The sequence below is a fragment of the Leptodactylus fuscus genome, chromosome 4 (genome assembly GCF_031893055.1).
Source record: "Leptodactylus fuscus isolate aLepFus1 chromosome 4, aLepFus1.hap2, whole genome shotgun sequence".
NCBI lineage: Eukaryota > Metazoa > Chordata > Amphibia > Anura > Leptodactylidae > Leptodactylus > Leptodactylus fuscus.
This window is the reverse complement of record NC_134268.1, coordinates 63,376,762-63,520,940: the sequence shown is the minus strand read 5'-3', so window position 1 is coordinate 63,520,940 and position 144,179 is coordinate 63,376,762. Positions and strand designations below refer to the sequence as shown.

Here is a 144,179-nt window from a genome sequence, read left to right as displayed (position 1 = left end):
GTCCTGAAAGCTTCAGACTCTCTAGTTATTAACTACAAACTACCATGCCCGGACAGCCATTCTGTGGCCCCCAGCCCCTAACTGTATCCATTCCATTGTAACATCTACTACCCCCATAGCATGTACTGCCATTCTGTGGCCCCTAACTGTATCCACTCCATTCTAGCATCCACCCCTCAGCATGTACTGCTAGTCTGTGTCTATTCAGTTGTGAAACTACTACTTCCTGGCAGACTTTTGCAGACTAGGAGTTGTAGTTTCACAACAGCAGATTACTGTTCCCTATGCATCTATTCACCCTTGCAGCAGTCACATAAGTTTAGAGCTGTGCTGAGGCAGTACCAGCAGCAGCAGGTCAGTATGGGTGCTATATACCAGGGTGTAGGGGAGGGAAAGCCAGAACAAACGGTGTAATGCCGGCTCTGGACAGGAGGGGTCACTCACCTACTGTAGAGATATAGGAGGGCATGGTGTTCTCTGTATACCTGCTCACTATACACGTCTTGCCCACATTGGAGTCGCCAGTCATCACCAGCTTGGCCACCAGGTTGTTATATAGAGAGCCTGCCATGACTGCCGCCTATAGCCCCTATAGAGTGGACACAGCTCCTCCGCATACAGCAGCCTGCTCTTCCTGGACACTGTCACCTTACATTACAGACTGTGTGGTGGGAATAGACTGAGGCTTCCCTGCAGCCCTGCCTCTAGTCTCCCTCGTGTCAGCAGGGTAGTCACTCCTAGCCCCGCCCTCTGTCGTGCCTCCTGTCAATTACTTGCAGATGGTTCCTTGTTTTCATCTTTCCCCTGAGAAGTGAATAGTAAGTAAAGAGATGTGATAATGTGGGCTATAGAAATGACAGGATTAATGGTGGAGATATTTCACATACATAGGTCAGTGCCATTAACAGTGTCAATCCTGCTGTATACATGAATTACACTCACCGGCCACTTTATTAGGTACACCATGCTAGTAACGGGTTGGACCCCCTTTTGCCTTCAGAACTGCCTCAATTCTTCGTGGCATAGATACAACAAGGTGCTGGAAGCATTCCTCAGAGATTTTGGTCCATATTGACATGATGGCATCACACAGTTGCCGCAGATTTGTCGGCTGCATATCCATGATGCGAATCTCCTGTTCCACCACATCCCAAAGATGCTCTATTGGATTGAGATCTGGTGACTGTGGAGGCCATTGGAGTACAGTGAACTCATTGTCATGTTCAAGAAACCAGTCTGAGATGATTCCAGCTTTATGACATGGCTCATTATCCTGCTGAAAGTAGCCATCAGATGTTGGGTACATTGTGGTCATAAAGGAATGGACATGGTCAGCAACAATACTCAGGTAGGCTTTGGCGTTGCAACGATGCTCAATTGGTACCAAGGGGCCCAAAGAGTGCCAAGAAAATATTCCCCACACCATGACACCACCACCACCAGCCTGAACCGTTGATACAAGGCAGGATGGATCCATGCTTTCATGTTGTTGACGCCAAATTCTGACCCTACCATCCGAATGTCGCAGCAGAAATCGAGACTCATCAGACCAGGCAACGTTTTTCCAATCTTCAATTGTCCAATTTCGATGAGCTTGTGCAAATTGTAGCCTCAGTTTCCTGTTCTTAGCTGAAAGGAGTGGCACCCGGTGTGGTCTTCTGCTGCTGTAGCCCATCTGCCTCAAAGTTCGACGTACTGTGCGTTCAGAGATGCTCTTCTGGCTACCTTGGTTGTAACGGGTGGCTATTTGAGTCACTGTTGCCTTTCTATCAGCTCAAACCAGTCTGGCCATTCTCCTCTGACCTCTGGCATCAACAACACATTTTCGCCCACAGAACTGCCGCTCACTGGATGTTTTTTCTTTTTCGGACCAATCTCTGTAAACCCTAGAGATGGTTGTGCGTGAAAATCCCAGTAGATCAGCAGTTTCTGAAATACTCAGACCAGCCCTTCTGGCACCAACAACCATGCCACGTTCAAAGGCACTCAAATCACCTTTCTTCCCCATACTGATGCTCGGTTTGAACTGCAGGAGATTGTCTTGACCATGTCTACATGCCTAAAAGCACTGAGTTGCCGCCATGTGATTGGCTGATTAGAAATTAAGTGTTAACGAGCAGTTGGACAGGTGTACCTAATAAAGTGGCCGGTGAGTGTATATGTCATGTGTAATATTGTGCCTTATATTTGCCATATGTATAGTATACAATTATATGAAAAAATCGTTTTAGGCTCTACCACAGATCTGGTCATGGTTTATTTACTTCAATGGAAAGGTAAAAATATCTGCAGTACAATCTGCCCAAGACTACATGGACACGTAGGGCTAGTTCACACGGGGGCAAGGAGGCGGATTTCGCCTCAAAATCCGTTTCCATACAATGGTGGTCTATGGAGACCACTAGCGGAAAAAAGAAGCAAGATGCCCTTTCTTCAGGCAGATTCCATGGCTCGCTGAGCTGTAGCTTCTGCCTGGCGGCAGCAACCTCCGGAGTCAGCCCATTCATTTGAGCCGACTCCGTGAGCCCTAAGAGTATGTTCACACAGGACAGGTCATCTGCTGATTCAGGGACGGACATACAGCATGTAGAGCTGCACAGGGGCCCAGATCAGAGAGGGGCCCAACTACACTATAGCAGTGCTTCAGGTCACAGCAGGACCCAAACCAGTGCACCAGGCTCCAGTAGGGCCATAAACAATCCTTGCACAGGACCTGCTTGTTTAGTGTCTGCCCTGAAGTTCATATATAAGAACAATGACAAACATAGAGTGGGTTCACACTACTGTTATTTAATGTCCGTTGTTCTCATTTATAACAGGATAAGAGCAATGGACATTAATCAACAGATGCAGACAGAGCCCCCTGTTGAGAGGCTGTTTGCATTCATTCCAATGTAAAACACACAATGGAAGCTTTATACTTTATCATATGTTTTCCTTTTCTGACAGAAGAAAATGTTCTGCTTACAGGATTTATCTCTTTCCGTACAAACAAACATTATGGAAGAAAGTGTCCATCTTGTTTTTTACATTATAGTCAATGTGAACTGACAGTCAGAGGGGGCCCCGTACCTGTCCATTGCTTTCATCCTATGCTGGAATATACAGACTATAATAACAGTAGTGTGAACATACCTTTATAATAAACTAATCCTATGTCTTTTTTTCTCAGTTTGAGGATAGCCTGAAGTTGTGATAAAGCCAGCGGGTGTATATACTGTATTATATCATCAGCAAAATACAATGCTAATAAGAGAGGAAATAAGGTAAGATCTTTAATGGAGTATTCCCACCTATTCCCACTGATCCCGTGTGCTCCAGCAGGACTAGCACAGCTGCATGGTGACTGCTAAAGTACTGCAAGCTCCGTCACATGCACTTGCACAAAAAGACATACTGTACATGTGATCCTATACACATGCACACTAATATACATATATTTTTTACATTTATGGGTAGGCACGAACACATTCCCCGGGTGTGACATTCGTACAGGATCAGGTTGAAGAACATTTCATAGAAATGTCTTTCCTACAAAGAATTGTCCTGAGGCTTGAACCTGTAAGAAGGGGTTTTTATTGGCATATTATTTTATGTATTTTTTTAATCTTTTTTTTTTTTTTTTTTTTTTTTAAACATTGTGTCCTCATAAGGTCATTATAGACCTTTGGGGGCATCTGAAGACTATTTTGTTTGGTAGTAGAGGCTGATTTCCCCTGTAACTGGGGCTGGTACATTTAGCCCATTACAGGATGAATACAGCCTCCTGCTGAGAAGTGTACATAGTGGGAGGAACAGAGGGGGTGACTGCCCCAGGCTCACTGACTCTGACTCTGTTGGGGACCACCCCAGGGCTGCCATTAATTTGGCCTCCTGTTTCCTGTCCAGATTTGCAGGGCAGAAGATGGAAACCGGACGGATTGCACAAATTGGATTACTGGTGCAGGAGTGAACCCCCGCCCCCCCCCCCCCCCCCCCCCATAAGACACTGAGACCTGACAGCATGTTTTTTTTGTTTGTTTGGTTTTCTTTAAGCGTAGTTGTGGGTATTTTAGTAGTATAAGGGGATGGTTAGGAGAGGGAATTATAAGGGAAGATTCATTAGGGCCTTAGGACAATAAGGGGATTATTTATATAAGGGGACATTGTGAACATAAGGGGGGGGTTATTTATATAAGGGCTATTAGGGGGCATTATGAATACAAGGGGGGGGTTATTTATATAAGGGCTATTAGGGGGCATTATGAATACAAGGGGGAGGTTATTTATATAAGGCATCATTAGGGATGCAGTATTTATGTCATTATACACTGCTCAAAAAAAATAAAGGGAACACTCAAATAACACATCCTAGATCTGAATGAATGAAATATTCTCATTGATTACTTTGTTTTATACAAAGTTGAATGTGATGACTACAAAATCACACAAAAATCATCAATGGAAATCAAATGGAGGCCTGGATTTGGAGTCAGCCCCAAAATAAAAGTGGAATAACACATTACAAGCTGATCCAACTTTGATGTAATGTCCTTAAAACATGTCAAAATGAGGCCCAGTTGTGTGTGTGGCCTCCATGTGCCTGATGACCTCCCTACAATGCATGGGCATGCTCCTGATGAGGTTGCAGATGGTCTCCTGAGGGATCTCCACCCAGACCTGGACTAAAGCATCTGCCATCTCCTGGACAGTCTGTTGTGCAAGATGACGTTGGTGGATGGAGCGAGACATGATGTCCCAGATGTGCTCAATCAGATTCAGGTCTGGGGGACGGGCAGGCCAGTCCATAGCTTCAATGCCTTAATCTTGCAGGAACTGCTGACACACTCAAGCCACATGAGGTCTGACATTGTCCTGCATTACGAGGAACCCAGACCAACCGCACCAGCATATGGTATCACAAGGAGTCTGAGGATCTCATCTCGGTACCTAATGGCAGTCAGGCTACCTCTGGCAAGCACATGGAGGGCTGTGCGGTCCTCCAAAGAAATGCCACCCCACACCATTACTGACCCGCAGCCAAACCAGTCATGCTGAAGGATGTTGCAGGTAGCAGATCGCTCTCCACGGTGTCTCTAGGCTCTGTCACATCTGTCACATGTGCTCAGTGTGAACCTGCTTTCGTCTGTGAAGAGCACAGGGCGCCAGTGGCGAAGTTGCCAATCCTGGTGCTCTGTGGCAAATGCCAAGCGTCCTGCACAGTGTTGGGCTGTGAGCACAACCCCCATCTGTGGATGTCGGGCCCTCATACCATAGTCATAGAGTCAATTTCTAACTGTTTGTGCAGACACATGCACATTTGTGGCCTGCTGGAGGTCATTTTGCAGGGCTCTGGCAGTGTTCCTTCTGTTCCTCCTTGCACAAAGGTGGATGTAGCGGTCCTGCTTCTGCGTTGTTGCCCTCATACAGCCCCCTCCACATCTCCTGGTATACTGGCCTGTCTCCTGGTAGCGCCTCTGGACACTATGCTGACACACACAGCAAACCTTCTTTCCACAGCTCGCATTGATGTGCCATCCTGGATGAGCTGCACTACCTGAGCCACGTGTTGGTTGTAGAGTCTGTCTCCTGCTACCACGAGTGTGAAAGCACAACCAACATTCAAAAGTGACCAAAACATCAGCCAGAAAGCAGTGGTACTAAGATGTGGTCTGTGGTCCCCACCTGCAGAACCCTCCTTTATTGAGTTTCTCTCGATAATTGCCAATCATTTCCATCTGTGGTCTATACCATTTGCACAACAGCATGTGAAATTGATTGTCAATCAGTGTTGCTTGGCGTTACATTGTGTTGCCCTTTATTTTTTTGAGCAGTGTATAAGGGAGCAAATCATTTAATTAAGGTGGTACGTGGGCTTTATTAAGGCTAAGACCCCACGTAGTGGCTGCAGCAAAGAAAAGCGCTTCAGGAAAAACCGTGGCGGTAACGCATCACTTCTCTGAACGCATCATAATGAATGACAGAAAGCAGAGATCTAGAAAACTGTGAAGAATCAATACAGAAAGTATATTAGGAAACTACAACTTTTCTCTATACAAACATTATACTTTGAGTGACAAATACTCCTCAAATGCAATATTTTTTAAAAGGGGTTGGCCAGGATTTCTTTTGAATTTTATCGAGATAAGCTATCAGGTTGGTAGGGAGGCCATGCAGCAGGCCTTGTACCGATCAGCTGTTCATAGAGGACACAGCCAACTGCTTTCATCTCCATTCTGTGTATAATACAGGCATCAGAAATAGCCCCATCTGTGTGGGGACCGCCTTTCAGCCCCCCACAAATCAGCCACCCAAATTATAGATAGAATATGGTAAGTGGTGGCCCTGTTATAGGTTTTGCATTGGGGACCAAGAACTTCAAGTTGCAGTCCTGGCTATCTGTACTGATTTTAATAAGGAAGGGGCCGCAGTTTTGATGTTGTGATACAACTGTAACATCTCTGCCTGTTCGGGTCTCTGCGCCACCCTCTGCTCGCATGCGGCGGTGCAGGAGGCGTGTGCAGTTTGATAATTTGCTTAGAGTTTTTGGTTGCACTGTATGAATACGGCTCTAGTTCTTTAATCGAATTTGCACCACACCCGTCTTCTGCCCTTGTCTGCCTCAGTCCATGAAGTAGTTAATTTGGTCTTGCCCTGTGATTGACAGCCTGCCTTCCTGTCAGGTTCAGGGCTGGTTCTTCCTCCCCTATTTAGTCTTGGCTCACATTCACACTGGTGTCTGTTATTGCCTTGTGCTTGCTGGCTTCTCTTGCTGTTAATTTACTGTATTCTTAATCCTGACCTTGGCTTTTCCTATTGACTATTCTTTTGGACTTCGATTTGACACTGCATTGCTTGACTGTTACCGAACCCTGGCTAGCTGACCTCCCTTTGTTGTTGTTCATCTTGTCTGCGTCTTTGTGTATCACTTATACAGGAAGGGATCGTCTTCAAGTTGCTGCCTATTACGTAGGATAGGGTCTGGCAACAGGAAGGGACAGTGGGGGCTTCAGCTTAGGGCTCACTGTCCCTTGTATCCCTTCCTCCAGGGTTCTCCAGCAGCTTCTGGGGAATTGTCATCTAGCAATTCCCTAACAACATCCCTATTAAAGCGCCTGAACAACAGCATCCTATGCAGAGATGGGATCGCCCCTGTGCAGAGAAAAATCCAATCACAGGATCAGCGTGTTTCCCTGAGGTCCGACCCTCACCGAACATAAAGATGGCATATTAGCAATTATTAAAACAAGCCTTTAATGCCTGAGGACCCCGACTACTCCCAGTCTACTCTTATATTACAGGAAAGGAGAGAATATATTGCTTCCTCAATTCTGTGATGCCCAGGCCGCACAAGTCGTGTTGATGTTGCTTTGTGTTTAGTATATAGTGTATAAGGACTTGAAAAACACATTACAAAGTAACAAAGCTTCCGCACTAGAATATCTGCGTTGTATGTAAATGATATAGTACACTTGAATAGTACCATCTATTTTGTTGGGATTTTTCCATAGGAGATGTACTGAGACTGAAAACTACATTTAATAGTTTGTATTACAACTGTTTTGCTTTGCTTAAGTGTAGGGCTTAAAAATGGTTCATATCATTTTGCTTGTTGTTCTTCCATGCATGAACAATCGCCTTGATGATGCATTCAATCTATGAGAAACTTCCAATTGAAAAAGGCATTCTTGTATATTTTAAACACCATGAATCATGAAAAACTCATCATAGTATGGTAAAAGCATTAGCATCCGACTGCTTGTAGCGGCTTCGGGAAGGCATTTTGTTACAGTATTGCATGTTACAGATGAATGGAAATCTTTTCTAAATGGGAAATTTAGCTCCGTGATGCTGATATTTTCATGATTGCTTGAAGCTCACAATAGCCATTAACACGTCATTCTGATTTTGCTGATGTGTGTATATATAGCCCGGCTTCATTATTTGTGGACTTTCAATTTGTTAGACATGCTGTCAGACATTACGCTTCAGTTTTTATTGCTATGCGTCTAGTACATACCTGAAGACACTGTACACGTTTGTCCGCGCTTACTTTAGCTTGCATTTGGTTTCTCATGAAACTAGTTCAATACAACATCGCCACAGGCTAGCAAAACTTTTCACAACATAACCACTAGGCAGTCATACCCAGACACAGATAGGATTGTTATCATGTGACAGAATATCCTGGAATCATGTTATTTTGAAAAGCTGGTCATCTTGAGACGCGAATATCTGGATATGTCCAGCCAAAAGGCAAGTTAATGAAAGTTACATCTGCATATGCCTAGGTCAGGCAGATTATTGGCATGTCTTATTTTGATTTTAATCATAATCCATTGCCTGGGATCTCTCTCTTTACTAACAACGCTATTCTCAGGGGTGTAGCGATTACACACTTTTTAATAGACCTTATAACTGCAATGTGGATGTCATAGAGGAGAGCGTTTACCCCTGTATTTGTGAAGATCTACTGGAAATTGTAACCCTTTTTAGCTACCAGACCCATAGTGATCAGATGATGCAGAAAGGATGATGTCTAGGTGTGATAACTGCTTTAAAGGGGTATTCCCACGTCGCATACTCACCATTCTTCGTTGCTGTAAAATCTTCTGTCTTCCGGCTTTGTTGTGTCATTGGTGGGCGGGGTCACATATGCAAAGCCAGCGATGTTGCAGGTATCTGTGCTGGCGTTTGGGCATCTGTGCCGGCGTCTACACTCCCCGACATCCGCCTCTCTATTACAGCGGATGCCGGGTCTGTATTCACATATGCAAAGCCAAGCGGCAAGATGCCGCTGGCCCTGCGTGCACGCTCATAGACCAGTCTAGCCTTCACAATGCGAATACAGACCCGACATCCGCCTCTCTCTATTACAGCGGATGCTTGGTCTGTATTCGCATTGTGAAGGCTAGACTGGTCTATGAGCGTGCACGCAGGGCCAGCGGCATCTTGCCGCTTGGCTTTGCATATGTGAATACAGACCCGGCATCCGCTGTAATAGAGAGGCGGATGTCGGGGAGTGTAGACGCCGGCACAGATGCCCAAACGCCAGCACAGATACCTGCAACATCGCTATGCTCCTGCCCTGCATGAGGCCAGCAGCGGCAGAAGCAATGCTGTTATTCTGCTCCTCCGCCGCCCCCCCCCCATACCCCCCCCCCCCCCCCCCGGAATAGCAGCATCGCTCCTGCCGCTGCTGGCTTCATGCAGGGCAGGAGCATAGCGATGTTGCAGGCATCTGTGCCGGCGTCTAACCGTCCCCGGCATCTGCCTCTCCATTACAGCGGATGCCGGGTCTGTATTGGCGGCCCCTTCCCCCCAAAGGGTAAACTACCCCCCCCCCCCCTCCAGGCTCGTTCCTGTGCACTTAGCCCCTCCTCCCTTCCCCCTCAGAGCAGCAGATATATCACTAGACTTATGACCATATAAGTCAAGGGATGTGTCCCAAAAAAATGAATAAAGTAAGATAGTGGACAAACAAAGCAGTTTAGCTGAAGCAGTGTATTTAGGAAAAGTCTTACATTCACATTAACAAACAGTATAGATAGGATCCTTGTGATGGGACAACCCCTTTAAAAGGCTTGTCCAGGATAACCCATTTTTGGTAAGGAGGCCAGGGAAGACAATAAAAAACATATTTACAGCTAGAACACCATTAGCAAACTCCTTCTTAGGGATTGGGGGAATCTTCTTCTTCTACCTGAGCTAGTCCTTGTTAGGTGTCACAGTTTCCTAGGGATGCCATCATGTCAAAATATGCAGAACTGCTGGCAAAGTCCCATGCAAATAAAAGAACCAAACTTGCCTGTGGGTTACCTCCAATCCCACTAGTTTCTGCAAGGGAGCAACAAGTTTTATGTCAAGTTTCTATACCCTGTTTATTAGACAAGGAAGTGCTTCAAATCTGATTCCCAGCATGGCAGCCAGAGACGTCATCCTGGAAGAGTCCTGCAAAGGGTTTAGAAGATTGCAGCAAAAGTCATTGTGTTTTTTTTCAAGGGCCATGACCTTTGTAAAGGGGCACAACTAAATATAAGACCCCTAATAATAATAATAATAATAGACCCCAGATTGTATCTGGTTAAATAAAATAAAACAATTGTGCCATTTTTATTTCTGCCATTTAGTGATCACATAAAATTTTGTGTTAATTGTAATGTTGGTTCTTAATGCTTACGGTGATGCCAGATACAGTCCTATGAAAAAGTTTGGGCACCCCTATTAATCTTAATCATTTTTTGTTCTAAATATTTTGGTGTTTGCAACAGCCATTTCAGTTTGATATATCTAATAACTGATGGACACAGTAATATTTCAGGATTGAAATGAGGTTTATTGTACTAACAGAAAATGTGCAATATGCATTAAACCAAAATTTGACCGGTGCAAAAGTATGGGCACCCTTATCATTTGATTGATTTGAATTCCCCTAACTACTTTTTACTGACTTACTGAAGCACAAAATTGGTTTTGTAACCTCAGTGAGCTTTGAACTTCATAGCCAGATGTATCCAATCATAAGAAAAGGTATTTAAGGTGGCCAATTGCAAGTTGATCTCCTATTTGAATCTCCTCTGAAGAGTGGCATCATGGGCTACTCAAAACAACTCTCAAATGATCTGAAAACAAAGATTGTTCAACATAGTTGTTCAGGGGAAGGATACAAAAAGTTGTCTCAGAGATTTAACCTGTCAGTTTCCACTGTGAGGAACATAGTAAGGAAATGGAAGACCACAGGGACAGTTCTTGTTAAGCCCAGAAGTGGCAGGCCAAGAAAAATATCAGAAAGGCAGAGAAGAAGAATGGTGAGAACAGTCAAGGACAATCCACAGACCACCTCCAAAGAGCTGCAGCATCATCTTGCTGCAGATGGTGTCACTGTGCATCGGTCAACTATACAGCGCACTTTGCACAAATAGAAGCTGTATGGGAGAGTGATGAGAAAGAAGCCGTTTCTGCACGTACGCCACAAATAGAGTTGCCTGAGGTATGAAAAAGCACATTTGGACAAGGCAGCTTCATTTTGGAAACAAAAATTGAGTTGTTTGGTTATAAAAAAAGGCGTTATGCATGGCGTCCAAAAAGAAACAGCATTCCAAGAAAAACACATGCTACCCACTGTAAAATTTGGTGGAGGTTCCATCATGCTTTGGGGCTGTGTGGCCAATGCCGGCATCGGGAATCTTGTTAAAGTTGAGAGTCGCATGGATTCCACTCAGTATCAGCAGATTCTTGAGAATAATGTTCAAGAATCAGTGACGAAGTTGAAGTTACGCCGGGGATGGATATTTCAGCAAGACAATGATCCAAAACACCGCTCCAAATCCTCAGGCATTCATGCAGAGGAACAATTACAATGTTCTGGAATGGCCATCCCAGTCCCCAGACCTGAATATCATTGAACATCTGTGGGATGATTTGAAGCGGGCTGTCCATGCTCGGCGACCATCTAACTTAACTGAACTTGAATTGTTTGTCCAAAATACCTTTATCCAGGATCCAGGAACTGATTAAAAGCTACAGGAAGCGACTAGAGGCTGTTATCTTTGCAAAAGGAGGATCTACTAAATATTAATGTCACTTTTCTGTTGAGGTGCCCATACTTTTGCACCGGTCAAATTTTGGTTTAATGCATATTGCACATTTTCTGTTAGTACAATAAACCTCATTTCAATCCTGAAATATTACTGTGTCCATCAGTTATTAGATATATCAAACTGAAATGGCTGCTGCAAATACCAAAATATTTAGAACTAAAAATGATTAAGATTAATAGGGGTGCCCAAACTTTTTCATAGGACTGTATGTCTGTGTTACTTATTATGTTCTGTGACACTCCTTTCATAAAGTTTAGTACTAAGGGTGCATTCACACGGAGTAAACGCGGCGCAAAGTGCCGCGTTTACAAGACGCTTGCGCTGCCTTTTTTGACGGTGCATGTTTGCGGTTGCGTTAATGCGACTGCAAACATGCACTGTCTAAAACGCAGCGCAAACGCCGTGTGAATGCACCCTAAGGGCTCATTCACATCTGCGCCCGATCTCCGTTCATACAGGTTTCCGTTTCCTGCACAAAACAGAGCAGGAGACGGAAACCTGCAGGACTCTTTCATAGCCATTCATTTGAATGGGTTTGAAAGATGTCCGGCCGTGAGCGCCAATGAGTGTTTTATGCTCTCCGCCGCGAAACCGGTTTTTTAAAACTGGACACAGAGTTGGACATGCAGTACTCTGTGTCCGGTTTAAAAAAAAACGGTTTTGCGGCGGAGAGCATAAAACGCTCACCGGCACTCACGGCCGGACCCGGTCTGACAGCTTTCCGTCTTCTGCATGCAGTAGACAGAAACCTGAAAACGGAGTCCGGGCGCTAGTGTGAGCTCAGCGTAAAATGGGTTTATTTTCCTACCGCAAAGTTGTCATAAAAAAGCCTCAGTTTAGGTGAAATCCTTATTTTATTAATTATAATGTTAACATAAAATGAATAATAATTTTAACTTGACTGACCTTTATGTGTATGGGGAGCTTAAGGTTCCCAAGGGGTCTCAGCTCTGAAAACCTCACCAATCCCTCTTTATACAATACATCTGTTCTAACTGTCCTAAAAGGTTTTGGTAACAAATTCCATTGGATAATCTGTGGAGGCTTCCTTATAAGTCTTATCATTAGTATTGTAAGTAACGTTTCCTTGCTACCCACACATAACACATTTCCAATATTAGTATTCAATGACTATAGGAACAATAACTGGACACTTATAAAGTCTGGAATAAGAGGTTGGAAAGACTTACTCACTTCATAGCCTGTATTGTGGGCGCCACCTTGTGGCAATTGTATGGAATTCATATCCATATTAGATTTTCTTTTTCCACGTTCTACAGGAAAAAAGTTTATTTTTATTACTGCTCCTTTACACATTATTACATTATTAGAGCTTCAAAACAGGATCAAATTATATTAATGCAAATCAAGACTTTGGAAAAAGTTATCCTTCTTCCCTTGATGGGATGAATCCTGTATTACAGCCTTATCAATATATGTGTTAATGTAATAGTAATACAATATTTATTGCATAGATAACTACAGTATTCTGTCCATTCATTATAGAATCCAACATTTTGAAGCAAAAGTGCCTTACTGTCCGGTTTACATTAGGACTTATTCAGACGAAAAATGGCATTGTGACAACTGTTGTAACACCTATGAGAGTATATGAATGTTTTCGCTAGTCCAATTTTTGAACGGACAGAAAAGTGGTCAGTTAAAAAATTAACATATTCTATATTTATCCATTATAACAGGCACATGGAGCCAATAAATGTGAACGGATGCAAAATGGATTGATGTCTGAGTTATGTCTGCTAAAACGGATCAAAAAGAAAGACCAATGAAATAAATGTAATTTTTATTCTTTAAATGTAGATAGCAAGCCCCATATAGGGATCACAATGTACTTTTTTTTTCCTTTCAGTATGTCTTTGTAGAATGGGAGGAAATCCACACAAACACGAGGAGAACATACAGATCCTTGCAGATGTCGTTCCTGGTGGGATTCAAACTCAGGACTCCCACACTGCAAAGCTGCAGTGCTAACCACTGAGCCACCATGTTGCCCCAAATAAATGTAATTTTTACATATTTATGTCCATGTGCATTGGTGTCTCACACCCATGTATGTGTAAAGGCTTAAGACCCATTCCAATTTAGAATGTAGAGGGTTCCCTACTTTCACAGCACATTCACTGAGGACATGGCTTTTATATAATGGTTCCCACTAATGGTTTAGACTTTGTAAAAAAAAAAAAAAAGGTCCTAGACGGTTTAAAAAAAGTTTTTCACCCAGAATGTAAAATTGAACCCTCAACTAAGCCCACCATTAGAACAGGATAGGGGCATGCTACCTTAAAGGGGCTCTATCAGCAAAATTATGCTAATAGAGCCCCACATATGCATGAATAGCCTTTAAAAAGGCTATTCAGGCACTGTAAATGTTATATTAACCCCCTGGTCCCGTTTTTAAATAAAAGCATTAAAACATATATGCTAATCGTACTTGAACGTGCACCATGAGCGGGGATAAACGGTGCGACGTCAGCTTCGGGCGCGCCTGCCTCTTCTGTCTTCTTATAGTGACGCCCTCTGGTTCCGTGTCTTCTTCCGTCTTCTTGTCTTCAAATCCTGCGCCTGCGTAGTAGAGTTTCCCTCCATAGCGCTACTGCGTAGTACACTCGCAAACTGCCATTAAGTAAAATGGTGAGTGAGTCTGCGCAGTAGCGCTCCAGAGGGAAGCGCTACTACGCAGGCACGGGATTTGCACTTCGGAATCCGCTGAAGGATGCCAGTCAATTGAGCTGGCGCAACTATGTGCATGGAGCTATCGTCCGGCCTGCAGCCAGAAGAAGATGGCGCCTCTCAAATCTCTGGAGCGTCCCAAAGAAACGGCCATGGTGAAGGCCCGTGAGAAGTTCATCGGCTGTGCCGGCGGTGTGCGCACGCCGGGGCACTGACCTATTCCGTCTCTGCCGGGGAGGGAGGGCCGGGGGTCTGCGGGATAGGGGGGGGAGGCTGCAGGAGGGGGGGGAGCTGGAGGGGGGCGCGGAAGAGGAGGGGGCGCGAGAAAAATCAGAAAATCTGAAAAATCGCTGTTAGAATTGTAAGCTTTATAATGTCAAAAATAACCTATAAGATGATTAGAAGATTATGCCAATATATGGTGGGGATATACAGATAATATTTATTAATGCAGGTGGTATGACTGTCTCTCTCAAGGATATTTAACATTCTAAAAATTGCTAATTTTCCAAATTTCTCTCAAATGCCTTATTTTTCTTATAAATAAATGCAAAAATAATTGATCAGTGTTACCACTATCATGAAGCACAATGTGTCATGGTTAAACTTATTGTCTTATGAAGTGTGTCAATTTTGAAAAATAAGGTTGTGCCCTTAAGGTTAAGTCCCACATAGCGAGACACTGCTAAAAAAAAAAAAAACGCTGAAAAAACTGGAAACGCATTGCATTTTTTTTTACATAGTATTTTTTTCTACAAACTTTCTGCCCAATTATATATGTAGGGAATATGCCGTCATTTTTGAATATGCAGCTTTTCTGCTATAGATTTTTATTCTGCAGTGTGTGGATGGGATTAGCTAGAATCTCATCCACTTTGCAGGTACTGTAAATCTCAACGTTTTTTGCTGTGGCCAAAATGCTGTGTTTTCGCAACATTGGGCCCCAGCCTAAAGGGACTGTCCAGGAATTACAGTATTTGGACAGGAGGCTGGGGGCTTGTGCCAGTGGAAGTCCTTGCCACATGTGATCTAAGTAAGAGTATGTTCATGATCATTTTCAACGTGGTCTAGCCGCAGCAGGATGCTGATATACGGTATCAACATTCCATCGCAGCATCTCGCTGCTGATTAGGCGGCATAAGTCCTAGTGCGCACTGGAACAGACAGCGACGATGGACACTGTATTATTACGGAGTACTGGAGTCAACCCTTGGAAATCCCTTTAGGCTAGGTTCACATCTGCATTGCAGACTCCTTAGCAGACAGGCTGTACATCTTTCAGGTCCCCATGCAGACCTGAACAACTGAGAGTCGAATATTAGTGAAAGGGAGTTTTGGGCTGTATCCTTAAGCTGTTAATTTACACTACCTCTGACCCCCCTCAAGCGAGTTTTTCATTTATCCTAAAAACCCCTTGTAAATATGATGCACCCCATGTATGCCAGTTGTGCATATTAAGCCTTAAAGGGATTCTACCATTAAAAAGGCTTTTCGTCTCTTACCTTTAGATGGGATCTCCACCGCGCCGTTCCTTAGTAATACCGGTTTTTACCAGTATGTAAATTAGTTCTCTGGCAGCGATGGGGGCGGGCCCCAGCGCTGAAAATGCGATGAGGGCGTCCCCACCGCTGCCCGAGAACAGGATCCTGCGCCGCCTCTATCTTCTGCTGGATCCTCCCCTTCTTTCTTCATCTTTCTTCTGACGCCTGCGCAGTTGGCTCTGCCACTGAGACACTAGTAGAGCCGACTGCGCATGCACGCAATTGCGGCCTCGGAACTATGGCCGCGCATGCGCATTCAACTCTACTAGTGTCAGAGCCGACAGAGGTGAAGCCGCCGAAGAAAGACGAACACATTTTTGAACTGGATGGAAAGTTGCATATAATATTTTATATATTTCATCACAACTGGTCCAACTGAGCCATTATTGTGCCAATAAGTAAATATTATGTGCGGGGGGGGCAACCATCACTACCCAGGAGACTACTGCAGAACGGAATTGGGGGGTGGCAGGACTAAAATTTTCAGTAGAGCTGATAGGACAGAATATTGAAATCTGAAGCAGAAGAGAAATTGGACAAGTCAAAAATTTTGTGCACATGCAACCAAAGACTTCATATCTGACATACAAATTTGATTTTTGCAGTATAGTGCTAACATACATTAATGGTTCTGATAGGACTGATCCAGATATCCTCTGACTGAGATGCATGGGTGATGTGTGCATTTGTCTTGTCTCACTGGCTGTGTTTTGGATGTGCGAAGCAGGCAGAAGCATTGTTGTTTTATAGTTGTTAATGGCAGGCAGTATGCTAATTAACCAGATTAACAAAGCGGGTGACTCATGCAGTAACCCTTCCTGAAAGCAAGTGCCCATTTTGAGATGCTAAATGAGGACATAAATGCAGTCAGGCATATAGTTCTTGAAGGATGAGAGAGGTATAAACCAGGCTGGTAATATAGCTAGTCGGATAATCTAGAATATGCAGCAGTTTGTACCGAAGCTGAGCCATTCATGCTACAAGTACGTACGTAACTGACACAACAGGGTGTGAATGAAATCTATTAGAAGGCACGAGGCCAAAGGCGAAGTATCTTTACCAACTGCTATGTGCATCAAGATTCTTTAATCTACATCCTGGAGTGCCGCATTGTTATAGAGGATCATGACGGCACAGTCTCATTAACCCCAATCACTCCGGCTTCTCTTACCAAATGGGCAAGAAATTAAGCTCTTATTTTTAGTTGACTTTTTGACTACGACTAGTGCATCGATAATATCATGTCTTTCACTAGAGGAAAAACTTCTCAGGTTAAGAAGAACAATAAAGGGGATTGGGATCTTCTGGACGAGCCCTGTTCAATGAAGGCCAAATGCTGAAATCCTCATATCGGAGGTCACTGATATTCTCAAATTCAAGAGGAAAGCTGCACGTCACAGCACATTTACAATGCTGAGAATGTAGCACATGATGCCAATTCATATACAAAGAAGATATGCAGTTATGCAGGCTACATAAGTGCAATATTAAATAAATTTATATGTATGTCCTACCCACACTGCCTTGCTACATGTCTGTTTGATGTTCATATATATCACAGGTTTCCTGCATGGATATCTGCAGATGAATAGGACGGTGGCAGAAATGCCTTCCGCAAATCTGCCGCGTTATCATATTCTTTTCAAAATTGTTTCAAGCATGTGATGCTCATTCAAACTCACCTATGGCAAGTAACAGGTGTGGGCAATATAGAAATCAAACCTGAAATCATATAAAAAGCAGAGAAGTTGACTAAGGGTGCATTCAGACTACGTAACGCCGGGCGTGTATGAGAGCCGTACACGCCGGCATTACGGCAGACTGCCGAACACTTCCCATTCACTTCAATGGGAGCGCTCGTAACAGCGGCGTTTACGAGCGCTCCCATTGAAGTGAATGGGAAGTGTTCGGCAGTCTGCCGTAATGCCGGCGTGTACGGCTCTCATACACGCCCGGCGTTACGTAGTCTGAATGCACCCTAAGTCTTTGCATTGTCTCTAAGGGTTACAAGTTCATCTTCAGAGATCTTGATCTCTGAAGAGATCTTGATGTTTGTCTACGGTGCGGAACATAATCAAAAAGTTTACAACCCATGGCATTGTAGATAATCTCTCTGGCTGTAGACGGAAGAGGAGAATTGATGAAAGGTTGCAACACAGGATAGTCTGCATGGTGGATAAGCAGGTCCAATCAGATTCCAAAGACATTTAAGTTGTCCTGCAGGCCCAGGGTGCATCAGTGTCAGCACAAACTATCTGTTGACATTTGAACAAAATGAAATGCTATGTCAGGAGGCCCAAGAGGACCCCATTGGTGACACAAATACATTAAAAAGCTAAACTGCAGTTTGCCAAAATGTACTTGAGTAAACCAAAATCCTTCTGGGAAAATATCTTGTGAACAGATGAGACCAAGATAGAGCTGTATAGCAAAGCACATCATTCTACTCTTTCCCGAAGGCTTACAAAGAAAAGAACACGTGTACCAACAATCAAATATGGTGGAGATGCAAAGATGTTTTGGTGTTGTGTTGCTGCCTCAGGCAACGGATGATTTGGCTGTGTGCAAGGCATCATGAAGTCTGGGGAGTACCAAAGTCTCAATGTAGGGCCGAGTATCAGAAAGCTTAGTTCATGGGTCTTCCAACAGGACAATGACCCTAAACATACTTCAAAAAGCATCCAGATATGGATGGAAACAAAGTGCTGGAGAGTTCTGAAGTGGTTGACAATGAGTCTGGATCTAAATCCTATTGAACAACCGTGGAGAGATCTTAAAATTGCTGTTTAGAGAAGGCATCTTTCAAATATGAGAGACCTGGAGAAGTTTGCAAAAGAAGAGTGGTCCAAATTCCAGTTGAGAGGTGTAAGAAGCTTGTTGATGGCTATAGGAAGTGATTGATTTCAGTTATTTTTTACTAAAGGGTATGCAACCAAATATTAAGTTAAGGGTGCCAGTAATTATGTCCGGCCCATTTCTGAAGTTTTGCGTGAAATATAATTTTTTGCTTTTTTTCAGTGTTTTTTTGTGTTGTTCCAATACACACAAAAGAAATAAACACGTGAATAACAAAATGTGTAATTGCAATAGTTTTCTGGGAGAAATACAAGTACATCTCAATAAATTGGAACATCGTCAAAAAGTTATATTTTTTTTTAGTAATTAAATTGAAAAAGTAAAACACATATATTATATTGAGACATTACAAACAGAGTAAACTTTTTCAAGTGTTTTATGTTAATATTGACGATTATGGCTTACAGCCAAGGAAAACCCAAAAGTCATTGTCTCAGAAAATTAGAATAATTAACCCAAAACAGCTGCAAAGGCTTACTAGGCATTTAAAAAGGTCCTTTAGTCTGGTTCAGTAGGCGACACAATCATGGGGAAGACTGTTGTCTTGACAGATGTCCACAAGGCAATCATTGACACACTCGACAAGGAGGGTAAGCCACAAAAGGTCATTGCGAGAGAATCTGTTCACAGAGTGCAAAGCATATCAAAGCATATTAATGGAAAGTTGAGTGGAAGGAAAAGGTGTGGTAGAAAAATGTGCACAAGCAACTGAGATAACCGCTGCCTTGATAGGATTGTTAAGAAAAGGCCATTCAAAAATATGGGGGAGATTCACAAGGAGTGGACTGCTGCTGGAGTCAGGGCTTCAAGAGCCACCACACAGACGTATCCAGGACATGGCTACAAGCGTCACATTCCATATGTTAAACCGCTCATGAGCAATAGACAACTCCAGAAGCGTCTTACCTGGGCCAAGGAGAGAAAGAACTGGACTGTTGCTCGGTGGTTAAAGGTGTTTTCAGATGAAAGTAAATTTTGCATTTTACTTGGAAATCAAGATCCCAGAGTCTGGAGAAAGATTGGAGAAGCTGCACAAAATCCAAGCTGCCTGAGGTCTAGTGTGAAATTTCCACAATCAGTGATGGTTTAGGGAGCCATGTCATCTGCTGGTGAAGGTCACTATGTTTTATCAAGACCAAAGTCAGCTCAGCTGTCTACCAGGAAATTCTAGAGCACTTCATGCTTCCCTCTACCGACAAGCTTTTTGGAGATGGAATTTTAATTTTCCAACAGGACTTGGCACTTGTCCACAGTGCCAAAAGTACCAAGACCTGGTTTAATAACCTCAGTATCACTGTGCTTGAAAGGCCAGCAAACTGACCTTAATCCCATAGACAATCTATCTTGATTAGAGAATCTAATCAAGAGGAAAATGAAAGACCCCAGACCCAACAATGCAGATGAGCTGAAGGCTGCTATCATACAACCTGGGCTTCCATAACACTTCTGCAGTGCCACAGGCTGATCCCTCCATGCCACATTGCCTCATTGATGCCATCATTCATGTAAAAGGAGCCCCCATCAAGTACTGAGGGCATTTACTGGACAGACTTTTCATTGGGCCAACATTTCTGTAGTAAATATTTTTTTTTACAGTTGTTCTTTTATAATATTCTAATTTTGGGTTTTCCTTGGCTATAAGCCATAATCATCAACATTAACAGAATAAACACTTGGAGAAGTTCCCTCTGTTTGTAATGACTTAATATAATATATGGGGCTCACTTTTTTCGATTGAATTACTAGAAACAAAACAAAAAAAACTTTCTGATGATATTCTAATTTATTGAGATGAACTTTTACTTCAGGGGTGCCAACACTTATGGCCATGACTGTACACATGATCAACATGTAAATGGATAGTGGAGAAGTGGCTACGTGAAGCTTCCTATCATCATGGCTATACATTTTCCTTGTCATATGGATCCCTTTAACTATGGCTGATAAGTGTATGGGAGAAATTTTCTGCGGGGGAAAATTATTGTGTCACGCCTTAATAGATTTGGCACATCTTGGATTCTCTAGGCACCAGAAAATAATATCATTCCAGCTGTGAGTTGGTGAAAATTTTATTACAAATCTTTTGGTAAATGTGAAAGTAAATATTTCGGGTCATTCGAGGTCGTGCTTCCTCCTTCTAAGTAAAGTGCAAAGAGCAGAGCAAAATGGTCAAAATGGTCAATGGTCAAGTTGGTGCCAAACCTTTAGTTTTGCGGTGTAAAGCCTTTGATACAGTGTCTTAACAAAATTCTGTGAGTGCCCCTGGGCCCTAATGTTAAGAACAGAGACGAGACATGCCAGACTTGGCAGCTCTTATAACATAAATTTTCTCTCTGCCATTCATTTCTACATAAGAACATTATTATTTCATTAGTGCCATGACAGCCAAGTGGTAACCAGCCGCACTAAGGGAACATTGTGTATCTGCCTGCTCCTTACTTGTTCCGGGATTGAGGAGAAACTTGAATCTGTTAGGCTCTGTTCACATTCATAATGAAAGTCACACTGCTATGTTGGATCTGTCACCTCACCCCCCCCCCCTCCCTGACAGTCTCCACTGACATCATGGGGTCAGATGAGGTTCTGTTGTGTTTCCGTTGTAGCAAATCTGATGGAACATTGCAACAGTAATGTGAACACAGTCTTACCGTTACCACACTCAGTACGCTCTTCTAGCTATGGGGTGGATGTTTTCCTTTAATTTTCACTTTCCCAATTTTTATCCATGGACAAAGGAATATATAAATCCTAACACTAGGAATAGCGGTGACCCCTCAGCAATGCTCCTTTTCACAAACCTATTCCTACAGCCCCAAGCACTTAACCGTAAAGTAATGAATTATTAGGTCGAATGAGTAAAGTGAGTTAACCAGTTTAAGACTTTCCTAGCCTGGAGATAAGGCAATTATTTAGTGATGTAAAAGCAGCAGGGGTGGGTGAAAAAAAAGGCCATTTCAAGACTTCCATCTTTTCCTTTATTCTCTGTTTCCTCGGTAATCTGGTGCTATATGGTATATTTAGTGTATATTGTATGAAATGCACAGAGGTATCAATGCTTTGAAATTTGGTCAGGATCCCATTCGACCTCATGCACACTTTCATTTTTTTAAGCTTTATCAAGAGTAGATCCTGAAGACAGAAAAATTATAATAGAAACATCTATACTTCAGTTTTTTGCATTAAGAAACAACTGCTGAATTTTAATTGAAAATGTAAGTGCACGAGGCCTTAAGCTTGGATCACTTGTTGCAGTTGTGTATAAAAATTTTAAATGGTTCCCTTGACAGTAATTTGCAGGAGAAGTGTTATACTATATACTTCCCAATGAAATCAATGGGTCGTCCGTGTAATAGCTAAAGGGTCACAGGCCTGGGCGCATCTTGGGGTCTCTTCACCCGCAGCCACAGCACTCTAATATTTAGTTATAAAGCAGCCAGATATACAGGCCCTCAGGGTGGCATAGCATCCATGCAAATAATACTAAACAGTATTCAGGATATATGGCTAGTGCAATGAAAGTTAATAACTATATCCCTGGTAGTCTAGGGTATTGAAAGAGTAATTGTCTGTTTACCTTGCAGTCTAGGGCAGCTAGTTGTTTCCAGTATACATTGTGGTCTCGGACAGTGAGGCAATTAATACAATATCCCTGGTGGTCTGGGCAGTGAAGGGGTTGATGTTGGTATTACGGGTAATTAAGGGAAGTGAGGGGTTAACTCTTGTATTGCTGGTGGTCTAAGACAGTCAAGTAATTTAAAATAAAAATCCCTGATGATCCAGGACAATGATTAATGTTTATTTTCCTGGTGGCGTAGTGGAAGGGTTTATGCCACCTCTAAAGCTACAGCTTTTTTGTTCTGCTGTTACTGTACTGCACAATCGACTTATTGGTGGGGCAAAGCTCTGCGCGCTCAGAATCTGTGAGATGAGGAGAGTCTGTGGCTTAGGACTTAGGGTAAGTTCACACAGAATTTTTTGGTTAGGATTTTGAAATCAATGGGAGCCGCTCAGGAATTTTTTCCAGAAGCCGGCTTGTTCTGACTCCCGGAAAAAGAAGCGAGGTGCTCATTCTTCAGGCCATTTCGCCTCGCGATTCGGCTGGAAGACACACCCTCCTCCGGATTAGGCCCATTCATTAAGCCTAATCCGGAGGGGAATGCACTGCTGGAATCCGATGCTTTCAGCTGCGGCTACCCGTCTTTTGGACCGGAACCTAAGGCGGCCTCTGCTTCAGGTTCCGGTCCAAAAAACCTTGTCTGAACTTACCCTTAGAGTCCTAGTCACAACTGCAAATGCATGCTCAGCTCCCATTTACTTCAACGGGTGTAGAGATCCAGTAATGCCACCTGGCCACAAAGCAATGTACAGAGACATTTTCTTCTGGCTCCTGTATAGTAAGGGATCTCAAAATAGTCCCAAACAGCTAATGGCTGGGTATTGCAGCCCCACTGATCAGATATTCATGACTTATCCTAACAATAGGAAATAAAAAAATCTGTGAAAATATTATTAAGTGATTTACTTTTTTGAGCAATATTTGCTGCTTTATGAGTTTACACTGAAGGTTGTACAGTATTACTACAGCGTTTAGTATAGATACAGTACATATACTGTACATGACAGAGCATTGTAGGATGCACGTCAAAATACATATGGTTTTGTTGTATGTGGCCACATGTTTTGCTATACTGAGTTGATAACTGAGTTTTTGTCTCATAGTAGTAATGTTGCACAGGCCTCTCCTGCTTGATTTAGAAGCAAGGTTTCTGTGGGTTCCATTATAGAGAGTTATTACCAACCTCAGTTAGTTCCTTGTTTTTTCATCATTTATGTCAACCCACCAATTTCTATATTTCCACTCTTAAAGTCGGCCTTAGGGTGCATTCACACTACGGAACGCCAGCGTGTATCACAGCCGTACACGCCGGCGTTACAGCAGGGCTGCCGGACACTTCCCATTCATTTCTATGGGGAGCGCTCGCATGCCGGCTCCCATAGAAATGAATGGGAAGTGTCCGGCAGCCCTGCTGTAACGCCGGCGTGTACGGCTGTGATACACGCTGGCGTTCCGTAGTGTGAATGCACCCTTAAGTAGGATTTTGAAATTATCCATAGGTTGTGTTAGACTGAGGTTCCTGGGGTCCACTAGATAAAATGATTCTGGTGCCCATTGCTAGAACATTACTGTGTTAGAGCCTGGACTCACCAGAGGTTCTAGTCCTCTAGTGGGCCAGTCAGACACCAGAGTACATTAGTGGGGCTCCAACATTTGGCACCACCACTGATCAGCAGTTTGAGGCACAGGGATGCAAACAGTGAGCATCGCTCACACATTGGTACACAGGTGAGCATCGGTTCCACTTCATGGGCCAGTGACATCATGTTCATCAGTCACATGGCCTGTTTGCAGCTCAGTCCCATTCAACTGAAAGGGCTGAACTGCAATAGCAAGCACAACAGCTATACAATGCGTGGTAAGCAGCGAAGAGGCCACTGCTTGTCTAAGCACTACAGACTCTATAACCAGACCCCCCACAGGTCTGATATTGATAATGTAGCATAAGGATAAGTCATCGGTATCATAGTCTCAGAAATCCCCTTTTATTTGACCATGTACATTAGATATGTATTGGCTGAACCAGCAGATTTCGATGGTATCAGCCGACTAACTAATGTGTATGGGGTCCTCCTGACTCATCCCCCAAGGCAGATGCTTGGATAAATCTCATATATCTGCCTTATTTCTAGTTTTCTGCCTACCTATGTTTCCTCCATCCCTCCTAACTGTTGGTTGTTTTCTTTGTTATTCTTCATAGCAGATAATATGATTATTTGCCCCTAAACTGCATCTTTACAGCAGAATTAGATGATAAGAGAATGTTTAGCCATACAATATGGAGAAATCCATCAATAGTGTAACATGAGAGGTGTAGCTCAGCTAGTTGACTGCGTTTGTGAATGCTAGAATAAGTATCATAATGAAGCTTGCTCAGTCAAGTGAAAAATAAAAAAAAAATGAGGATCTCATGTTGAGCGAGTCTGCCTGAAAATATACAACATATACTGAGAAAGGGATTAACCCATCGTCTGCCCACTTGGCATCAAAACTTCATGAATATAAAACAATTATTTATTATGTTGCAAAATTGTTGCTCCTCCGTGCAATTGTATGATGCGGCATTAATAGGATATCATTACCATTTTTGAAACAAATTATTTTCTTTTATTTACTGTGCACTGATCCTTCTCTTTGTAGTCATTTATCTTATTCTGCTGTGCTGCATATGCCTGCAATTCCAAGCCATCTCTCCATTACTACCCCCCTTCATTTCTCATCCATATCATAATTGTCATTGGATGTGAAACCATGAGGAACTATGAGAAACCAAGCCTGATGTCCTTCCAATATTGCATCCAGGGTTGTGCACCGTGGAGGATGGTCCCCATGGCAAAATAAAGACCCCCCCCCCCCCCCAGTCCATACCATTGTCAACTCAGATCAATTTCTGCTGCCCAACCGCCCATCTACACTGGCCATACACAGGAGATATTGGCTATCTCACTCGCCTCCATACACACATATGTTTAGCTCAGCCAAGCATTCACATCAGGCAAACTGGTCATTTTGTGAAGCTCTAAGCCAAATTATGTCTGGGAGCCCCTTAATCACAATTTTAAGCTATTCCCCCTCTTTAACAGACCCACCTACGATTTGCAGATCAGAAAATTCCACATTTTATATTGCCCCCCAACTCCACACAATACATCACCAGCTTTAATGGCCTTGATGCAGTATTTTTTCCCCTTTATTGGCACCCACAATATTTTACCCCCTTTATGGGCCTCCATACAGTATATTGCCCCCTTTACTTGCCCCTAGACAGTAAATCATCCTCTTTTTTAATCCGCACACAGCATATTACCCACCTTTTTTGACCCACATACAAAATATTGGCCACTTTTTTTGGCCTTTCCAAAGTATACTTTTCCCTTTCAGTATATAAGTCCATCTCTTTGCATAATTTAATAGTTTCTGATCCACTGATTGTGATACAGTTGAAATCTTTACTCTAGCCCCCACCGTTCCTGAATAATCAGTGTTGTTAGTTTTGGTGCCTGATATGCTATTTCGGTTCTGCACTATTATGTGGGAAGATTCTAAGGACTGGAGTTGGTGGAGGTTGTAAAATCCTGAAGATGGGAATACTCCTTCATGGGGCCACTCTTCTGTCGGGTCTCACTTGTATCTTTATAGTAGCTGTTACACTACTTGAACCTAAGCAGGGGGCAAGGTTTGTTGTTACACTATAATCACTTTGGCTTATTATACTGATTTTCCAGTTTAGAAAATAGATTTTCATAATAAAGTGCAGTCCCTTGTTCTGATTCCTCAACTCCTGGACAGAGAACAGATGAAAAAGCATAGTTCACAGAGGAGAAACTACCTGTCCTTTCCTGCATTACACATACAGATGTAGCAGCTGTGGAGTGAGTGTTTGTCTCTCGCATACGAAAATTGGGTGAGTCCGTTATTCACATTGAATGTATGTATAAGTATACAGCACAGAAACTAGCATTTGTTAACTAGATGAACTTCTGTTTGGCACCTGCCACACCTGTAAAACCTTCAAATTTTGAATAGGCACTGTGTAATGCTTAATTTTTCCTGTGGGGGCACTGTGGGGAAATTAAACACTTATTGTGAGGTTTATTCCTAGGTTAAAGCTGATCTCTGGGGGTCGCACAAGGTAACACTTTTTGATCCCTTCTAAATAAAAAGGGATTGTATTAAGCAGAGAAATATAATAACGTGTTTGTGTTTTTATGATTTCTAGCTATTATTGTAATATACCCTACACATCCCAGGTAACAGGGCTTTATCTAAACGTATATACTGCTATGTTACATCGTATACATATATTTCATTTACTGGCTGCTGAGCAGAAGATAAGGTATATAGCCATTACTAGATATCTACTTTGATATGTCATTTTAACCAGCAATGTGCCAGTGATTGTGCCGTACGGAGTACATGGGCAGTGACATGGTCAGCGCAGGCATATGCTGTACATCGGGCATGTGTCTGTCAAGGAGACGGCATGTATTTTCTGTACAGATAGGGCTGAGATTACTCAGCTGATAATTCTGAGTCCGGCAGCATATCATTTTCAGGTTATGCTCTCCCACCAAGCCATTTAACAATTTGATTTTAGGAGGTAGGTGAATTATTTCCATGAAAAATATATAAGCATGAGGAAGCAATTTTTCCCCCAGCGTGCAATTCCTTTGCGAGAATTTACATTCTTCTAATTTCCTGGTTTATCGCACCACTTATTGCACTCCTGCAGAGGTGCAGAATGGCATCAGTACCAGCATCACAGGGATGTATGATCTATGCACTGAGGAAGTATCTTCTCTTTAGCAACATCATGTCCATTCCTTAATTTACTTACTGTGACAAAGATCTAAATGTCCCAATCAAGTTAATTTAATCCTCTTAATCCTGGGGGGGAATTCCAGTACATTCATAGGATATCTAAAATGAATGGATGGTCTGCACAACGCCATAGAAAGCACTAACAGGACAGTGATAAGGATAGACATAGGCATAGACATCACTAGGCAGAATCCGTCCTGGGAAAACTGATGACCCATTTATAGAGGATGTGTATGTAAAACTCGACCCCATAGATTTACCTTACTTACAGCAATGTACAACAAGTTACTACTTTATGGGAAATGCTATTTTACCAGTGCTGATCTGTTACCAGAGAAGAAAACTACGGTAATTCCCTGGAGCTTCTCCAACGTCATAGAATAGAATAGAAAAATATAGCAATTCAGGAGTCCATAAGACTGTCATATTAATGTGTACGATTGTATTACTGTTATCCAGAACTGTTATCAGAAAGGGATGAAACGCATTTATTAATAGGGTTGGCATATTCATAGAGGGCCTATGCTTGACACCCCCGCCTGTCTGTTATTTGAAAGGGCCATGTTTTTTATGCAAGTACTGCAAAATCTTCACTGTTAAAATTGGGTTGCTGACCGATTCATACTTACAAAGTGCATACTTTTATAGCTGCAGTGTATGGTATTGTATTGAAGTGAATTCAAATGAATGGGACAGCACAGCAATACCTTAGTACGACATATACAATTATGAACCAGCCTACATCCTGATGTAGACATTGAAGAGGCTGCAGTGCATATACGAGGCCCAGCGTTGGGCTGATGCAAATTGCATTAAATACATACCACCATGGCCCATCATACCTATGAATGGTCTTTCATTCATTTGAATGGGTTTGAAAAGTTTCCGCCCTTGAGCACCTGTGAGCATCTTCTGATCTCCGCAGCAAAACAGTTTTTTTTTAACCGGACACAAAGTCAGACATGCAGGACTTTGTGTCCGGTTAAAAGAAAAACGGTTTCGCCGCGGAGAGCAGAAGATGCTCACGGGCGCTCACCGGTGGACAGTGAATGCTGGTTTCCATCCTTCTGCCGACAGAAAACGGAAACCTGCATAAAGGAGATCGGGCGCTGGTGTCAACCTGCCTTTACTGTGGTTTTTCTAGTATTATAACTGTATTAAATTGGTACTGATTAATATGTGGTTGGTTTAATTAGCTTTCATCTATGTTTTCATATGTAGACATCTTTACATTGGAACTATTTTGGTGAGTAATGTTGAACCTTAGGAAAGTGCCCTTTTTTGGCCAGGAATGGAGGATTATACTAATGGCAGACATACCCACATGTAGGAATGGAGGATTGTACTAGTGGCAGACATACCCACATGTAGTAATCGAAGGTTGTACTAGTAACACACATACCCACATGTAGGAATGGAGGATTGTACTAGTCACAGACACACCAACATGTAGGTATGGAGGATTGTACTAGTCACAGACATGCCCACATGTAGGAATGGAGGATTGTACTGGACACACACATACCCACATGTAGGAATGAAGGATTGTACTAGCGGCAGACATAACCACATGTAGGAATGGAGGACTGTACTAGTGGTAGACATAACCACATGTAGGAATGAAGGATTGTACTAGCAGCAGACATAACCACATGTAGGAATGGAGGATTGTACTAGTGGTAGACATAACCACATGTAGGAATGGAGGATTGTACTAGTGGCAGACATACCCACATGTAGGAATGGAGGATTGTACTAGTGGTAGACATACCCACATGTAGGAATGGAGGATTGTACTAGTGGCAGACATACCCACATGTAGGAATGGAGGATTGTACTAATGGTAGACATACCCACATGTAGGAATGGAGGATTGTACTAGCGGCAGACATACCCGCATGTAGGAATGGAGGATTGTACTAGTGGTAGACATACCCACATATAGGAATGGAGGACTGTACTAGACAGACAGAACCTCTGTAGACATCCCCTAAAGGCTCTAACTCTGAAAACAACCAAATAAGTAACATGAGAGAATGTGAAATAAAAAAAGGCCGTTTTTCAATCTCAGAGCAATTAACTACTTTAGGTTTTATCAGTTGTTTAACAAGCTTGAAAAGCAAATGTTTGCCCAGGTGGCCCTGCTTGGCAACCTTCCCATTCCCAGAGAGAATATTTGTATGGTGCGTACCCAAGCTTCTGCAGAAAAGAGCTGTATTAACGTAGATGAGTAGAATAATTGTAATATCCTGAAAATAATTGTATGTATAGTATTTTACCATGTATTTTGGAGATCATGAAACAACCTACTAACTTTATAAGTGATCATCCGGATTCCTTGTATTAAATAATGGAAACCATTCATGGGTAATCATATAAAGTCTACTATAGCAGATTATGAATACAGTATGTCTGTGTAATAGAATTAAATGTATTATGTATGATTATTCTTGGCTTTCTTATACAGTCCTTATTAAGATGTCCACCACCATGATCATAAGCCAATAGTTTCAAATATAAATGGGGTTGTAAAGGATTAGAAAAACAGGAGGAATAGCTAATGGTAGAACAAGTGTTCATTTGACAGCCATTGAAGGTGTATGGACCTTTAGAAAGAGCGGTCGTGTTTTATTAACCCTGTAAAGCCTACTCCATGTTTGACTACTATTATCTCTTAATTAAAATGATCAGAAAGTTGTCACAGACCCTCCCCTATTACTAGTATCACAGTATGGAAATTTCATCTAGTTTAACATCCTGATCTCTAATCCTATAAATGTATAATTAAAAAATATCCTGACCCTAACAAATCCTGTGTTGCTCAATTTCGAGATCCCCTTAACAAGACAACCATCGGAACAGAGGTCCCTGAAATGGAACTGAGTAATATTTTGTTATATTATTATAATCATCCAACTTCACCCCAAACCATTTTTTATTTGGTGGATATGGCCTCTAAGAACAATTAAATGCAGTCAGGCATTGAAGCTTTGTTTCGAAATCCTTACAAGTATTCTCATTAAAGAACCAAATTCATTTTGAAGAGATACCCTTATTATCTTCTGATCTCTTGCATTATCCATCACAAGCATTTAACTGATTATCTCATCTCCTCACAACCTGAAGCAAACAACGTCTTATCAAGTTGCCATTACCTCTCGGTCTTACCATCTATGAGACAGCCAAGAAAGCTGAGGAATAGGGAAGGAGTGCTAATCTATGGCTACTATTAGAAAAGGAGTGGAAAAAATATTTAAAGGGGTATGACATGCTAGGATACAGGGAATATCCAAGACTTAGATAATGATGACCTATCCTGTTGGATCAGTGGACATCAGACACCTGGCAACTCCATGGACCAACTGTTGTGGTTGCCATTGACTTCAATGGGACTGATCTTACAGTAACTACTCCAGTCTCTACACAGTGTATACTTCTTCTGGTATACTGTAGCTGCTGCAAAATGATGGTCAATAAAGATGCAAGGAGTTGGACCACTACCTCCAATGCTACATTCATGGACCCAAAGATTTCATTTCTGAGCCCCAGCTGCAAAACAGATAGGATTAGGACTCGTCCTGAGTTTTGTTCCCAGGCTTTTGAGTCAGTGTATTTGTCATGATGAATACCAAACAACTCAAGACTCGCAAAATATAATAAAATATAAATAATTTATTAATGAATCAACATAGTACAAATCAAAAACAACAAATGAAAACAGGGAAGACAAACAAGGGGAACAGAACCCCCCACCTACATGGTGACAGTATAATACCTTACCCTCCCACAGATGAGGACTGAGAAACCACCGCTAATATAGATGGAATATCAAGAAACGGGACCAGTATCTAGTGTGGTAGTATATATAAAGTAGTCAGTAAATATTCATATGTGTCAGTACTGACCAAAAAGGCATAAATAAAGCCAAAATTACACTCCTACCACATACCAAAGAATAAACTCAAAGGAAGTATCCGTACATACCCATAGATACAGACATAGTCGCAGGTCAAACAATATCACAACAGGGGGGACTCTCAGTTCAGCATCCGTGGGACAATTTCAAAATGCCAAAAACAGTATACTCCTCAAGTACACACACGTCCAGCTTATCCTAAAAAGTCAAATGGAACAATCACAAAGAATAAGACAACCCAAAGCTCAAACCATCTATAACAGCAGTGGGTATGAGCGAACGCAGCGGTCTTCTCCCGCGCACAATCCAAGCAACTCCAATAAGGCCACTCAACACTTCTATAACAGCTTGTGATTTTATCTTCAGTTCAATAGAAAAAGACATCTGTATACAAATATATTCATTCTCAGTACGCAGGCAAACTGCTTCCAGATCTTCTTCATTCCAAGATGGTCCAGTGGTTCCTGCTTGTTCCAACATGCCATACACGGTGGAAATGACATGGAATATATTTGTATACAGATGTTTTTTTCTATTGAATTGAAGAGAAAATTGACAAAGCTTTAAAGACCTGTTGAGTGGAGTTATTGATGTTTCTAAGTCAATTGAACTGTCAGGTACGCTTTAAGGAAGCTATATTGGCTATTGCCTGGCATTGCCAGAACCAACTGTAACTAAGGCCTCGTTCACATCTGCGTTGGTAATCCGTTCGGGGGGTCCATATGGGACCCCCCCTCCTGAATGGACTACCAAGCGCACTGGCAAGCATTGTGCAGTGAGAGCACATGGACCCGATAGACTGTAATGGGGTCCATGTTCTCTCCGCGCGGTTTCTGCACGGAACATGCGGATAGAAAAGTAGATCTACTTTCATGTCTGCATGATTCGTGTGGGCAGCACGTGGAAAGCACACGGACCCCATTATAGTCTATGGGGTCCATGTGCTTTTACTGCACACCGCTTGCCAGTGTGTTCGGTAGTCCTTTTGGGGGGTCCCCATGCAGACTCCCCGAATGGATTACCAAATGCAGATGTAAACTAAGGGTAAGAATTGGTTGAACAGGCTTTGAAATGACTTTGGAAGGATGAACCCAAGGACTTGTGTTTAGTGGCCATGATTGTAGGTGCAGTAATAATGGTGAAATAGCTGACTCTGCCATTTGGTCAGTAGGGTCACATAATGTTTGTGGATGGCATTAGAATTTGGTATCCAAATATGAGCAATAATCATTACTTATCAACAAATCACTTAAACTTCCATCTATAAAAATGGATATCTGTTGTAATATATACAATGAGATAGAAAGCTTTTATTTTTTGGTCTTAGTCTCTTGTAAGTGTGTTCAGTGCTTTGTGCAGCGGTGAAGGACTAAGACAGCAATTCCAGAAGTTAGCAGAGTTCACTTTGCAATTCATGTAAGCTTTATTAAGCAAAGTATGGCATATTCATTCAACCAGGGAGGAGGGGATTAATCCTGCATAAGTAATTTTAAAACAAGTTCTTTCTTTCCCATTTCTGTAAACTATTTGAGTTTCCATTTTCAGGATTACTGAGATTTCCGTCAGTCAGATTTTAATTTTAGTTTCATCTGAAATGGCTTATGCATAAGGGTCCAAAGCTGTGCATGGAAGCGCCTTGTGAAAAATGTAATTGGTGTGGAACAGTGACATACACAGAATACATCTGACAAGGTCCAAGAAATGAGGTTTGGTTCCACAGTTCAGCATCTCAGCTGGAGATTAGCAGAATCTTTATTGCAGATACAAACTATAGCTGGAGAAATATAACCTTTGCATTAATCAGGAACAATGGCACAGTTACTATCAGAACCCAGAGTAAAACTTGGTAACATTACTTTATCTAAAAATGGAATGATAATTCTGGAAGCTGAAAGCAAATAATGCATGATTGGGTTTTATGTAAAGTCTAATGGACTGTACTTTAACCGAAGAATTAAATGTGATCTCCACCAAAACTAAAAAGAGAGGTTATTTTATTGGGTATACCATATTACTCCCTTGTGCTATCATGTTCTAAAGGAAATGATATACAAGCCAAACCTGGGCGCTGAAGCACCTGGGCGTGGAGGGCCAAAGGCAATTAAGGTGAATGTGTTATACAGGTTAAGCCAAGAGTGGGGAAGAAACTGTGATGCTCTTGACTGAAAACAACATATCCCTGAATGTATACCTGATGGGTGTCAGAAAAGCATGAAAGGCTTATGAAGTTATACTTTGCTGCGCCCAAAAATGTAGTTAAATCAGAAATAACAGACAAGGAAAAACTTGGACTATAATGTTCTTCTTATTAGAGAATATGGTTATGGTAGAGGAGATCCATACTTAAGACCCTCCTCCATTATTGAGAGTGATAAACAAAATATAATAACAGTTTCTTCATCGGAGGACCATGTATGATATGTGTATTATATGGTCACTGATTTATTGCAAAGGACACCACATTAAAGGTACTGTAAAAGGTGCTATAAAAGAAATGTGTGGTCACCTGCAGATTCCTACAGGCTTGTATTATTTACAAAAGGGATTTTCTAGATAGGCAAATTCTGTAAGTCTTGCAAACCTCTTAACCCATTTCCTCCCTCATTGTGGTGACAATTCTGCCTTGAACAGACCCATTTCTTACGCATGCTCTTCAGCGATACTATGCTAAAATCAGAGGAGAAGTAATAAACTACAGTGAAACCTCTCCAGAAGACCACTGCTTTGAGAAGAACACCCTCCCCCTTAATCACCGATTTTTGTCCCATTATACTCTATGGAAGTTGCCTCTCTACAAGCAGACCACCCCTTGGCTGCAACTCTGCTAACTGCACCACTGGACTACAGCAAGCAAAAGGAAGAGACATCAAAGGAGAACAGTGGCCAACATCACACCGGAGCAGAGAGTCTATGTCATAGTCAATGTCTGATTGCTGAACAATGGAGACTACAATCTGTTGCCCGGCACACATGACAACAGTCCTGATTTTATCAGGACGGTCTCAGAAACTGGGCTAAAAAAGGGACAGTTATTTCTATAGCACATAGCAAAATGGTTGTGTGGATTGGTGGGACTTGTGTACAGTACCATGGCTGTTTTATCAGTCTGGGTCTATGCTTCAGTCTGTGTAATATACTGAGGTGATACCTGGTTCTGTGTAATACTGTATACTGATGTGGTATCTGGTTCTGTGTAATATACTGATGTGACACCTGGTTCTGTGTAATATACTGATGTGGTATCTGGTTCTGTGTAATATACTGATGTGATACCTGGTTCTGTGTAATATACTGATGTGATACCTGGTTCTGTGTAATACACTGATGTGATACCTGGTTCTGTGTAATATACTGATGTGATACCTGGTTCTGTGCAATATACTGATGTGATATCTGGTTCTGTGCAATATACTGATGTGATATATGGTTCTGTGTAATATACTGATATTATATCTGGTTCTGTGTAATATACTGATGTGATATCTTGTTCTGTGTAATATACTGATGTGATACCTGGTTATGTGTAATATACTGATGTGATACCTGGTTCTGTGCAATATACTGATGTGATATCTGGTTCTGTGCAATATACTGATGTGCTATCTGGTTCTGTGTAATATACTGATGTGATACCTGGTTCTGTGTAATATACTGATGTGATATCTGGTTCTGTGCAATACACTGATGTGATACTTGGTTCTGTGTAATACACTGATGTGATACCTGGTTCTGTGTAAGACACTGATGTGATACCTGGTTCTGTGCAATATACTGATGTGGTATCTGGTTCTGTGTAATATACTGATGTGATACCTGGTTCTGTGTAATATACTGATGTGATATCTGGTTCTGTGTAATACACTGATGTGATACTTGGTTCTGTGTAATACACTGATGTGATACCTGGTTCTGTGTAATATACTGATGTGATACCTGGTTCTGTGTAATACACTGATGTGATACCTGGTTCTGTGCAATATACTGATGTGATATCTGGTTCTGTGTAATACACTGATGTGATACCTGGTTCTGTGCAATATACTGATGTGATATCTGGTTCTGTGCAATATACTGGTGTGATATCTGGTTCTGTGTAATATACTGATGTGATATCTGGTTCTGTGTAATATACTGATGTGATACCTGGTTATGTGTAATATACTGATGTGATACCTGGTTCTGTCTAATACACTGATGTGATACCTGGTTCTGTGTAATACACTGATGTGATACCTGGTTATGTGCAATATACTGATGTGATATCTGGTTCTGTGCAATATACTGATGTGATATCTGGTTCTGTGTAATATACTGATGTGATATCTGGGTCTGTGTAATATACTGAGGTGATACCTGGTTTTGTGCAATATACTGATGTGATATCTGGTTCTGTGCAATATACTGATGTGATATCTGGTTCTGTGTAATATACTGATGTTATATCTGGTTCTGTGTAATATACTGATGTGATATCTGGTTCTGTGTAATATACTGAGGTGATACCTGGTTCTGTGCAATATACTGATGTGATATCTGGTTCTGTGTAATATACTGAGGTGATACCTGGTTTTGTCTAATATACTGATGTTATATCTGGTTCTGTGTAATATACTGATGTGATATCTGGTTCTGTGTAATATACTGAGGTGATACCTGGTTTTGTGTAATATACTGATGTGACACCTGGTTCTGTGTAATATACTGATGTGATGCCTGGTTCTGTGTAATATACTGATGTGATATCTGGTTCTGTGCAATATACTGATGTGATATCTGGTTCTGTGTAATATACTGAGGTGATACCTGGTTTTGTCTAATATACTGATGTTATGTCTGGTCCTGTGTAATATACTGATGTGATACCTGGTTCTGTGTAATATACTGAGGTGATACCTGGTTTTGTGTAATATACTGATGTGACACCTGGTTCTGTGTAATATACTGATGTGATATCTGGTTCTGTGCAATATACTGATGTGATATCTGGTTCTGTGTAATATACTGATGTGATATCTGGTTCGGTGTAATATACTGAGGTGATACCTGGTTTTGTCTAATATACTGATGTTATATCTGGTTCTGTGTAATATACTGATGTGATATCTGGTTTTGTGTAATATACTGATGTGACATCTGGTTCTGTGTAATATACTGAGGTGGTATCTGGTTCTGTGTAATATACTGATGTGACATCTGGTTCTGTGTAATATACTGAGGTGACATCTGGTTCTGTGTAATATACTGATGTGACAACTGGTTCTGTGTAATATACTGATGTGACAACTGGTTCTGTGTAATATACTGAGGTGATACCTGTTTCTGTGTAATATACTGATGTGATACCTGGTTCTGTGTAATATACTGAGGTGATACCTGGTTCTGTGTAATATACTGATGTGATACCTGGTTCTGTGTAATATACTGATGTGATACCTGGTTCTGTGTAATACACTGAGGTGATACCTGGTTCTGTGTAATACACTGATGTGATACCTGGTTCTGTGTAATATACTGAGGTGATACCTGGTTCTGTGTAATACACTGAGGTGATACCTGGTTCTGTGTAATATACTGATGTGATACCTGGTTCTGTGTAATATACTGAGGTGATACCTGGTTCTGTGTAATACACTGATGTGATACCTGGTTCTGTGTAATATACTGAGGTGATACCTGTTTCTGTGTAATATACTGAGGTGATACCTGGTTCTGTGTAATATACTGAGGTGATACCTGGTTCTGTGTAATATACTGATGTGATACCTGGTTCTGTGTAATATACTGATGTGATACCTGGTTCTGTGTAATATACTGATGTGATACCTGGTTCTGTGTAATATACTGAGGTGATACCTGGTTCTGTGTAATATACTGATGTGATACCTGGTTCTGTGTAATATACTGATGGGATACCTGGTTCTGTGTAGGCACATGCCATATCTTAAATTATCTGCTCCCTAGGTAAGCAGCGCGCATGCATCCAAGTGTCCACATGATCCATCAGACTAGGCCACCTTCCTTCGTTGCTCAATGGACCAGTTGTGATTCTCATGTGCCCATTGCTTTTGGTAATACATAGGGGTTAGCATGGGCACTTTGACCAGTCTCTGAGACTATGCAGTGCCAGCAAGCTATTGTAGACAATCTATCATAGCCAGCATAAATTTTTTAAGCAACATGTGCTATGGTAGCTCTTCTGTTGTGGCAGACCACTAATGAACATTGGGTGCTGGCGTCCTAGTCACTGGCTTACTGGTTGTCGTTGCTTGGACCACATTTGGTAGGTTCTAAACACTATATGCCAGGAATACTCCGTAAAATATGTTTTTTTTGGAAATGCTCTAGCCTTGTTGTCATTCCAATGACTATTTACCTGCTGCCTAAAATACCCCACCTCTTTGGTGTCAGGCGTCATGATGTTATCACTGCTATTACTTCTCCTGTTATTGGTTTTAATGTTATGGCTGATTGGTATATATTTTATATAAGGAATAGCATACAGTATATGCCTCACATTCAATAACATCTTTTCCCTTTCTTAGCCTAAGATGTTCTGCCACTGGACTACTGTGGATTTACTTTGCCCCTAGGAATTGTGGGTACAAGTCAATTGTAGAATAGAAGAATATTTTGACACTAAGAAGAAAAATGAAACACCAAGAGATTAATTTTTACATAAAGTTTTATTTAAAGTTTTCTTCCTACAAGCAAGCTCAATTTATACATTCTGATACTGTACAAAATTTACATCCTTTTTATGATTTGTTCAATAACACCGCTTCCCTTGGTCATGCCTTCTTGAAAGATAGAAAGCTTTAAATTACCATGGTAAAAAAGGAACCATTCAAAGGACAACAAATAGCCTTTTAAAGTTAGAATTCAGAAGATTGCACATTTCATTAGACAAGTCAGGTGACAGCTGCCGTAAATTGTTCCGAAACAAGTCTTCCAACAATTTTAATACTAAGCAGGAATGCCTCACTTTGTGACGGTGCAAATTGCTTTTGCAGTTTTCTTCCAATGGAAAAAAAAATAATCTATCTTACCCAATGTCTTATTTTACAAGGAAATTGGAGTCCTTGGGATAAAAAAGTAATTTTTCTCAATCACCACTTAATACAAAAACAACATAGATTGCACTTTACATGGACCATAAATGGGGTCTTTAAACACACCAAATATTTTGATTTTAGGCTTATTATGGGGCAATTATTTTTGTGCAACTTGAAGCAGCTTCGATAGCGCAAATAACTGGAATTATTCATATAAAACAAAAGTTAGAGGGGTCAATGACATTTCTGAGATTCTACATTTAGGTCAATGAGGCCTCATTCACATCTACGTCGGTAATCCATTCGGGGGAGTTTGCATGGGGACTTCCCCACAAACGGACTACCGAACGCATTGGCAAGCGGTGTACAGTGAAAGCACATGGACCCCATAGACTATATTGGGTCTGTGTGCTTTCCGTTTGAACACGTGGACAGAAAAGTAGTTCACGATCTACTTTCCTGTCCGCATGACTCGTGTGGAGACCGCGCAGAAAGCACATGGACCCCATTATAGTCTATGGGGTCCATGTGTTTTCAATGCACATTGCTTGCCAATGCATTCGGTAATCCGTTTGGGGGGTTCCCATGCGGACTTCCCCGAACGGATTACCAACGCAGATGTGAACGAGGCCTTAGACAATTAATAATAGAATGTATTACCCCTATATAGTTCAGCCCGCCATGTTATTTTATGCAATGAAAGCAACAGTGCTACAAGGAAATATTCTCGGCAAATGTTACATTTTACATGTGAGTACAGATGCTCTGAGCGAAAAGAATATGTTCTATATTACTCAATGTGTTAAACAGAAAAAGCCAAGAAAATAAAATAGACATGTCTATGGTAAATCTTGGTTTATGATGAGCCAGTTTATTGAGAATATATATATTATATCAGTTGATATATATGTGATATATATATGTGATATATATATATATATATATATATATATATATATATATATATATATATATATATTTCCCATATCAATGAGTTTAGAGACTTGTGTAATGCTTCAGAGTTTTACCAAACTCATTTATCACTTTCGTCCACCACCTTTTTTCTATTTAGAAAGGTGGCAGAAAACACCAGGACTGACGTGGCTTCGGTTTTAACCTGTGACAGATTCATCAATGGCATATGTGCCCTGTTAACAAATTTTGCACCCTGGCACATCTTCTTAATAAGTCTCTCCTTTACTGTATTACATCTTTATACACTAAAGGTTCAAGTAGAACATACACCAGTTTCTTATAAATCTCTTATAAAGGTGCTTTGTTTCCTTTCTTGTGGATACAATTATGTTACACTACAGCCATATTATAGTTACTGATCCAAATAAGACAGAAAACAACTCAGTCTCATGTAGAAGAGCAACACTAAAATGTAAACGTATATATAAGATATGCTTTTGGGCACATGGGACAGTGAAATGTTCATTACACTGTTGAGTATGTTCCTGAATGAATTACAGGTAATGTGGGTTCACTTGATCCACCACATGTGAGAACCCTCTTCTGCACATTTTTCTTTAAAAAAAATTGGGTTATGTGTGATTCCATAGCAAGCACTGACCAGAGTCAGGTTTTTTTGTATCAAATGATAACAACCAGTTGATAAAAAAAAAATAAAACTGAAACCTCAACAAGTCAACAGGATCCATGGTTCATGGTTGGATTCTTCATGAAAAACAATGTAAAATGCCAAATTTCAGGGTACCATTGTGTACTATTACACATTGACCACATTAATAAAACCGCATACAGTAGATGCCCTCTAGTGGACACTGCTACATGCCAGAATTTTGTTTCATAATAAATCTATTCAACATTTGGAAATCCGGTCTCCGTATCATCACTAAGACCCACAAGGGAGCACAGAACTCCATTCCAACCCGAACCTCTGGTTCTCAGCATCTATACATGCCAGAATTTTAGAATTCTACAGATATATAAAGAAATATAAAGGAATAATCTGCAGACTTGGATAGATTTATCATCTACATGGTATACAAAGAGGATAGTGCTTTCTCTTTTACTTGGATTCATTTCCACTTATGGTGTGTGCACAGATCTTACATCCATCATATAGGTCTAGCAACAACAAATACACCAGAATTGAAAAGATGGCAATTAGGCAATTATATAAGTAACGCTGATCCATAAACTGGCATTTGGCTGCCATATTCCTAGTGCCCAGCTATGTGAAATTATACAGACTGACAGTGATATTATTTACAAGAGTAACCCTTATGGTCAGCAGAGTTATTCCTTATAAATGTGCAGCCCTCTATAGTACCCTCTGTACCGACAAAAAGAATAGTGATAGACTGGGATAGCAGTGACCACAATACAGAGGCTGATGTGAGTCCATGTAACAAAGCAGCCTCTTCACATAAGTTGCCGGTTCATTATGTGTCGAACCTGTGTCCTTAAGATAATTTACAATCAGATCTTCTTGGCACACAAAGGAGTAAAATGAACATAGAGGTTGATTCAGTAGAATGCACGGCTGACATTCAGATTACATCCTGATGTTGAACCTATTAATACTTCATGGTTGTCTGCCTATTAAATTATATTTTTCCTTCAACCTGTAAAATGTGAGTGCATGTAGAGCCCTGTAGGTAAAACTGATTATACTCTGTAATTGTAAAAGGAAGGGCCCTTTGCACTTTTATGCACATAATAAAAGGCAGTACATCAAGAACAGATGCCAGTAGATCATTGTCTTAGATGAAAGTCAAAGGGAATTCAATAAGTTGGCAAAAGAGCACAAGATTGAATAAGAATTCGACAGAAACATATGGCATAGGCTAAATAGCCTAGAAATTATTAGAATCTTCCTCTAAGCATGTACCACATATATATATATATATATATATATATATATATATGTGTGTGTGTTTGTATATGTGTATATTTATAAACCATAACTCGCACACATTTCACACTATTATATATTATTATCAGAGATGCTACTGTGTCCATTATCATCGGTTGTCTTCAAGCTCTTAAGCGAGTCCGAATTTTTCTAAATTATAACTGTGATATATAAAATAACATAGAAATCATGAGCTTGTCTAGTGTCTCATGTCCATCCATTTTCTCATGAACTAAGTCAATCCTTCTAAATATCAAGGGCTTCATATCATAAAATTGAGATTTTCTTAAAACTGTACATTTGTAAGTCAGTCTTCCAAAGATACACCTCGCAGGTAGTGATATGTCAGTGGTATATATACCTTTTTCCATTTTAAACATAAGACATTCTGCCACTTGAGGCTGTAACCATGGTTCAATATTAGGGGCAAAGATTATCTATTGTAGTAAAGCATGTCCTGGTTCAAAAAAAAAGGATTAGAAGTGGAAAAATTACTAAATAATCTGGAGAAAACATATACAATAACTGATATATGTTGTGAGACCCATGTTAGCTGTATTTTACATATAGATTTGATCCTTTGCCACTTTGGTTTTGCTCTTTTTTCCAATATCTATTCTTTTCGCCCAATATCCACACCATCATTTAAAGTGTCAGTCCTGTTCTGCCATAAGCATCATCCATTTGGTAACCTATGTTCACTGTGTCATTGCTTATCTAGCACTCACAAAACCGCAGCAAACAATTATATAGTATGGATTGCTATATTAAAGAACTTGTTTAAAGATACTGTTCACATTCAATTCAGCTTGCATGTGATTTCCATAGAGAGAATGGAGCAGACTACTGGCACTAGCTTATATCCCCTGAAAAAAACAAAACTAAGAGGTGTTGTAATTCAGTACACCCAAGTCTTCTTATTCCCAACAACATCTGGGCAAGAGTTGGGACTTCCAATACGGTAGATGGTCAGCTCAGCCGCTACCACTAAATGTAGTGGGTTCAGCCAACACTTATATAATGTGTATAGAAACCATAAATAAAGAAATTGCTGTTTCCCTGACCGTACGCAATGACCCTCAGCTTCTGTTGGCTCCATTTTTTTTGCAGAGAATTTGGCCCGTCCTATTTAATGTCTGACCATGTAGAGCGAAGGAAAAGCTGAGCAAAGACATTAGGAGAAAATAATAAATTATGTTATTATCAGTACTTTTGCCACTCTATTCTGGTGATAGACGGAGGTCAAATCAGTCAGAACCCAAATATATGTACATTGATGACTTCTCATAGTGATATGTAATACAAGACAATATACGTAATATACTAATAACAAGGCTTATAGATTCAAGTATGTAATGGGGCCAAGTTATTGAAATAGTCATATAGATATCCACTGTATATATGGAATCCTAAAAATAAAATGAGCCATGTAAAATGAGTTCCAGGGCTAAATATTCGATGACTTGTTACACATAACTGTAATTATAATTGTATTATTCTTAGGCTCTGGTTACCCATGGTGCTTGATGGACTCCATTAACTTATACTTGAGTTTGGTGGGTTCCATCACATTGTTTTGCTAGAAAAAGATCGGATTGTATCAAGTGCTTTCCCAATCACGTGGCCGAATCTGCTGCAAAGTCTGACAAAGAAAACACTTATGTGAATAGCTTTATGTAGCAAGTGTGATCATCCTTATGTAATACTGTAAGTGTGCACATAAGACATTCCCGTCACCATACTGTAGTTCCACCTCACACCAGAATTTGCCCAATTTAAATTTTTTCGGTACATGTACTCTGTGTTGCCTGTTCATGCATAAAATAACAAGGACACTGCTTTAGAAGTGCTCGAGGAGGACAATTTCTATAAGATTTGTAGGACCCTGTCTTAGAAGATACAATTATTTTGTTGGAATACTGAAATCTTGTATACTAGTGGTTATGTATCTCTATCAGAACAGATATATTAAAAACATACAATTAACTCCTTCAGAATAGTAACACGTCTTGTGGTGTCAGATGCCATACACACTGGGTATACAAACCCTAAACAGGGTCACTATGTACCAAGTGTCATCTGCAGAATTATATTACATTGGTACAGACATATCCGTACTCGCTGCTCCCTGTTTTGTAAATTACTTGTTGCTTTGCCAGTTTCATAGCAAGTCCTAGTGTTGATAAATCTTTAAGACAGTGTTCATTTCTCTAATGCTTGTACAACCCTTTAAAAGGAAGAAAATGAATCTCAAAGAAAATGAGCTTCTGTAAAGTTACATTGTCCGTTCCATTGTACCCTCTATTTGTTGTATGGGACGCAGGCTGGTAGTATAACAGTGGCACATGCCGGTCCGGCGAGGGGCTCAGCAACATCTCCCTCTAATTCTGTCCAGCTTGCTTTCTCAGGACTGTAGCAAATAGTCGAAGACTTGTAGGCCCCCTAAACATAAAATAATTAAAAAAATTAATGATATTAGCACATATGACATTCGATAATAAATTCTCCTATATAAAGCGGCGTTCACACTGCCGCTGCTCTCCGCTCCGGGGTTTCTGTCGTAAACCCAGGGGAGACTGGACAGGGGACGGCTTGCTGGTAGTCAGCTTTAAAGCCCATTCATTTGAATGGGTTTTTAAAGGTGACTGCCGATGTCCGTATGTGGCCTCTCCACCTGGAAACCGTCTTTTTTTTTTTTTTTTTTGCATGGACACAAAGTTCTGCATGCACAACTTTTTGGTCCAGAAAATTAACTGATACCACAATTTATACTCGACAGGCCCCATTATAGTGAATGGAGTCCATAGGGATCGAGTGGTGTCTGTCCTATGACAAATCTGTCAAGATTTCCATTTATCTGATCCTATAACAGAACAGAATAACAGAATACGGATATAGATGTATGCACGGAATGACAGATGTGCTTTATAATTAAACTTAATGTTTGATGCATTCATAATACATGGTGTCAGAGTATCATTGAACCAGCACTATGTCAATACTGAACTTGCCATATGACAAAAATCATCATAATATCATTGTGTGTTACCTATAGTTTTACCTAATAATAGATTTATATAAATGTAACAAATTATCTATATTGAGATTTACAACAATTATTATATAAACTAAAAAGTTACTTAATAGATGAAGAGATACAAAAAACTTTACTATCATATGTAGGTTAAGTTTACATATTACGTACAAAGGGAAATGTATGAATCCTGGTGTATTCTGCAAACTGCAGTATACACTCACCGGCCACTTTATTAGGTACACCTGTCCAACTGCTCGTTAACACTTAATTTCTAATCAGCCAATCCCATGGCGGCAACTCAGTGCATTTAGGCATGTACACATGGTCAAGACAATCTCCTGCAGTTCAAACCGAGCATCAGTATGGGGAAGAAAGGTGATTTGAGTGCCTTTGAACGTGGCATGGTTGTTGGTGCCAGAAGGGCTGGTCTGAGTATTTCAGAAACTGCTGATCTACTGGGATTTTCACGCACAACCATCTCTAGGGTTTACAGAGAATGGTCCGAAAAAGAAAAAACATCTAGTGAGCGGCAGTTCTGTGGGCGGAAATGCGTTGTTGATGCCAGAGGTCAGAGGAGAATGGCCAGACTGGTTTGAGCTGATAGAAAGGCAACAGTGACTCAAATAGCCACCCGTTACAACCAAGGTAGCCAGAAGAGCATCTCTGAACGCACAGTACGTCGAACTTTGAGGCAGATGGGCTACAGCAGCAGAAGACCACACCGGGTGCCACTCCTTTCAGCTAAGAACAGGAAACTGAGGCTACAATTTGCACAAGCTCATCGAAATTGGACAATTGAAGATTGGAAAAACGTTGCCTGGTCTGATGAGTCTCAATTTCTGCTGCGACATTCGGATGGTAGGGTCAGAATTTGGCGTCAACAACATGAAAGCATGGATCCATCCTGCCTTGTATCAACGGTTCAGGCTGGTGGTGGTGGTGTCATGGTGTGGGGAATATTTTCTTGGCACTCTTTGGGCCCCTTGGTACCAATTGAGCATCGTTGCAACGCCAAAGCCTACCTGAGTATTGTTGCTGACCATGTCCATCCCTTTATGACCACAATGTACCCAACATGTGATGGCTACTTTCAGCAGGATAATGCGCCATGTCATAAAGCTGGAATCATCTCAGACTGGTTTCTTGAACATGACAATGAGTTCACTGTACTCCAATGGCCTCCACAGTCACCAGATCTCAATCCAATAGAGCATCTTTGGGATGTGGTGGAACGGGAGATTCGCATCATGGATGTGCAGCCGACAAATCTGCGGCAACTGTGTGATGCCATCATGTCAATATGGACCAAAATCTCTGAGGAATGCTTCCAGCACCTTGTTGAATCTATGCCACGAAGAATTGAGGCAGTTCTGAAGGCAAAAGGGGGTCCAACCCGTTACTAGCATGGTGTACCTAATAAAGTGGCCGGTGAGTGTATTACCTCCTTGCAGTGTACACCATAAACATCAACTAGGCCCCATTTTCCTAAATTACCACTTTTTATTGGGCTTGGATGTGTTGAATAAAGTGTCCTTGGGCCTAATAAATCAATATATTGTTTGGCTGGAAGAATCTGCCCATTGTATTCTAGATATGAGTAATACCATTTTCCAACAAGCAGTAGGTTTCTTAGCTTACCATACTCCAGCTGTAGCCCCCAACCAGATAAAACCGATCATCTAGTACTGCACATCCCGGGCCGCTGCGTCCCTCTAGAATGGGGGTCTGTAGAATATTCCACTGGTCTGCTTTAGGATCATAACACTCCACCAACATGACATCCAGGTGTGAGAAACCTAAACAATAGCATATCTAGGTTGAAAAGGTTTTATCAATAACCTTATCTCTGATCAATGATGATAAGAGTCAGTATTTGTATCTCTGGCAGCTGTAGTATTGGACAAACGTCATGTCTACCACATGGGATGATAAAGCTCTCATTGCATTCATCAAAGGTATCCAAAACCACCCATTCAACTTATGGAGACCAAAAGAGCGCCCCTTTGACCTTGATCGCGTTGGCTTGGTATACATTAGTATACATTTGGTGATATGGAATAATGCAGAACACTATGCTATTGTATGCAGAAATATCTAGTAAACAAATAAATGTTTCTGTAAAGTGCAATGGATGCCACTGGATTCCCATATCGAAACCTCAGTCTATACTTTGGGTATACATGGCCATACCACTGATAGACACTGCAAAATGTAATAGATAGGGCTGTGGAATTGGTAGGACAAACCATCAACTATGACTCCAACTCTGACTCTGACATAGACTCCTGCTCCAACTCCAACTCCTTTACAAATAGCTGGCAGCTATGGTCAGTCAGAAGCAGTAAAGATCCTCCAATTCATTATGAAAGTAATATGCAATAAACAATGCATCTTATTAATTATACAATATTAGTAATTGTATAATATAATTATAAATAATTCCTCCTTTCATTTTGAAGTTGGGATCAGAGTCAGTAACTTGTTTTTCCTACTCCACCCAATACTAGTCCCGACTCCGACTCCACTGCCAGGGGACTATAATAGCTCGTGACCTTTTATAATGAATCTTTAGGTACACAATGGTGTTAATGATAAATATAACAACAATGTATTAATAATCTACAGAGTTCTATAGAGTTGTTTGTGAAAAGATCCCAGTTAATCCCAATAACTGATAATGGGGTCCATGAGGTTTCCATGGGAATTCCAGTATTTTTATTGGAAAGAAAAGTGCTGCAGACTATTCTATTCTCACTATCAAAAATATGAAAACTACTTATAAAACATAAAGCTAGTGTGAACAGAGCCATAGCAGAACTGGGCAAAGCCTGGACTTACATGTTATAGTCTAAGTGTTGTAACAATAGATCTGATGTATGCATGTGAATAGTATTAAAACTAATATATTACAGCACATGTGAGAACAGCTTTTGCCAAGTTCAGTTCATTTTATTTCTAGTACCCCAATGTCAATGTATAGTAACTTAACAACAAAAGCTAATGCATCTTACCAACGGGAAAAAAAATCGGCCATAATGAAGGATCAGGAAGCCAAAGTCAAAACAATGTAATGCTAAGTATATCACACAGATGGTCTTATGACTACGGGCACAGTCTTTGTTAATCTATTAGAATATAATGCATATTTAATAACAGTAAAACAGGCATACTATTAAACATAAAAAATGACTGACCTTTTAAGTGGTTTCCACCAATTGCATACAGACGATCATTCATTACAGCTAAGGCATGAATTGCTCTCTTTGTGTTCATATCTTGCTTCCGAGCCCAAACATCCATGACTGGATCATAGCAATAAAGCCACTGGACATATTCACCATTGTGAACACCACCTAAGGATTGCACATGTGATTAGTAAAGGTCTTACGCCAGTCTAATGTAATGGTATATTTTATATAGTATGGTTCGGACTACCAAACGCATTTGCAAGCGCTGTGCAGTGAAAGCTACGGACCCCATAGACTATAATGGGGTCCGTGTGCTTGCCGCGCGCTGCCTGCATGAATCATGCAGACAGGAAAGTAGATTGTGAAGTACTTTCCTGTCCGCATGTTCCCTGTAGAGATCTCGTGGCAAGCACACGGACCCCATTATAGTCTATGGGTTTCCGTGTGCTTTTACTGCACACCACTTGCAAATGTGAACGAGGTCTAAGATTAAACCAATTGCCCAACTTTGCAAATAATATTCACTAAAAACATCTTACAGTTATATGTCTACAGCTCATATGCCAACCAATGTATCTCCATGGTTAAAGACTGCAAACAACTGCACGTAGTCTGATCCTACAGTCAAAGTCTCTTCCATATGTCCCCTATTTTTTGTAACCTATTTTTGCATGAAGTATGGAGTAGATGCAAGCAAGACAGGAATGGACTACAATGGGCTTATTTATGGTCTGTATTAATAGGCACACACAGATCTGAATAAGATAGTAGACTAGTTTTCTTCTTTCATATGACGTCAGAAGCAAGTTTCTACATTTTATAATGTCCAAGTTATAGCCATTTGACATGACCTCCCCACAGTTATCTATCTTTTATATATTTATATACTTTATGTATCTATTGTTACTGCCACAATTAAAGAACTTAAGTCAATCAACAATAGGAATTGTTACATTTAAAAAACCTTGAAATCACAGTCACAATTTGGTTCTTGACACTGACAAGTAATAAGATTATAGATTACACAAGTGTATATAGAGAACCAGTTTTCGGAGTTTATTATTACACTAATTTTATCATCGCATACAACTGATTGTACCGACGTCATTGTCTCCATCATACCTGATATGTATATCTTCCCATTGTGCACGGCTCCAGCGTGAGCAGCCAATGGCTGTGGTAAGGGGGACACATAGCACCACTCATTTGTCTCAAGGTTGTAGCATTCAACACTAGACAAGTAGCCTGTTTCATTTCTTCCTCCAATAACATACAGATGTTTATCTAGTCGGCAGGCATAGAAACTGGCCCTCCTGGAACAAATAAGCAGACATAGTGCTCAGGACCTGGGGCGCGCTTGTACGTTGTCACTGTATTGTATAGTAATGGTAACTCAGTAAACATGGACTATTAGAGGCGTAACATGTTTTCGCTGCCTGAGGTAGAATTCTGTACTCTGCCAAAGACTAAATGACAAAGGGAAAGTTAAAGAAGATATCTTAACAATTATAAATTATCTTGACATTCACTATCCTTATGGTCCTTCAAGGGTCATTGTTTCCAATTTACTAAAAGAAGCACATCATCAAAAATTTCTTCAATTAGCTTTCTTTTTTCCCTTTCAGTTAAGTTCTAAAATAACAGGAGGTTTATGTGTGTGGATGGACATGGGAGTTTCAGATAAGATAATGATATTTCTTTTTAATGGTTATATTTATTTTTATTATTCAGTGGATATTACATCAAGTAGCAGATGTATGTCATCCTTATCTGTCGATCTCTATATGGAATTACATATCTGCTGCTACATTTTTATGTTACAAATTTACAATGTACAATACAATCTAATCTAGTCTTTTTAATTACATTTTCATCATTATCTATCTTACATCACCATATTGTTTAAGGTGCAAAACTCTATGTGCCTAAATTTGTTAAGTATACAGAATACTCTTATTAAGTTACAGTATATTTTTTTTTTATTACGGTCATAGCTTTGTTTCCCAATACACAGCTGAAAAAGTTTCTGTATAGAGGAAAATTTACAAGACATTTGTAGTTTCCTTCATCCATCAAGAGACAGATTAGAGATAGGATTTGCTGCATATTGATGTGCATCAACATTTCAGTGACATTTGTGAAAAAAAACAGATGTACATTACACCACATTTATTGTATGTTTTACAGACTTTTTGCACCCTGTCTAACAAGTGAGAGTAGGATTGTGGCAAAGGGGCATCCTGTAAATTGTAACATTCTGCACAAAATAAAGGGTGCCAAAATTTTGTCCCATTTTTCATGTAAACAAAAATGACTTATAGGTAAAGTTATACTAGACAATCTGAAAATGCATCAGATTTGTCATCAAGCCACTGTAATAAATCTGGCACATTTACAGGTCTACAAAGTTGTACTATATATATTATATAAATTATATAAATTATATTATATAAATTATTATATAAATAGAATTTTATTATTATTATTATTATTATTACTACTACTATTATTTCACAAGGTCATGTAGCAGGCATAGAGGGAGCACAGAGTTCCTACAATGGCAGCAGGTTAAATACAATGGAATATACAATAAAAAAACAAATTGAGGAGAACTATCCGGGGTAGAGAAAAAAAGGTGGGGTTGGGAAAGGAGGGGAAAGTAAAGGAATCCCCTCTCCTCCACTAAGTAACTAATTTATTTGCCAACCCCTTAGATCAGTAGTGTACCTGGAGCAAACTATATAAGGAAGCCAGGGGATTCCCTAAATTGTGTCTAATGGTACCAGCTGAGAGTAAGTTTGTGAATCAGAAGTAGTTAGACCCTCCAGATGAGGGATAACATCCAGCACATCTATCCACTGCAGGGAAGGGGGGTGGCATTGGGTAGGGGACCTTCAGGACTAGGGAAGGATTTGCTGCATAGTCAGAGAGTGTAGATGGATCTTTTTAACTATGATATCAACCCTGTAAAACATAGATATTAGGGTGATATCTGGCATCAACACAAGTGAGGCATCAAAAATATTATTATACAGAGCCATGATGTCCTGCCACAGACTCCCTGACACTCCCACTAGATATGTATCATTGAGTCCAATTCCATGGAACATCTCTAGCACTTATCGTAGACTAATGGGAACATCCGGTGGAATCGAACAGGAGTTCTGTATCATAGTGTCAGGAGTTTGAAGTTGAGTTCTTGCATTTAACAAGAGCCAGAAAGCTTGTGGGTTAGTAAAAAGGATTTAGCCCAGAGTTCCTCTAGGATCAACCTACCAAGAGATCCTAGAGGTCCCTGTCTTACAGCCTTGTAGTTTACCACACAGCAAAGAAATAGCATGGGCAGGAAGGGGAGAGGCAAAGTTTATCAAACACAGTACATCTGTGGGCACATAAGAGCACAGAGAGATGCAGAGTTGGAAATACTGGAGCCAAGCTCCCGGTGGTGTCATATTATCCCCCACTATCTGAGAAGGGGAGCAAATGCCACCCAGAGAGGTGACATCCCTCACCATACAGATAGGACGGAAGTAAGATGAGAGAAAAGAAGCCTGAATATTCCCCGCTGTGGTAAAATGGATTTCAGAGTATTAGGGCCCCTTCATATGGAGTAAATGTGCGTGTATTTTGGCAAAATACACGTGTAAAAAATACACGTATAAAAATCAGTCTCCCATTGACTTCAATGCAATTTCTTTTTACACGTGTAAAAAAAACACGTCAAAATACACATCAAAATACACGTGTAAAATGTCATTGAAGTCATGGGAGTCTTATTTTTACACGTGCATTTTTACACGTGTATTTTGCCAAAATACACATGTACTCCGTGTGAAAGGGCCCTTACAGTGTAGCTCATAGGTTCACTCTAGTGGTGACAGCAAGTAGTCGGCAGTCACTATGACTCTGTCTATGCTGGGCATTTGGAGCATTGTATGGAAAAAAAAAAAAAAAAAGATTTTCCACGCTGTATAATTCTTCTAAAACAAGTATTCTCACTTGTTACTCATTGAGACTGACTTATGATGCATTGCACTCGTTTTCTGGCATACAAAGTCGCATGTGCATTGTTTTTTATGCAACAATTGAAACTTTTCTTGTTTGTGTCCCACTTGCCACTTTTCATAAAAGTGGCTGGATAACTAGCCAGGTTGGATAGAAACAAGAAAAGATGGATTAGGACAAAAGCACCAATTTTAATAAGTCAGCTCCATTGGGGGTAGCAGAACAGACATGGAAGTATACTGAAAATGTCACACTCTAATAATGATACAACCTGCTATAGACCAGATTGTTAGTACCTGAGAGCTGTATTTACAGTAAAGGTAAAGGAAAACAGATGAGGTTGCTTTACTGAGTTAAAAATTTGGCCACAGGTGCTTCTTCCTACCACAAAAGCCCCCCAAAGGGACCTAGTTAACAGATAAAAATAATTCAGCACATGGCAAAAATGGCTCAAAAATGTTCATAGGGTCAAAATGTGCAAAGAAAATTATTGTATGAATAGTAAAGAAATTGTAGAAATCATGCCAGGAGGATCTGAAAAAAGTGACAAAACGTAGTGCTATATTGCTAGAAATGGCATAGCTGAGTCGCCAGCAACCAAGTATATCAGACAACTGCGAATGACAAAATCTCATGCCTCACCTTTCCTGCATAGGTGGGAGCTGTATCCAGCTGTTAAATCGCGGGTCATAGCGACTGACAAAATTCGTACTGTGTTTTCCTGGAAGAGAACAGATTTCAGTTTACATCACATGTTATCATTGCTACAGTAATTCACTCCATACACTAAAAAAATTAGACTATAAGAATCCACTTATATATAGGGCCTAAATAAAAGCATTGCCGGGGCCTCACATGGTGTAAACGCCAACTTGGCAATTACGGAAAGGCTGGCGGTTTCCCTATAGGTATACTGAGACCAGAAAGTCCATAGAGGAAATCTCTGCAGACTTTCTGTGAAAAAAAACCCACAATGTGTTGCCGATGTGGCAGCGCTTTTTTGCTGCGACCATCTATGTGTGACCTTAGACTAAGTAACCCATAGCAGACTTGGCATAACTACAACACCCAGCATGCACCGATGACACCGCTACTATCAGGGCATGTGGAGTGCTGTAGTTTGTCTCAAGTTAAATATTTATGGATATATATGTATATATACGTATTGATATAATTATAGTATAATAGTATTATACAATATCACATAATTGCAATCTATCATCTACAAAGGTCATTTCTTTCTACATATAAATGCAAGTCCTAAGTCACACTCTGCATTTCCTTCCCTACGTTCAGTTTATAGTGCCTTACTGTACGGGTTCATATTTCTTTTGGCTTTTTTCTTTCTGAGTCAACACTTTTAAATATTAATGTATTTTGCACTTTCAGAATTACTCAGCCCAGCATTAGGATGCACTGCAATTTAACATGGTCTGATAACTTTTTCATGTCTTTGGACGGATTTCATTTATTAAAGTAAGATTATTTAAATGTAATATCTCGGGCTGATGTTTCCCTGTATTGCCATCATTTTAGATTATACAAGGAGAATAGATGAATAAAATATCAGTGCATGGTTTAGCAGTGGTGCAACAATATGTTTAACCCTGTGGGATGAACATACCACAGATGGATGACAAGGAGCACGATCCAGAATTGGCTTCCAGTCTGTATTGCTTGAATGTGAGGCAGTGCAGTGTACAATACGTAGAAATATATATTTATTTATAGTGCTATATTTTAGCACCATTTATATTTAGCGCCATATTTATATTAATTTATAGTGCTATTTCTTGAACCATTTTCCTGTGGCCTCTCCCGCTTGGCCACAGGAAAATGACTGATGGACATGTGCAGTTGGCGCTTCTGGACCAAGAGAAGAGGAGCGGAGGCAGTGAAGAAGACAGAGGCCATCGCTGGAGAGTTTTCAAGTCGTACTGGGGATGCCCCCATAAGGAAGAAAGAAGAAATTCCTCAGGAATGGTGGCACGGATCAAAATACAGTAATAAAGGCATACCTCCCAACTTTTGAAGAGCAGAAAGAGGGACAAAACGCCCCTTCCCTCTGCTCACAGTGCTCGTCCATAGACAAGTTTTAACAGGAGGGGAGGGGGCGTTCCTCCCCGCTCACACTGTACAGCACGATAGGCGCTGCTGTGGAGAAGGATGTTCCTGACAGACTATCAGGAACGCCCTTATGACTGTAAAGAGCTACGGTACTGGGACCGCTAGCTCTTTACCCGGGGCACAGATCGGGAAAGCCGACAGTGCGCTGAATTCAGCGCACTGTTGGCTTTCCAGCAGTATATAGAACCGCCTGTGCCCCGGACCATGAAAGGTCCTCTTTGTCTATGTATTCAGCTCTGAGTTGAAATCGGGACATACCTCCCGCCGACCGGGACCGCAGGACAGGACACCGAAATTGTGAGTGTCCGGCGGAAATCAGGACGGTTGGGAGGTATGATAAAGGTAAGATAAGAATAGCCTTTCTTAAGGCTATTCCTATGTGTATTTATTGTAAAAAGGGTATTCTAATGATAGAATCCCTTTAAGCACATTACTATTAGATTAGTGGGGTCTGATTTTCGGCACACTCGCTGATTATCTGTCTGAAGGGGCTGTGGCATTCAAGTGGGTTGGATGAAGGTGCAATACCCTACACCACCACTACTAAGTAGATGGCGTGCAGTTAGACACAACAATATAAACTTTAGGGTCAGTGCACACAGAGTTTTTTGGCGCTGATATTGATGCTGAATCCGCTTCAAAATAAGCCTCCAAAAAAAGCCACCCAGCCACGCACCATGATCCTTTCAAACAGCTGAACAACAGGATTTGTCATTAATTGGTTTCCCCATCGATCTGATATTGATGGCCTACCCTCACAACAGGCAATCAATATTGTGATCCCTTTAAGCAATGCTCATTCCTATACTCACACAGGTTATCTCACAACTTACCATTAGGATTCCATTGGTCTTCTCCGCCTAACACAAACAAGAAGTTTTCCACTTCAACCACACAATGGTGTGCACTGTTGTATGGCATGACTGAAAGACATACAATAGTACCTGTAAGTAATCGTGTATGTAATCTTGAGACATTTTTCCTAGGATTTTACATTTATTGAAGTATTCTTCTAGAAGTTCTTGTCGTACATGACACACTCGTATTATATTAACAAGAACACAAATTGCTTATAACAATCAACCAAAACAATAAGATACTGTGGCCCGGTTCACATCTGCATAGAAAAGTGGTTACCTTAGGAAACCCGTGGACCCCATAGACTATAATGGGGTCTGTGTGATTTCCGCACGAAAAATGCAGAGAGAAAAAAGCTGCTTACAGGATTTTTCTCTCTGCATATTTCATGTGGATAGGGGAACGGATTGGCCCGAATGCAGATGTGAACCAGGTCTATCCTCTCAGCCAAACCAATGTGCTGCAATGTGATACTCCATGTATATAATTCAATTTACATCGATTTTCATCTGATCATGTTAGTAGATTACATCATAAACACATAAACAGGTTGTGATGTCATATTGTCATGTAAAAAAATTACAACATGCACAACTAGTCACTCAGTTGCACTGGATATATATATGGTATCTTGTCACTTTTCAAAAGTGAGCAGGTTTTACACTATTTTATACCATTTCCAGACATCATGTGGGGAGGTGAATGGTCATACTTGGATAATTTAGCAAAATATGCAACTGCTTACCTTAACAAAAGTGAATGTTGTTCTACATGTAATCAGTTTATATCCAATAACCAAGCTGTATAATTACTGCATTTTCTATTTATGGGTTTTTAAGTTTGTAGTGTGAATTGTGACGTACACTGTGTGTATAAACACTAAGCCTTTTGTGTACTACTAGCGATTTAAGGAAAGGTTGTCTGAGTACAATCTACAAGCCCTATTACTTCTCATATGTGAAACCAGTTTATAGAAAATTAGATTTATCATATGAATTCAGTTTGTGACTATGCATAGACTACAGGTCCAGACAGCCATGTGATATCACGTGCCAAGTGACAACACTGACTCTTGTAAAAGAAGGAACATGGGAAGAATATGCAAATCTGACTTCCATGATGTAATTAGAAAGCCAGTGCCTCAAGAATGCACACCAATAGAGGTCGCTCACTGAGGATGTGCAAGTCTATCTTCCATGATGTAATTAGGAAGACAAGAGTCTCAGTCAAGCAACCTGTCTTCCTAATTACATCATGGAAGATAGACTTGCACATTCTCAGTGAGCGCCCTCTATTGGTGTGCATTCTTGAGGCACTGGCTTCCTAATTACATCATGGAAGTCAGATTTGCATTTTCTTCCCATGTTCCTTTGCACAGTGGAGCACTCATGGCTTAATAAGAATCCACACACCTAAATGGTGGTCTCTCCCTATGGAGTGACGATATCCCCCCAACCCTGTCTAGAAGCCTCTCACCTCTGCCAGGTCAGTCCTCTCTGCGCCAAGCTGATGAGATGCAAGAACATCGAAACAGCTGTCCTTGGCTGAGAGACTGTACCTGGTATAATCCCAACATCATTGCAAACAAAGCACTCTGAGAAGGTCGGCATGATGTTAAAGAGAGCGCCCTCTATTGGTTTGCTTGACTGACACTCTGTCTTCCTAATTACATCATGGAAGATAGACTTGCACATTCTCAGTGAGCGCCCTCTATTGGTGTGCATTCTTGAGGCACTGGCTTCCTAATTACATCATGGAAGTCAGATTTGCATATTCTTCCCATGTTCTTGTAAAAGAAGACAAATCAGTTTTATTTTACAAACAGCAACACCCATTACACACACTGACAAAAACAATACTGTGCAAAGGTTTTAGGCAGGTGTGGAAAAAGTACGAATTTTAAACTTAAATAGAAAATAGAAAGTGTTACACAGAAACAGAAATAGAAGTTTTATTTTTGCCAGTTACCTTAATGAAATGAATGAACGGAAGAGAAATCTAAGTCACGTCAATATTTGGTGTGACCCTCCTTGGGGTTCAAAAACAGCGTCAATTCTTCTCAGTACACTCGCAGACAGTTTTTATAGAAACTCAGCAAGGAGGTTGGTTCAAACATCTTGAAGAACTAAACACAGATCTTCTGTAGATGAAAACTTGCTCCAATCCTTCTGTCCCTTCACGTAATCCCAGACAGGCTGGATAATGCTGAGATCAGGTTCTGTAGGGGCTGTATCATCACTTCCAAGACCCCTCCTCCAAAGGGTGCTCACACCGAATATTGGTGAGACTTAGATTTCTCTTTTGTTCATTCACTTCATTTTGTTAATTGACAAAAATAAACTATTAACACTTCTATTTGTAAAAACGTCATAAATAGGAAAATATGACCAGTGGAAAACCTTCCGAACTTATTTATATTTCATCCTTTACAATTATTACCTAGTAGTACCTGTAGGACAGTCACTACGGCAATACACCAACATACCACAGTTATCAGACACACAGTCACTAGATGCATTTCATGATTAAATCTATAACACTGGCATAGAATAGTTGAAAAGTCTCATTTTGCAGAAAAAAAATTGTGTCTTTTCTTCATTTACGTCACACTTACAACTTAATTGTAAGGGAATTGCTAAGACAGCAATTCCCAGAACTGTTAAACCCTGGGAGGGGCACAAGAGACAGTGAGCCCTAAGATGAAGCCCCCCACTTTCCCTTCCTATTGCCAGGCCCTATCCTAGGTAATAGGCGACAACCACGAGGACAGTCCCTCCCTGAATATGTGAAACACAAAACGCAGACAAGACGAACAACAACAACGGAAGGTCAGCTAGCCAGGGTTCGGTAACAGGAGAGTGATGCAGTGCCAAATCAGAGTCAAGAGAATAGTCAATGAGGAAAGCCAAAGGTCAAGTATAATAGCAAAATATACTATTTGCAAATAAGCAAAACAGGGACAGTAAGAGCAGGTATGCACACGGCAATAACAAGCACTGGTGTGAATGGGAACCAAGGCTAAATAGGGAGGAAGAACCCGCCCATGGAGTTCACAGAAAGGCAGCTGTCAATCACAGGGCAAGGCCAGATTAACCACTTAATGGACAGAGGCAACATCGGCAGAAGACGGGTGTGGTGCAAATGCAATCACAGAACTAGAACCGAGTTCACACAGTGCGACCAAAAACTTTAATCCAAGAACCAAACTGCACCTGCCTCCTGCGCCGCAGCATGCGAGCAGAGGGCGGTGCAGGGGCCCAAACAGGCAGAGATGTTACATTAATGTAATTATAATTTAAAGGGACGTATGAGTTTGGAAACAGCACCTCTCTTGTCTACAGGCTTTGTCTGGTATTGCATTTTAATTGTATTCACACTGCAATACGAGTCACAGCCTAGGAAGAGCGGCATTGCTTATAGATAAAGGCAGCCATGCTTTTCTAATTTCACACATCTCTTTGAATAATTTTACTTAAACTGTAATCTTAAGAGTCTTCTATTCCACCTTGAGAATATTTCATTGGTGTTATTAAATCCACACAATATAATATAGATATATCTGTTTTTGCAAGTAAAGCCTGTAGAGTATGACCCTATTCTATTGGTTTGGAAAATGTTCATCTGCAAATTACACTTCCCCGAAACAAAGCATATTCCCTTCCACCAGTTGTCATGGGAATCTTGTACATACAGATTTCTTTTCAATTCTACAGGCTAATATATGCTTCAATTTATTTGGATTAGTTTAACCAACCTAGAAGTGTCATGTCCTGGGCTGTACGTTATACCTGTCCATAAATGTCACGTCCCATCCTTTTGGAAAACATACAAATGTACCACTATCATATCATGTAGAGTGGCTGGAGCATTAGTCAGAAAATCATGTCCTTGCTCATCTCATCAAATGGACACCTTAAATCTAGGTGAGGACAAAGAGGGAAGCGATGTGCATGTTGAGGCTGGGAATTTATTGCTGGACACGGATCAGCAGAGCACTTAGAAAACCAGTGCAGTGGGAAATCAATATGACACAGGGCCAGCTCTTTCTCTATAAACTTCTGCCAAAGAGGAAAAAAAAGCCAGCCGAACTCACATGTGAATTTTTTCAGTTATATATCTCTCATTTCACATGATTTACTATCTCCTTCTTGCAAAATGCAGCAGTGCAATATGGAATGTTTAATGATAATTTTTATCATTCTGATGCTACAGGCTTCCCAAACTTGGCGAGGGTTTCAGGAAGATTTATCAAACTTTAGCTCGCACACATTTTCTATTGTATATTACGGTTTTTTATCATTTTTAGAGCAAGGATGTTATCGATATCACATGAAACTGTCTTATTAACTGATAACAGGAAGATTTCTGGATTTTCTCAGAGTATATGCAGGGTTTGCTTTAAAGCTGATGAGTATTTCCATTATTAATCCCAATGCTACTGACGCATTTCCCTTAATATATTGATTTAGCTGTTTGCTGAAGGTGCGTGTATATCATACTGCATATTACACAGTAATATACTGCATCTGTCTTTTGTGCTTTTATCTGTGCCGTTCAGTTATGTAATACTGTCATCTGACGGAGCGGATTATTTATATTGCACAATTGTACAACAGGTGCATAAGTATGTGATAGTATATAATATAACTCAATAAAAAGAACTTGATATATACTATATGGGATATTGTAGGCCTGCAAATACTTCTTATAATACAAGGACACTTGGAGGTCGGCTGTTTGCTTGGATCTAAAGCCAACCATACACATTAGATGCTTTTTGGATGTAGCGGGAGTGGATGACCATTTAATGTGTATGGCAGTCACCTGACTCTCCCTCAATGGCAGATTTTGGAGGAGAGAAGAATAGGCTGTTGCATTTCATTTTGGAGGATTCTTTTGTTCTCGGAGACATCAGGTGCTGCAGCAGTCTTTTCCCTTCTTCCCATTCAGAACATATGCATGGTCAACCAAGTGTGTGTGCATGGGGGAAGTGTGGAGAGAGCTGTGACCATCAGATATATATTGTGTGCAAACCTAACTGAAGGGATTGTATGAGAGGACTAGAAAAAATGGCTTGTCCATGGGTTGTGTGTTGTGTTGCAGTTCATTCTCATAAATTTCATTAAAAGAAAGCTCAGCACTAAATGATGTTTTAGAATGCCCCACAGTTTAAAGCGACACCCCGATTTATCTTTTTTTTTTTTTTTAACTACGTAAGGTGATTAAATTAGACTGAAAATCTGCTATTGCTGATGTCATCACCCATATCTAGTATCTGTACCCATATCTAGTATCTGTACCCATATTTAGTATCTGTATCCATGTCTAGTATTGTACCCCTGTCTAATACTGTACCTATATCTAATACTGTACTCATGTCTAGTACTGTACCCATATCTAGTATCTGTACCCATATCTAGTACTGTACCCATATTTAGTATCTGTACCCATGTCTAGTACTGTACTCATGTCTACTACTGTACCCATGTCTAATAGTGTACCCATGTCTAGTACTGTACCCATATCTAGTATTTGTACCCATGTCTAGTACTGTACTCATATCTAGTACTGTACCCATGTCTAGTACTGTACTCATGTCTAGTACTATACCCATGTCTAATAGTGTACCCATGTCTAGTACTGTACTCATATCTAGTATCTGTACCCATGTCTAGAACTGTACCCATATCTAATATATGTACCCATGTCTAGTACTGTGTCCATATCTAATACTGTACCCATGTCTAGTACTGTACCCATATCCAGTATCTGTACCTATGTCTAGTAGTGTACCCATATCTAGTATCTGTACCCATATCTAGTATCTGTACCCATATTTAGTATCTGTATCCATGTCTAGTATTATACCCCTGTCTAATACTGTACCCATATCTAATACTGTACCCATGTCTAGTACTGTACCCATATCTAGTATCTGTACCCATATCTAGTACTGTACCCATATTTAGTATCTGTACCCATGTCTAGTACTGTACTCATGTCTACTACTGTACCCATGTCTAATAGTGTACCCATGTCTAGTACTGTACCCATATCTAGTATTTGTACCCATGTCTAGTACTGTACTCATATCTAGTACTGTACCCATGTCTAGTACTGTACTCATGTCTAGTACTATACCCATGTCTAATAGTGTACCCATGTCTAGTACTGTACTCATATCTAGTAGCTGTACCCATGTCTAGTACTGTACCCATATTTAGTATCTGTACCCATGTCTAGAACTGTACCCATATCTAATATATGTACTCATGTCTAGTACTGTGTCCATATCTAATACTGTACCCATGTCTAGTACTGTACCCATATCCAGTATCTGTACCTATGTCTAGTAGTGTACCCATATCTAGTATCTGTACCCATATCTAGTATCTGTACCCATATTTAGTATCTGTATCCATGTCTAGTATTGTACCCCTGTCTAATACTGTACCTATATCTAATACTGTACTCATGTCTAGTACTGTACCCATATCTAGTATCTGTACCCATATCTAGTACTGTACCCATATTTAGTATCTGTACCCATGTCTAGTACTGTACTCATGTCTACTACTGTACCCATGTCTAATAGTGTACCCATGTCTAGTACTGTACCCATATCTAGTATTTGTACCCATGTCTAGTACTGTACTCATATCTAGTACTGTACCCATGTCTAGTACTGTACTCATGTCTAGTACTATACCCATGTCTAATAGTGTACCCATGTCTAGTACTGTACTCATATCTAGTATCTGTACCCATGTCTAGAACTGTACCCATATCTAATATATGTACCCATGTCTAGTACTGTGTCCATATCTAATACTGTACCCATGTCTAGTACTGTACCCATATCCAGTATCTGTACCTATGTCTAGTAGTGTACCCATATCTAGTATCTGTACCCATATCTAGTATCTGTACCCATATTTAGTATCTGTATCCATGTCTAGTATTATACCCCTGTCTAATACTGTACCCATATCTAATACTGTACCCATGTCTAGTACTGTACCCATATCTAGTATCTGTACCCATATCTAGTACTGTACCCATATTTAGTATCTGTACCCATGTCTAGTACTGTACTCATGTCTACTACTGTACCCATGTCTAATAGTGTACCCATGTCTAGTACTGTACCCATATCTAGTATTTGTACCCATGTCTAGTACTGTACTCATATCTAGTACTGTACCCATGTCTAGTACTGTACTCATGTCTAGTACTATACCCATGTCTAATAGTGTACCCATGTCTAGTACTGTACTCATATCTAGTAGCTGTACCCATGTCTAGTACTGTACCCATATTTAGTATCTGTACCCATGTCTAGAACTGTACCCATATCTAATATATGTACCCATGTCTAGTACTGTGTCCATATCTAATACTGTACCCATGTCTAGTACTGTACCCATATCCAGTATCTGTACCTATGTCTAGTAGTGTACCCATATCTAGTATCTGTACCCATATCTAGTATCTGTACCCATATTTAGTATCTGTATCCATGTCTAGTATTATACCCCTGTCTAATACTGTACCCATATCTAATACTGTACCCATGTCTAGTACTGTACCCATATCTAGTATCTGTACCCATATCTAGTACTGTACCCATATTTAGTATCTGTACCTATGTCTAGTACTGTACTCATGTCTACTACTGTACCCATGTCTAATAGTGTACCCATGTCTAGTACTGTACCCATATCTAGTATTTGTACCCATGTCTAGTACTGTACTCATATCTAGTACTGTACCCATGTCTAGTACTGTACTCATGTCTAGTACTATACCCATGTCTAATAGTGTACCCATGTCTAGTACTGTACTCATATCTAGTAGCTGTACCCATGTCTAGTACTGTACCCATATTTAGTATCTGTACTCATGTCTAGAACTGTACCCATATCTAATATATGTACCCATGTCTAGTACTGTGTCCATATCTAATACTGTACCCATGTCTAGTACTGTGTCCATATCTAATACTGTACCCATGTCTAGTACTGTGTCCATATCTAATACTGTACCCATGTCTAGTAGTGTACCCATATCTAGTATCTGTACCCATGTCTAGTACCTGTACCTATGTCTAGTACTGTACTCATGTCTAGTATCTGTACCCATGTCTAGTACTGTACTCATGTCTAGTATCTGTACCGATGTCTAGTACTGTACCCATATCTAGTATATGTACCCATGTCTATTTCCTGTTTCTGTAAAAGCATTCTGTAAGAGTGCTGGAGTACGAATCTAACCAATGATAACATCTTCAAGGAGTTTGTATCTTCTTCCTGTGTTCTCCTGGGTTTCCTCCAGGTACTCTGGTTCCCTCCAACACTCTGAAGACAAACTCATAGGGAATATAGACTGTGAGCTGTATGTGGGAAAGTATTGATGCTATACAAGTAGGAAGAATAAACCTCCTGTTTATACAACTCACGCTAGAAATAAAGGAGTCACACTATAATCTTGTGACTTATTAAAGAAGTTGAAAGCAGGATAAGGAAATGTACTGTGAGTAGACAACTATTACTGTAGAGGGGATGGGCTTTCAGACAATATGAATAAAAAAAAAAATCACAGCAATGCCCCTTTAAGTCTACATAGAAGGTTGAGTAACTTTGTACATTGTTTTCTTTACTTATTTCACATTTATTTTAATTTTATGAATATATAAAATATGTTGGAAAATATGTAAAAAAAAAAAATATGCTGGTCAGTTGGTCTTCAGGCCATTATTGTAAACATCTAAAATAGAATGAAGGCTATAGTGAGTGTTAGGGCTGTGGAGTTGGAGTCAAGCAATTGAAGTAGAGGTCAGTTTTAGGTGGAGTTGGAGTCTGAAAGAAATTACCAATGCCGGCTTATGATTACATATTTTAAAAATATTTTATACAATTATCAATATTGCATAATTAATTACACACATACTTGTTTACATACGTACTTAGTTTATATGATTTAGGAAAGCTTTACTACTTCTGAATGTCCGGCAGCCATTTATGGAGTTGGAGTTGGGTTGTGGGAAAATAGAGGGGTTGGAGACGGAGTTGTTGGTTTGGCCTACTGACGCCGCAGCCCTGGTAGACATGTGGCCTATGTTAACCTGGTACTTGCTTTTCTAACTTGAGTATGCTTAGTTTTTATGGCAACAGCATTGTTACTAGCTAAGTCATTTACTTTGTTGAAATATAATGTGCCAAAGTTATTAAGAGTCACATCCACATGCTGTCCTAAAGATACTAATAGAAGCACTTATCAATGTGATACGTACATCACTACTTTATATATATATATATATATATATATATATATATATATATATATATACACATCACTACAGATGGCCTCTCATTGTCCACTACTAATAGAATTATAAGTCAGGCAAATACTAACTATGCAAAAACCGTGCAATGATAAGGATATACTGTAAAAAATAGAGCAATATAGAATTTAAACCCATATTCTATATACAGTATGTACCATTAAGTCAGGACAATAATAAGCATATACCAGACCAGTGAGTCTATGAACAATATATATATTCGGGATATGTTACTCCCCAGCAGGGAAGGTGTTCATGATAATTCCTCAGGATGTTACAATGTAGTGTCTATAAACAATGTATATTGGTGGGGCATGCTACTCCCTAGTAGGGAAGGTGTTAATGATAAGTTTTGTAATCCGTCCTGAAACACAGCACACCGTATGAGTTTCTAGCGTGTCAGTCAGTGAGTTAGAGGGAAAGGGTAAAGAGAAGCTAATCAGGATGAAATGAGATTAAAGGCTGTCTAATTTTACAGCAACTGTGATCCATCAGGCACTGTGAAAGTGACAGTGGAAATGAGTGATGGAGACAGACAGGTGGGGCTGTACATTCCACTGATTTATCCTCAAATGCACTGGGCCTTATTTTATTGAGTGAACATGACCGCATTCATCACGACTGTCATCTAGGCCCACTTCCCTCCATTTAAAAAGGTCACTTTACCAGGAAGGAGTAAAAGAGTAGGGGAGAGGCTCTTTCAAAACAGATTTAAATTCTCCTGCCACTTCTATATAATAGATCACTCAGGACTCCGCAGTGCTGTATAGGCAGCTTATGTAATCACAGTCATCGCATAGCCGCCATTCGTCTCCTCATTATGTGTGTCCCAATCACCCAGAATTATTTATTGTGCCTGGTTATTTACACTTCTATTATTTACATTGGCAGATTCAAAGACAATCTGTTGCTATGACAGATCTACTTAAGATGAGAACTTCTGCATAGAGTGGCACCTACTAACTAGCCTTGTGTGATCACTACAATAGACATGGGCATGTCTTAGACACCCATTAGGAACAATTGGATGCTAAATTCTGGTGTCTTTCCTCTTGGCTGAACTTGTCACAAGATAACTAGAGTTCAAAAGCAACACAATATAGTGATACTTTGTCATGAGATGTTTGTGTCTATTTGTTGGTTATGGTTTTTTTTTTTATTGAAGTCTATCAGTGCTTTTAGCTAGACATTTTTGTTGTGATATTAAAATGCAGAAGTCTCATAAGAAATTGGAGTTTTTAAAGTGGTCGTCGAGGTTAAGCTTTCAATGGCCTATAGTCTGGATAGACCATAAATATCTGTGAGGGTCGACAATTGGTGCAGTGAAATGTTTGGACCCACCTGAAACACCCATCTTATCCACTATACAGGGACGGAGGCAGAAAACGCTGTACCCTGTATAGTGGCCAGGTGCAGCTCAGCAGTCAGTGGGAGCTGAGCTGCAGTGATGGTGCCTGGGTGCTATACAGCTTTCTGCTTCCTGTGTAGTGTATAAGATGGGGCCCAAAGCGGCTCCATACAGCTGATCAGCCTGGGGGACAGCTGTCCTTCTCCCACCGATTAAGTATTTATGACCTAACCTTAGAATAGACCATACAAATTTTTAAGGAATCCAGTTTCAGACCCATAATAAAAAAAACTTATTGTTTGTATAATGAAAAGTTATAAAATTATATATACTTTCTGTAACAATTTCTCATGGTTTTCTAGATCTCTGTTTGCTTTCATTGATTCTGTTTACTCCAAGTGGACAAAAATCAGTCCATGGTCATGTGATGTACACACAAGTGCACAGCTCGTTACAGTCACAACACAGTAATCAGACATCTGCGTGCACTTGTTTGTTATCACATGACCATAGACCATTTATTACATGACCATTGACTGTAGATCACATGACCATGGACTGATTTTTATCCACTGATGAAAAGAAGAATGAGTGATAGCAAACAGAGATCCTTTAACATATCTTGTTGATGCCCCCCACTTAGTAATCTTGTATCTTTTGTGCTACAACCTCCCCTACAGAATCCTTCCTTGACTATATGCTAAGGACCAGCTGATATTTTTTTTGCCATGAGAGGATTAATTTTCTCCTTTCTGGCAGTGGAAGGCTGTGTTATCATGAAACGTCTTACAACAACTGGCCAGAGGGCAGGGGTAATAACTATGCGATGCACAGACTGCTGGCCATGAAAGTAAATCAGAAAGGACATCAAAGAATTGTATTCATCCCTAGTATGTTTAGCGTAACGTATTAGACCCTTTAGCTTCTGTGGCCAATTGCAGCTGCAACCACTGTAACCCCTATAGTTATGCAAGTTCATTAAAAGTCTCCCATCCTCAGTTGGCACTTGTAATCCAACTGCAAAATATACAGTATCTTCAGAAGGCATTATGGCACAAGTGGCTATTGCTATAAACTCCTTGAAACATTGCATATTTTCTAATACCTCATATTCCTCCTTGTGAACCTACCCTAACATTTGGTTCACAGTATATAAACCCCACCAGTGCTGTCTTCACTAGATGTTTTAAAGTAAACATTAATTTCAAGGGTATGTCCACACAGGGCAGATACTCTGGGTTTCTAATGTGGATTTTTGTGTGAAAAGCAGATCTGTAGCACGTGCAGATTTTCACTATGAATTTTACCCTTTGCTTGCATGGGATGAGATATGCAGCAAAACAATAGCATATGAGAATTTTGCTATGGATTTCTCAGAAATTCAGCTGTGACTCTACAACAGATATTTTCCTTTGCCGATTTCATTACATTACAACCTGTATGGACTTACCATACACACAGTACATATATGTACAGAAATATTGTTTTAAAAAAACCCTTTCTTTCATAGGACATTCAATATCTTCAGGTTAGAAAAACTGCAATTTTTGTTTTTTATACTGTAGAAGGTCTAAACTTCATCATGCTTTGTCCCCATGCTTACTGCAGTAATACTGCTTTCGACCACTAGATGACATACCTTACTCTCGCCAATAGACTCTACCAGCATGAACATAGAAAAATCTGGACTTTGTCTTTTCACCGTACTAGGAAATAACACCCTGACATGAAGCTACTGAATATTTTGGGTGATTTTCTAATACTCATATAACATTTTTTGTAAAGATTTTTCATTATTATGTTATTACTTTTAGATATTCTGTGACTCCAATGTCACGAGACATGTCACTACTACCCTGTTCTATAGGAAACTTATATGGTCAGGTGTGTAGATCTCCTGGAAACTTATATCCTTTTATTAAAAACGGCGAACTAGAATAGTCACCAGATTTTCAGCAAATTTGATGTGGTTAGTTGCTACAGAAATGGGCCTGTCACTCAGATAATATGATATTACTTTTTTTTTTAAGCATCTTTTATGCTATTTATGACGCTGTTACTATTGTCTTTTTATTGAATAATTAGTAAAGATCAGATATTTTATATTTTTTTTAAATATCACTTTTCACCCCTCAGCCCTTTAGTACAGGTATTACTGTAGTACAATGAAGGGGGAGATCACTCGCCCAACACGGTCTTCGGTTTACTCCTAATAGGTTCTCTGACTGGTCATGTGATCAGCACGCTGCCCTGTCAATTCACATATGCTGAAGTCACTTTTGCTATGTAAATCCTATGAGCAGGTGAATGTTATACTCTCATAGACTTACATAGAAACCATATACTTCAGGCTAGTATGTGACCCTGGAGTTACAGATCACATGCTAGGGAACTCACTGGGGTGCTGAATAACTTCATTATATTATAATTATGCCCTGTACTAAAGGGCGGGGGGTTAAAATGACAGGATTAAGGTTTAAATTTCTATTTTGCATACGTTGATACCTGATATACTTATGTACTCATATTTATTTACCTTTGACTATTTATTGATATAAAAATGAATCTTCCTTAGATGTTAAGCTGTATTTTTGTTGTTATCATTGAGACACCAAAACAATGAATTATACTGAGCACCATCATACCTTTAGGTAGTCCAATAGATGCATCGTAGCAGCTGCAATGGGGTCTGTGACATTGGGTGGCCCAGTTGCCCCCCACCTCACTTACATTCCTGTCCACGACCGGCTCTGGATGTCGTCCTGAGCATCAATATGTAATACACGCTAATATGCTCCCCCTGCAGGCTTGAGTAGAGGTGGCCGTGGACAGGAGTGGGGATCAATAAGTGAAATTTGGTTGTTACCTGCTGGGGTAATCCAGCAGATAGTGGTCTAAAATGCTTCTATGGGGGGCACTCTATTCTGTGGGTGCCTATTTTGGGACACTTACTGTATGAGGGCTTGTAATATAGGCTCTTACTGTATGGGGCCCTATAACATGGGCATTTACAGTATACGGGCCTGTAACATGTGAACTTGCTATTGCATGGGAGTCTGTAATGGGGACATTATACCCGTATGGGGGCCAATAAAGTAGGCAATATATTGTATGGGGGGTCAATAAAGGGGTATTATATTGTGGGAGGGTCCAAAAAGGAGGCATTATACTGTGTGGGGGCCAGTAAATCAAAAGCTTGCTATGCAGTCCCATCTTTCAAGTTATGTCTCTGCTCCAGGCATATGTTCAGGAATGCTTTGTTGCTATTTATTAAAGAATTGTGATGTTTAGATGTGTAACTATTTGCACTTGATATTTTGTTTGCACATTATTTTTTGTGGATTATTATTTACACATTGTTTCACTGATGTTTGTTAGTATATTTTCAGTGGTTTCCACTCTTATATGGGATTCGTCCCTCTTATTCATTTCACTTTTTTATTTTTTCATTTATTTTTATTTTATTTATTTTTTTATTATTTATTATTTTTTATTTTTCTATATATATTTTATATATATATATATATATATATATATATATATATTTTTTTTTTTTTTTTGCACTTGTGCATGCATATATGCATCATATGCTGATATGCTTGTGGTGTGTATATATGTGCACTATAATTATGTCACATTTTTTCACTTTTTTAAATGATAACATTTGCATACATGATAGAGTATTGGTACTTTTTCGCTATATATCTGGTTTAATGAGGTATAGTGTTGCATTTAGGGGTTAAAAAATATGTGTATCTGCTACTAGGTTGTAGTTTTGATAGGCAGACTTTTTCTCTAATTTGCATCTCTGATTAAGATTCTGTCTTGTAGATGCTTTTTTATAATGCCATGATATGATTCTTATATGACTATGTTATGGGGCAGTTTCTTATCAGTCATATCTTATAATGGGATTTCTTCTCCATAATCCTTATGTTATGATGCCACGATAGGATCCGTCTCTATCCCCTTATGTCTGCGTCTCACCACACTTACCTTTTGATGAGGTGCGCGCTCCGGCTGCGCTCTGGCCTCCCGATCATGTGACTTGGCCCCGCCCCGTGCGTCATGTGACCGGCACGTCATTGACGGTGCCGGCGCATGCGCGCGGACGTGTCCGACTCCTCGGGACGTCATCACAGCTGCGGCGCGCCATTTCTTCTCATCATCTCCCTATAAAAGGACGCCATCTGCCCTGTAACATTTGTCACCTCCTGAGGAAGCCAGTCTTGTGGCGAAACGCGTAGGGGTGGTCCTTCTACCTATCAGTACATTGTCTTTGGGTGTTTTGCTGACCTTTAATATCTTTCAACATGACATCGGGTAATTAATACAGTCATCATTATATTGGAACTTTCTGTCAGGTTCTGTAGCAGGATGCTGCACTTGAATTTGAAGGTTGTTGGGCATGCTTATGTATGATCTTATGGGTGCTATACTTTTGTCAATGAGACTAGTATTCTTATAGCTGCCCCACACTTTCATGCTTAACTTTGTGTAACAAAATCTTTGATGTGTTTCCCATTGCAATTAATGATGCACTGACACAAGATTGTATATCTACATTCATGGGTCACATATCTTGAATATTGTTATATATTTGTAATACTCTATAGTGTATATAACAGAAATCTGCTATTCCATATATTTATATTGAAATTACCTGATCTTTTATTATAGGATTCAGCAAAAAACACCTTATGCTATTTGTTCTACGTGTCTATTCTGTTTGTGTTCTTGGCTTAATCCATCTGCCCTGCTGTATATTATTGAATTTTAAGTGGCAATTACATGCCAAAATATTTAATAAATATTTAAAAACTTTTTTAACAAATCGGATTGTGTGTTGGCTTGAGCTTTTTCCGTGGTGATATGTTCAGGAATGAAACAAGCAGCATCATAACTGTATGATAGGAAGTGTCTGTCCAAGTGGAAAGGGGGGTGATTCAGACCCAGAGACGACTCCCTAGGACACTCTAACACCCCCTATTGTACTTGAGCCTTATTGCATATTCATAGAATTGAGTTTTTCAAGTAAATTGGGCATCTACTGGACTATCTAAAGGTAAGATGGTGCTCTGGATAATGTCCCCTACAATGCATTGTGGATTATCTGATATTATGTGTCCTGGTGACAGCCTACATGTAATACAATAAGATTTTTTCCCTTTCATGTGCAGGATTTTTCCCATGGAAACTGAAATATGGTTTGGATTGTAAAATGCATATCATATCAATCCTTTGTACAGATATTCATTGCAGATTTGATCTATGAGAAGGCTGAAATAAGCAGGAAATTTGGTGATAAATCCAAGACAAAATATGTATGTGGATTTATTGTGGATTTCGTTGTGAAAAATTCACAGAAAACACTTTTACATTTGCATGTAGCCTAAAAGTTACCCTAGGAAAATCTGGTTGTAAATCAATGACGTAGACTATATAGCCTGGAACAGGAGGGAATCATAACTCTACACTCCAGAACAGAATTCAAGCTTTATGTGAGTGACGCTATAGTAAGTGAACACCAAATATATTCTAAATGTTTAACATACAGTATGATATATTAAGATGTCTTTGTGTCCCCTCTGTCGCGCAATCTGTGGTTGTGCTAGCGGCAGTGGTATCTGTTGCAACAAACGCAATAAGAAGGTGAAATGTTTTCAGAATTCCATTAACATTACATGGATGAAGGTCTGAAGACTGGAAATGGATTGCAAGAATGGAGGGTCCTGATCCCAGTTCTCAGCATAGAAGTGGTCATGCATGTGCATTCACATCACTGAAATGAACAGAATTCATATTAACCTACAGCTCTTATAAGTTTCCATATCTTGCATTCATTTCACTGGAGAAGTGACACCTATGCATTAGAAATCCCTAGGATAATCCCTTAAGATTATTGGGGTCCTATAGAAAAATCATTCATCTGAAAACTGTAAATTAAGAGAACAAGGAAAATATTACACATGTAAAGCCTTTTAGACTCTCTAGACAGTATTTTTTTAGCAGCGGGGTTTGCCATCTACATTATTATTATCTTCAGGGTCAGGGGGAAGGGGTTTGGCTAAATATTAGACAAATTGTACCATAGTTTTAGTGCAAAAACTCAGCCAAAGTAAACCAGTTAAGAAATGGTATAAATTCAAACAACAGTGTCTACTAATACGCAAATTTAGTTTCGGGTGTCACCCCTGTGATAGATTTAGTGCTCCTACTAACTGCCTGGTTTAAGTTTTTGCTGTCTAATATTATAAAGGATTAGTGTTGGCACTTCAATTTACTTTTTTTACCATTGTCATACGGTAGAGGCCAGAAGCGCAGGACAGTGACATAAGAATTTGGGACATGATTTTTCCCTCAAATTAAATATTTGGATTGGTGACAAAAACTATTAGTGTAAAGCCCAATGTAGCGAAACGCAGCAAAAAATGCGGCATTTTTTGCAGAAAGTTCCGAAGAGTTTTCCTCTGCGGACTTTCTGCCCCTATTATACCTATATGGAAAATGGTAGTATTTCCGCACGTATATTTGACATGCTGCGATTTTCAAAAATGCTTGCGCTTTTGAAAACGCAGCTTTCCCGCTGCAGATATTTTTCTGCAATGTGAGGATGGAGTTAGCTAGAATAACACCCAATTTACAGGTAATGTAAAACTCAGTGGAAACACTGTACAAAAACACTGCGTTTTTGCAACGTGGGGTCCTGGCCTTTGAGTATGGTCACAGTGGAAATGAAAGAGGAATTCTGCCCCTCTGGTGGTAATCTGAAGCAGAGATATGGCTTTCCGCCACAGATGAATGGGCCTAATATAAAGCAGTGTCTCAAGCCGTGGGATCTGTGGCTGAATCAGCCATAAAATCCGCAGTAAGATTAAGCAGGACCTACTTCAATCTCTGTCTCCATGAAATACAATGAGAGGGAGATTCAGGACGAAATCCGTCTCAAAATTGGAACCGATTTCACCTGTGTGAACAAACACTTATGTTCCCTTAATGTATCTGTAGGGAAATGAACTGTCCATACAAATGTAGTAGTAGTAGTGTAGTTACTATGAAGCACCTGCTTTGATAGATAACTGGGGCATGACCTCTCCTTTACTCCAGCCATGTTGCACCAGGTTTAATAAATTAAAGAATACATTTCAATGCTTTTTAAATAAATTATGTAAAACTCCCTGGGGTTACTTGTATTTCATTCACGTGTATATAATAGGAGATAACTTGCTTATATGTGCTTGTTTCTTTAAATGAGAAGCTGTGTACTCAGTCAGTGGCAAATTTGCTTCTATTTGCTGAATCTTGCTAGCATGGACTATGTAAATTAAATTTTGCACACTAAATGATGCATTTTGCTTACAGACCGTAATGGTGCTACGTAGCTTAATGCTGAGAATGGTGAAATTTTATGAATTGTGCTTTGTTGCGTTTAACAATGGATGAACAAATTTACTATGCAATTAGAAGTTTGTTTTCTTTGTTCTTTCTGTATACTAAATGGATAATTCTATGCAAAATAATTTTCTGCTCAAACAATGCAACAATTATATTGTATTATATTATTTTATATATAGATGTATTTAATTTGTTAGATTTAGACAGATATATGGTGACGGAATAACATAACTACACATAGTCTGCACATAGCCAGAGCAATACCTGCAAGATAACACTGTTTTAGTTGGACCCAGATATGGCAGTGCTAAGGTTATGGTGGCGAGAAAAGTGAATTTTCTGTCACTGACATCAGTAAAATGACCCTGCCAGAATCACAAACCAGGAAGTAAAAATGTGGGAAATTTGTAATAGAAAAAAATTACAAATAGACGTCTGTTAAATGTCTTAATATTACCAAAATGTAGATTACAATGGACAGAAACTGATTGGAAAAGCATGAAATTGATATCAGTTTGTTAACATTTCTTAAGAAAATGACACTGAGTATCTTCACAGATTTATTCAAGCAGCCTAAGGATAAGGCCCACGTTGCGGAAACACAGTTTTTTGTTGCAAATTAAGCAGAAGGTAGAAGTATAAGAACTTCCTAGATACTTCCCATTCCTTTTGTAGCCATTCTTGGCTTTGGCTCAAAAAAATGCAACAAAATCTGCAACAAAAAATGCTGCATTTCTGCAACGTGGAGCCTCAGCCTAAGAGTAAGGCTGGGGCCCCACGGGTTGAAACACTGTGATGTGCCTGCGGCGGAAACGCCACGGGGAAAAAAATGTGGCGTTATACAGTAACTGCAAAGTGGATGGGATTCATGCAAATCCCACGACCACTTTGTGATTAAACCTGCAGCACGGACATGCTGCGATTTCCAAAACCAGCGCGGTTTTGGAAATCACAGCATGTCGATTATATCTATGGAAACGCCAGCGGCTTTCCTGTAGATATAATGGTAACAGAAAGTCCACGGAGGAAAACTCTGGGAACTTTCTGTTCGAAGTGCTGTGGGAAGAACCGTGATGCGTTCCTGCTTTAGCGCTGGGTATCATCCTGTGGGGCCTTAGCCTAAAGCAATTTTAGTTGGCCATAGCAACCAATCGCAGCACAGCTTTAGTTTTTCAGTAGTAGAAAGTGAAATCAAAATGAAAGCTGAACTGTGATTGGTTGCTATGGGCAACTAGGACAGTTTTGCTTGTAGAACATTTTAATAAATCCGCCCAATTATCCTGCCGGTACATTTTAGTATTACGTGGCTACAACCTGCCGCCCAGCCTTTATGAATGTAATCCCCTACCACAGTGATCTGGCAGGAGCTTATTTACCACTGAAAAAAAACCAAATATGCATGGTCAGATGATCTAAGCTTGCATGTTTACTGTGGAGTAGGAAGGAATAGCTGTTGTTACATGATCTATCATAAGTTATAGCGGTTATCTGGTTTTTCACTGACACTGGTATTATTTACATACTGCAGGCTGCGTTGCTCATTCGCAGTACAAACTGCAGCAGTGAGTGTAAGTATTGCAATGATGCCACATATATTTGCAGCGCTGCAGTACCCACTCTCACCACTACTGTTTGTACGGCGGGTGAGCAGCATGGCTTGTGGTAGCTGTCTCACATATCATGTCTTTGCTTTATCTGAAACTGAATCTCTCAAAGACTGAATTACTACTTATATCTACTCTCGCCTTTCCTACTGTAACTCCTTGCTAATCGGTCTTCCCCTCACTAAACTCTCCCCTCTACAATCTATTCTGAATGCAGTGTCCAGGCTCATCTATCAGGCTAGACGCTACAGCGATGCCTCCGGTCTGTGCCAGTCGCTGCATTGGCTGCCTATTCATTACAGAATACAATATAACCTTATCACCCTCATCCACAAGGCTCTCCATAATGCCGCACCTCCCTACATTTCCTCCCTCAGCTTTGTCTACCTCCCAACCTGTGCTCTCCATTCACTTAATCTCCTAAAACTAACACCCTCTATTATCAGAACCTCCCAGACAAATCTGGTTGGGTTTAGTAACCTTAATCCGCATTTACATTCACAATTGATGGTGCAGGGTCAGTAGGTGTTAAACGTACTGACGCTCTCTCTATATACGGTATACACTTTGTCTGGCAGTAGCCCCATGCCCTCTCCTTTACACTAAGGAAGGTGCTGGAGTGGAGCGGCTGCATCTGTGTGAGCGAGCAGGGATGGCCCCTGACAGCTGGACATATAGGTAGCCATGCCTATAGCATAGTAGCGCTCGGTAGGCAGGACCTGGTGAGTGGATTTTGCCCTGTTGTAGTGGGAGTTAGTGGGACACTTGTCCAAGACATTTGAGAGCTACAGTACGCCTAATTCTCCATCTCCGTGACGTCACCTGACATAACCTACAGCTGGAGCCACTTACTATAACTAGGGCTTATTTTTGGAGTAGGCCTTATATTTCAAGCATACTCCAAAAACTCTGCAATATCAAGCTAGGGCCTATTTTTGGGGTAGGCCTTATTTTTAGAGAAATAGGGTAGTACCCGTCCTCCATGTATGTATGTACTGAGTAACATACATACATTTGCTGGAATCAGATTGACATACACTATAAGGCATGTCTTGAATAAGATGTAGGTACAGTCATGTCCGTAAGTGTTGGCACCCCTGAAATATTTTGAGAAAATGAACAAGTAATAATAGCAGATACCATTTAAAAAGGACTAAATTGCTATCTAATAATAAACTTCAGAGTAATAATTCAATTTAAATATAAATTATAGGATTTTTGGGGGGATGAGTTGTGATTATGCCAGATTTACAGGTAGGAATATTTTTTCCCAAATATGGTGTAAATTGGCATTCACCTTGTAGAGGTTTCTGTTTTCCTCTGGATAAATGCTGTAAGATTATAGGTTGAATTTGATGGACGTGCACCTTTATTCAATCTTATTACCTATGTAAGTATGATGAAAGCATGCCACTATATACAGAACATCATACATATATGTATATTTCAGATTTTTACATGCTTACAACTTCAGACTAGAAAATCACTATGTCCTGTCTAATGTTGCCTTATATTGGAAAAATGTACCCATGGCTCTAGGCAATTCTTAAAGCCAACTAGGACAGGGCACCCAGTTATGAGAAATATAAATCATGATGGCTGTGCAAACAAACTACAATGATGTATTGATAACCTTTTCCATGAATTATAGGCAGTAGCTCAGCACAACGGTGAATATGATGGGGATGGAAATCAAATACATCCAGGGAAATATTGTAAAGTAATTGTGAAATACATCACATCCAGGGTGGGATTGGCTGCCGATGGTTTATTGTTTTTGTGCTCTAAAATGATTTGGTCTTGTCCCAACTACCATGTGAGTGGCAGTAATGTATCCAACTAGTGGAAGCCAAGATTGGAAGAAGTTCTTTGGCAGTGTTTTCTATGTACAGTAAATGGGTTAAACTTGAATTTCTTGTGATGTGTTGGATTGGCCTCAGATTGAGGTAGCAGGCCTCCTAGAACAATGAATAACATCTCCAGAGTACTACATAATATACTACATGGTATAACTACTGTACAAAAACAAGACTGATGGAATAGCAGTGGAATAAATAGGATATTTGGTTATTGTAAAGTGAAAAGACTGGATGACCGACACAGGCCACAGTACTAAAACAGCATATATACAACATACTGTAGGTCTGCTTTTTAAGGTTCACCCTTTATAACAAGTGTATGGTCATAACATCAGCATGATAATGGGTCAATGCTCCCTTTAATGACAACTCAGATAGAAGCAAATAGTTGCAAATAGTAAGCTGACAATGGTACGATAAATAGCGTGTGTGTTTTGCCAAGGCCATGAGTCTGAGCTTAAATGGAGTATGTTGGGTCCAAAATGCTTCCCAAAGCAATAATTTGCTTTTTATGTACCTTTGATAGGAGCCGAAACATACCTTTGTGGTCACAAACTGATGCAGTAATGAACAGTTAGACATCAGTTGTGAATGCTCCAGATCCTTTAGGGATTAGTGACCAATGCCTCCCTTTTAGCTTTTGCAGCACATTTCTCTGTAGGCAAATCTGGTAAATCAGGCCCTGCCCCCATGCACTTGAAGATTGAGTTGCATATCCATAAAAAGATTATCTCTAGAGATGAGCGAACAGTGAAATATTTGATCTTCGTTTCGAATAGCCCCTCAATATTCGACTATTCGAACGAATATCTAACCCCATTATAGTCTATGGGGAAAAAAGCTTTGTTTCAGGGGAAACCACTCTTCGACTCAGGAGAGTCACCAAGTCCACTATGACACCTCAGCAAATGAGGACAACACCTCTGGAATGCAACTGCGACAGCAGGGGAAGCATGTCTCGGGGCATCTAACATGCCCAAGTCACTGTATTACACCACTAATAATGCGGGAGCTGACTTTTTCCCATAGGAATGCATTGACCAGCGTTGATTGGCCAAATGCCATACAGAGTACAGCATTCGGCCAATCAACACTGGTTCTGCCGGAGGCTTGTCTGTGAGGAGGCGGAGTCTAAGATCAGATCACAGCAGTCTCCATTGTGGTCCGATCTCAGGTATAGCAGAGTTGACACAGCTCTGCTACACCAGAGATGCAACAGAGCTGGCCGTGCGCTGAGTTCTGCTACACCAGAGATGCAGCAGAGCTGGCCGTGCGCTGAGCTCTGCTACACATCTCAGATGTAGCAGCGTTGAGCACACAGCACTGCTACATCTCAGGTGTAGCAGAGCTCAGTGCACGGCCAGCTCTGCTGCATCTCTGGTGTAGCAGAGCTCAGGGCACGGACAGCTTTGCTGCATCTCTGGTGTAGCAGAGCTGTGTCAACTCTGCTATACCTGAGATTGGATTAAAATGGAGACTGCTGTGGACCGATCTTAGACTCTGCCTCCTCTGGAAGAACCAGCGTTGATTGGCCGAATGCTGTACATTGTATGGCATTCGGCCAATCAACGCTGGTCAATTTATTCCTATGAGAAAAAGTCAGCTCCCGCATAACGCAAGCTGACAGGGATCCCAACGAGATAGAGCCCCAAAGAGCTGTTTGAGTAACATTCCTACCCCAATAAAGGTAATCCCTAGCTAACCCTGCCAGTACATCTATCCCTGTCTCACAGTCACATAGTTCACAGTCTCATATGAACCGAATCTGAAATCCATCATTCGAATAAAGTGGAGATCACCTGATTTAGCCAGCCAATTACTTTTTCCGATTTTTTTTCGATGCCTACGTTGTCGTAGTTCCTGTCCCACCTCCCCTGCACAGTTATTGGTGCAAAAAAAGCACCAGGGAAGGTGGGAGGGGATATGAATTTTTAGTGTGTTTGCTGCGTGGTATTCGATTGGAATCGAATATCTCGAGCAGCCTGATATTCACTCGAATACCAATTCGATCGAACGCTGTTCGCTCATCTCTAATTATCTCTGAATTGCTTCATGGGATAATGGCTACAAAAGTAATGAAGACCCCTACATGGCACTATTATTGGTATGGGATGCATTTCGGACCTGATGGACTCCCTTTATAATTCTAGACTAAAAGGGGTTACTCTAGCATTTTTGAGGCTGTCTTAAACCTTTATTGTAGTTAGTACTTTATTTGTCTGCATCCCCATTCTTATAACCAAGTTAAATGCCAATAACCTTGATTAAAGGTCCCAATCTCGTATTTGGGAAGGAAGCACTAATTCAAGGGAGAACTAGTTGTATCCCCATTGAAACCAATGAGAATTAAGTTCCTACGTTTCAGAGGACCTTTGGAACATGGAAGGAGAAATCTGGTTTTTGTAGTAACCGTACCTTTTCCAAAGTATTCCCTATTGATCTTGCATACTAAATCTTTGTCCTTGTAGTCCAAACCAGAGTCCATGTTTTAATCTTCCAATGCAATTTAGAAAATGGAAGCTGTTATTGGTTGCTATGGGCATCAATGTCTTTCGTAGATGAATATCTTGATATATATGGCTCATTATAAACTGTATTTTTGATATATAAATGGCTGATATTGTGCGGATAGCTGCTTAGCATATGCTTCTCCTATATTAATATGATGGATAACATAATATCTTGCAAACAATGTGCTGATCTGGTCCTCAGACATTAAAGTCAATTCGTAAGAAAAAACACACAGTGGACAGTTTTAAACAATGCCATATTTCCAGACAAACACATCTTCCGACGTTTGTTTTTGTCTCCAAACCTGCAGTCCGGTCAATACTTGTATTATATATTTAATCTTACATGCACACATTACATTAAAAACGAGTAATTACCCATGGGTGAAAGGCATTTTGCTGTTATGCAAGAGTAGAAAGCGTATCGCCAATTCTAAAAAGGAACTATTGGAACCATTAATCACTGAGTAGGAATATAGCAGTTCTGTATGATCATCCTTTGAATGCACAGTACAGCTAAATTAGGTCTTCTCAAGTGATGTACAAGAGTCTAAAAAATTGAGTTCTTTTCTTTCTGTTATAAAAATATGCATAAATAATCCCCCAAGCTGAACTTCAGGACAGACAGGAAAAGAAGTTGCATGAAATAAAATGAAGAAACCAGTTCAATGTGAACCAATGCAATATGGTTTTGCTGCCAGTTTTGTGTCTTAGACAAAATGAAGAAGATACTATGCTGTTACTATCTTCTCCATTTGTTTTCTATGCCCACGACTTGAAAACTATCAGCAAAAACTAAAAAGAGTAAAGTAGTCTTGCCCGTATATTAAATATCTATATTATTATATATACAGCAAAGTTTAACTTGACATTGATAGTCACGGAAAACCATCGAACAGCCATCAGAAGAGTTGATTTAAAGTTCTGCACCATAGTGTAGTTAACACGTTGTGTCAAGTTAAACTTTGCCACATCTACACCTATGGATGTGCCATTGCCAAAATGTAATAATGTACAGTAGATAGAACTAAACCGATGCTTCGTGTGTACCTACCATTACAATGTTTTCTAAGAAACAAGCTGCCCACTTGATTTGGAACATTTTCCTAACAGGGCCATGTTTCTTTCTTCCTTCTATGATCCCGCGTCTCTTCATATACACACTTGTAAAATCACCTGCCCATTGGCATCTCTGACTCTCTACGGTTGACAGATGTTGAATCGGACGGTGCCTTTCTTCTTTCTCCTCATTTGCACACTTGGCCAATCTAAAAGCATGCATGTGTATGGGGGTGTCAGGAAACTTGCTGTAGCTGCCGCCTGGAGGAGAATTCATCTATCAGCTATTTTATGTATATGGCTTGCTTTAGTGATAGCTATAGGCAGATGACAGATGACGTTTATAGTAGGTGTGTGGATAAATCGTGGATAAGGCTACGTTCACATCTGCAACAGAGTCTTTGTGCTGCTAAAATTGCTGGACAAAAAGTCCTGCACCCACAACTTTTTCATCCCATGCTTTCAATTTACAAGAACAGACACCCAATGGATGCTCCATTTGTGTCTGCAATCTTAAAGGTCCATTTGTCCATTATTGGGGTCCTTCAATAGGCTAGAGCAACAGACACCCGGCGCTAGTGTGAACCTAATGTAATATATTACTTTACAGTATTCAGTGGACAGGTTGTTACAATTGTATTCATTCAAGGTAATATTGTGGCCCATACAGTCTGTACTCACATTTTACTTACACTGATTCATTGGATTGTATGAGGCCCAGTTCATATCTGCGTTGGGGGATTCCATTCTCCTATCCACATAAAAAATGCAGAGAGAAACGCCCTGCAAACAGCACTTTTCTTTCCGCATTTTTCGTGCAGAAACCGAGTGTAAACCACACGGACCCCATTCAAGTCTATGGGGCCCACGGGTTTCCTAAGGTAACCGCTTTTTTTATGCGGATTAGGTTTCTGTTTGGGGGGGGGGGGGGACAACAAGTGGACTCCCTAAGTGGAAATTCACGCGCAGATGTGAACCGGGCCTTAGATTTTCAGTTCTCTGAAAGCAAGTAATGTCCTTAAAAATGATCGCAAATTGAAACAAAAAAGTACGTTATAAAGTAGCTTCTATTATATTAATGTTGTGTTGTATTCCCATAAAATGCTCAACTCCAATAGATGATTTTACTATAGTTTATAGTTAGTGAATTGTATACTACAAATAATTCAGTATATACTGTATATCTGGCAGTATTACTCATTTATATTCCCCATATATCATTTATCTGCCATTTGTTGGCATTTTGTATATGAGCTCATGATATATGCATTTGCCACGAGGCGCAATATATTTACTCCAGAGATATTTCTTATTTTACCAGTTTTTGAGCAGTGGCACGAGGGATTGGTTGCCATTGGTATGTGTAACTCATTTAGGTATTGGTGTTTTTGCAGCTGCCTTGAAAATGATGTAAAACACATTAGAAAATCCAATAAGCAGATTTTTGTTTTGCTTATGACTTCATATTAGTATTTAGCCATTTTCATTCTTTTTAAAATTCAGACATTAGTAAAAGAAATCAAGTGTAAAGATTGGTATGGTAAGTGCTCAATCAGATGGTAAGAAATCACACGTCTTTGGCCCATCTTACAGTCATTTTAACCACAACAAGACAAAGGCATTAAAGAAGAATTAATCATGTCAGAAGATTTTAGCAAAAACAAGTGAGATCAAGCGTAAAGCATCACTACGTCTAGTGTGAATTCACGCTCTGATTAAAGACATATAATGAAAGTGAAAGAGATACATCATTGACTTAGCAATGGGGGTTACGAGTCATATGCAACTTGAATTAATTCAAAACAAGATGCAAGTCTACATTTTTCTATACAAAACGCCAATACTGGTGTCCAAATAAAGTTAGACCTGGGTGATATTGGCCAGGTTATCTGGTCTAGAGATATAATAGACTGGTAAGGGTATCAGTAAATGGATTACAGCATTATATTTCTCCTGTTAATGTGATTTGTGACCAGTTGTTTGATGCATACAAAGGCCATTGAGTGAATCCAATAGAAGGGACCATCAGTGTTCTCGGCTCCTGGCCCTTGAGCTACAGTATGTTATGTTCTGACATATCTCGGTGACCAGTCATAACATGGTCAAAGGTGCATATACCCTTCAAATAGTCCAATGAATTGACATTGCTTTATCATAGTCATTTTCAACTCAGTTTCTAGAAAACAACTAAGATCAGAGATGGGTAAAGGTGGGTTCATGCCATTATCTGTCAGGTATGTGTGGGGTGTACATTGGAAAAAAATAGCTTATACAAAGGTATACCTAAACCTGCACATTATTTGTTCAGCATTTCTTTTAGATTTCTAGTAATCATAAGTATTGTGATACTTCATAGTGTTCTGTTCAGCAAGCTGGGGGGAAGTGGCATTGACTGTTTAATAAGGAATAGAGGAAGTGAGAAGAAGAGACAGCAGACAAAGCTGCTGAAACAGGGAGATCGGAAAACCTCTTTAAGGTATATATTTTTGTGGTATGCAGAAATGGAAGTATATGCTTTCCAATAGAGTTAAAAAAAAAGTATCCATGCATGTGGCAAAACCATACTTAGAATATGGTCTCAGATGTGCCAGAACTGCTGTGAATTTGCAGTATAATACATATATATAGGATTTTTTACAATAAAAATCATATTGCAAGTCATGTCTTTGCAGGATCATAAGGCATAAATCCATCCCTGGACATGTGCCTACTTCTAAACACTAGTAATGACATACAGTACAAGCTTGTCCCTAACTTGTATCTGATACATATCTATCCCAACCTCCAGATTCTGTGCTTCCTGTACATGTAAGGTTCAATCCTCACAAGATCACCTTCTTTGTAAAGCATCCTAAAATTAATAATAATATAAATATAATATAAAAAAATAAAAAATAATAATTACAGTAAGACGAATATTAATGTAATCCATTGTAGACCAGCATTATGGCTCCTATTTAGTAAATGTAGCCGTGTTCCCAATGGCAACCAATTAAAGTGCAGCTTTCATTTGTCTAGAGCAGTTTAGGAAATGAAAACCGAGCTGTGATTGGTTACTATAACCAGATTTTTTTTTTGTTAGCCACTTTTGATAAGTTTAGAGCCTTTACATTGTCTGAGAGTGTATGTCCGGTTATTTCGGCTAAAACAATCCTGTAGAATCTTATACTATCCATTATACTTTGTCTTTGCCAACAAAGTTAATAAGGAAATGAAGGGAATGTGTTTTAGCACACCCCTGGCTCTGTGAACAATATTATCTGTTTTCCTGATACTCTGTATCTACAACAACTCCCACAGTAGTGGATTAGTTATTTTGTGCAGCCAGCCACGGCTGAGAGGGAAGTAACCGCTGTCATTGGATGTAATGATGTAATATTAGGAAATTTTCCTTGCAAGATGTATTGGTTTTAACACAAAATCCACTGACCTACACTGTATCTTTTTATTGTATGCTGAAAATCCTTTCATGTTGATTCAAGTTTAAGCTTTTGTCTAAAATGTATTTTGTAAATTTCTGGGTGTCTTGAAAAGCTGCCCCACTAAAGCCTAGTAATGTCTGGTCATAGTCTACCAAGAAAGATGACGTTTTCAGCATTCAGGAAAGAATGGGAACTGAGTTCTTCAGTGTAATACAAAAGTGTACGATGTCTATTTCCCCATTACTGAAACTTTTCAACCCTCTGTCTGTGGTCTTTCAGTTTCTTAGACTTGGAATTAGACTGACCTTACTAGTCCTAGAGAGAGGTACAGTGGAGAAAAAGAAGATCACAGGAGCCTGGTGCTCGGAGTCTGACTATACCCTGCCGCACCTCTCCCCCTTGGTCTTCATCAAAGGCTCCAGCTCTGTCTGACATCTCACATGTCGCGTGCGAAACCAGGACCAGTGATACAATTATGTCCTCAATTAGATATCAACTCGAACTGCTTTTCCTCTTCTTATGGCTAGTTTGCACAACTGTTCCAATGCACTTTAACTGTAATTATTATAATGGACAGGAAGGGACTGACAGGCTCCTATTAAGTTTCCTAGAGTATACTGAAGTGCTGCAGTTGATATTTCTTCATATACATATGGTGGCACATTGGTTAGCACTGTTGCACTGTCCTCAGTTAAAATCTGATCTGCGCAGAGATTATATGTCCTCCTTATGTTTATATGAGGTTCCTTCCACACTACAAAAACATATAAACTATGCTAACTGGTTTTCCACGAAATCGACCCGAGTGTGAGTTGTGTGTTGGAAATAGACAAATTAGATTTCCCACTTAGGAAAGAGACTGTTAGGAAATCTCTGTATAACACTGCACTATATGTTAGTGCTCAGAGCCAGCGTCAGCTGACTGTTTCACTTTATCTTCTTGGCCTTGCAGACAATTTTAATTGCAGGACATTTGGGGCAACTATGCAATTAAAACTGTCTGATTGACTTTTCCACCACCTCTCACTATTTGCTGCTGAATCCTCTGTCGCCAGGTTCCTCTTGGCTGTTCCTGTGTAGCTTCACCCCCTTGGTATCGGACCCTGCCGCTTGAGAACTGCCAGGTTGTGATATCATCAGTGTTATTTCATCTCACTACATGGCAGCTCTTAAGGAGGGACGGGGTCAAATAAAGAGGGGGCAGAGCAATCTAGGAGCTGCCAAGAGCAGTCTGCCAATGGAGTAATCCACTGTGTGAGTACCTGTTGCCTGTAGGATTTAGCAGAATATAGCCCCCGGTCCCAGGGGAGGTAGCTGTCACAGACCATAGGATGTAGTCAGCTGGAGAGCGTAGCCCCTGTGTGGAGGTAATGAAGGTGTTGCAGTGAGGTCAGGGGTGAAGTACTGCAGCACCATTTTATACTGCCATGTCTCCTCACTCCTCAGTGATTCCCACTGGAAACCCCTCATCACCTCAGAGAATCCTGCTAGTGTATCCCATTCTCAATTCCCCCTATAGATGCCAACAGGTAAGATTTGAGAAAGGGGTGCACCAGCAGTGGTCTCTGAGGAGATAGGGGGCACCTGCAAGGAGTTTGAGAAGGAGGAATACCAGCAGAAGGAGTGAGGAAACATGGCAGCATAAAATGGTGCTGCAGTGCTCATTCTGGTGTACCCCTTTTCAGATGTCCCCATAGGTACTCGCCCATCACCTCAGAGACCCCTACTGGTGCAACCCTTCCTCAGAATTTCCCTACCAGTGACCCTACCCAGTGCAATTACCCTGCAAAAAATGTCTGGGCTTACAACTCCCTTTACCCCTGGAGTCTTGCTCTGGGAAATTAAAAGGGTTTTCTGGCCCCATAATGATTTGCATACTAATGACCTATCCAAGTCTACAGAAAATTAGGAAAGCACACATGTATAAATAATATATGTACAGTATGCGTGTACTTACATTACATTTATGTAATAAATGCATATCATTATAAGATTTCAGTGCTTGCTTTGGCCTTCTGTCTTCAAGTTTCAAAAATATTAACTGCTTTTAAGTGCAAATGGTGTGTAAAAATAAGACTGGTGGGATATCCGTTGAGGAGCTAGCCAACCCATGAAGTTTTATACCCAGCTGTCTTCACCCTGCTGGGAGGAGTACAACAGCGAGGGGATGCCTTAAGGCTCCTTTTGTTGCAAATAATAATCTGCTTAATTATGTGTTTGATATACAGTTACATATATTATACACATTGTATGTATAGGCTATCCATAGTTAAACTTTGGGATATATGTTATTTGTCATAATCTAGTTCATCACACTTGGTGTTTCCATAGCAAGAAAAGCTATGATTTATATAATGTACAATGTAGTACTGTTATGTACAATATGAGACATGGAAGATCAGGCTCAAGAATGGAAAAGCTAGGAAAAAATAATATAAGTATATAACATCAATGAATAGATAGATAGATAGATAGATAGATAGATAGATAGCAGATAGATAGATAGATAGATAGATAGATAGATAGGATATACTGTATTACAGGAGATAGATAGATATATAGATAGGAGATAGATAGATAGATAGATAGATAGATAGATAGATAGATAGATAGATAGGATATATTGCACGAAATAGATGAATAGATAGATAGCAGATAGATAGATAGATAGATAGATAGATAGGAGATAGCAATAGACTTCTACACACAGTAGATTATTTAATAATTGTATCAATCACATACATTAGATGATTGTCTAGATGGCTGTAGGCTCTAGTAATATCCCCTCCTGACTGACCATGTGAGACATATATACGGCTGACTTGATTTCTTTTTATGGCTGATCTCTATTGTTTTCCCACATGATAAATCAGCGCTGGTACTGTCTGACTGCGCTGCTCCCTCCCGTGTCCACACACATAAATATATAATTGAGGTGATCTGACCATACGTTGCTGCCTGAATCAAGAGAAACGGCAAGATAAGCCTCACTTCTTTCATTTAGATCCTCCCTTAGACTTGGTCTCAAGTCTATATTGAGCAAATTAGGAAGAGGTGCAATTTTATTTTTTTACTAGGCAACTAATCCTAGGTTCACACTATTTATTTCTCTTATTTGTAATCGTGGTCTGTCGGCGCACCAGATAAGGGACAGGCAGACCACTAAGACAGCAAACACATATGGAGCCCGACTTGACTATAATAGGGTTTATGGGGAATATGCAAATCTGTTTTCCAGGATGTAATTAGGAAAACAGTGCCTCTGTTCGCTGCCTTTTAGGACAGACCCCTTAACATCATGCATTACTTTTTCAATAAGCCTAATAACATGGTGTAGGGTTATTTCCAAACTAGTATTTCTATTCCAAAAGGAACAGATTACCAGCTGTGGACAGCGCTGTTTTGATCTGTTGGATCTCATCAGCACAGCGTAGGGATACTAGTTTGGCAGGGTGAGAGACTATAGACCAGGGTCAGGGGATAATAACACTTCTTAGGGAGTGGTACACCTTTGCAGACATATGGAGACTTACAATCCATTTTCGCTCCACTGGGGGAGAATTTGCACATTCCCCATAATCCCCCAGTGGAGTGAAAATGGCTTGTAAGTCTTCATACGCCTGCAAAGGTGCCCACTCCCTAAGGAGTGTTATTATCACTTACTATATTAGGGTTTGTCAGGTCTCCCTTGTATTTAGACTGAAACTGCTGGACAAAAAAGTTGTGCAGGACTTTTTCATCTGTCGATTTTAGGCGGACACTATGACTGAGTCTCCTAATGGAGACTTTGACACAAATGTGAACATAACCTTATCTACTCTTAGCAATAGTGAAATACTATTCGATATAGATGTAACTATGAATGCGTCATGGTCGCTCAGTAATAACCATTGTCTGAATTTCTAGTTTTAGAAAAATCGGAATAAACTGAAGTAACAATAATAAAAGCAAAAGCTAGAGATCCTTACTGACACAGGAAGATATACAATGGGAATGTGGAATAAAAGCAGTTCTTAACTATTAGACAGCAAAAACCTACCATGCAATAGATATCAGAGGTATTGTTATTTTAAGAGTAATGAGACAGCGATCGTGGTGTGGCAGAAAATAATTCACTATTGTATCTGCATATTTTCTTTCCATCCATTCCCTTGGGTTTTATGTTAAGATAACTGAAAATCTGGCTAACAAGCGTCTGTTCTTCATAAGAAGCCCTGCTGATAGTTCATCACACCGCTCATGACTATTACATGAACCCCCTGAGAGCTGGAAAGCCGTCAGTATAGAAAGCAGGGAGTTTCTACAATGTGCTTAGAAGTACTAGAAGTACTATATTTCTCAAATTTACATTGGAGTTGTTTTAAGGCACTCAAGGAAAAGTGCGCACCTGTAATATTCAGCAGGACAGAAATGGCCGAGTACAAGGTGACTAATGATAGCTATAGACGCAGACCCGGAATTGGCAGCAACACAGCACATCGGATGATCAGCAAGAAAGGGGTCTGAGGGATGTCAGCTGTCTCCATAAGGTCAGGGCTGTTTTACAGCTCTATACAACATTCGGATTGTATTGAGCCATATTACAGCAACCATAGACCTTGAGGCATGTGTAGGTGATTTGTGATGTGCACCTGGCAGTTACCAATGTCATGATCTATAGCTATACGCTCATCAGTGTTCATGATTTTGATTCACATAATATCATATGACATATTACTGTACTGACACGAATGGCATGAACACAGACATTTAAGCAATGTCATCAGAACCAGAAGACAATTTTATGGACTGCAAGGAAAATTCTACAAACGTATTTATGTTAAGGCAACACACCAGTAAGACATTTATATTTCCATTCTAAGAGTTCTTCCTAAAGGCTTATTCACATTGCTGTATTATAGCTCTGTTTTGTATATCGCCATGGCAGGGCTCCTAACAGGTACATAAGGTGTTCACTGTAGGGAGGAAAATCTCTTGTTAGCAGCAAATGGAATCCACCAAATTCTATACTTAGGAGCCACACAGTATGTGCAGTGCTGTATACATCATAAGCATGAGTCCATATGGCTTTACCTTACAGGTACGTAGAGTTTTTAGCTACGTTCTACAACATGGGGCCTTGGACAAAGGCCAGACCCCTTAGTATGGAAACGCCATAATTTGCTCGTGGCAGAATCACTGCGGGAAAAATCGGGCGTTTTACAATAAAGGAAAGGGGATGGCCATTTTGCGGTAAAAATCGTGCGGTGGACATGTCACGATTTCCAAAACTGTCACGGTTTTGGAAAATCGCAGCATCTCAATTAAACCTATGGGATTGCCAGCGGTTTCCCCATAGGTATAATTGTAACAGAATGTCCGTGGAGGAAAACTCTGCGAACTTTCTGTCTAAAGCACTGCAGGAAGAACCAGTGCTTCTACACTTACACTTAGTTCTACACCAGTTCTGCTAGTCCTGATCTTGATCTGTATTCACACTCTGTGTTAGCCTGATTCTTTGGTGCGCTTCACCATACTCCCTGACCACTCCATGGTAGTGAGGTAGCAACCTGGCGGCCTGTGACGAAATCCTTATTCCTATAGATGGGTTATAGGGTAAGGGCTAAATACCAGAGGTGGCTCCTTACTCAACACACTTAGGAGTGGCCCTAAGCCAAAATCAGCTTGGTGACACAGAGGGTTCGCAACCCAATGTCCAATGTAGAGTTATCAGAAAATATGTCAATAGCTTTGTCATATGAAAATATGAAACAATGAGACAACATAAAAGATGTAAAATTCTTATTGTTGGCTCCAGATGTGCATTGGTGAAATTTGTAGTCCATTCCACAGCAGAATAACATTGAAGAAGGCAGCTATGGGAGTGAAATGGTCGCCTATAAACAAGCCCCACATCATTTCACAGTCACAATTAAATAACTATATATGCATACTAAACACTGACATAGCACATTAACCTTTCTGTCTGGTAAAAGGGATGCACTGCCATTTCACAGCACTTTCGTAGACTTATGATTTAACTGCATGTAAATATTGTTATACGGTAATATCTGGATCTACACATTGTACACTCATGGAATTGGCTCAATTATACTTGGTTCAGAGGATAATCCAGCATTGATTTTCTGCATGTAAAGTGAGAGCTGCAATTATTTATTCGGTTTCCTGCGAGAGATAGAACCCTTACATGTGACACTGTGTTGTAGTCCTCTCATAAGGAGGATGATAGGTGATCCCTGGGGGACAAGAGCGGACAGTGCTCCAAGTTATAGAACAACGGCTGTGGTCAATGTGAGTGCCGTCCCGATGGTCCCAGGAACATTTCACATTTCAGAGTCACCTGAGTTCTGTGGTTTTTCATGTGTCTCTGTGGGCAGCGAGGGGTGTCATCTGTCTAACGCATATTTTCTGTGCCTAACCCAACTTTAACTCCTTAAGGGCTGAGCCTATTTTGGAATTAAAGGAAATTTCCTTGGCCCATCGTAAGGAAAAAAAATGCTTCCACTGCCACTCTTCATAACATTATCTTGGTGGCTGCGGTACTCAGTTGCTGAAATACACTATGTAACTGATGGAAATCACTGGTCTTAACAGTATACGGCAAGTGATCTGGTGTATACAGGCATGTCACTGCTGCAGCCCTCTAAAGAAGCAGCAATTGGGGAGGACCGAATTATGGCAATGGAAGTGGTGGGGGAGAAAGATGGGAAGTATTACTATATATTCCTTGTACTAGGCCATTTATTATATAACTGGGTAAACCCCTTTAAGGACCTCAATGCAATCAGAATCATATTTTTTTTTTATTTTTTCATCAACACAGCTTATTGCCTTATTTTTTATCGGGACAAACACGGCAATTCTGCCATTTATTTTGAAACATTTTAAATTTATGTGGGTCACTATTCAGTATAAATTATCTACTTTTATCGTATTGTTTGGTATAATCAGAATGATAACAATTATGTATAGTTTTTTGTTATGTTGTTTTTTGTTTTCTTTAAGAGCCATAGCTTTTTTATTTGTCCAGTCATGTGATAATATGTAATACTGTAATTATGTAATAGAATTATTTAAACTTAAATATATTATTTATTGAATAGCTTTTACCTTTAAAGAGGACCTTTCATGTCCTCAGGCACATGCGGTTTTATATACCGCTATAACACTAACAGTTCCCGTTATGTGTCCCTGGTGAGGAGCTATTGGTGCACTTACCGATACCTCTTCACTGTCAGAAGGGTGTTCTTGACAGTTTAGCCGGGCTGTGAGGAACACCTCTCCTGACAGTACTGTCCATAGCGCTGTACTGTCAGAGGGAGCGTTCCTTACCACCCAGCCATGACGCTAATTTGTGAGGATTAGTACTGTCAGAAGGGGGGCGTTCCTCACAGGTTAGCATCATGGCTGAGCGGTAAGGAGTGCCCCCCTCTGACAGTACAGAGCTACGGACAGTACTGTCTGGAGGGACATACCTCACAGCCCAGCCCAGCTGTCAGGAACGCCCTCCTGGCAGTGAAAAGATGCCAGTAACTGCACCAATAGCTCTTGCCCCGGGGCACATAACGGGAAAGCCAACAATGCACTGAATTAAGCGCACTGTTGGTTTTCTAGCGGTATATAAAACCACGTGTGTCAAGGACATGAAAGCTCCTCTTTAACTTGGAAAAACAAAAAAAAATCCTTTTTTTTCTTAGCATAGTGTTCAAAAAAATCCTTTACTTGTATAGCACCGCAAAATACTGTTTTCTTTATATTCTTTATGCCATTGCATTTTATTAATGCAATATATATCTATAAATATTAATGTATATTGAGAAAAAAAGCAATATCTTGAAAACAGAGGTAGCGATTTACAAGGGAAAAACAGTTTTTGATTCAGGTGACCCTAACCTATCTATCTGCGGGCTGGGTTGATAAGGTCAATTCTGGTGACAGACTCCCTTTAAACCCTGAACATCTAATGACAAAGTCCCTTTAAGAACATGAAAACTCCTCTGTGAGCAGACTAGTTGTATATTTGCACACATACGCATACATAAATTTACAAGAGCAGCATTTGATTGTATATACAATATCATGATATCCCAATCTATGAATGGCCTTATCAACAACAAATGTAAATACAAACTCAGTTCTGCTGCATCTTTACAAGTACTAGACGCTATATAACTCACTTGTAAGTATCTTCCATGTCTTCTTTTCATCGTCATAGTATTGAACCAGGTTGCTGGGCAGTCTGTCTGGTCCGGGAGGCAGTCCTCCAACTAATAACAACATCCTCTTGTTGGATCGAATTCTTCACCCAAAACAGAAAAGAAGAAAAATGAAGCGTGTCATATTTCAAGCGAGCTGGCATCCAGGTGTAATCTAGTTTAATGGATCTTGCATCTACCCATAATCATGTCACAATAAGTTGGAGGTAAGGCCCGAGCAGGATGGCGCTCATAAAATAACTGAACATCCCTTACCAGTCAAAAGAAGAAAAAAAAAAAGCTCCTCTCATGCCATTTGTTTAAGGTTCCTTTCAGAATTACATCTTTTTTTCTCCTGTTATCCCTATAAATCATGGCTCTTTACAGCTGAGCACTCATGAAATGCCCTGCAGTTGTGATAAGGTTAGGCATTAAAGTTACACATCAAAAATCATATTAGTCAGATCGTTATTATAAGTCGTTTTACACCTACAGAACCTTGAAAAATGGTAAAGGTTATATTGGGAGACAGGAGACAGAGCTCTGAGAAGATGTACAATATACAGGTTCCTCCAGAGTAATTAGCTGCGGGGATAGAATAGCAGACTGCACTCCTAGGATTCCTCCATGTACATTTCAGACCACATATTGGCTTCTTATATGATAGATCTTGATCATCTCCCTTCTTACTCCCCCCACCCTCATGCACTAGTGGCTAAAACATTGCCTGGTGAATGTGTCATATAGCTGGAAGCTTCCCTGGAGTGTGGCCCTGCCAGTGATTTCCACTGATCCAGCGGCAGAAACCTGCTCATCTGTACTAAAGTCACTCTAATTCCATCCTTCTGCTATTTTGTTCTGCCATCTTCCCTTGGGGGCAACTATATAACAGTGTGGCTACCCACCCACCGAGTACAGGAAATTCTCTTTTTTCAACCATGCTTTTGATTCCCAATATGCCCTCAAGCTTCAAGGTTCAAGACTGCCTGGTAATTGAGAGTCTACGCACTGCTACAGCCCTGGTGCTTAGGATTCATTTATTAGACAAAATTTGGAGATAAAGTACAAAATCCGAACATCTGCTTTCCAAAATTAACATAATTATATTTTATACACCATGATGATGAGGTTTTTTTTTTTATCTTGGTGGACAAAAGATTTATTGGTCTATTTATCTACTATCTATCTATCTATCTATCTATCTATCTATCTATCTATCTATCTATCTATCTACTATTTATCTACCTACTATCTATCTATCTATCTATCTATCTATCTATCTACCTACTATCTATCTATCTATCTATCTATCTATCTATCTATCTATCTATCTACTATTTATCTACCTACTATCTATCTATCTATCTATCTATCTATCTATCTACCTACTATCTATCTATCTATCTATCTATCTATCTATCTATCTATCTCCTATCTATCTATCTATCTATCTATCTACCTACTATCTATTTATCTATCTATCTATCTACCTACTATCTATTTATCTATCTATCTATCTATCTACCTACTATCTATCTATCTATCTATCTATCTACTATCTATCTGCTATATATGTAGCTAAAAGAAACCAAGCAGCACTCCGATATTGTGAAAAAATGCAAAAAAGTGTCTCTTTAATCCATGAGCAACGTTTCGGTATAGACAAGAACCGTCTGTCTTGTCAAGTCTGTCTGAACCAAAACGTCACTCATGGATTAAAGAGACACTTTTTTGTATATTTTTACAATATCGGAGTGCTGTTTGGTTTCTTTTAACTACCTATATAGGATCTTCAGCCTGGTTCTTTGGCGTACATTTTTGAGCTATTAAGTTTCAGTTTTAGTGTATGCTGCTTTGGAATATCTATCTATCTATCTATCTATCTATCTATCCATCTATATCTATCTATCTATCCATCTATATCTGTCTATCTATATCTATCTATCTATCCATCCATCTACCTATCTCAATCTGTCTGTGATGTGGTCTTTTAGGTCAGATATTGTGTATTCTGAGACTCCATGTACCAATGTGCATAGTTGTAATAAGAATATGAACCTTCAGCTGATCTAAACACTGTTCATACCTTCTAAAAAAGTGCCAGAAACAAACAGACAATGGCAATAAAGCAAATACTAGCTTTATCTTAGCATGTATAGATGACAACCCATATTTCTTAAGTCTTGACATACATGTACACTTCTTCCAGTTGATGAAATACTCCAAAACTGGTATATGGTATTATTCATAGTGCAGGACCCAAAGAGGTAGTGTATAACTACTATCTTTTGTGTTCTTTTCCAGTCTAAGTAATGCTCTGCCCATTCGGGTCCTGCACAAGACATGACATAGTATATTGGCTTTTCCTGGAGTGTTCCTTTAACTGTCATTAGAGGGTATTTAGCCCACTGCAGAAAATAACTGAGGTGAATAATAATAACAAAAGGTGCTTCTTATTGTATTATCTGCTATTATCTGTTATTATTGCCTTTGTATGACACATAGTCAATAAAAGCTGATAGCTTATAGCCCAATAAGAAAACCTTGTTCTCAGCAACAAGTAAGATAAAATAAGATAATCCTTTAAAAGTCCCACCATGGGGACATTCAATGTGTTACAGCAGCATGGATAATACAGTAACATATTTCAAGAAAGTATACATACAAGCTCATAGCAGATAGAAAAGATACTAAGAGTAATAGCAACTAAGAAGATATGAAAGACTTCCGGATCATTTAGTTCTCTGTCCGGAGTGATCTATGCTTAGACTAATCAAATCTATGGCATCATTATAGAAAAATGTCCTTTACTACACCTCATAGTTCTTGTTTTGGAAGAACCCATTATAAAGGCCAAAACTTTGTCCCTTTGACAATCTTCTGGTCCTCTCTTGTCCTAGTTTAGCCTTATTTGGATTTGAAAATGTCAACTTTACTAGTCTTGCTAATAATCATGGCCACCAATACTGAGGTCACCCTCTATGGATATTTCTGAAACCTAACATCAACTTACGTAATAGAAGTGACAAAAGAACAAAAGCTTACAGTAAGTCGCATATACAGTCCTATGAAAAAGTTTGGGCACCCCTATTAATCTTAATCATTTTTAGTTCTAAATATTTTGGTGTTTGCAGCAGCCATTTCAGTTTGATATATCTAATAACTGCTGGACACAGTAATATTTCAGGATTGAAATGAGGTTTATTGTACTAACAGAAAATGTGCAATATGCATTAAACCAAAATTTGACCAGTGCAAAAGTATGGGCACCTCAACAGAAAAGTGACATTAATATTTAGTAGATCCTCCTTTTGCAAAGATAACAGCCTCTAGTCGCTTCTTGTAGCTTTTAATCAGTTCCTGGATCCTGGATAAATTTATTTTGGACAAACAATTCAAGTTCAGTTAAGTTTGATGGTCGCTGAGTATCATCGAGCTTCAAATCATCCCACAGATGTTCAATGATATTCAGGTCTGGGGACTGGGATGGCCATTCCAGAACATTGTACTTGTTCCTCTGCATGAAGGCCTGAGGATTTGGAGCGGTGTTTTGGATAATTGTCTTGCTGAAATATCCATCCCCGGCGTAACTTCAACTTCGTCACTGATTCTTGAACATTATTCTCAAGAATCTGCTGATACTGAGTGGAATCCATGCGACCCTCAACTTTAACAAGATTCCCGGTGCCGGCATTGGCCACACAGCCCCAAAGCATGATGGAACCTCCACCAAATTTTACAGTGGGTAGCAAGTGTTTTTCTTGGAATGCTGTTTCTTTTTGGACGCCATGCATAACGCCTTTTTGTATGACCAAACAACTCAATCTTTGTTTCAACAGTCCACAGGCTTGTCCAAATGTGCTTTTACATACCTAAGGGGGCTCTGTTTGTGGCGTGGTTGCAGAAACAACTTCTTTCTCATCAATCTCCCATACAGCTTCTCCTTGTGCAAAGTGTGCTGTATTGTTGACTGATGCACAGTGACACCATCTGCAGCAAGATGATGCTGCAGCTCTTTGGAGGTGGTCTGTGGATTGTCCTTGACTGTTCTCACCATTCTTCTTCTCTGCCTTTCTGATATTTTTCTTGGCCTGCCACTTCTGGGCTTAACAAGAACTGTCCCTGTGCTCTTCCATTTCCTTACTATGTTCCTCACAGTTGAAACTGACAGGTTAAATCTCTGAGACAACTTTCTGTATTCTGCCCATGAACAACTATGTTGAACAATCTTTGTTTTCAGATCATTTGAGAGTGGGCTGCCCATGCTCGGCGACCATCAAACTTAACTGAACTTGAATTGTTTTGTAAAGAGGAATGGTCCAAAATCCCTTCATCCAGATCCAGGAACTGATTAAAAGCTACAGGAAGCGACTAGAGGCTGTTATCTCTGCAAAAGGAGGATCCACTAAATATTAATGTCACTTTTCTGTTGAGGTGCCCATACTTTTGCACCGGTCAAATTTTGGTTTAATGCATATTGCACATTTTCTGTTAGTACAATAAACCTCATTTCAATCCTGAAATATTACTGTGTCCATCAGTTATTAGATATATCAAACTGAAATGGCTGCTGCAAACACCAAAATATTTAGAACTAAAAATGATTAAAATTAATAGGGGTGCCCAAACTTTTTCATAGGACTGTATTTTCAGAACACTCTTTCCCTAGGTTTTCTCCCTTATTGCCTTGGATTTCTTATTATTTAAAGAGGACCTTTCACTAACAGCAAGACCAACTCTTTGCATTCTTTGATAGGTGCCACTTCACCAATTCCAGAGTAGTTGAAATATTTTCCTCTAGCCCCTACTGTTCCTGGGTAATCACCTAGTTTAAGCACCCAATATGCTAATTGCCAGGTGGGTGGGCCCAGGCTATCTGTTCTAGCCCCACCCAGTACAGTAGTGAGAATAATTAGCATACTGGGATCTAATGATTGCTCAGGGATGGTGAGAGCTAGAAATAAAATTCTAACTTATCATTGGCGCGGCACCAATTGCAGGATGCAAAAAGTCGAATGCTTAAAGTAAATGTGAATGAGGATTGTCCAGTCCGGGCCTAAGGAGACATTACCCTAATAGAATTAATAGACAGAAAGCAATGTGTTCTCAAGTGTATGGTTAAGAAAATGGATTATTTTGGGCACTGATCAGCTGAACAAATTCCGAGCGTCTGTTGTCAACTTTGTGTCCAGTCTCCAGTCACTCATGTTATGACAGTATAACAGCACATTAAACTCAATGAGCCTATGTATCAAATCTGTCTCTGGGGAAAAATGGCCCTTGGTGACCATAACAGAGAATCCTGTAGAATATCTATACAACACACAGTAAATAATGCAGCTTTTACTTTTCTGTTACATAGGATTAGCAATATTACGATACATTTACATAAAAGTAAGAAAATAAAACGCTGATGATGATAACGATAAATGAGCTGATAGAAATGTTTGTGTAATATGACAAAGACATATATATCAGGTATATCAGTTTCCACTTTTGTTATGCAGGTATTTTTCTATTCTACCTTTTTGTCTACCTGTTCTGTCTCCCCACCTATATATTTTCATAGGCCACAGGCTGCTTTAGGCCCATGACCTATGACATGTTGGGAGCATGCTGATGATGTCAGCACTCCATTGTAAGCTGTGCAGATTAGATGACATCAATGCATTCCACCACCTACCCCGAAATGCAGTACACCCTGGGTGAAGTCTCTCCATTGGATTATATAAATGCATATGGACCCCAAGGACCCACAAGTGGTGTTTCTCATCATTATATATGGGGTCCTGCTTATCATTATGATTATTTTGATGCTTATGTAATACACCATTATATATGTGACCCAACCTCATGCATATATGCCAATAACGTACAACCCTGAAGTTGTCTAACCTTCCGCTAATATCACCACGCAGTAAACAACCCCTGAAAAAAATTACAAAAATATTCATTTTTATGCCGTGCTTATATCCTACTAAGAATTAGTCTTTTAAGATGGCACGCACGAGAAAAAAAAATCTTCATGGCTTTATGGTAAGAATTTCACAACCTGACACAACCTCAGAATCACTGGTATGGAACACGTGTTCTATTATACTGTTAGTAAGGTGTCAGATTTATACTGATATTTATGCTGTTCCTTACCGGAGGGAGCATCACACTTTTAATAATACAGTAATAAATTGGCCTAAGTGTCAGTAAAGCAGAGCAGAAAATATTGCTTATTAGGTATGACATATTTATAACTGAGCATATGGCTACTTTTTTTCTATTGCTACACTTGCAACTGTTTTCAGATTTTGGAGATCTGATATCACAATGAAAACCTATCGTTTTATTTTATAAGAATGTCTAGATTAGCTTCATTTATTGCTTTAAGGAGGTTCTCTTGCCTTACACTGCCTATAAGCCTGAAGATAGCCTTTGTCCTGTTGAGAGTATATGCTGAAGTCTTCACGACTCTGTTTAGTGGTGCAAGTAACTAAACATACTATAGTAAGGCTTAGTCTAGGTAATAAGGAGGTAGACTACCCCTTAAATACGGGGTAGTATCTTTACTGAAAATGAAATCTCTAACCACAGTATCTGCTTTCTTCTACCACAGCCTTCAGACAGAGTAGGTACAAGTTGAACATATAATGGTTACACATATAATAAAGTTCTCACATATCACCTATTCATTTGTATGATGCATGAACTATGACTCGCATAGTGTTCTTCATATTGTTCCATATTTCTGTGCTGCTTAATAGGTTAATCTGAGCTAGTCACTTTAGGTGAACCTTGTCAGACTATAATACCTAGAACATACATTCGAAATAACAAGTATAAGAGAGAGATATGACAAAGCATATGCTTTTATAATAGCTATAGATGATTCCAGTCATCACAGTCCACACCAGGGACTATTATATAGTGCAATTATTGTTTGTGAGCCGCAGTACCCAGGCAGAGACACTATAATGTATATGGAGCTGTGTGGATCTGGTTCGGTACACTGAGCACAGCCAGTGGCTGTGGCATTGCATCGTGGTGAGTGCTGGGTGTTGGATCTATTTTGTGATCTATTGATAAGCTATCCTATCAATATCCTATCAATAATATTTACCTAGTAAAAGGATTTACCCAGCACTGATATCTATCCGCAGGATAAGAGATTAATTGTAGATTGGTGGGACCCGACTGTGGGGTCCCCTACACATGAGCTCATTCCCTGTGATGGTGCATGTTGCAATGCTCACTCCTCATATTTTTACTAATAGTGGTTGTGAGTACTGCAGAGGCTGTCCTATTGAAGTCTATGGGAAAACCACTCCAGTACTGTTATTAAAAGTTTGGCCACTGCACTGCAGCTTGCACTGGGATAAGGAAACAACTGATCTGTTAGGATCCTGGCTGTCAGACCCCCCACCCAATCTAATATTGATGTTCTATCCTATGAATAGGACATTATTTTTAGAAAGCTGGACAACCCCTTTAATCTAACTAGTGGTCTTGGAGGACACCAAAGGATGCTAGTAAAAGCTCTTGGCAGTTCATACTAGGTAAATCCTATCGGATGTGGTTGCAAATAACCACCTTGACAAGTACAAACCATAGACTATGGGATTTTTAGCTCTATAGCTGTTTCTAGATGTTCAATGTACTCGCTTTAAACCTCAGTCCAACCAGATAGCTGAGATATTGATGAGTTTATCCTGCAGAATGGTCTCACCACTTGAGAAATAAAAGCCATAGAGTTATAACATAAGTTTTTCCTGTACATAGGAATATAGAAGATCTTGTATTGTACCAGAAGAAAATAGGTGCTATAGATCAAGAAAATAGTCTCAACATGGTGGCAGTGTCTTGTAGCTTAAAGCACATTCAATTTTTATTTTGCTTATGTCTCCAACATAGTACTTTAGAATTTCTATCCCACATTTATCATGTTTACTTTTATCTATCATCTCGCCATACTGTATAACGTATACGCTTTACATAAGCATCTACTACTGTACATCTAAACATTTGCAGCCTTATACCCAATGCAGAAATTCTGTAGAACCAGATGAAATTTCACCTGTTTATTCACCCATTTTATAACATTGCTGTAATAATCCTAGAAATCTTTTTGTAGCCAAAATGTTGCAATAGGGAGAATAAAGAATACAGAAATTTCAATCAGTGCTGTTGAGTTTCTGTATTATTGTTGAGACATTGGACCTATCTCTCATTCAGCTCTGCATCATTGCTTCTATACTACGATACATACATTGTGCTGATGTTCCTTTGTTATTATCCTACTCATGTACATACTGAGAAATTCTAACATTACACTTCTTTCTCTTGGATTGCAATATCACAGAGAAGATAAAAGAAGCTACAACTATATTATGGATGTTACTCAACTTAGTAATACAATTGGGTAAATCGCTCTTTTGGTAATATAAATTTAATAGGGTTGTCTCATGAATCAGCTCAATCCCATAGGTCACCGTCATAGAGGGATACGGTGCCAGATATTCTGGTTGATCTGGCACTTACATTAGCTACATGGCTCACCAGTATGTAAAGTAATACTTTATGTATTCTACAGCAGCTCCTACTTGGGAAATCCATGGTCAGCTAAGGATCAAAGCAGTATCCTAAGCTGCAACTATACGACAACTTCAGCTTAAAGGGAAAGTGTCACCTGAAAATAACATAGTTTTTTTTAAAGTTTTTGCTAGGAATTTTTCTTTTAAGTTTCTATATCTGTTTCTATATTTTATTTTAAAAAATGACTAAATCATGCAATGTATGGCATAGTATATATATATATATATATATATATATATATATATATATATATATATATATATATACTATGCCACTAAGCCTAATAATAGACTGATATCTTCCAATTCTGACAGCAGTCACCTCAGGAAAGACAGGATTATAGAAAAATACCATCTTTATAGATAACACCACTGACTTATTAATTCATCCACTACTAACAATAGATGATGTCACATCTTATCTACCCCCTTTCCTGCACACAAAAAAAAAAGAAGCAAAAAAAGCAGAGAAGAAGCTCAGGCAAGATGGCAGCACCCATCCCACCCACTATGTACAGAAAAAAAGTATAAAAAAAAAGTCTGCAGTCAGAAAATAAGAGCAAATTAGAAGATTGATTTATTTCACTGATAAATGAAAAAGAAAAGGTTTTTTGATAAAACGATTATAAGGACTACTCATGTAACTAGTGCCCTGTTTGTTGAGACATTCTCATTGGAACTGATAGTGATAGTCAGCCAAATGTAATATAATAAGTAATGCAATAATCATACCCGATTGCAAGTTTCTTGACAAGTAGTTAAAGTGATTTTCCAGAATACCCCTGTTATATTGTATGGGACTTGCTTAGCCTTGTTTGTAACATTGATTTAACACGATATTGGAAACTGTTGAATTCTGTTTAGCTTTTGATTCACACTGACATGAAAACATCAGACAATTCCTGCACATCTATCACCTGTACATTGAGGTTACACATCTCCTAATCTACCATATCTCCACCGTAAAGGTGGTCTAATGGATTGAGATCTGGTGTGAGATCTGGTGACTGTGTAGGGCACTTGGAGAATAACAAACTCTTGCTAGCTTCAGAGAACATATACTGTGTAATAAGAAACACATTATCATACTCAGACTGAAAGTAGCCATTAGAGGTTATAAGACTGGTCAAGAAGAGGGTGCACAGTCACCAACAAGGCTTGGGTGGGCTCTGCCATATTAATGCTTAATACTCATTTAGTATTAGGATGCCTAGTATTTGCCAAGAAAACATTTCCCTCACCATTACATCTCCACCAGCTACAACCACTGACATAAAGTGGGACAAATCTAAACATTTCTGTGGACTGGGACACATGCTGGCATAAACATTTATACAGTGCAGAAGACTCTTGGTGAATCTATTCTCACCTATTTATCTTAGTATTATGTTAATGATTATATATAATAAAATGTTTTAAATAGTTTTTTTTAGAGATTGATTACCTATCCTTAGAATAAGTCAAAAATATCAGATAAGTGAAGACTGACACCTAATACCCCCACCAATCAGCTGATATAGGAACTACACAGTGTGCTAAACTGGGGGCATATGGCTCTGTACACTATGTAGTGGCTGTTCTGGGATCTCACAGTTTAGTTCCTATTCACTTGAAGAGGAGTTGAATTGTGTATGGTGACTACACAGTATACTAGAGCATCTGCTTTTGACTCTGTAATTCAGAGATTGACTACCTTTGGCACTCCAGCTGTCATACTACACTTCTCAGCATGCACGCCTACTTGGCTGTTCTCAGAACTCCCACAGAATTGACTGGAGAATGCTGGGAGTTGTAGTCTCACAACAGCTAGGGAGCCTAAAATTGGTAGCACCTGCAACTGCTTATGTGAGCTATCTATCTATCTATCTATCTATCTATCTATCTATTTATCTCCTATCTATCTATCTATCTATCTATCTATCTATCTATCTATCTATCTTATTGTGTTGCTTTTTGTAAACTGTCAACCTGCAGCCATAAATAAGCCGCTGTATATGGATTTTATTAACCCAATTACTATGTGTTTACATCAGGGCAGGTAATTACAATTAAAAATTTTTATTAATTTTCATTTAGGTAACAACCACTTAACTTTTTATTTCCCCTTTAACAGCTTATTTTCTTGACATTACAGGCCCTGAGCCTGAGGCTGCACAATTGTCAGGTTGACTCATGACAGCATTTTGCCATTTGCCCCTTCTCCAAGAGCCATTTTGGAGGAAGTTATCAATATTGGGGTGAGGGTCCTTATTTAACAAATTGTGAAAATTACCCCAAATTTTCAATTTGACCATGTTTTTAATCCTACGTATGTCACTCAATTCCAAGCCATCCCAGTATAAGAAGCAGAGCAGATGATTGTATACAAGAGATTGGTGGTGATGGTACTTCCACCAAATGTATATATTTGGGCTTCTTCATTTTTGTAAACGTATATAGAGAGCATTCGGCAATCCAGCTTGTATACTATATACAATTCACAGGGAATAGTAGTAATACACTACATACACTAATCAAATGCAGCTCCATATTTCCCATCTTTAGTAGTCAAATACATATAATAGAGAAGAAAGTAACTAAAAGATATAGTAAAAAAAAGAAGAAAAGAGCATAAATTTGGCCTAAAAAAGAATTATTTGGTTTTTGGTACATTGAGGCAGATGATGGTGATCCAATAGATAATGCAGTGACATTCAAGCACATCTCTTCATGTCCTGTTTCCCTATATTTGGAAACTTGACATTAATCAATTACAAGTCAATGGGGTAACTTTGCCATCTGGATCCTGTTGCCCCTGCAAGCACAGGGGAAATGCAGTATTACATGGCTGCCACTTAGCTGAATAGCCATCTATGTATAACATGGTCTGTCAGAGCAAAAAACACTGTTATTGCGACCCAGCAGGGGGGCACCCTTTATAATAATCATATGCCTAATATGTCATCTAGATATGATGTCTTCATGTGACCACCCTTTGAAATGTTTTGCAAAGTGTGACATTGTTACACCAATGTGCAACTTACTGTAGCTGAATAGTGACTAGTAAGGGGAAGAAAATGTCTATGTCAAACATGCACCTATATATGCCACGTAAGCTGCCAACTCTCAAGAAACCTATTTATTTCATACATAATATAATGTAATTTCTAGTTTTATTGGAAACTCGCCATTTAGGAGCAGGATCAAACTGATAATATTGGTATTTTCTGGGAATTTCAAGTTCCTTTCACTTGCCTTGAAGGAGCAGCCAGCAGCCCATATTCTCTAAGTGCATTGCAGACACAGGCTGTGGTTATACACTGCAGAGCAGGCACAGGAAGCTTAACATTCCCCACAGAACCAAGAGATATTATCAGACTGATCTTGCCTGGAAAATGTTTATTATAATATATTATAGATGATTTATTATATTACATAATTGCTGTTTTTACAGTTCAGTAAATGGCCCCAAACCAAACGTTCATTTTCACATAAACATGTAAACCCTACAGCTGTATCAGACATAGCAGCAGATATGGGACCCGGAAGAAGAGCGCAGTACACTAAGGTACCAAATGTCATTCCTAAAAATAATAATACATTTTATTTATATAGCACCAACATATTCCACTGCACTTTATTCCTTAGTTACTTGTTGAAATTGTGTACAGTACTCTACTTTTCTGATGTCACAAGAATAGAGCCCAATGGATAAGTTTGGCATATGTACAGTCCACTGGGAGCTTATACACCAATCATAGGGCTTAATGTAAGTGTGACAGCCTAAAACTACTTATACAGCATCTTACATTAGTTTAGTTTACTGTCATTTAGTAGGTAGGGGCCATCCCTAGCTCTGACATTGGGGCTATGCACTGTAGTTACACACATGCACGTCTTTCATTTAGAAGTTGGCCTAGTTTTTTGCAAATTACATTTTTACCATCGAGAATTATCAACATGTTTATTTACAAGTACAAACTAATTGTCCAGTAGTGAAATTAACTGTGTTATACTGTAAGTAAATATGGTCTGTAATGATAGAAAAGTCACCATTGGCTTTTCAGCTATAAAGTTACATCACTATGGCTACTGGTCATACTGTTACTGTATATATGTATAGCAATTTTAAAAGAAGACCCATCTGCTCTCCTGATATATCTGTTTTAGTAAATACTTGGATTTCCCATGAAGTAATTCAGCAGCATCTGTGCATAGTGATGTTCCTCTGTTATTCCTCCTAGACATTTATGAATAAATTGACAGCTGGGTGTCACCAGTCCCCTTGTCAAAGTGACATTTCCCTACACTGTCTGGTGCTATGAGCTCAGATTGGACACTCTCAGATTGTGTCTCCCCCATCCCTTCCCAAAATGGTAACAACCAGCTATCAGTTAATTCATAAATGTCTAGAAGGAATAACAGAGGAACGATTTATTGCAGAGATCTAAGAAAAGATGTTTCACACTTATGTTATGGAGAATATAAGTATTTACTAAAACAGATTTGTCCAGAGTGGTGTCCTGTCCCCTTGTCAGGGGTTGTCTCATGTAGGAAACCATTTCATGTACCATATCAGTACAATATGAATGAATAGATGTGAATCCCTCATATAGGTCCTCCATTATGAGGCTGCTATATAGGGTGCCTCTGTCTTCATTTACCTGTGTTGACAGGTTCAGCAGCACATTATATCTGATAGCAGGGGACACCTTGTGCCCTTGTGACTCATTGCAACACATTATAAAAGCAGATGGGTGCAACACTTTATACGAGAACATGGCAGAATTAAGAAAAGTTGTGGATAGCTTTGGCTCACCTGCTGGCCGTGCTTTGCCTGCAGTGCTGTCTGAAAGGCATTAGGTGATAATTCATAGCGTCCAGCAATAACTTTTGGCAAACTGGGTCAGACCTCATAAAGTCTACAGACTGTACCCTCTCCACCAACTCTGGAGCTGGGATGAGAGCAAAGCGAAGTCTCTTCATCAGGTCTGGGGCATACTGCATGCGTGTTTCCCTGTCGTGTTCCAGCCAAAGTACAGACATCTGAAAGAGAGCAAGCTCAGACTCCACTGGAGGTGGTAAGGAGTCCAGCATGGAACGCATCTCTTCAAAGTTAAGCAGCAAGACATCCTCCACCAAATACTTGTTGGCCAGCTTCTTTGTCTCCTCCAGGCCATGAAGAGCCGCAATCTTGCACACCTGCTTATAGTTCTGCACTGAAATTTGATCATTGAGAAACTGTACACAAAGCTTTGTCACCTGAGGAATGTGCAAGATCTTGCTGACTGATAATACCTCCTCAACTGTGTCTAGAGACAAGGTAACATTGGCTGTGTAAAGGTACTCCAAGACCAATCTGAGCCCTATTGAGGAACATCCTTGCAAAACCAGGTTGTTGATGGCCCTAGGACTGACAAGCATCTTCTCATCTGGGGAGGAGGAGGGTGTTCCAGGCTCATCTGGCTGTTGCTGTTGATCCTTTGGAACAGATGACAGGCCATCCTGCCCAGGGTGGCTAGAGAACAGAGATCTAAAGTACTGAGAACAGGATGCAAGTACAGCTTTGTGGCAATGGAACTGCTGTCCTTGGGCAGTCAAGGTCACATCACAGAAAAGCTGTTTTCTCCACAGCAGGTTCAGGCCATGGAGCAGATTATCACTATGGCTCGGGTCAAAGGTGGAAGTCCTGTCCCCCGATCTGGACATGGCGGGACTGTAATGAAAGTTCCTGCAGAAACCTACAATATATCAAAAGCCATTTAGAACTTTATTGTATGATAAACAAACTATCCAAAAAAAAAAAAAAATGTCGAAGGCATTATTACTTTAACATTGACAAGTAATGATATTAAAAGGGTTTTCACAGAACACGGAATAACTGATTGCCTGCTGGGAGTCTGAACACTGGAACCCCCATGGTAGCGAGAACAGGGCTTCTTAAGCCTTCCATGTGAATAGAAGAGGTAATACACATACATGACCACTGCTCCATCCACTTCTGTGGGATAGTTGAGTAAAACACTCTTTCTCTTTCTTGCATATGTACTACCACTTAATTCACATAGGGGGCTTAGGACCTCTGTTTTCATGATCACAGGGGTTGGAGCAGTCAGACCCTCCAGCCAACAGGCATTTATCTATTATTCTTTGAAAAAACACTTTTTTACTTCTGTAATAAAACAAAAATATCTGTTATAACACACAAATGCAAGGAGCTCAACAGCAGAATAATACCTAAGTTCCTGAGACATTTTAGATCCTGATAGTGATGCCATACCTCCAAGATGCCTTATTATAATACTACTTTTTGGTACAATATCAAAGAGGCTTACCAACAGAGAAGTGAAACATAACACAACATATTATTATAATAGTGATCTATCTATCTATCTATCTATCTATCTATCTATCTATCTGTCTATCTATCCATCAATCCATCTATCATATATCCATCTGTTATATTCATATACATAGTGAAAATATTTGGGACCAGAGTTCTCCAGAACAGAGTAAATTTTCCCACCCTTCCACAATTTACGTATTTTCTAGTATTCTAAAACACCTGCGGAATTTCCTTCATTTCATTAGCAAACTGTATTTAAGAATTTCTTCTACTTCCTTTCATAGGAGAGATGGGATCATATCTACATGTACAGTACAAATAAATCTCAGAATACCAGCAATATGTGCTCATGTGCTTCTACTTCTTTTTCTCCGTGTTTGGATAATGTACAAAAAAGCAAAACCAAAGCTGATCATTTACCGTAAATGGATTTATAGTTGGGCTCAGTTTAGAAAATACACCTGTTCAACCTCTCATTCTCTTACTAACTTCATAGTCTATAAATATTCTGAATTTAATAACAAAATGTCGGACAATACAGTAGATATAGAGTATATGTATTTCCTGGGAGATTGCTGATGACCAGTAGGGTGTAACATATCAGATTATGTTATTATAATTGTAAGTTACTCATTTACTATGTCCCATTCTGGGAACACAATGCTAGAACTTGTGATGTTACATTTTCTTTTACAAACACTTTGTTTCATCGTTTTGTACCAAAAAAATTGTTAAAAGGCTTCAGGAACATAACCATGTATATATTTGTAGACCATTAAAAGTTAACCAATAAAAATAAAATAAATAAAAATAAAATAAAAGTTAACATTTTGCAAATATAAGTAAAAGTTTGAAAGATTTTTTTTCTAACCCTCTTAGTCTTTTGTTTTTATAGGTTGCCAATGGAAACATTCATAAATGCAGGAACTTTCTATGGTCTGGCACTTGTCAATAACCCAGCCGTGAGTTCCTTATAGGCAGGGACACTACATGCAGGAGAAGATTATAAGGACAATAAGGAAATCATGGTTGGGTTTCTGACAAGTGCCAGACCATAGGATGTTGATCAGCATTCATGGTGGTATGTACTGCTAACTGATCAAGACAAAAGACTGTCGCTATTAAGATGGTTAGAGAAAATCTTTAAGTTTAACATTTACTTGTCTACAGATTTAAATCTTCTAAGGTTCCTGGAGAACCCTTTAATAACAAAGGGAAAAAAAAGTTTTGCCATGTGTGCTGTGGAGAATACTATACATAAACACAGCTGTCAAACCATGTGTCATACTGAATGATATTAGGTTATCTACACCCATCAACACTAAATCTACAACAGATACTCTACCAGGTATGTCAGGTACTGTCACTGTATATCCTGGGATAACTTTAGGAGTCATCCCGGAGGCAGTCCCTCCCATTCTGTCTGAGCACATAGTAATGATGCTGAGCTGCCCAGAGACACATCTGACACCTTGATACTTTCGCTAGAGCACCATGTGCCTGCTGATATTGTATGCACCTCAGACACACAAGCCTGTCAAAAGTCACTCACTGCCAGCTAAAGTGACCCAGTAACTAGAAGAGAGCAATGCATTATCTGGCTTTTATTCTACATTCATCCAAATATGAAAAAAGCTTTACTTTTATGTTTGTAAAAAAACAAAAAGTCTCAGTATTCCACTATTATATTTGGTAAATAATAGTATCATTTGCAATCGTTATAAAGCCATAATATTATCAGTCATATCTATATGTAAATGTAAAGCAGAAATATGTCATCTTTTCTATTCCCATATCCTGCTCTCTAGAGCCATCTATATTAGCTCCCACTAAAGATTGTACCGTATTCACCAGTCACACCTCTATCACACCCCTCTGTAAATTTTACTTAATAAACACCAAAAAGTACCAGGCAATGGAGAGAAGGGATTTCTAGTAAGAAGGATAAGAATCGGCAGAGGCGGCAGGCAGTCGCACCAGCAATGGTCCTCAGCTCATCCCATCGCCAAGATCTTAGCGACCCTCTGAATAAGATGCCCTGCTGGTCCCGCTGCAGATCAGAGTCTGTGCAGCACATTGCAGCCCTGCTCCCAGTACCATTGTTGTAACATTGTCCTTCTTAGCAAGGAATGCAGCACACTTCAGCATTTATATAGCACCAACATATTCCACAGCACCGTACAGCGAATTCCCTCACACTGGTCACTGCCTTCAGTCAGGTGGGCAGCGTAAAATCCTTCCTATGAAATTGCCCCTAAATATGTTTGTAAGTATTTGTAAGGTATTTGGAGAAAAGCCACATGAATAGGAGGAAAACATACAAACTCCATGCAGATCTTGCCAAGGTCTTATGTGAAGCCACTGCTGCAAGGTACAGATGCACCGAGCTGCCCGAATGTGTCAGGCTGGCAGTGAGGGGGTTAAGGGCACTTATAGTATCCCATGCTACTTTCCCCCCTCTTCAGCAGCATGTGCGAGCAGATAGACGCTGGATTTGCAAGAGGCTCTCCCTTCAGCTGGACCTGGTCACTCTCCCCCTCCCATCTTCCTATTCTCTTCCCTGTATTCAGAGTTTACTGTCAACAATTGCAAACCTCCTGTATAGAGTCACTATAGAAAACAGCTTGGACACAATCCACACAGACACAAGGCCAGAAACTTACCTGCCTTCACCGGATGCCAAAGTATAGGGTGACTTTTTCTTCCCACCCCAAAAAGGGTCACACTCCTTCCCTGGGAAAGATCTGCAGCTCCTTGAGATACAAATACCCCACCAGCTTCGGGTCCCCAAACTCCAGGCAGTCAGTGCACACAGTCTATGTTGTGGCTCATCATTTGATCATGGTGAATTAGAAGAGAGCATGAGGAGGAATAATAGTAGTAGTGTGAGAAGGAGAGAGGCAGAACAGGAGAGGAGACAGGGAGAGTGAGCAGAGCTTCCTGCAAGAGAAGGAGAAGAAGAAGGGAAAAAAATGTACGTGTGACAAATTATGCTACCAAGAAACAACACATCATTATCCTTGGGCCTGGGGCTCAGTGAGTCGTAACGAGAGTAATAGGAAATCCACGGTTGGGGAGAGAAACGGTCGTGCATGGCCAGTGGAGAGAGACCATGCGAGGGGGCTGGATGCTGAGGAGCCGGGCAAAATTATGGCTCAAGGCTATTGTAAAAATTGTCGAGCGTAAATGACTGCGATTTCAAACATCTTTGGAAGAAAGAAAAGGGGGGAAACGAAGCCCTCCCCCCTCCCCTGTCCTCCTCCTCCTCCCTTTCCCCATCCCTCTCTCATCTCTCTCTCTATAAAGAACCGTCAAGTTTTAGTGCGCATTGCTAATTAGTCAATTTCTCTCTGCCTTCACAGGCGGGCGACTCTGCTGCTGAGCCGAGACTGCTCATTTCTGCCACCAGTTTTTTTTTAGCTGTGATCTGGATGAATGAGTAGCTGTCTTATGACAAAAAATAAACTCTTATCCCCTCCTCCCCCTTCACAGAAAAAGGAGATATTACCACCCGATCCCTGTCATGTACCCCATGCACCGTGCAAACTTTCTGTAATAATCTGTTGTGCTACTGATCCCCCATATACATCATAAGGAGATAGTATCACCCCATCCCTGTCATGTACCCCATGTACTGTACAAACTTTCTGTAATAATCTGTTGTGCTGCTGGTTCCCCATATACATCATAAGCAGATAGTATCACCCCATCCCTGTCATGTACCCCATGTACTGTGCAAACTTTCTTAATACTCAGTTGTCCTGCTGATCCTCATATACATCATAAGCAGGTAGTATCACCCCATCCCTGTCATGTACCCCATGCACCGTGCAAACTTTCTGTAATACTCAGTTGTCCTGCTGATCCTCATATACGTTATAAGCAGATAGTATCACCCCATCCCTGTCATGTACCCCATGCACCGTGCAAACTTTCTGTAATACTCAGTTGTCCTGCTGATCCTCATATACATCATAAGCAGGTAGTATCACCCCATCCCTGTCATGTACCCCATGTACTGTGCAAACTTTCTGTAATACTCAGTTGTCCTGCTGATCCTCATATACATCATAAGCAGGTAGTATCACCCCATCCATGTCATGTAACCCATGTACTGTGCAAACTTTCTGTAATACTCAGTTGTCCTGCTGATCCTCATATACATCATAAGCAGGTAGTATCACCCCATCCATGTCATGTAACCCATGTACTGTGCAAACTTTCTGTAATACTCAGTTGTGCTGCTGGTCCCCATATACATCACAAGGAGATATTATTACCACCTCATATCTGTCATGTACCCCATATACCGTGCAAACTTTTCTAAGAGGATGTGTTGTGCTGCTGCTCCCCTTCACATAATTAGGAGATATTATTGTCATCTCATATCTGTCATGTACCCCATGCTTGGTGCAAACTTTCTGTAATATTCTGTTGTGCTGCTGAACTCCCATACATCATAAGGAGATATTATCATCCCATCCCTGTCTTGTACTCCATGTACTGTGCAAACTTTCTGTAATAATCTGTTGTGCTTGTGGCCTCTGATATACATCATAAGGAGATATTATATCACCACATTCCTGTCATGCACCCCATTTACTGTGTAACCTTTCTGTGAAGATGTGTTGTGCTGCTTCCCCCCTTCACAGCATAAGGATATATTATCACTCTCCCTGTCCTGTACCCCAGGCACTGTGAATATTATTACCTCCCTATATCTGTCTAGTACGCCATGCTTGGTGCAAACTTTTCTGAGAGGATGTGTTGTGCTGCTGCTTCCCTTCACAGGATAAGGAGATATTATCGCCCCATCCCTGCCATGTACCTCATACACTGTGCAGATTTTCTGTCAGGATGAATTGTGCTTCTCCTCTAGTATAAGGAGATGTTACCACTCCATTTTTGTCATGTATTGCAAATCTCCTCCTCACAGTATAAAGAGGTGTTATTCCCCAATCCCTATCATGTGCCCCATACACAGTACAAACTTCTGTGAGGATATGTTGTGTCTCTGATCCCTCATATAAAAATACAGTATTACCACCTCATCCCTACCACATAGCCCATCCACTGTGCAAATTCTCTATGGCTATCTGTTGTGCTGCTGATCTCCATTCACAGCATAAAGAGATGTTACCACCCCACTCTTGTCATGTACCCCATCCACTGCGCAAACTATCCATGAGGTTGTGTTGTGCTGCTGATCTCTGTCTACACAGTATGATAATATGTTAGTGGGCATTCACACTACCGTCGGTGTCCAACAGCTAGTGTCCGCTGCTAATGTCCATTCAAAATCTTGTGCGGACACTAGCTGTGTCCGTGACATTTTGCATTGATTTAAATGGACATCGGGTGCGTTCTTTTACTGTCCGTGTCTGTCCTTAAGTGTCCGTTCCCAAACATGTCTGACTTTTCAAGCGGACAGCAAAACCCAACATGTAGGGCCTCCCATACACAGGTGAAGGATATATTATTACCCCATCCCTGGCATATACCTCATGCTATAATGTTGTGAGGATATTGTCTGCTGCTAGCCTTCTATGCAGATTAAGATGTTACCCCGCTGATGATATTCTCCCCTGTGCTACCATTCTGTATTGACGAGTTATGCGGACCCCCACCAATCACACAGTATATATATGACCACCACATTATAGTTATGTACTCATTGCCTTGTGCTAACTTTGTCTGAGAATGTGTTGTGCTCCTTCTACCGCACCTTGACATGGAGATACTACTACTCCACCCCCATGCATATATTTGCCAAGCTTCTGCCCCGTAGCCCCATATGCCATCAGTTACCTCCCTATAGTTCTGTGTATTTATGTACAGAAATGTGCTGGGTATTCCCCAAGTACATCATTGACAATCAGATCTCACCATCCCAGGGTACGTCAGCCATCATCCAGCCCATGTACTGTGCTTCTTATAAGGACATGATGTGCTCCTGCTTCCCCTCCTCTCAGACTTGCTCTAGGAATCCATTAATAACTTTCTGCTACCTGTTTTCTCACTGGTCTCTTACCTATTATCTGTAAAAGACTCTCACTGTCATAGGGATCAAATACTGACGTTATAACAGATGGAAATGAATAATCTGATTATTATCATTGACATTAATATCCAGCCTATAGTTATACACACTATTTCTACACGTTATACTCTACATGCTGCCTGACCACAATTTTGTGAATACTTAACTGGGAAATTCAAACAATATCAATATGGAAAAGCAGAAATTTAGTGAATGCGATATGGAACGAATATAAGAAAGCAGCATTTTTTTTGTCAAAACCAAAAGAATTTGATATTTTTGGATCAGTGCACAATAGCATCCATATAATAACAAGATTATTGTAATGACGGGGAAGGTTTTGTTCAGTTTTGATCATCTAGCAAAAATCCACGATGTGTAGAGTATTTCTCACTGCAAATTAAAGCGTCTGTCCCTTTACATGTAATGTCAGGGCTGAATGCTTATATTCCGTCCTGACATTGCACTAGCAGCAAAAGCCACTGAGGCGATCACATCCATTGCCATGGCTACACAATACTGCATCCCTGTATTGACAATGTAGAGGAAACAGTAGTCTGAGACACTCCCCTAGACTGTGCGGGCACCTACCATAGATCTTTCCTATGACGTGGGTGGGAAGGGATATTATACATCATTTACCTGTGTCTGACACCCTCTCCAGTCTGCGGTGGCAGGCAATAAGTCATTAAAAATGAAATAGGTAAGTATATAGATATATTTTTTCAAAACATTTTTTTTATATAATATTGGGACCTTGGAAGTCACTATGAAGATATTCATTATATAGATGCATTACAATTACAGTATGTGGCAGCTGTAATAGCTATGGGACGCAAAGACTCATTTTCGGACATAGGGTCACATATAATATTGCTATGGCAATAATCATCGTATAGGGAAACTTCATTTTACTTATTCATTGCGGATTTCTATATCATGTAGAGTATAAGCAAAGAGCGTGCCAGGCAGATTCCAGAGGGTTTTGGTCAGCTGCTTAGCAATAGCCATGGGTGAGCACACTGGATCTTCACAAGCCTGTACATAGGAGTGTGGCTACCATCTACCAAGTGCGTGTGGCATATATGGCAACCAGCATTTCATCTCCGACTATATGTAAGAAAAGATGATAAAACCTCAGCTCTAAAAAGTGTTATCGTTGAAATTTTGTGTATAGAAATTTTTTTAAACTCGAGTTTTGGAGCTTGTAAGGCTTGATACCGTTTTTTGAGGCAGTTATTTTAGGCTTGCAGTAAATACTATTCAGTTTTTTCAAGTATTTTTGGCCACACATTTGTAGGGAAGTGAAGGCTATCCTCTCAAGTTAGCAACCTTAGGAGGGTGATCATTGGTGGCCAATGTTGTAATGCAGTGTATTATTGCTTTGCACTGGAGGTACAAGTGATTGGTCATAGATGTTGTACCATTGGGGTAATTATTTAGTGTATCCTGTGGTCTGCTCCCATGCTGACTTGTAATGTGATGGTTTGGTCATTCTGGGGTGAAGACTTGCTATGAGAAAGAGCTGTCATGAGTTTTTGGGGGCGTTCAGCCACTTATTGCACTTGTCTGCTCTGTCTCATCCCGAAAACATTCTGCTGTATAGCAAAACACTAGAGGCCTGAATCTGTAAGTGTGAGTGTGATCTTCATTGAAACTCTAGGGGCTTGAAGTCATCTCCTTGAATATTCTGATGTTTTGTATGCCAAACTTTGTCCTTTACTTAGCAATGAAGATCAGCAAAGGTAAGTTCACACAGGGATTTTTGAACCGGATTTTGACACAGAGGCCGTCTCAGATTCCGGTCCAAAAAACGGCATTCTGCTCCGGATTAGGCCCAAATCAACGGGCCTAGTCAGGAGGGAAGTGTGGCGCCACAGACACGGAATCCGCGGCAAGAATGGTCATGTTGCTTCTTTTTCCGCTATTAGGTAGCAGAAAAAAGAAGCAAGCGGCTTCCATTGAGAGCCGATTTTGAGGCGGAAATCCATTGTCATAACAACCCTGTGTGAACTTACCCTAAGGTTTTTGTTCTGGTAATCGAGTTGTTGGATGGTTCTTTCTATCACAACTACACCACATCCCCACCCGGCAGGCAGGTATCACAGTATTACACATTTTTGACAGGCATTTTGTATTTTTTCAGTAAAAAGATTTTTAGGAAAACACCTGAAAAAAAAAATACCAGACATACTGCAAATAGCAAAAACTGCTGTTGACCTAAAGCAAAAAAGGCAGATTTTGGAGTGCATTTCACAATTCCCTATTGACTTACAGCTAGCATCTGGCTACGGTGTTGTTTTCCACAAAAGATGCCTACAAACAAAAGTATGTGTGAAACCACCCAAACAGCAGAAAAGACAATGGGGTGCTGTGTCATCCCAGAATACGGGTGTACTATATTCCCCAGTATGGTGAAAAAAAAAAAGAATAATAATAATATGAAAGCTGTCACTCCATTTTGAAAACATGCACATATAGGCAAATTGAGCAAACGTATGAGAATTTCATTAGGAAGACTGTAGCTGTTGGCCTAGCAAACATTGGGTGTCTTTAGCTTCACCAGGCCTTCCCATTCTTGGTTTTTCTGCAATAATGGTAGTATTACAATAATGGTACCATTTTGCGACGTACTCCTCCTGTATAGCCTCAGGCAATGTTTTCGTATTGTTCTAAAAACCTAATTTCCCATTTTACCATTACATATTTCTATCTCATATCTACAAGTCTCCATATGAATCAACTGCACAACAAGTGCATAGGCAAAAATAATGTGAATTACCAAAGCAGTTCAAGGTTATAAAATATTCACTTTACCCTAACTAACATCTCCTAGTTTATCTTTCTACGAGCCGGTTGTCACATTGCCATTAACTATCCCCTTCTTTGACCAATTCGGTTCCAAGCTTTTGCATAGCAGCACAGAAATGGTAAATGAATTGAGCGGTTTCGTGCTTTCTGTCCCCTGCACTACACACGATTTATGATCTTGTTTGAAAGCAGATTTTCTCCATCGTTTTGTCTGGTTAGACAGGCGGCTCGTAACTTCGGTGTCAGCTTTTCTTCGGCCCACAGTGGTTTAGGAGAAGACACTTTTTATGGAAAAGATTAGCATTTTGTCAGATTTGCTTTTCACTTTTCCGGCTTTGCGTTGCTGAAGTTTGAATCTAATTGCTTGAAACGTCTGTGTATTTCCGTCAGCGTAACCTTTAAACTTTCTATCACATCTGATATTTAAACCTCGTTCACACAAAACAATGGTGGACAGCTGACACAAGATTAATGGCTTCTCTAGCCGTTTAAAAAATATTTTTATACATTGATATTTCCAGAAGGGCGCTGCAGCTTCTTATTCAGCTGCTTTATAGTATGCGCTGTGCCACCTCCATGTAGATGCTTTATTATATACTGAATTTACAATATATTTGGGCAATTTTATTACATGGGAATTTAGGACTGGCATATGCTTTAAGTGTCACATATTTGTATAGCTGATCTTGTGGGACCTTGTATTTTCAGTGTGCGAAAAAAGGTTGTAGTAAAATACCTTACAGCTATTTTCAGTTCTTTTTTTATATACACAGATACAAGCATATGCATACAGCCAGGAGTAGTTTGGCAATGCCATCAGCTGAGCTTCCCTCTCCCCTAACCTAATATGCTATTTTGGTAGGGACAACTCACTATTCATGACATTAGACTTTCAATAATCCACTAGAAATGTCCCATTTGGTCCACCAACCTGCTCACTTAACTGTTCTTATTAAGTTCTAAATTTCTGAAGCCGACCCCATGTTTTGCCTTAAGCAAGTGGCCCTGTGACTCGTTAGGATGGCAACAAGTAAAGGTGTCACTACTCAGGATAGGCACTTTATTGTACCAGGACAGTATTTCCGTAGTAGCACATTTAGTACATGTATATTTGTATATTTATTACAATATAGATTTCTACTTAGTATGATGTTTATTGATGTCGTGGTCATATAGTTAAGTGGACTCTGTGTGCTGTGTACCACAAATGTCTATTCAACCCTGCCATGTCATACACGTTGCAGCTTCTCTCCTTAGGCATTTTGGAGAAGCGGATATTTTGTGAGGACTGGGTATTGTACCACAGTTGAGGTTTGGCCAAGCCCATTCTGTGGTATGACCATGCATAGCTATGGTTGTACCTTGGGTCTTAACGTAGTCACATGGCAACTCTATACGTAGGAACACAAATCAGCAGTTTGTCTCTGATCGTGTCACCTCCATACCATCCTCAAATGTGCAGACGATGTTTCATAAATGGACAATGGATTGATCGGCAATAGCTTTTTTCCTGTAGAGAACCTTGCTTCCATATTTTGCTAAAAATATCCACAGTTGAAATGCTGCGATTTAAAAAACGCTCACTTTTTGTAAACTGCAGCAAGTTGATTATACCTACGAAAATATTGGAGTTTTCCATATAGGTATAATAGATGCAGAAAGTCCACAGAGGAAAAACTCTGCAGACAAAACGCAATGTGTTTCCACCATGGTCTTAGCTTAAAAGGGCTCTATCACTAGGAAAAGTCATTTTTAACTAATCACATCCTTGCATAGCCTTTAGAAAGTCTATTCCACACCTATCTTTAGTATGTAGATTGTCTCAGTGGTTTTTGAATGTCCGTTTGTATTCATATGCTAATTAGACTGGTGCACAATGCACCATGCACTCCCTTTGCTATTGTTTTTTATGTATGTGTACAGCACAGGCTGCTGCTGCTGCTGATGACTCAGCTTCCTGTTTGCACACACACACACACACACAAATAGGAGATAATAGAAGAGACAAGTGCTGCTGGGAACTTCCTGTGCTGGCTGGAAGCTCATTAGCATATGAATAAAATGGACTTATTCAGAAACCACTGAGGCAATCTACATACTAAAGGTAAGTGTGGAATAGCATTTCTAAAGCTCATGCAAGGATGTGATTAGTTAAAAATGACATTTCCAAATGATAGAGCCCCTTTAAAAGAGGTTTTCCCATGAACATAACTATATTTAAGTTTATAGACAATTTAAAATTAAGTGTCTTTCCAAATACAAAAATTCAAAAACTTTGTAAGTTTTTAAGATTTTCTCTATCCATATTAGTGGTGACATTTTTTTGTCTTGATAGGTTTTCAATGGATATGACCATGACACTTGGTTAGAAACCCAGCCATAATTTCTTTATTGTTGACGGATAATTGGGCAGGGACAGTACATGGATGAGAGATAAACTGGCCGTAATAGTTATATTATTTATGAACCAGTAAGAGATTATCTGTAAAGTTTGTCTGTTGTGGTGACCGTTGTCGCTGATCTGTATGTGGTTCAATTTCATGTCCTCAGAAGATGTATAAACCTGTGAAGACTTTTGCCACCTTCTGATGGTAACTGGCAGCCAACATTTTTACAAATTTGTCTGGACTGGCAGGAGAACAGTACTCTATGCTACTGAAGTAGATCTGGTGGTGGATCCTCTGTGCCAGATTTGGTGCAGACTAATTCTAAGTTATAAAGTTTCAGTGAGAAAGCACAGACAAGTGCATGGTTCATTCAAGTCATGGCCCCTGAGTAGCATGGTCAATTAGATGTCCAAGGCAACTATGAGGCCAGTAGAAGAGCAGGGGCCCCATCCCTGGTTGCTCAGAAACCTTTTCTAATTGGCTAGCAGAAACCTGAGCAACTCTACACATGAACATGTTTTTTTTTTGTAGGGTTATAGGTTGGACTTGATGGACTGATGTCTTTATCCAACCTCATCAACTATGTAACTATGTAACTGGAATAGTATCCAGCAAGGAGGCAGGGGAAGGCTGTGGTAGGGTACACAAGCAACATGCACTTCCATCTTAGCACTATAATGGGCTCACTCTGATTTTAATGCTACATCTAGGTGCAGACGCAGGCAAACCAGTATCCTTCCTCTCACTCATTCCGCAGGGGCCCCTAAAAACATTCATGATGTAGCATTTTGTGGCTACTTGACACCTGCTGCTGTCAGGCTCACAGAGCTAAGAGCGTCCTAGTTCTAGGCAAGAGATTACTGACAGGACAACCGGACAGAATCAGAAGCAAATGATAGGCTGCACACTACTAGAGAAAAATTTATGTTGGTTACATATTAGAAATTTGCAAATGAACATCAGGTAATTATAGCTTATAGCTCTGTAGTGGGCGCTCAGAATGAATTTTACCGGTGGGTCCTTGGTACCCCAGTCCGACACCGACTGCACGTGACAACATGATAAGTGACCAGACTTTAAACATGACAAGAACATGCCATTGTCTAAGGCGGGAGTACAAAAAAATGTAAGACGTCTCCAGCCTATAAAATGCAATGAAGGTAAGGCAGGCATGTCTCGAAATAAGAGAAAAGCAGGATACAGCTTGTTCCATATATACAATCCTACATAACTCCTCCATGCCAAAGGTGTTTCATAAAGTCCATCATCTTTATCAGCAGAGCTTTGGCTTTCCACCTTGACCACCAAACACAATAGCTTATAAGAGTTGTGCCGCAGGTTCTGCAGCTGAATCAGCCATTGACTTCATGGCAAGATTAGACAGGACGCTTCTTATTTCATCATCCTGCATCAATCTCTGCCTCCCATTGAAAACAAGGTATCACTTGTAATCTGGAGCTGATTTTGACATTGAATCTGCATCAAAATCAGCGCCAAATTCCTCTGTATTAACGTCTCCAAAAAATGGCTTGGTTAAAGGGGATTTCTCATCAGGACAACCCCTTTCCACATGCTCTGATACAGAAAAGGGACATCAAAGAAGCATAAAGGGGGCTGGTCGATGCCAATTGCATGGTTAAAAGCAAATCAATGATAGTTTGTAATACTTAAGTAAATAGTATTGAAAACAGTGACAAGCAACAAAGCTGAATCTGCATTGTATAATCACAGTTCCATGGCAGACTAGGCACAAATTAATACTTATTAGATACATGTAATTGTACATATCACCGGAGGTCCCAACTCCTCCACACTGAGACAGTTTCCTCTGAAAAAAGTAGTCACATCTCCTTTTATTTATTAGCTGTAGGAAAATCAATGTATTTATTATACATAGGAAACTTCACATTTCTATTGAAGCTGCAGCTATTGAACTGTGGAAATCACTGCAGTGTTGAGACTGATTGTAAAATGGCAGCCCTGCCTATTCTGTCTTCACCGAAGATTAGTGTATTTCAGCTAGAAAATGAGAAACTTTTTTTCTGCTCTTATTTTTTATTTCCTACTATTGGATCGGCCGGTTTTTGGGTTTCATTCTGTTTTTTTTTTCTTTTCATCTATTAAATGAACAGATTTAGAGAGTAATGTGAACACAATATATGAGCTGAGGCTTCCAAAAACTAACCAGAGGACTGGAACCATTTATACTATATAATATAGTAACTAATACCTGTATAGAGATATATGGCAGACGATTATAGAAAAAGTAACACTTACTGTCGTCTATAAATCAAGAATATCAATATTGTGTGCTCATATTATCACCGAGCCTGCATATACCTGGTGCACTATAGATGACATGGGCAGTATGATGATAATACTGTATGTACATAAACTCACACATTTAACTATTGTGACCATATTCCCTACCCACTGGCTAACACGGTATGAGAACAAACATTTTCCTTATACAAAATCAGTCACATAGACCTATTATGAATCTTCATAGTCTCAAATTTATTCTAATAATGATGAGTAGTCAAAGAAAACGGACTGGTGTTAGTACATGTTAGTGTTAGTGCTGGTGTTGGTACAATGAACTGTACATCCCTATGCTTCCCTGTATCTAGGTTGCCGCAGGCCAATAAACTAAAGTTCTATTCAGACAAACAATGTTAACATCCATGTGATGGCAATTTTTCTTTAATTCCCGCCAACCAGCTACATCACAATTCATGTGAATGAGATTATTCACATGACTGATTTTTTAAATTATCTATTTTAATGGACCGTCAGAAATAGGACATGTCCTATTTTTGCCGGCTTTCACGGATCACTCAATTGACTTACACTGACAAGCAAAAGGGTAACAATGTTTGGAACTTTTGACTTTCAGGCTCCATATCTCACCATCCACTACAGCTTCAAACGTGAGACTACCATCATTTTATAGGCAATCATCTTGGCTATCTCATACATAAATTTGACAAACTATGTAATTTGACAACTATTTAGCATATGAGTAGATATGCAGATTCTTGTCATGTAACTGTATTGTTACTGTTTTGATCCCGGAGAGGTAAGTAACATTATTTATTATGTTCCCTCACCTCCCCGGGGCTCCAATTATTATACTCGGGGGTCTGATGATAGCAGTAGTGGCATCACGGCCTGGGCCCGGGCCTATTCACTACCGCCCTCCATGGCCTATAGTACAAGGGGAAGCGGGGGCGGCAGTGAACAGGTCCGGGGAGGTTGGTAAATAGGCCACTACCTGCTGAGGAATACTCCAGCAGGTATCAGCCTATTATAAAACAACAGTTATTATATTTACTGACCTCGCTGCTGCTGCTGCCACCGCCGCTGCTGCCGCCTCATCCTCTTCTCCTGGCAGACGCCTGCGTATCAGCGTAGGTGGCGTGATGATGCCGCCTACGCTGATACGTAGACGTCTGAACCAGCGCAAGGAGAGCGGCAGCTTTCCTGCACTGGTTCAAAGAAAAAAAAGTAAAAAAAATAAAAATAAAAATCTCCCGGGCTGCCGCCCCCGTCTGGTGGGCCGCTTGAGGTGGGCGCCTAACCTCGCCTCATTAGAGGTGCGGCGCTGCATTACAGACAGTGGGAGTGCCATGGAAAATATGAAAGTCCATCCATCCATTCCAAATCAAAGAGGTGGATGTCCAGGCAAAATACCGATATCAACAACTTGGCTAATCACAAGGTCTATCAGTTCTGCCATGACAAAAACAAGTGAAGATGGCTCATATGCTTCCTAATAGTGAGTTCACAATTGTCCATGCAAGTGCTGTGTGACATGCCTGGTCTGGAATTGTGACAGAAAAAAGGTGAAGAAGCCTCAACTTCAGTAACAACGTCATAAGAAGTGTCAGCTCGAGTTTGCAAAGAAGTACATAAAGTTGACAGTAGAAGATTTGAAACAGCTGATAGTCAATAGACTGGGCTCTCATAGGTGCAAATGGATCTGGAAGAAACAAGGGAAAATGGGACTAAAAGATTGAGAAATTGAAGAAACTGTCAAGTTTGGTGGAGGAAGTCTGATGATATGGACTTGTTTCACAGCCAAAGGCATTGGATACTTGACCAGGATTGATTGTGGGCTCAATGCTGAGCTTTACGTGAGTATCCTACAAGACACATTACTTCGTACTATGGTATGGAATTACTAAAGTACTATGAGTATTGAAAGGCCGACATAGTGTTCCAGCAGGCCAATGACCCAAAACATATATTGAGATTAGCGAAGAAATGGTTGAATGACAATAAAGTAGAGGTGTTGGATTGGCCTCTACAGTTCCCAGACCTCAACCCAATCAAACAATTGTGAGTATAGTTGAAGAAAAAGCTGTATTCGTACCCAATTGAGTTGACCAGTATGCACAAACATTGGGAGTGTTTAGGAGAGACTTGTTTAGGAGCATGCCTAGAAGGATTCAGGCAGTGTTGAAAGCCAAAGGTGGATTTACAAAATAATAAAATGCTGGTTTTGATTTTTAGCAGCAAAACAGTAACAATGCAGTTACATTAGTTACATTACAAGAATCTGCATAACTAATCATATGCTAAATAGTTGCAAGATAAATCTATGTATGAGATAGTCAAGATCATTGTCTATAAAATTATGGTAGTCTCAAGTTTGAAGCTGTAGTGGATATTGAGATATGGAGCCTGGAAGTCAAAAGTTCAAAACATTGTTACCCTTTTGCTCATCAGTGTCAATATATAAGGAATCAGTGAAAACACATGCCCCATGGATGCAAATCAGCCTTGAAACAGAGTCTAAGAGGAAAAAAATTCTAGATAGAAAAATTGTGAACCGTGCAAAATTCTGGGAAGGGAACAAGGATGTTTGCTCTTGGACCTCCATCTCCTTTGAAGCTTGGATGGTCTACACACCAACCACACTTGATGCACAAGATCTATCTATATGGATATATCTCCAAGAAAGCAGGCAGCACACCAAAAATTGTGAAAAAAGTGAAGGAGGTTTATAGCCTCATACTGCAACGTTTCAGCTCTAAGAGCTTGTTTCAAGCTTCAAGAATTGTTGGCCCATAAACTTTAGTGTAGAGTCCCAAGTACATCTTATATATGGTTGCTATAAGGGTTTAGGTTCCCTGGGTTCCAGTGATGAGATAAAAACCTTAGCAAATTTTATGTCTAGGGGCTTCCGAAAATCATAAACTGGTCTAAAGTAAATGTCAAAAGTTGTGTGCGTGTGGGGAGGCTGGGATGTGATAGAATAGTTAGTCAAATTTCTAAATTAGTCTTTAAAAATTGTCAGGGTCTGGGGTTGCTAGGTGGGGTGGCATAGACACAAAAGTCCAGTTTCTTTAGTCCAAAACAAAGGGAGAGTTTATTTTCACTCAAAAAGGTAGTGCAGCAACAAAAGGGAACAATACAAAAATAAATACCTGCCTGGTTAGGCTCTAACTAAACATAGAATAGGTTACCTCACCAAGAATAACAGCAATCCAAAAGCCAGTTGAATTACTCAGGACACAGCTCCAAATATATAACCTCTCTGTTGGCTCTCCAGCCAAACTCTGCCCACAGTCTGCTGCTGGAGCTGGCTTCTTAAGCTCCCTTGATGAACAGACTCTTTGCAGCTGAGTCCCCAAAGTGTGGACTGGTGGGGGGTGGAATGACAGGTCCCACTACCAACCTACCTGCCATTCCTAAATATCCAGCCTAATACTGAGCATTTACCAAAATGCTCAGCAGACGAAAGTTGTCTGCTGAGAACACACATTCCTTCTGGAGTTTTCTCATCTCACCCACCTTAGTAGTCTGGGTGAGATGTACACCCCCTCCAATATCTGACCAGCCATCGGCTTACAAAATATACAAATACATTTCTTTTGCAGTTATAGCTCTCACAGGGGATGGCATGGGCCTAGAGGGGTATGGAGCCTGCGGCTAGCTGGAGATGACCGGTGCCCTAGATCACCATGACATCGGTAGGGGAAAGCCTGGTTCTCTGACCTCTATGCATATTGTTAATGGAAAGGGGTCCAGCATGCCAGCCCAGAGCAATTGACTTAAAATAAAAAATACTTATACTCACCTCGACTCGGCTATGATTAAAGTCATGCATAATGACATCAGTGCGCTCCACGTGACCACTGAGGCCCAATCAACACAGCAGTGGTGTCTTGTCACTCCTCCATCACTGGCAGAAGAGGACCGAAAAAGATACTGAAGAGAGCCAGGTGGAGCAAGGATGCCCAGGAGAGGTGAGGCAAGGTGAGAATAAGTGTTTGTGATTTTTAATCACCTCCCCTGGGCCTCTACTCATTATACTCTGGAGTCTGAGGACACAGTGTGGGGCCACTTCTGGGAGCATATTATACTGTATGGGGGGCCACTGTGGAGCATATTATACTGTGTAGGGGCTACTGTGGAGCATATTATACTGTGGGGGACCCACTGTGGAGCATATGATAATGTGTAGGGGCCACAGTAGGGTATATTATACTGTGTTTGGGCGACTGTGGTATATATTATACTGTTTAGAGGCTACTATGGAGCATACTATACTCTTCGGCCACTGTGGAGCATATTATACCGTGTGGGGTCACTGTGGAGCATATTTTAATGTGCAGTGGCTACTGTGGAGTATATTATACTGGGGGGCCATTGTAGGGCATATTATACTGTGTGGCGTCACCGTGGAGCATATTTTACTGTGTGCGGGCGACTCTGGTATATATTATACTGTGTAGGGGCTACTATGGAGCATATTATCTACTGTCTGTGGACCACTGTGGAGCATATTACTCTATATTGCCCTATGTGGGGTCACTGTGGAGCATATTTTACTGTGTGATGGAGACTAGGGTATATTATACTGGATGGGGGCCACTGTGAAGCATATTACTCTATATTGCCCTATGTGGGGTCACTGTAGAGCATATTTTACTGTGTGATGGAGACTAGGGTATATTATACTGTCTGGGGACCACTGTGGAGCATATTACTCTATGTTACCCTATGTGGAGTCACTGTGGAGCATATTTTACTATGTGAGGGCGACTGTGGTATATATTATACTGGATGGGGGCCACTGTGGAACATATTACACTGTGTGTGGGCCATTGTGGAGCATATAATACTCTCTGGGGGCCAAAGTGGAGCATTTATACTATGTGTGTATCACTATTGACATCCCAGCTATCTGTTTTATAGCATTTGTGCACTATTGTTATAGGTTGTAATAACATTGCATGGTGATTATAAATCAGATACTATACAATGTAAATAGTGAAGGAGTCAGGGCAATCGCAAAGGCACCACAATACCTTTAAACAGCAGATCAGTAGGGGCCCCTGGGTATTGGACCCACACTGATCTCTTAGACTGTTGGGACTCTGCAGATCAGCTTTTTCCCACAGTACGCAGCTCCCAGTATTGTTCTCCATATTCTTGATAACTGCAGTAGTGGGTACTAAAGCTGTATCCCTTTCAAGCATATAAGATACTGCTGCAGCACCCGTAACCATCACGATCAAGAATTTGTTTTAGGGAAGGGGTAAGGGACTGGGGCCCACAATACTTTAGTTACGCCACTGATCAAAAGATTTTGATTTATGTCTGAAACCACTTTAAAAACAATATGAAGATAATCCCAACGTATGCCTCAATATTACACATATCTGTGCAGTGTTCTGCTGGAAGCTTTTTCTCACCAAGGGTAGAATGTTTATCCCAAAATTGCATTTGCTGAATTCTACTGTTTCAAGGACAGACTGTAAATCTTGTAAGTTTTTCTCAGGCAAATATCTAGGGAAAACTCCATAGTGAAATCTTAGGAATTAAGGAGCGAATGAGTGGATAATGCTGGCAGAATATATCGTACATCTGTGGAAGAATATATGTTTTCAATTAATGAATTATGGATGCCCCTTTGGCGTACAAACTCGTGTCTCTCACTGAGACAATCCATTCTGTGTAATATAAAACCGAAATATACAGCTAATAGACAGGACACTATCATTGGTGGAAAATAAAAAAAAATATTCATATTAATGTGTGTCTTCCATAAATAGCTGGCAAGGTGTGTCTAATACGTGTAGTAGCAGCTTTGGTAGAAGAAGCTGATGTATTAAGCCATTTGCTTTAATATTTTTCTAATAATACATCCTTTTGTTTGAAGCAGAGAAATGTCATTATGGTTATGGTTTGCTAGACAATTACTTTGTCAAACCTCAACAAACTGCATAATAAATGGTAGAGATGCATCAAACATGAACAGGAAGAAAAGATAGAACAAGTTATGTATTTCCATCTGATTTGTTCTTTTCATTTAAAGTGTGCAGTAGCTAGTGCTCGCAGACGACATCCTATATTTTTCCTTAGGCTGCCAAGTAACCAGGGTACACATTTATCTATCAAACTAAAGAGGAATAATTGAAACACTTAATATACGCAGTGACAAGTAATCCATGAATGGCCTCATTACTTATGTTTATTGATTATTTGCATTTAACATGAAAAACTATATTATAGTTTAATAGGTGAGTGTATATTTATATAAAGTAATTTTACTGCAATACTTACACATTGCTTATATAAGGTAAACTAATACTAGTTTCAAAAACAGAAGACTGGGACCATTGCATATTATTTTGTTTTTACTTATTTTTTGTAATTTTCCATAATGTAAAAAAAATGTGTTAAATCATATGAATAGACAATAGTATGAGATAAAATTATGCCGGTTTTTCTTTACAAAGTTTAACATATTCAACCAAATTCTTCCAATGTAGATCACTGCAATGTTCTTTTTACTTGTAGTATATTCTAGATTCACTTAGGATATTCTGGATTCTGAAAAAGATATCCAGCTAAGCCTTATAATACAAGTATTCAAATATGAAAAAGTGAATCAAAAAAACCCATATACTATGCTGTATACATTTCTTTTAGTTAAAGTCAGACACACTATAAATATATGCCTTTAGAGCTGCATAGTTATGCTCTGTATATGCAGAATAGACATGGGACTTAAAGGGGTATTCCCACGTCGCATACTCACCAGTCTTCATTGCTGTAAAATCTTCTTTCTTCCTGGTTTCTTGCATCATTTGGTGGGCGGGGTTTCACACACAACCTGCCATTTAGCTCCGCCCCCAAATTAGTGTGTAGCTCCGCCCACCCATATTGGGCTATGAAGTACAGGCAGCAGCAACTCCATTCTGTGTTACATACAGAGACTGCCTGTCTCTGCCATAATGAACACAATTGAGTTAGCTAGCCTGATAACTTGGAGAACAGAAGAAATGAAAGCAGCTCCTCTCCCCTATCTGAGAGCAGGAAGGTCACGTGGTGTAGACACAGGAATAGCTAGAAACACAGGCTCGTTCCCCTGCACTTAGCGCCTCCTCCCTCCCCCCTGAGAGCAGCAGATACATCACTTGACTTTTGAGCAGATAAGTCAAGGTCTGTTTCAACAATGAATTGAATAAAGTAAGATAGTGGACAAACAAAGCAGTTTTGCTGAAGCAGTGTATTTAGGAAAAGTCTTACATCCACATTAACAAGCAGTATAGATAGGATCCTTGTGATGGGACAACCCCTGTAACATTGGCTAAATGGCTAAATTTGGTATAATCCTATCTTAATAGGGCCAGATGTACTGCAGACCCCATGTAGTCTATAGGTTCTGCCCTTTAAAAGGATTTCTCATTATCATTTATCTATCCTCAGAATAGGTCATCAATTGAAGATCAATGATAAGTCTTGTTCAGTAGTCACATGGTCTGTTCAGATGTCATCTTTGATACCAAGCACATCCGCTGTACAAATATATGGTGCTGTGCCTGGTAAGTACCAAAGGGGCTGCAATACTCACCCAAACATTGCGGCCTCTTCAAAGAGCTGAAAGTCCAGGGGCCCGGTTTGTGGTCCTCTATCAATCTTTAATTGATTACCTACCCTAAGTATAGTTTATCAATTATTTAGCCTTGAACACCCCTTTAACTCACTCTGATTGTTATCCAATGCATATAATTTAGATTACAATACAGCCATACAATTGCCATAGACAAACATTAGAAATAAAAATGAACAATATCATTGCGTACTCAAATGTAACCTCTATTAAAGGAGTATTCTGGCTTCAACAAATAGAATTAATTCATTGTTATAATGAACTTTTAATGTAGTTTGTCTATCAGCTCCTGACAGTAAGATCTCTGCTTATGTCATTCAACAACAACCTTCATAGTTTTCTTCCAGAGGCTGACAATTTGCCAAGTCTCTTATCATTGCACAAAGAACTTATAAAACAGACAATCATGAGGCTTTCTCAGTAATAGTTACATCCCTGGATTGTACGGAATCTATATGGTTGTGCGACTTTCTGCACTCCCTGCTATCAAGCATTGCCTGACATCCTTCCTGACAGATTATTTGTTCTTACATTTGTATACTCCATTTGCTGTCTATGGGACGGGTTTTTATTGTCAAACCTTACCATGCTGCATGTGTTACTCATATGTATTGTGCCTATTAGACAGGTACACGGGTATCTAGAAGAAGTCAGTCACTGATAGGACCACATCCGTGACATCTTAGCATAGAGAGAACAGAATCTTTTCCCTGCAAAGTTATATCTCAATCCACTCTGCTCCTTCTGCTCTATAACATGCTGTCTACAGATTGAGCTGCATTTTCCATGTCACAAGTTCAGTTTAATGGTATACCCAAATACCTTTTTATAAAGTTAAGAAAACCTATAAAACAATGATTTACATGATCTTTTATCAATCCACAATCTCAAATTCAATCCAAAATGCCACTTACATAGGTCATATGGGCATTACAATTATTTAACACTTTTAAGTCCCCACATCTCTCACCTTGGACTACACCTCACATTTCAAAGGCAAGTTCCATGACATTGGAGGCAACTTAGAGCCCCTGCAACCCAACACACAACTACTTGGTGCCCTCCCTGGGTAACCTCCTTCTCTACCATTAACTGACAGAACTTCTTCCCTACTTGGCAACTCCCACCTCAATTTGTGAGCTTGACCCAATCCCATCTCACCTGACCCCAGATCTTACCACTGTGTTTATCCCAGCCCTATCCCACTTCCTCAAAACTATCAATAACCACTGACACTTTTCTCTTTTCTTTTAAACATTCAAATATCACAATCATCCTTAAAAAGCTATACCTCAACCCAAATATCTCATTTCTCCAGCTTGCCTCAAAATCCTCATACAGCATGTCCACTTCCCATGGCACATCCATCTTACTCTTTGAGCAGCTACAGTCTGATTTCCAACCACATGACTCTACTGAAACAGCATTAACCAAAGTCACTTAAGTCCCACGTACTGCCAAGGCCAAACAAAACCACTTTGTTCTTTGTTGACAAAATTAATATTTGGTTGTACACCTTTTGGAAAAAAAAAAAACTGAAATCAATCACTTCTTATAAGCATCAACAAGCTCCTAACACCTCTCAACTGCAATTTTGGACTCCTTTTCTTTTGCAAATTGCTCCAGGTCTCTGATATTTGAAGGTGCCTTTTCTTCACCCAACAGCAGTTTACATAGTTACATAGTAGACGAGGTTGGATGAAAACATCAGTCCATCAAATCCAACCTATAACCCTACAATCCCCTACAGTGTTGATCCAGGGGAAGGAGGCAAAAAAACCCATGAGGCTCATGCCAATTGCCCCATTTCAGGGGAAATGTGTCCTTAAAATCTAGAGTCCATAACCTGTAATATTTTTTCTTCAATTTAAAGATATTTCCACAAGTGTCAATGAGATTTAGATGCGGACTCATTGCTAGCCATTTCAGAACTCTCCAACTCTTTGTTTCCATCCATTTCTAGGTACTTCTTGAAGTAGGTTTGAGGTCATTGTCCTGCTGGAAGATCCATGACCTAGGTGGCAAACCCAGCTTTCTGACACTGTGCCCTATTTTGAGACCCAAAATCCTTTGGTAATCTTCAGATTTCATAGTCAAAACATCTTTGAACCTCCACCATATTTGACTGTTGATATGTTGCTCTTGTCTCTGTAGGCCTCATTCCATTTTTTCTAAACAGTAAAATGATGCGCTTTACTATAAAAGTTCTATCTTGGTCTCATCTGTCCACAAGATGTTTTCTCAGAATGATTTTGGCTTACTCATGTACATTTTGGCAAACTGCAGTCTAGCTTTTTTATGTCTCTGTGTCAGCAGTGGGGTCCTTCTGGGTCTCCTGCCATAGCATTTCATTTCATTCAAATGTCGTTGGATAGTTTGCACTGACACTGATGCTCCCTGAGCCTGTAGGACAGCTTAAATTTCTTTGGAACTTGATAGGACTATCCTGCGTTGCAACCTTTCGTCAGTTTTTGATTATGATGCAAACTGTTGGACAAAGGAACATCAAGATCTCTGTAGTTGGACGTGTAACCTTGAAATTGTTGATATTTTTCCACAATTTTGGTTCTCAAGTCTTCAGACAGTTCTCTTCTCCTCTTTCTGTTCTCTATGCTTAGTGTTGCACACAGAGACACACAATGCAAGGCTTGAGTCAACTTCTCTCCTTTTTTATGGCTACAAGTGAGTTTGAACAAGCATTATATGCTTGAAACAAAGTTATTTATCCATAATTTTGAAAAGGTGGCAAAAATTTTGTTGCTCATTTTTGGAGCTTTGTGTGAAATTACGTCAACTTTATTTTCTCGTTTTTTTAGTGTTGTTCCAATACACACAAATGAAATAAACATGTGTATCACAAAAAATGTAATTGCAATAATTTTCTGGGAAAAATTTCAGAAGTGCCAACACTTATGCCCTCAACTGTATATCATCCACACAACTGTCTCCAAGATTTCCGCCATGCATTCTCATGATCGAAAGCTTCAAATGCAACCAGACAACCCACCTCTTCAGAGCAACCTATAACCCACATGAACCCTGCTGCTACTATGTTACCTTATGAGAACTTTCCACTCACACCTATTGTCTCCATCCAACTGTCCTTATAGATTGCAAACCCTTGAGAACAGGATCTGCTTTACCAGTTAAGGAATCTAGTTAGACTCTTGTTTACCATACGTTCCTATGTAATGTATATGTAACGCCTTTTTCAAAGTGCCATAAAATTAATGGTGCTTTAAAAGTAAACAATAATAATTATACAATAATAACAAAGAATGGGGGAGTCTATGCTTGGATCCCCTCCCCATGAGTCATAATAGAGAAATTCATTGACAATCCTGGGTAAGCTGGATTTCAGTTCAAGAAGAGATTATCGTAGGGTCCATTCACATGGAGGAAAATTGTGAGGAATTTGGTGTGGAATTTTCCATGCTGAAAAAAAGCCTCCCATTGATTTCAATGGGTTCTGCTAGCTTTTTTCCGCTAGTGGAAAATTCTGCTAGTGGAAAAAAAGCTAACAGAACCCAATGAAATCAATGGGAGGCAAGACAACACAGTGGCTCAGTGGTTAGCACTGCAACCTTCCTGGGTTTGAATCCCACCAGGAACAACATCTGCAAGGAGTTTGTATGTTCTCCCCGTGTTTGTGCGGATTTCCTCCCATTCTGCAAAAAAGACATACTGATAGGAAAAAAAAATGTACATTGTGATCCCTATATGGGGCTCACTATTTAAAAAAAAAAAGAAGAAGAAATCAATGGGAGGCTTTTTTTTCAGCGTGGAAAATGCCACACCAAATTCCTCACCATTTTCCTCCGTGTGAATGGACCCTTAGTGAGCCACTACTTCATATACGCTTTCTCTTAACTCCAGAATGGACATTATGTAATACCTTTATATACTTTTAAAACCAGAAGAAATGGGTTTATATCAGCTGCAGAAACTCGGAAGAGTGTTCTAAAATGTATTAAGAACAATGTTCCATTCATGTTCAGTATTGATTGGGTTTAGATGACAATGAGCAAACAAAAACTTTCCTAAGGGAGCCTTCCCACTGAGTTTATGCTCCACTCATTCTGAACGTAAACTCGTTCAGAATAAGCGGCATTGAAACAGATCCCATTGATTTCTATGGTTGCCGGCATACGCGCTCTACCCATTGAAATCAATGGGAGGTTTTTTTTACCTATTGCTTTCAATGTGATAAACACATATGCCGGCACCCATAGAAATCAATGGGATCTGTTTTAACGCCACTCATTCTGAACGAGTTTACGTTCAAAATGAGCGGAGTGTAAACTCCATGTGAAGGCTCCCTAAATGTTTTTTGGGACACTTTGAAACATTGTTACAGCAAAATGGCACTGGTAAAGTATTTTACATTTATTGCATAGTATATAACATATCTGAAACTTAATTCCACATTTTCTTGCTTTCAACCCATGATCAGTCTCAGCTATCTGTAACCAAAGCAGAAGTTTGTGAGCCCACAATCCCACAGCAATCCTATAGCTACATTACAAATGTGAAGTGCAGGCTTGATCATCCTACATTACTCTTCATGGCAGAGGTGAACTGGGGCAGAGGAAGGCAAATCATGGACTGGCAAATCAGACAGGACAGAGGCAGGTTCAGATACAGCTGATTTACTATTGGTAATGGGAACACAGGCTGGCACAAAAACAGAATCTTCCTCAGATCGCTTTCTTCATGTTCACAGAGGAACAACGCTTCTCAGGAACTGTACTCCTCACTAGTAGGGGCACTAGTGAGACAATATGACAAGAACAAGACTTAGCAGACTGAGAAGATCCAGAAGGCAGAGGTGCAGAATGAACCATAGTGCAGCAGTTGAACTGACAATGAAAGACTCCAATTGTCACAATTGTTGGCATCTCTGTTGGCAGTTGCAAACATAATGTTCCTTACCACCACAATATAGATAAGATTGGTAGTACATCTGTGTAAGCGTCCAGCATTAGAGGCATAATTAGCAAAGACTGGGCCCCATAGAAAACTTTGACTTGGGCCCCCATGGCATAGTGCCCCTTTTTCTGGGACCTACACATTCTAACACCCTATTTACACATATTATAATGTCCCAAAGTAGCCTCAAGACAGTATAATATAGTGATACCTCCACAGAGTGTAATGTCCCATAATGACCTCTCCTCACAGTATAATGTCCCATAGCGGCCCCTCCCACAATATAATGTTCCATCGCAGCCCCTCCACACTGTATTATGTCTCATCATGGCCTCCTACGGTGTTTGTTGCAAAAATTACAAACATTTCAGGTTTGGCTGAGCCAAAAAATTTTGTGCTACACCAACAATTATTATTCTCTGGGGTCTTTTCAGACTCCAGAGTATAATAACCAGCAGCCCAGGGAAAGGTGACAAATATAAAAACTAGTGATACTCACCCCTTCCAGTCTCCAGCGTGACTCCCTGCTTTTTTCGGCACTCTTCAATGACATCGTAGACGTTGGTTAAACCAGCCATGTTATGCTTTGTGACCCCAGCCTGACCTGAGCCTCCAATCATTATACTCAGGGGTAAATAGGGCTTGAAAATAGGCCAAATAAATAGGGCCTTTTACCTGCTGGGACTATTTGATCTACTTAAAAAAAAAAACATTAGAGGCCCGCCTGGACTCCTAAGGTCATGGGCTGCTACATGTTAGGAGTTGGTCCGAAACCTCTGTGGCGTCATTCAAAGGTTGCCGGACCTCTCCTATCACGGACCACAGCCCTCTTCTTCTGGCTGTTAAGGAGTTGGTTGGAACCTCTGCAGCGGCATGAAGGGGTTGCCGGCTCTCTCCTGCCACGGACCAAATCCTTTTTCTTTTGCTGCCGGGGTGATGCTGGGCCTGCCTATATATTTTGAACTTATGCCCTGGCTCACCACCGGCTATTCAGTTCATTCTGATAGTAAGCTTTCCTCTGCTTTGTCCCATGTCTTTCCTGCATTTATCTCCTGGTTCCGTTCCTGACTCTGTTTTTGCCTCCCGACTCTGTACTCTGCTCTCTCCTGTTAACGACTCCGGCTTGGCTACAGATTTCTACTCCTTGAATATGACTTGGTACTGCTCTGCTCTCCTGTTACCGACCCGGTCTGCTTGACCACTCTCCTGGATTACCCCTCTATACTGCGCTGACCTCACGTTAACGACCTGGATTAGACAACTACTCTTTTGGTACACTGCTGCCTTCTACTGTCTTCCACCACCCACTGCCTTCTGATTCTTCAGACCTTCATCTCAACTCAAAAAAAGTGTTTCCAGTTTCTTGGTCTTCTGTCACTAATGGTGCTCTGTGCGTCTGGCGCTCTCTGACCCGTAACCACCCTGCCCGACAGTAGCTCAGAAGTCCATCCATCAGGGGCTCCAGCGAACAACTCTGGAAGGTTGGTTTTGGTGCGGCTCAGAGTGTGCAGTATGCTCGGTGCAGTTTTTTGTGCCATTTGATCAGTGTGTCTGGTGCTGGGACTCACTATTTTGCTCTGTGCTACATCTGTTTCCTCACACTACAGCGGTATTTATGCCAATGCTCAGCAATGATACAGTTTTACCCAAATCACTTGCATGGGCTCTTCAGAAGCAGCAGAAGCTGAGATAATGGTGGATCTAGAGACAAGGGTAGCATCCAAGACAAAGCCAATTGGGTGGTACACATTATCAGGTTAGTACAAGTAATTAAATTAAATTAACTAACAAACTTGCTCAGGTAACAAGCTGAGGGCAGAGCAGGTATAAATAGGTGGAGACTATCAAGGATAAACTGAGAAAGGCCCACAGGTGTTTTGGTTAGTCTTCAGGTTGTAGAGATAAAGGGCGCACCCATCCAATGAGTGGGACCATGTGCAGCAGCAGTGTGATATGCACAAACATGACACTGTATGAGCAGAGAATGGACAGCAGGTAGGAAAGCCAACTTTTTGGTAATGTCCAATGGAAGGTGCAGTGTGCTGGCCGGTGCGGGCCGCTCGTGTTACACTATCCTTGAAAGAGAAATACCTGATAACAGCTCTTTTTCACATGTTTGTCAACCATGTGTCTGAACAGTAAGAAGGATTATGGGTCTGTCTTACTGACATCGATTACCAAGGTGACCATAGAAAATGGCCATGTGACATGAAAACTAATAACACTCACTGTCTAGCAGTCACCTACTTCCAGACCCTGAAACTAAAGACAGAACAAAGCCCAACTATTATTTTCGAGAAAAATAACTGCACACAGTTCCTGTCCGTAGAAATCCAGAAACATACTTTAGTTTTCATTTTTGGTAGGCTGTACGCTTTAAGAAAAATGTAAAATCCAATGTTCTGTACATATAGTTCATACATAAGTAGAAGAATTGGCCCTTATTTCTCTTTGGGTTGGCTGGGTAGCAATAGTGTAGTCAAGCATAAAGAAACTGATTAAAACTAATCTGATATAACACTACATGGGATGATGTAGAGCCCTGACTAGGAGACATAAGGCATTCTCAGCTAAATTATTATTACTTTTATTGTACAGGTTTATTAGATTAACTTCATTTTATTCATAATTTGGAAAAGTATTTGTAGACGAAAAACTCTGTATCTCTTCTACTGTGGTCCTTGTAAAAATAAGTAAGAAGGTTCGAAATTGGAAGTAAGAGACAAAAATAATATGTCTGAAGATGACATTTGGACAGGCAATGAGGCATGGAAATACAGGTAAGCTGTTGCAGATGGTTGGGTATTCAAAGGCAATGTTATAGGGACAGAAAATGAGACATGGAGAGACAGGTGCTAGATGAGATGATTGATTTCAGAACAAATATATACAATACAATTCTGATGACAAAAGTATTCTGTGCAAAACAAGAGGGCTGGTGTAATTTTTTATCATGTACTCAGGAGCACAGACAAGAAATGATATCAATATCTCTCACTTCTCTATATGTATCTATGTCATATAGGTTATATGTACAGTATTTGACATATTGACAAGGAAATCAATATAATATTAATATGAATGAAAACACCCATGGCCTGGACACAGCAAATCACAAATGTGCCATTTGACCATAAGGAAAATATAGAGCGATTTTGTAAGTTCTACCCTTGTTTTCAGAATTTCTTTAAAGCAGAGCACCCACATTTTTTTATTCTTTGGTCTGTTAGAAAGGAAAATAGTTTTAACATCAGTAAAGGTATTCTTAGTAAAGGTCAGTAAAGGTATTCAAGGTATTAAAGGTCAGTAAAGGTATTCTTCTTACCAGGGGCTGTATATGTGAGTCATCCACTACTTTCTGGTCATGCGCCATATCATGTGACCAGCAATAAGACTCTCCAACAGAAACATTGTCTAATGTAGACAGGAAATAATTATCTTTAGCAATTTTGATAACAGTCACAATATTATACAGGAGTGAATGGAGAAACTGGCATGTTCCTGTATTGCATAATATACCTAAAGGGGTATTCCTATCTCAAGGATCCTATCTATAACTCTAGCTTATGTAAATTTAAGAGTTTTCCTAAACACATTGATTTAGAAATGCTGCTTTGTTTGCCTGCTATGTGAAATTATTCTTCCCATTCTTTAAACATCATTGTCAAGGCATCCATCCTATATCTGATAACACAGGTCAGAGGGATAAGTCACTGCTCTCTGGGGGAAGCTGAGTGCTCTTACTGTTATGTACAGCTCTTCTATCAGGACAATCAGGTCAGCTATGGCTAGGTTCACACCGGCGCTCATTGCCTGTTCAGGGTTTCTGTCCCCAAACCCACTTAAAAATGAGGAGAATAAATTACTGCAGGCAGGACTTTTCTTTGCACATTTTTCCACATTTTTCAGGCAGAAACCTGGCATAACGAAGGAATGGGGTACATGGGTTTACACCAGTAACTGCCTTTGTAAATTGTGTAGGTTTCCTAGATTTCTCCCTTGCAACCCCCATATTCTGGAACTCCTTACCAAAACACATAAGACTGACCCCCACAATCACAGGCTTCAAAAAGGCCCTGAAGACTCACCTGTTCAGGAAGGCCTACAACCCCACTACTGTCACCACAATACCATCTGAACAGTCTCTCCCCTCACCTTCTGTCTCTACCCTCTTCCTCCATAGATTATAAGCCCTCGCAGGCAGGGCCCTCTATTCCACTGTGTCAGTTGATCATTGTTAGTATTATATCTATTAGTATATTTTGTGTACTGTATGTAAACCCTCAAATGTAAAGCACCATGGAATTAATGGTGCAATATAAATAAATAATAATAATAATAATAATAATTTGTGGGGTCCCCAAGCGGACCCCATGAACAGAAACCTGAATGCTAGTGTAAACCTAGTATAACTGCAGTTTGCTAATAAAGGCTCAGACAGCTTGGTTATCTCTTTTTGTAAACATAAAGATAACATTAACTTTACTGCAAGTCGGTTCTCTCAAGTAAATTTTTTCTCTCCATTCTCTCCAGTCCTCTGTAATGTATATACAGTATATTTACTGTGAATATTATTTGATCTGCAGTTACATTAGATTTCTAGCAATCATAATACATAATCTCTCATGGTAAAGCCAATGTCTATAATCAAGTCAAACAGGCTTTATTGGCACGTCCGAATAGATATTTGTAGATGTAGTTTCCTCTTCTCGTCTGCAGATGTGAAGTCTGGGATGTGGGCAGAGAGTCTTTGGTAGTAGACGGCCCTAACAGCTGAGTATTTGGTGCGGTGTAGCAATAAGTGGGTCTCGTCTTCTAGGGCCCCTTGGTCACAGTGCTGGCACAGTCTGTTCTCCCGTGGCTTGTACGTTTGCCTGTGCCGCCCCGTTTCAATCTCTAGGTTGTGGGCGCTCAGTCTGTACTGGCTCATGGTCTGTCTGTGTTTGGGGTGGGGTATTCTCTCCAGGTAGGTGGCCATGGTGTAGTCCCTTTGCAGTGACTGGTACACAGTGAGTTTCTTGGAATTATTTATTGCACTTCTCCATTCCTCGATGTACCGCTCTCTGTCTCTCTCAATGACTCCTTTTATTTGAGCCTTGTTCAGGGCATGTTGGGGATTTTGGCTTGGCAGATGGCTGATGCTTGGTTGGGCGGTATCGGGTTTGCTCAGGGCTCTGTGACTCAGCCAGGCTTGGTGGTGGTAAGAGCCAGGGCTGCTGCCCTGTATGTGTGTCCAGAATGATAGTGCTCTCTTCTGTATGGTGAGCCATAGGGGGAGTCTTCCTAGCTCTGCCCTGCAGGCCATGTTGGAGGTGCTGCGATGGACATTGAGCAGATACTTGCAGAACTCCAGGTGGAAGGTCTCTGTTGGGCTGGAATCCTACTTTGACTGGTCTGGGGAGGTGGCTGGGCTCCAAACCTCACTGCCATGGAGAAGGATCGGAGCGATGACTGCGTCAAATATCTTCAGCCAGACCCTCACCAGTGGTTTGAGGTGGTACAGTTGTCTTCTGATGGCGTAGAAGGTTCTGCAGGCTTTTCCTTTCAGGGTTTCTATTGCTGCCTTGAAGCTTCCTGATTGGCTGAGCTCCAGCCCCAGGTAGGTGTAGCTGTTGGTTTTCTCCAATGTGGAGCCATTCAGTGTGAATTTTGGGGTGGGGGCTTTGTTATGGCCCTTCTTCTGAAATACCATGACTTTGGTCTTCTTGTGGTTGATGGGTAGGGCCTATGTGGTGCTGAATTTTTCCAGCACTGATAGGCTTTCTTGGAAGTCTTTCTCGGTGGGGGACAGGAGTAGGAGGTCGTACTGAGGTACTTCATTGTGTCCTGTCCATCAGACAGTTAAAGCAGCCCACTAGCTTGTGGAAGAATACAGGAAGGGAGTAGAAGAGAAAGCAGGCATACTACTGAGAGAGGGAGATGGGAAAACCCCCTTTAAATAACTGTCATACTACACTTGGCAACTGCAGGTCAACTTCATAAGATGCCAGACCTTTGACATTCACCTGTGCATTTAGCTGATAAATTAAAAAAAGGATTGTTGTAGTGAAACCATCTCTGAGTTATTCACGCTTCTTTCAAGTGATGTTTGGTCGAGCTGTATTAGTCTAAAATCACAGTGTTGCAAATGGGCAACTTAGTGCACTCAAGCTGCTTTGGAAATGCTTCCTGTTATTTCTGAGATGACAGATTTTTCCTGTGTGATTCCCACTTTTACTTTTTGTTTATAATCCAAGGTTTGCTTTTTCAAAATCTATTTTTAATTTATTTTATTTTTTTCTTTTAAGTTTCATACAATTTACCAAGCATGGAACAGATATCTACATTGCTTTTAACAAGCTCAGAATATATATTACAGAAACATATGTGGATAAATAAAATGCCAAAGGGATGGAGGGAAAGAAGGGGCATGAGAGTCTGGAACATCAAATAGTCATATTGACAACATCATAAGAATTGTAAAAAGGAAAGGAAAAAAATGAGTAAGTAGATCCAGCCAAATAAATGCATTGTCATTTAGAGATACTAGAAAATGACTAGCAGAAAGTTCCAACAACAGCATGTCAATGAAGATTTAGCCTAATGTAAAAATTATATATGTAAGGTCGAGGTACATACTTGTATATATAAAAATAGGTAAAAATGTATTTGTATATATGGGAAGGAGGTTCCAGGAGAATACGGTTTTGCAGATTGTTTGGTTCTGCAGGTTATCCAATGAGCCCAGGTTTTTAAGAAAGAGGCATGAGATCTCTGTTGCCAACTAGTCAGCCTTTCAGAGGGTCTCACTGAAGCCAGCGCAGCCGCAGTTAGGTGAGTCAGGAATACGTTTTTAGAAAACCTGAAAGCTAGTTCAGTTATGGCCAAAGCTACAGTTTCTAGCAATAGTTTAACCTAGAATATATTATAATAATCTGGGTTTCAACTGCAATCCAGAAAGGCTGAAGGAGATAACAATGCCACCAGATATGTCAGATGGTGCCAATGGATTGGAGACTTCGCCAATAAAGTTTAGATTCGGACAGACTCATGCAGTGCAGGTGCTCCAGTGTCTTGTACCATCCAGAGAACAGTATACAATGGTTTTCTTGATTCTAATATAGAAAAACCAAGGAAATGGGACAAAATAAAGTCCATGTCATCCTCAGAGAGAGTGATTCCATGTTATCCCAACAAGATACAAATGAGGGGGGTGTTTATAATAGTGTGTAATAGTTGGTTTAAGTGAGCTATACAGTATAGTTAATTCATGTTTGGTCTGGGACATTTAAGGGGTAATTTGTCGTGTTTTTGTCCATAAATTTTCTGCAGTTTGAACTGGAAGAATATACACAATAATTCCACCAATTTCAGTGTCTCAGGAATTGTATTGTTCTCTAAGAAGTCAGTGTCTTATGAGCAAGTCTCCTCCAGTAATAAGTAAAGCAGGGATTGAGGCAGGTGGGTCGGTGTACATACATGTGTCAGGAATATATTGCAATCTATCCATAATTAAACCTTGTCAGTCAGTCATCTAGCTATGATCCTGAGCAGTTGTACACAATAGAGGTTTTTTTTTTTTAAAGGATATACAATTAGCACTAACACATTTGGACCTTATATTTCTCCATCTTACAAACTCATTACAATCACGGATGGATTTCTCCATGACATTTTTAAGATAACATTAGCTTTTTTAAGTTTTGAGCTAAAAAGCCATATTCATAACCAGTAGCTTCACTAGTGGTCTTATTATGCCAACCCTGGCTTGGTGGCACAGTATCAAAAAACAGTACCTTTAGTAAATGATCATCTGCTATTTATATTAATCTTATCTTACTCCTTGACTGGCTCCTTGCTCATGGAAGCTGTGGTCTGTGCCTACAGCTTAGCCACAGTGCCTACAAGCGGTCTGAGACACCAAGCAGTCTCATCGTTGGCCCAGACTGCTGCTCACTCCCTATCTCCTACTGTCTATGACCACAAAGTCAGTACATGGAGAGATGATATCTGTTCTGTTTCTAATCTGTTTTAATTGCAATTTTTTGTGTGTGTTTTTTTTTCATAAATCACAAACTTTATCAAGGAACATGCATTTATTCATAAACGATTCACTGTCTAATTGACATGAGATAAAACTGTTCAGTGTGTTCTGGCCACAAAGATATACATTAGTCCTGGTCGTGAAGGGGTTAATAAATGGCCCATTAAAGCCATCCAGCTATAATAATGGGTAACGGGAGCAGAAACAACCCTCTACAATGAAAGAAAAAAATGGACTTTGAATCATAGGAAGTAAGGCAAAACTTGATATTTCATGGATTAAAAAGCTATGATATTGTATCGGAGAGAATATAACCCATGTTGAGTTAATACACCTCTACTAATCTGTCTATATTTCCCACCTACACAGTAACATTTACAATTCACAGTGAGGACAACAAAAGAAAATGATTGATAGAGCTTGACATATGTCTACAGTAGACAATGTCTGAGAAATTAATAGCTTTCACTACTTCTATGAGGACATTAAAGCTCAAATTAAACCCCCACTCGGAAAAAGTCTGCCAAGTGTCGCTGCCAGTACAGGAGTAAAACTTTCCATAGTTATTGCTAGTGACCCATTTATCAATCCCTGCCGACGCAAATGATGTCTCACAAAATAGAAAAAAAAAACACTTTTAAATAGGGCTATGCTTAAAGCGTAACTAAACTTTCAAACAAAAGTCATTGCTAGTCATTAATACGTTCTATAATATACTTTATGAATATATTTTGGCTCCTTTCTGTGAAATCCTGCATTCTTTCCCTTCATTTTTTGTTTAGAGTTGTCCAATTCTCATTGGATACAGGTGTACAGGTCTGCAGTAAAAGGTACAATGCAAGGAAACAGAGACTGGGCAGTCAATTCAAACAGATAAATCTAGGCCTTTATAAAACTTAGAAAAGTTCTAGGAAGTGTCCTATGAAAGATGTGATTCTCCGTTTTCCTATAAGTCCAAGCTCACAATTCTACCTGCAATATTTCCAGAGATATCACCCCCTTGGACCCAGTACAGGTGGTGGGTGACAGAAGGATACTGTCCGTGGTGACCTCCATGCGGGAGAACAAATTCCACCCCATGTATGGGACCTTGATGGCACTTGACAGCACTGTAAGTGACCGTCTGCTTCACCCCAAGTGTGAGAAGGAGCGCTATCGCAAGTCCTTCCTTCCAACCGCGACCAGGCTGTATAATCTACATCAGACCAAGCGGAGACACTCCGCACAGAGAACTAATGATTATGAATGTCCTCCTTCTTTTTTCTCTGTTCCGTAGCTGCTCTGTTCCTTAGGACTCCTAGTATATCTTTCTCAGCATATGTGTGTCTACTACTTCTGTAATATTTACTGTGTATTATCATGTATCTGTATTACTATGCAGCTGAAACATACTGAAATTTCCCCACTGTGGGACTATTAAAGGATTATCTTATCTTATCTTATCTTATTTAAAAATACAGTCCGGATTGGCATATTTATGTGTAGCTGCTCTCAATCCAGCTGGTGATATTCTGATAATTCTACAGGTAGAATTTTCGTCTTTCCTATGATATTTTGTATATTTGTTTGAGTTTCCCTGCCTTATACACATGTGAACAAAATGTTGGTACCCCTCATTAAACCTTTTCGCTGCCAAGGGTCTCTGGAAATTTTGCACCTCCAGTAGCCAGAGCAATTTTCCCAGTTTTGAGATGGACAAATCAAACCTAAATTGCAACATTAAAAAAGCATCCAACCCCCCCATACCTATATATTTTCTTAAAGTAGACACCTGCAGCATTGTCAGAATGCCACTTGGTACGGTATACGAACAGGCACCTTCATGCAATTTTGATTTAAAGTGAATGTTTTATGAAAAAATGCAAATAAATGTATATTAGTTGTTAAAAGCGGAAACCAAACAAAAATTAAATGCACCAAACCTCCTAAAAATAAGAGTTCAACATGTGCAGAGTTCATACATATCACTATGGCCTGAACCCGCATGCACGTGTCTTCAGAAAATCGCCAGAACTGGAAGGAACAAAATTCTGCTTTGAAGCTGGAAATGTTAAAAAAGTATCATCCTATAAAATGTAGGGATTACACACCATGAAAAGTAAGTGAACCCCTAAACCCTATATATTTTTTGAAAGTAGACAATCTGAAGATTACAAATGTCTTAATGGGTCATCGATAGCCACATCCACCTTCATGCAACTTTGCGACCAACACAAATAATTTTTTGAAAAAATACGCTAAAACACATATTTGCACCTAAAACTCATGTTCAATCTCACATTCATATACAAAATACTTTTAAAATAATAGCTTATGGTGTATACAATGTGTATATATACTATATGTACCGCAAACATCAACTACAACAAGAGCTCGGACTCCCAAAAACATGAATACAGAAGACAAGCAGGATTTTGCTGTTGTTCACTAATATGTTAAAAAGCTATACTGCACCTACCAAACTGTGACTGTGATACCAAAATCTAACTTTTTTCAGAGTACACAGCATACCGTATCTAAAAACACAATTTAATAGTTTATATATACAGTCCTATGAAAAAGTTTGGGCACCCCTATTAATCTTAATCATTTTTAGTTCTAAATATTTTGGTATTTGCAACAGCCATTTCAGTTTGATATATCTAATAACTGATGGACACAGTAATATTTCAGGATTGAAATGAGGTTTATTGTACTAACAGAAAATGTGCAATATGCATTAAACCAAAATTTGACCGGTGCAAAAGTATGGGCACCTCAACAGAAAAGTGACATTAATATTTAGTAGATCCTCCTTTTGCAAAGATAACAGCCTCTAGTCGCTTCCTGTAGATTTTAATCAGTTCCTGGATCCTGGATAAAGGTATTTTGGACAAACAATTCAAGTTCAGTTAAGTTAGATGGTCGCCGAGCATGGACAGCCCGCTTCAAATCATCCCACAGATGTTCAATGATATTCAGGTCTGGGGACTGGGATGGCCATTCCAGAACATTGTAATTGTTCCTCTGCATGAAGGCCTGAGGATTTGGAGCGGTGTTTTGGATCATTGTCTTGCTGAAATATCCATCCCCGGCGTAACTTCAACTTCGTCACTGATTCTTGAACATTATTCTCAAGAATCTGCTGATACTGAGTGGAATCCATGCGACCCTCAACTTTAACAAGATTCCCGATGCCGGCATTGGCCACACAGCCCCAAAGCATGATGGAACCTCCACCAAATTTTACAGTGGGTAGCATGTGTTTTTCTTGGAATGCTGTTTCTTTTTGGACGCCATGCATAACGCCTTTTTTTTTTATAACCAAACAACTCAATTTTTGTTTCCAAAATGAAGCTGCCTTGTCCAAATGTGCTTTTTCATACCTCAGGCAACTCTATTTGTGGCGTACGTGCAGAAACGGCTTCTTTCTCATCACTCTCCCATACAGCTTCTATTTGTGCAAAGTGCGCTGTATAGTTGACCGATGCACAGTGACACCATCTGCAGCAAGATGATGCTGTAGCTCTTTGGAGGTGGTCTGTGGATTGTCCTTGACTGTTCTCACCATTCTTCTTCTCTGCCTTTCTGATATTTTTCTTGGCCTGCCACTTCTGGGCTTAACAAGAACTGTCCCTGAGGTCTTCCATTTCCTTACTATGTTCCTCACAGTGGAAACTGACAGGTTAAATCTCTGAGACAACTTTTTGTATGCTTCCCCTGAACAACTATGTTGAACAATCTTTGTTTTCAGATCATTTGAGAGTTGTTTTGAGTAGCCCATGATGCCACTCTTCAGAGGAGATTCAAATAGGAGAACAACTTGCAATTGGCCACCTTAAATACCTTTTCTTATGATTGGATACATCTGGTTATGAAGGTCAAAGCTCACTGAGGTTACAAAACCAATTTTGTGCTTCAGTAAGTCAGTAAAAAGTAGTTAGGGGAATTCAAATCAATAAAATGATAAGGGTGCCCATACTTTCGCACCGGTCAAATTTTGGTTTAATGCATATTGCACATTTTCTGTTAGTACAATAAACCTCATTTCAATCCTGAAATATTACTGTGTCCATCAGTTATTAGATATATCAAACTGAAATGGCTGTTGCAAACACCAAAATATTTAGAACAAAAAATGATTAAGATTAATAGGGGTGCCCAAACTTTTTCATAGGACTGTACAACCACCTTCATTCAACTTTGCCGCAAACAGAGATTGGTAGCAAAAATTGCGCAAAAATTCAAATTTGCCACTAAAGTGCGGCTCAAGAAATCCCTTCCTGC

The 144,179-nt window shown here is 40.0% G+C and overlaps 2 protein-coding genes across 2 annotated transcripts in view; both read right to left on the bottom strand.

The window, feature by feature from the left end:
• Window positions 1-600, bottom strand: part of LOC142201313 (ras-related protein Rab-10-like) — a 14,085-nt gene extending 13,485 nt beyond the window's left edge. Inside the window, exon 1 of the mRNA XM_075272150.1 lies at window positions 445-600. Within this exon, the coding sequence (XP_075128251.1) occupies window positions 445-571 (127 nt within the window). The 5' untranslated portion in view covers window positions 572-600. The remainder of the gene's footprint in view (window positions 1-444) is intronic.
• Window positions 601-43,257: 42,657 nt separating this feature from the next.
• Window positions 43,258-105,176, bottom strand: KLHL14 (kelch like family member 14). Its single transcript, XM_075270542.1, has 8 exons — window positions 104,287-105,176; window positions 90,889-91,010; window positions 54,147-54,236; window positions 51,829-51,907; window positions 48,304-48,494; window positions 47,188-47,346; window positions 45,632-45,789; window positions 43,258-43,398 (listed from the first exon to the last, which is right to left on the bottom strand). Exons 1-8 carry the CDS (start codon window positions 105,174-105,176, stop codon window positions 43,258-43,260), a joined length of 1,830 nt encoding a protein of 609 aa, XP_075126643.1.
• Window positions 105,177-144,179: the final 39,003 nt, after the last annotated feature.

Bases quoted from the DNA above. Each gene is read 5' to 3' on its own strand.
- KLHL14 (XM_075270542.1), bottom strand. From the start codon at position 105,176: ATGTCCAGATCGGGGGACAGGACTTCCACCTTTGACCCGAGCCATAGT. The intron at 47,347-48,303 runs GTATGATGGAGA...TGCAATCCTTAG, and splicing joins TGGGAAGATATACATATCAG to GTGGTGTTCACAATGGTGAA. The intron at 45,790-47,187 runs GTCAGTCATTTT...GCTATTGTTTAG, and splicing joins TGGTGGAAACCACTTAAAAG to GTTTCTCACACCTGGATGTC.